This window comes from Desmodus rotundus, chromosome 6 (assembly GCF_022682495.2).
Source record: "Desmodus rotundus isolate HL8 chromosome 6, HLdesRot8A.1, whole genome shotgun sequence".
Classification (NCBI taxonomy): domain Eukaryota; kingdom Metazoa; phylum Chordata; class Mammalia; order Chiroptera; family Phyllostomidae; genus Desmodus; species Desmodus rotundus.
Window position 1 is genome coordinate 110,592,961 of NC_071392.1, and position 126,370 is coordinate 110,719,330.

The following is a 126,370-nucleotide window of genomic DNA, read 5'->3' on the forward strand; positions in this document are numbered from 1 at the left end:
GACAGGGAGAGGAGAGGGGGACCATGGGGCCAGGCCACACGGCCCCTCCCAACAAGCCCCTCTCCCTCAGTGCCTAGAGGGAGGTGCCATCCTGGGTGCAGGTGATCCTGGAGCAGGGACCAGGTTTAACAGGTGAAGGGGGCTGAGGCCTGGAGGTAGCGGGGACCGGGGGTGTGACTACAGCAGGTAGGACAGATGTGGTCAGACGTGTGTTTGGAGAGGATGATCTGGGCAGAAGCAGGAATGGCCAGCCAGCCATTCAAGGGACAGCAGGAGGGAGGCTGGCAAAGGGGAAATGGGCAGTGAGGTTAAAGAGGTGGCCTTAGAAGGCGGCTCAGGAGGGAGGAAGAAAGACACAGCTGGTGCAGGGTGGCCCAACCGTCCCAGGGACAGGAGGCCCAGCAGAGGGAAAGTCCAGCCTTCCCAAGATGCAGGGAACCCTTTGAGACTCAAAAGGGAGCAGCGTGGACAAAGAGTAGTCTATCCGTGCAATGGAATATTATTCAGCCAGGAAAAAGGATGGGGTCCAGACATGTGCTCCAACGTGAATGAACCTCAGAAACTGTATGCTAAGTGAAAGTCAGACTCAAAAGGTCACATAACCTATGACACCATTGATATGAAATATCCAGAACAGACAAATCCACAGAGACAGGAAGCAGATTGGTAGTTGCTGGGGACAGAAAGGGGGCAGGGGAAACAGGGACTAACTACTCAGTAAGTAGGGGGTTTTTATTTTGGGGCGATAAAAAAGTTTTGGAACTAGATAAAGGCTGCATAACATTGTGAACGTACTAAATGCCACCCAATCGTTTACTTTAAAATAGCTAATTTTATGTTATATGAATTTCATCTCAATAAAAAAAAATTTTATTAAGAAAAAGTGGGAGTTCACCAAGCAGGCAAGTGAGGAAAGGGATTTCCAAATGCAGGGACCAGCACATGCGAAGGTGCAGCGGTTTGAAGGCAGGTGGTGAGGGAGGGGAGTGTGGCTGAGCGGGGAGGGCCTGGGAAGCAAGAGGAAAGGAGGCCAGAGGAGGGCTTGAACCCTTGGGGGAGGTAGAGCCTGGGGAGCCACAAGGTGGGAGAGTGCGTGGCCGGTGCAGAGTGGTCACTGGCGCTGTGTGGGGAATGGGTCCATAGGGTAAGACCAGAGACAGGGGGACTGGAAGGAGGCAAGTACCTGAGCCATTCAGGTGGGGTCTGGTGAGGTGGAGGGAAACAGTTAGCTGGGGGGAGGGGGGAAGATGGGGAAGGGCAGGGTGAAATCAGGCGACCAGGTGGGCAAGAAGAGGCACCCCCTGCATCCCGGCCAGGCGGGGCTTAGAAAAGAGCTTGATCACTCCATCAGCGGACAGGTACCAGGTGCCCCCTACTTGCCGGGCGCTGTTCTGGGAGCCGCAGACACAACGCTGAGCAGGAAGACTCTCCTTGTCCTCCTGGGGCTGACAGCACAGTGGCAGAGAGGGTGGCGTGAGAGACCAAAAATAAACCAATAAATCCATGTATGTGGTGATGGCCGAGAGCGACAGGTGCTCTGCAGACAAATACAGCAGGGTAGGTGGTAGGAGAGTGACAGAGGATGCTGTTTTAGAGTGAGCGGTCGGAAGGCCTCTCTGAAGAGGAGACTTTGCAGCAGAGGCCTGAAGGGGCTGAGCAAGCACACAGATCTCTGGGAAGAGCACCTGGGGGAGCAGAGGGGACAGCAAGTGCAAAGGCCTGGAGGGGAGAGCAGCATGTCCCATTTAAGGAGAGGCTGAGGGCAGGGTGGCTGGGGTAGAGGGAGTGGCAGGAGGGGGCTGGAGGTGAGGGCTTTCTCTGTTCTCCATTGGGTGCCCCTGGAGGGAGATGGACCCCAGTGGGGACAGGGTGGTGGAAGGAAAAGACAATGCCTGTCAAGCCCCCAGCCATGCCCTGCCCCGCTTCGGGGTTTGTTGATTAAAGACTGAGTGAACCCCGAAAGTTTCTCCAGCACACTCACTCGGCAGCAGAAAGGCCACAGGAGGGGCCGGAGTGAGGAGCTGACAGGCGCACACAGACGCAGGCCTGACGCAGGAAGGAAAGAGAAGAAAGCTCAAGAAGGGCTCAGAGAGAGAGAGGGAGGGGGCCAGGGAGAGCGGGAGCTGCAAGGCAAGACCCCCACACTGCTGGATGACGCACTCACCCACGCAGGGAGAGGGGTCCCGGTCAGGGCACTGCGCAAGCATGTGACGTGTGACACACACCACCTGATGGCAGGGTTGTGAGGCCGCCAGGCACAAGCAGGATGCAAGGCCCCAACAAAGCCCACAGGAAAGGGTACGCCGAGAGTGGGGGGGTGGGTAGAGGAGAGACTTGAGCTGGATGGCAAGGGGGCAGGTGATGTGCAGCCAGAGAGACAGACAGGGAGCCCGTGACACCTCCAGAGCCCCCAGAGAGAGAAGGACACTGGGACAAAATCACCCAAACAGACCCCTACACTCAGGGAGACACAGCCAGACATTGCAACCTTTACAACACATGGAGAGCCAGCCAGGAGGCCCCCCGAAAAGCACAGACATCCCCGCAGACACTCATCGCTGCACAGACAGACAGATGGCTGCCACACATGCAGACACCAGCAGATGTTCCCATTCACACGGACAGAAGCAGAAACCCAGGTGAGGACATGCAGACCGACAGGTACGCACGCACACACACAGTGGACGAAGAGAAACAGACACACACGACACATACCAGCATGGACACATCCACAGACACACACAGAGACAAGAGGACCAGGGGCTCACACACAGTGGAGCACAGGGACAGAAGGACGAACCTCAAACCAGCTGACAGGGACAGACACACGCAGACCCTCCCTCTGGACAGATGGAAACACACACCCTGCCTGTGGAGAGCCGAGAGGTGGACCTGGGGGTCGGCAGAAGGGAGAGTATGAAGATGAGGGAAAGTACAGGAGGCCACGGGCCCATGCCCAGCCCACCAGGCTCGGCGTCTCCCCTCCGTGCCAGGGCGCCAGGCCACAGAAACGTTTGTGTCCCTAAGGCCTGCCCCACAGGGGGTGCGTGGTCACTGTGTACTGACTGAATGTACAACCGAGTGTGCCTGATGTAGGAGGGTCCCCCAGGAAGGTCAAGGGCAGGCCGGCACACTGGAATAGGCGACAAGTGACAGGAAGCCAGTGGGGGGACTGGAGCATGGGCCAGGAGGGATGGCAAGGCCCAAACCAAGGCAAGGTGCCAGGGTGAGCAGGATGTGGGCAAGGAGGCGCAGGGGAAGCGGCCTGAGCCTGGGATCTGTCCTGGTGCCGAGCGGAGCGGGCCGTGGAGCGAGGTCCAGGAGGAGCTCTGCAGACCAGGGTGGTCCACACAGAGGGCCAGGTGAGGCCCAGAGCGGGTGAGGGCTCTGGGCTCTGTGGGAAGAGGGGGTTTTAGATGTAAAGACAGCCCTGGGATGGGGAGGGGAGGGGACAAGTGGGAGCTGGAGTGGGGGGCGGTCCTACAGGAAGAGAGATGGACCTTGGTGGGTAGATGGGGGTCTGGGACTCAGCTCCAAGATCTCAGCCAGAGACCCCCATGGCAGCTGGTTGTCTGGGGAGCAGAGGGCAGGAGGAGGGGGCCAGGCCAGAGCTGCAGCTGAGGAGGACCGAGAGCTGGCTCTCAGCACCTCTCAGGGAAAGCGAAGGAAGGAAGGAGGAGGAGAGAGAGAGGGAGAAATAGAGCCAGGCTCACCTGGAAAAATCTACATGGAGTCCCCAGGAGTGGGAGAGAGAGGGACGGAGGCAGAGGTGGGGGAAGCAGGGAGCGAGGGGGAGGCGGTAGGTGCTCGGGGCACACACACACACACACACACACTCACTCACTCCTGCAGTGCCGCACAGAATAGAGGCAGAATTCAATAATGACTTAGAGACAGAGCAGAGGGAGAGGGAGAGAAGCGGCCAGGGAGGGAGGGAGGGGAGGTACTCAATAACTGTTGCCTGGACAAGGGGACAAAGACAAGCAACTCCCAGAAGGGGCGCGGCAGCTGAGAAAGTTCCAGGACAGACACAGTCACGCGTACACACAGTGGAAATAAAAACCATGTCGACATTTGGAGTTGAAACACTGAAAGCAAACGGTTGATTCCCTTGGGGGTTGATGGTGTGTGTCTAGCTCGGGGAGGCGGACCCACAGGTGTAGAGTGGTACCTTCTACGGTATGTAAGTTACACCTCAATTTTTCTTTAAATGAGAGGAAGAGGGTAAGAGAGGAAAGAAAGACGGATGTGACAGGCAGGGAGACAGGAAGGGACAGATACACACACACTCTATGCCCAGGTAAGAACAAACCCTAACAGTCTGACCAGAAAGGAAATACAAAGGTAATGAGACTGAAAAGGTAATAAAAACGAAAACGAGAGACCCCAGGGGAGACCTGAATTGGGGAGGGGCACCCACAGGGCAAGAAGGAAATCTCCAGCCCTGGCCCTTGATCTGAGGGTAGGGACTGGTGGGGGCTTCTGGGGCAGGTGACTTGGCCAGGGTAACCTGTTGGAGGTGGGAGTAAAGCAGGCACATGGCGGGGAGAAGGGGCAGGGAAGGTGCTGAGTCTGGGGTGGGCCTAGAGGGGTGCAGGGGGGAGGTGGAGGCTGGGCATGGCTGCCAAGGGGACCCCCACCGTGCAGTAGTGTGTGGTTGGGGGAAGGGGAGGGGCAACAGAGGACCCAGGTAGGGGCAGGTAGAAAAGGGCCCAGAAATAACTCTCGGACAGACAGATACGTGGATGGATGGATGGATGGGTGGATGGACAGGCAGACGGACAGATTGCCACGTGCTTAGCCACAGAGTGGAGGCAAGCACTGGATGTGGAAGGAGACAAGGAGAGACTGGGAGAAGTGGGGAGAGAGACAGGTACCAGGGAGTCTGGAAAAATCAAGATGGAGCTGGAGAGGAGGCAGCAGGGGCTCACTGTGAGAGGCTTGTCTCGCACCCACTCACGAGGTGTTCCACGTGTGTTGACTGAAGCTGCCCCCAGCGTGGGAGCAGAGGACCAGCTAAGGGGGCAGCGATGACACGCTGACGGCTCACCACACAGAGTCACACGAGTACAGGCCGCCTCTCCCCATGAGCACCACACGCAGAGCCACGGCAGGTTGCAGAGACACAGGGGCGCTGACTGAATGGAGGGGCAAGTGCAGGTGTCTCCGAATGAATGTGAGGCCTCGAACCCCGCAGAGCAGGGGGCTGGGCAGGGGCCTACTCTGTCCCTGTCTGCCTCTGCATGTGTGTGTGTGTGTGTGTGTGTCTCTCTCTCTCTCTCTCTCACACACACACACACACACACACACACACGCACCCCGCGGCCAGCAGGAGCAGCTGCTGCTGGGACGACTTTTCGTGAAAGGAAACAAAACCCCCAGCCCATGGCGGTGACCCCTGGAGTGGAGCTGGGGGGTGGCAGCTGCCCACCCTGGAGACCCACAAGCCAGCCGAGAGCAGGAGGCCCACGGCCCAGGGACAATCAGGAGCCGGACCCCGGCTCGGCCGCACAGACACACGCACATGCTTGACAGGCTCTGTACACATGTTGGCAGGAGGGGCAGACATGCACACACACAAGCACACCTATGATGTCACACCTTGATGGGGAAAAAATACTAATTGATGCCAGGTAACGTTAAGCTAACACTTAGAGGCAGAGAGAGACAAGAAAGGATGAAACAAAACGAGGAAGACAGAAGGAAACAGAGACAAAGGAAGTCAGCACAGAGAGAGAGAGAGAGAGAGAGAGAGGGACAATGGGGCCGCTGGAGAGGGGACGGACACAAGTGCGCGAGGCTCACAGAAGTCTGAACGGGAGTGAGCCCGAGAGAGGGGTTCGGAAAGAGAAAACCGGGCAGGGGCCCAACGGGGCGGTGGGAGGGACCCTCTGCTCAGCCCCGCTGCATTCAGGCCACAGGGTGGGAGCCAGCAAGGGCCCACTCGCCACACACACCACACACACCACGCACACCCCCCCACACACAGGCCACACCCACACCATACTGGTACTGCACTCGCGCACACACACACACACACACAGAAACAAATTCATCCAGGCCCGAGAACGCGGATCAGCCCCGAGAGAAGGGGAAGGCGAGTCGGGAGGTAAACAGGAAGGGCAGGAGCCTTCCGTGTGCCTCTCTCGCCCTCTCCCGGTGTCCGTCTGTATGTTTGTCTGTCTCTCTGGCTCCCTCACACACACAATCACAAGCCCCAGAAAAGGGGAGGAGGAGGAGGCAGAGAAAGAGGGGATGCAGCTACTCAATGGCAGCCGACCCTGGCCCTACCCAGCTCCCCCCTCCAGGCCCTGCACGGCTGTTCTGCTGCCAGGGGCGCCCTCTTTCCGCTCCTGTGACTCCTACTCACCCTCAGACCTCCCTCAGCTCCTCATTAGGGGAGCTTCCCTGACCCTCTGTCCAAGGTTGGGGCCCCGTCCGTACACCCCTGGGACCGTGGGCCTTCCTGTATCTGTTCTGCTCATCTGTCCTTCTAGACAGTGAGTGCATGTCCAGGGCTGCTCCCCAGCAGACTTCCTCAGCCCCTACCCAGGGTCGGACACATGGGGGTACTGAATGGAAACCTGCTAAAGGACGCCAGGAGTGAGCCAGTGAGTGGCAGCATGCTCACACAGGGACCCACAGCAAAGGTGGAGAGCGTCACAGAACAGAAAAGCAGAAAGTAAAAGAGGGGGCAGAGAGGGGAGGGGAGAGACCCGAGGGGGATGTGAAGACAGGGACAGGCACATCTGGAATAATTGAGACGAAGGCCTGGGGGGTGGGGGAGCATACAGACACACACGGGCGGACAGGAACAGCTGCTCCATAACGAGTGCTTTAAGAAGAGTCTGAAGACCTGGGGGACCGAAGGAAACGCCGACCCATCCCCAGCCATGGCGGGGGGCGGGGGCTGCAGGGAGCATGGCCCACACTGGATATTCAACAAGCCCACAGATTCAAGAGCACAGAAGGCCTGGGGGACAGACAGGAGCCAAGATTCCTGTTCCCTGGCAGACACACAGACCCCAGGTGTTTGTCAGGGGACAGGAATGAATGAATGAATGAATGCATGAACGAGGGACCCCGGAGAAAGAGACAAACCTGCTAGGGTGAGAGGGATGGACAGAGACAGAGGTGGGCAGGGCGGGGCCTGGCACATACATCATCTGGCTTTGATGCACCAGAACAGAAGTCAAGGGCAAACCACCGCAGGGGGCAGGATGGAGCAATAGAAAAATGCAGAGAGGTGGAAGGCACAAAGGACACTCAGCCTTGCATGGAACAGCATTGGCCCAGGCCTGGCACAGAAGAGCAGCTCAGTAAATCGACAGCCCACAATACATTTAGGGGGCCACAAACATGTTTTAATACACAGGTGGCAAACACAAGGCCTGGGAATCTGGCCCTCCACCTTGCTTTACCTGGCCTGGCACCTTGTTTCTATCTGGTGGCAGCGCCGAGCTCCTCGCCCCAGTTAAGGAGCAGTTACATTTCTACAGTCCTAAAATGACATTTGGCCCTTTGAAGGCAACTGCGAGGCTGATGTGGCCACTGGTGAAAATGAGTTTGACACCCCAGTTTTAACAGATAATATTAAATATACCGATATTGTCATGAAATAGAATTTTTAATATTGTTTATGGAGGAAGGGGCTCATGAAGGCAAAGCTAACCAGGGCCCACAAAAATCACAACTGGGTCCTGGTTGGGTGTCCAGCGTGGGGCTGGGCAACTCAAGGCTAAGTTTAGGATGGACCCTAATGCAGGGGGTGCCAGAGCCAAGGAAACCCAGGGAAGGGGCAATCAGGAAGCCTTCTCGGAAGAGGTGAGATTCCCAGGCTGAAGGCTGAAGAAGAAATGCAGGCAAGGCCTGCATCAGGGAATCAGGGTGCCATGGGTAGCTGGGTCCAGACCGGAAAGGCCTGGAACAGCAGGTGAGGGAGAGGGGGCTTCCTCCACCAGAGACAGAGGATGTGAGCAGGGCCAGGGCTGGGGGTGAGGAAATGAAAGGCCACAGGACGGTGAGGGTGAGTGACGGCTGAGCCTCCCAAGACAGGCGGCCCAGTGCTGGAGGCCGGATGGTGGGTGGGAATGACAGAAGATGAGTTGAGTTTGCGGGGCTGAGGGTAAGGTGTCCAGGGAACGGTCACCAGGGAAACCACCCAGGAGGGAGGCCTTGAGGCCAAGGCTGGAGGGAGCGAGAGGGGCCAGGATGAGGAGTGAGCAGAAAGACACCCCAGAGGCCAAGTTCCAGGAGCCCTGGGGAAGGGAAAAGGGGATGGGTGAGAAGTTCGTGGGCAGACTGAGTGTTGCTCACCAATGCACGCGCACCACGAGGGCAGCAGGAAAGGCCAGAAGGAAAAGGAGGAGGATATTGAACCAAGCCGCAGGGAAGTGGGCACGGGAGGGGGAAAATGACCCGCTGGCACTGAGACGCAGCCACAGACACACAGTCTCCCCTGGGGACGGGCAATCAAAGAAAGAGATGGACATTTAATGAGGCCACAGCAAAGGGGGAACAGCAAGGGGGCCAGACACGGATGAAAGCACAGGCAGAGCCTGGCAGGGGACACAGACCCAGTGTCCCCTGGGTCACAGTCTGAGGGAAGCACAGCTCTGGGCACTGGGTGGGAAGACCGCAGGAGGGCGGGGGAGGCTGGGGAGAGCAAGAGCAGGAAGGAGGACAGACACCCCTTCCCCACCCCCAAACGCCCATCCATGCCCCCTCCCCTGGCTGTTCCACCTCTATCTCTGTTTGTGTGTTCCTGTTTTTCTCCATGCAAACCGAAGCTCTTTTGGAGCCCCCAAGAGAAAAATGGGAAAGAAGACAGAGATGAAAGAAAATGCGGACGACGAATCGTGTGTGTGACTGTGTGTGTGCACACACGCGTGTGCTTGAATGCGCCTCCAGCACAAGGTCTGGGGCAGAATTTTATGAGAAAGAGCAGGAGGGGATGAAAGGAGCAGAGGACGAAGGGAGAGACGGACGGCAGCAGGGAGGGTGCAGCCTGGAAGGCGGGGGAGTGGTGGGGACGTGCACATGGTGGACACATGGCCCACGGCACACAGGGCACATGCCACACACTTCACAAACACATAACACGTGCTGCACACACCACGTGCACCGGAAGTGCAACAGTGGGAGGGAGCTCAATGAGTCAAGAGAGAAAGGGAGGTAGGGAAGGGGCCGAGAACGACGACAGACACACATCCGTAGGGACCCACGGCAGCACTGACTGGGCCCCGGGGCACTCTCCAACAAGAGGGTTACACATGAACGTATGAGAGAGTGAACAGGCCCGCCATGAACATATGAGAGTGACTGGTGTGGCTCCATTGGTTGGGCACTGTTTCACAAAGCAAAGGGTAGCTCGTTCGATTCCCAGTCAGGGCACATGCCTGGGTTGCGGGTTTGGTCATCGGTCGAAGTGTGCACGAGAGGCAACCGATCCACGTCTCTCCCACGAGTCGATGTTTCTCTCCCTCTCTTGCTCCCTCACTCCCCCTCTCCCTAAAAATAAATACATAGATAAGTAAATAAATAAAATCAAGGAAGGAAAGAAGGAGCCAGCAGCCTAGAGTGAGAGGCAATACATGTGGACCAGAGGTGGGAGAGACAGACATATTCGGAGACAGGCAAGGAGGCAGAAGCGGACGCGCAGAGAACAAGGGACAGGCCAGGTGGGCGCACACCCAGAAACACGCCCCAGGTTCCTGGATGAGAGGGGTGGGGCAGGGAGGGCAAAGTATGGTCTCTTTTTGTGCTTTTCTGTATCTTTCCTACTCTGCTGCAAGGAATATTTCCCCCCCTTGGGGTAAACATCTTATTTTCCCAAAAAGAAAAAAACTGCATGCAGAGTAAGAGAAAACCACTAAAATCAGGAAGCGAGGAGGAGGGGACGTGGGGTCCCAGGTCTTCAATCCTCTGACATAGGCTGGAAACCGGGCAGAGCTGCGTGAGGAGGAGCAGGCAGGGGTGCAGCGAAACGGTGCTCCCAGCACAGTAGGAGTCTTATCTCTCTCGTGAAGAGTCGAGCAAAAGCAAATTGAACAGAGGCCCAGAGTGAGGGAATCAAAACCAGAGGAACCGGAGACAAGAGGTGGGCAAGACGAAGGGAGCTTTCCTGCCTCCCCTCCCCTGTAGGCCAGACATGGGCGCATCAGCGAAAATTGCCCTGTCCCTTGAGGTTCTCATTCTAGATGGCGAAGTGCATGAACCACCGTGGCAACCCGACAAGTTCCAGCAGGTCAGGGAGAGCTCCCAGAGGCAGTTGTGGCCGCTGAGATGGGTTTTGAAGGATGAATAGGAGTTTGCCAGGTCACAGAGAGGACGGGAGCATTCCCAGTAGTGGAAACAGCTTGTGCACAGCTTGTGCGAAGGTATGGAGGTGTAAGTGCCTGGGGGAGAGTCAGAGGCATCAAGATACTGATAAGGAAGAAAATCTGAAAGAGAGGGAGAGAGAGAGAATAGAGGAGATGGCAGCGAGGCACAGAGAAAAAGAAACGAACAGTGAGAAACAGAGAGACGTATAGAAACAAAGACAGCAAACAGAAGCACACAGAGACACACAGAGGAAGACCAAGAAGTTGGGGGAAAGGGAGGTTAAGACAGGCAATAGAAAGAAACACAAACAATTGTCAAGACAGAGCTCTTGGGCCACACAGATGAAAAGAGCGAGAGAGAGCTGGAGAGGATAGAGACAAAGACAGGGGCGGAGAAAGGCACACAGAGAGCCACAGAGAAACGTGGAGCCAGCAGAGAAAAGGGGGGTGTGGGGCCTTTCCCCAGGGGTGCCTCCAGCACACAGGCCTACCGGGGACACCAATGCTGCACAGGCGCATTCTGACCACCACGGAGGCGCTGCTGAGTACTTCACCCCTGCCAGGGCCAGGGTGCATCACCGGCCTGCTCGCAAGGGGCCTCCTTCCCAGGGGTGCCTCTGGAACACGGGCCTGCCAGGAGCCTCCTGCTTGCCGTGTGCACTCCAAACCCATGTGGGTCCACAAGGACACACGCTGCCCCACGCTCGTCCACAGAACCAGTCGCACACATTGGAGCCCACAGCCCAGGATCCCACAGGGTCAGGCTGGATGGATCTGGGTTTGTGTCCACACAACACACAAATTCATGCACACTCACTTTTTACCCCATTAATACCCAGGTACACACACACCCCAGAAGCCCACAGGCTGGCACAGTATCTGGACAGGTGTGTGTGGAGACACACAGAGCCGGGGGCAAACAGGCCCCACGCTACACCCATGTGAACACAAAGACACACACACCCTAGGCCATACCACCCCCACCAAGAACAAACAGAAGACCCCGCCACGAACTCCCACGCTTGCTCCTTGGAAGCTCCTGTTCGAGCTCCCAAGTCATGAGCGCACCCACGGGGTCTCAGGCTTGTGAGGACGATGCTGAACAGAGTAATATCCCGATTTTGAAATTTGTTTTTGATTAAAGTGTTATTACGGCCAGAGGTAACTCACAGGTAGGTGTGTGATCTGATGTAAAATAAACATCTTCGTAGAGACTGTTGCAAACAACCTTCCCAGGTTGTGTCCATTGGGGGTGGGAGAGAAGGGAGGAGAGGAAGGAAGAGTCCTGGGTTTCTCTCCGGAGCGCCCAGGACTTTGGTTGGTCCCGCCTCACCTCCCACCCAGCCCAGCGCTCCTGAGAAGCACACAGACGGCAAGCACACAGCCTCCTCTCCCAGATGACCCCACCCCTCCCCCAGACTGTCAAATGCCACCATCCAGCCAGAGCAGGAGCTCTGAACTGCTTACGCTTGCAGAGTCCTGGGTTCCACCTGGTGCATCTCAGACACACAAGCAAGGCTTCTGCCAAACGCAGGTCCAGGTGTGCACACAAGGGCACATTCCGAAGGAGCTGTCTCCACTCCGATCGCGTCACGCCCAGGCCTGAAGCCTGCCAGGCCCCCACGCTGCCTGCACGAAGGCCCCTCTGACAGCAACCTGCCCTTACCTCCCACCCCTCCCTCTCCAGCACACAGCAGTGGCCCAATAAACCGCTGGCTGAACTCTGAGGTCTGTGTGTGTTTAATCAGACAATATGCAAAGTATTTACAACCAATTCTGGCTTTCCCCCCACCCCCCCAAGCCTGGGCCATGGAATGTGGGACCCCCAGGCCCTGCCCAGAGCTGGGGCCCCCCAGCCTCTGCATAGTCATCTGAAATCTACAAAACACTATTTGTTTGTTTGTTTGTTTTTAAAAAAGGACAGTATCAGGACACCTTCTACAAAGGGCCTTGGGCAGTTGGAAGGGGATATGGGAGCTCGCCATTGCCGATGAGCCCGGACGTCACTGGGACAGACAGGAGAGGATCGCGGGGACAGACGTGTATGAAAGGAAAGTTGAAATTCCACAGGCAGGCACCGCTTGGCCTCCTTCCCTGCGGGCAAGGCCCAGCCGGCTCAAGAATCCCTGGCAGTGGGAATGTTATTGCTGTGAGGGGGGCTGCGGGTGAAGGGTTCAATGTGGGGGGGGGGTCGGAGTAAGGGGCATTTTTACATGTTAAATATGGACACACACGGGGGATACACACGTGCACACACACACACACAGGCCCTTGGCAAGCTGCCCACCAACTGTCGGCCACCACCTTCAAGGGGAGCACACTGAGGCCCAGGGAAAAGCCACCACACACCCTGAATGGCAGAGCTAGGGCCAAAACACGGTCTCCTGCACCCTGGGCTCAGGGTCTGGACAGGAGTGGAGCAAGTACAGAGGCCACGGCCACCTGTGGAGGCAGACACTGCAGCCAGGAGAAGCAGCGAAGTCCACCCAGGGCCGCACAGCCAGTCCTGGTGTGTGGTGAGGGACACTGTCATCTTCGCTCACCCCAGCCTATACACTCCTTTCCCTGCTCATGGGTGAAGGGGTGACACTTGGGGAGGAGAGCAGGGGCCAGGCATTGAAATGACACAGGACAAACTGGGCAGATGACCTGGGGTTCCCTCCTATGGCCAGGGCCAGAGCTTCCCAACCACTTAGATCTTCTATTTCTGCTTGATTGCCTCCAGAGCCTGGGGGCTCACTCCCTTTCATGGCTGGCTAGACCTGAAGGTCAAAATCCACCCACATTCTGATTGAAGTCTGCCTCTCTATACCTGTAGCTTCAGCCCTCATTCCTAGCTCAGCCCCACCTCTACCTCCACTCTCTCCCCCCAAAACAGCCCCACTGCACAGGAAGTGGCAGCAGGACTCTCTGCTGTCTCTAACCTACCCTCTGGCCCCTTGTCCCTTGGGCAGCCACAGTCTGTCCACGATGCTGCTGAAGACAGTTTTGTTGGTTCCTGAGGAAGACAGAGGGAGCACCGGGTTCTGATCCCATCTCAACCCTGAACTGCTCTGTGGCGTTGGAAAAGTCACAACCTTTCTTCAGACTCAGTTTCCCCATGAGAAATAGGGGACATGGAATTGATCATTCCCAAGGGTCCCCTGGATCTAAGAAGGGCAGGGTTTGAGGGGGTGCCCAGCCCACCCACCATCGCAGCAGTCTAGGCCTCGCTCGGCCTGCCCTGCCTGGGAGCCACGGCAGAGGGGTCTGGACTTAGTGGCCTCAGCCACCAGGTGATTCAGAAATGGACAGCAAGGGGCAGGGTATTGGGCAGGCTGGCGGCCAAGGGCCTATCACTTTTCTTTGGAAAGGCTCTTCAGCCAGCTCTGGAGACAGACCAGGGTGGCACGGAAGTGGGAAGGAGCCAATGCGTAGAGTAGGCGGAGGCTGGGAAAAGGGAGCCCTCAGTCCCAGCCCTTCTTCCCGGGTCCTTCTGCGGCGACGCGCAGAGCTCCGGGAGGGGTCCAAGGAGGAGGCATGTGGCTGGAGCAGGAGCCAGGACACGGTACCTGTGCCAGGCTTGGTCTCCGCCCTCAGGGCTGCCCCAGGCCCCAAGCCCTTCCATGTCACAAAAGAGGGAGAGGCCTCACCACTGGCGACTCAGCCCCATGGAGAGGATCAACAGCAGACAGGCAGAGGGAAGCAGCGCCCCATACCGGGGGCCAGCCAGCCCCAGATCCAAGCCAAGAAGCCAGTCTAGCCCTGTAGCCTGCTCCCTATAGGTTCTCTCCAGGCTGGTACTGGGGCTCCGTGGATGTGAAATAGTCCTCCAGGAAGGCCTGCAGGTATTCGAAGGTGGGTCGCTCCTCCGGCTCCTTCCGCCAGCACTGGCACATGAGGTCGTGCAGGGACTCGGGACACTCCGGGGGGCAGGGCATCCGGTAGCCCCGCTCCACCTGGTCCAGCACCTCACGGTTTACCATCCCTGTGGGCAGAGGGAGGAGTGAGCCGGCTGGCTCTTGGGGCGAAAGCAGGCAAGGGGAAGTTGATGGGGACAACAGAGAGGGCTTCCTGCCAGGACAGGGTGGGGTAATGGTGGGTACGCCCCTTCCCAAGGCTGGAAACCCTGACCAGAGAGAGCCTAGGATCAGATGTTCAACTTCTTTGTTATTCAGATGGGGAAACTGAGGCCTGGGAGGGGGCCTGGCTTGTCTAAGGTCACCAGAGCGGAGGGGTTCGGGGACCAAAGATGGGCTGTGACAAAGCCGCTTACCAGGGTAGGGCACCCGTCCCTTTGTCGTGAGCTCCGTCAGCAGGATCCCAAAGGACCACACGTCTGACTTGATGGTGAACCGGCCGTACAGGGCAGCTTCTGGAGCTGTCCACTTAATGGGGAATTTGGCACCTGCAGAAGCAAGAAAGGTTAGTAGGTGCCTGACAGATAAGCACCATTCCCATCCCCACTTGACAGATAAGGAAACTGAGGCTCAGAGAAGGGGCAGGACTTCCCCAGGCAGACGGTGCCCGCCCAGAGACTGCCCACCTTGCCGGGCTGTGTACTCGTTGTCCTCGATGAGCCGAGCCAGGCCGAAGTCAGCCACTTTGCACACGAGGTTCTCTCCCACCAGGATGTTGGCAGCACGCAGGTCCCGGTGGACGTAGTTCATGCGCTCCACGTATGCCATGCCTGAAGCGATCTGCGGGCAAAACCCAGGAGCCTGCCTCAGGGCCACCCCACACCCTTCCCAAGTCCCAGGGCACGTGCCCAGGGCTCGAGTCATCCCCACGACAGAGAGCCAACCAAACACCCTGCCCTTCCCAGTTCTTCAGGCAATGAAGTCAGGTTACAATCAATGGAATTGGCACAAAAAGGAAGGATCAGTGCTCAGCAGGAGGGAACACAGGACAAAGGGCAAAGGGAAAAGAAGGGGTACAAGACGAGATGCAGTCAGAGAAGTGGAGTGACGAGGAAAAGGGGCCCCAGATGCCCCAGAGACATAGATGTGTGCCAAGTCATGCCTGCCATCCCAGGTGCCCATTCTGAGCCTCTATTTTATCATCTGTCAAATGGAATAATAGCCATCCCTACCTCCCCTGATTGTGATAAGAATTAAGTGAAAAAAAGGGTTGTTGGGCAAAAACATACTAATACATGTTTGTTGAGTGAATAAATGACCTTCACAGAGGAGAAAACTGAGGACTGAAGTCTCATAGTAAGTCCGCAAATCCTGCCACCCAGGTAAGGGCTCTTTCCTCCACCCAGAACCACTGCGTGTAGCACTATAAGTGGTCCCAGTGATACATGAGGCAAGATCAGTGAGCGTGAAGGCACCTAAGCAAGCTTCCAGGAGGGGGCACTCAAGAGGCCAGAGCTGGCTGAGCCATGTGGGTCTCAGTGCTCGAAGCCAAGGGTATAAGAGGGGCTGACTCACCTGAGCAGCCATGTCCACCAGTTGAGGCAGCCTCAGGTACTTGCCCGTCTCCCCCTTGAGAAAGTCCAGCAAACTCCCTGGGCAGAGAGAAGGCAGCTCTAGTACCTGCCCTGTCTCCCTGAGCCAGGAAGCAGCGATTCCCAGGTCCCGTCCAACTGGGCGGGCTGGCCTCACTTTAACCGGCACTGCAGTTTATGCGAACCCATCTCCGAAAAAAGTCTCACTCGACATTCGTCACTCAAAGGCAGGCAGAATGAGAAACCATGGAATGTCCACCTCCCGGGGAACAGAAACTATGGTCCCTCCATCAGTGGAATACTACTCAGCAATGAAAAAGGAACAAACTACTGATCACATACAACAGGGAAGAGCCTTGGATGTAAAAGTTTGTATAAATGAAGTTCTGGAATAAAGAAATCTAGGGTGACCGAAAGCATGTCAGTGTTGCCTAGATTTGGAGATGGAAGGTACCACCTGCAAAGGGGAGCAGGGACCTGTCCGGAGCAAGGGAGACCTTCTATGCCCCGATGGTGGTAAGGAACACAGAGAGTCCACCTGTTCAAATGCATTGCACTGGACACTTAAAATGCATGTGTTTCATAATATATAAATTATGCCTCCAAAAAGTAGAATCTTAAAAGATAATTCATTAACTTTAAAATTAAGTCAAGGTCGAGCCAGAGACTTGATGTGGCGCGGCTCAGATGATCAGAGGGAGTTCTCTTTCTGCCCCAAAATGGCAAATGGCTTTAGGAAAACAGCAAACTAGGGGAGACAAGATGCACTGTAGAAAATCGTTAAAAATAAAACGAGAAAGACAACCTTTGTTTTAACTTTCCATCAACATGAGAAGTTGGCTCTAGTCCATTCCACCTTTAAAGAGGCTCACTCTAGGTCTGGGGGGTGGCAGGAAAGCACTCCCCCCACCCTCGCTCTGTGGTGAGCACCCTGATTCAGAGGCAGCCCAGCCAGGGGCGGCCCGCATCCCGGTGCCGGTGACCAGGCCTCACCCACCCTTGCTCATGTACTCCGTGACGATGTAGATGGGCTCCTCAGACACCACCGCGTACAGCTGCACCAGCTTCTCATGCCTCAGTTTCTTCATGACCTGGGCCTCCTGCAGGAAGGCCTCTGGAGACATCGTGCCTGGCTTCAGGGTTTTGATGGCCACTCTGGTGGTGCCATTCCAGGTCCCTGTGGGGGGAGGGGTGCAGGCTGCCTCAGTGGAGGCCCCCCATTCCCATCCCACAGGGACCCAGGATCTGCCCGGGGACCGATTTCAGCTCTGGCCCCCCGGCCATTCTGAGCCTCAGAGTTCCCACCTGTAAAATGGGCACAAGGACAGGACGCTGCTCCCGGAACTACCACGAGGATTAAAGGAGCCTCTGGCACGTGCTCAGGAGGGAGTAGCTGCTGTCGGGGCTACAACTATTAGGAATGTTTCAAAAAGCAGCATATTCCCTGGGGTGGGAGAGCAAGGTGCCAACTCAACTGCTCTTTCCTGCGTGATCCCGTTCCTTCCCAGCAGCCCAAAGAGGGTGCCTCAGGTGCTAGCAAATGAATGGACCGGGGCTGAGGTGTCTCTGGTGAGTGGCCTGGCGCCCATTCCTCCCAGGCTCTGGGCCTCCATCTGAGGGTTGGAGCTCAAGCCCTCCGAGCACAGCCCAGCTGGGGATATGTACCTGGCACTTCCCAAGGCTACCTGGAGCAGCAGGGAAGAAGAAGAACCTCCCCCACCGATGAGCGCACACCCAAGCTGCGTGTGAGTCTCGCAGCCACAGAACAGCTGGTGCGTGGACTTCTGCAGGGCGTGCTCACGTCCTCTCTTTGCCTGTGTGCCTAGGGCTGGCTTCTCATCCCTCTCCCCTCTCCCCAGCTCAGAGCCAACACGCCTCTTTTCCCCATGTGGCCTGAACTCCAGCCTTCAGGCCTTCGTCCCTGCAGTGCCTTCCACCCAGAACCCTCCCTGCTCTCCTCCATCGCCTCTTCCTCTGAAGGGAGAAAAGCGGAGACAGCAGTGCCAAGGGACTACCACAGCTCAGATGAACACCTCAAAGACAGGACACTGTGATCCCTCTCCTGGAGCCACAAGCTTACCACTGACACGCCTGCCTCACCCCACCCCCCACAATTCCTGTGTCAGCAGAGACCAGCGGACGGGGGCCTGAGTTTTGTCAGGGCGGCACGGTGTTTGTTTTTAAGAAGGGTCCTGCAGTTTCTCCAGGGTTACACAGGACTTGTTAAGAGGCCCAGAACATGCCAGGCCTGCCCTTGCCAGGACTCCCTCCACGGAATGAGGCTTCTCTCCCCAGGGCCACGAGCTAACGTGCGGGTGCACGCTGGGCCAGTGTTCTCACACAGACCCACGGTGGGTCCTATTACCCCTGGCCCCACTTTACAGTTGGGAAGACCAAGGCTCAGAGTGAGCTGGGCCAGACCACCAGGCAGGTCACTGGAGAGATGCGATGCCCAGCTCCTCCGCCGAGGCATGGGGGGTTACACCCCATCTGTGCCAGCCACCACTGGGGGAGCTCCATATTTAAAAGAGGGCCCACTGTTTAACAGAGGTACAGTAGGCTCTGGGAGGAAAAGGGGAGGAGGGTGGAGGGGGCCTGGAGCTGCCAGATGGGATGAACACCTGCCTGGTTCTGCTCTGAGGGGTAGGAGCAGGGACTTACCCATCCACACCTCTCCAAAGCAGCCCTGGCCCAGCTTGACCTCCAGCCGCAGTGACTCCCGGGGGATCTCCCAGGCGTCCTTGGCCAGGCCCTGAGTCTGTGGCTTGGATGTGGGGCACACAGTGGTGAGTCGGTGGCACAGGCCATCAGCATGTTCTGAAGATGGAGACAAGGAAGTGGGGTTCGGGCCTGGCATCCGCCCTGGGGCCCCCTGTCCCACGGAGTGCATGCACAGACCTACACGTTGCATGCACACAGGCTTTGGGGACACACAGGATGCCTTTGAGGCCAAGCACCCACACCTGTGTGTGTGCCCCTCACCTCGCACAGGTTCATGCTGCCTCGTGCACCTGCTCACCAACTCATTCACCCGTTCATTCGTCAGACTTTAAGAGGTGGCCAGCTAGGTGGGTGCCAGGGACCCAGTGGGGGACAAGTCCAGTGGAACCTTGGCTTCTGGGAGCTCATGGTCCAGGGGGAGCCCAGCTTCCTGTAATCAACTCCCAAAACCACATGTGTGCCAGAGGAGGGCTGGGTATGCAACAGCGGGTGGGGCTGGATGGAGTCCTGGAAGCCTTCCCAGAGGAAGTGGTACTTGGGCTTGAATCTGCAGGAGGGTGAGTGGTGAACAAGGGAGCAGCACTCCAACTATAAGACACAGGGCCTCGTGCCTGTGTAAAGGCCCTTAGGGAGGAACAGCTGCTGGGTGGGAGGAGCTGGAAGGAGGCTGGGGGGCTACAGGGAAGTGAATGGGGGAAGAGCGGCCTCTGGTTTAGACTACCCAAGGCCTCAGAGACCACACGGGGGTTCTTATCCTGAGATTCCAAGATAGCCCCCGGAGGGTTTTGATCTGGGGAAACAGGGTTCAGAATGAATGGTAGTGGTGGCCGAGGGGACAGAGAAGTGGCAGATCCCAGAGGGAGTTGGGAGGCGCGGTTGACAGAGGAGGATGTGTGGGGTGGGAAGCAGCACACTCAGAATAGGCCACATCTGCACACAGAGGCCAGAGCCACACACCACAACCACACAGACACCCACAGAGACCCGCCACAAGGGTTCACACAGGCCCGAGACGACTCAGTCTGCCTGGGCAGTCCTCAGCACGCAGACGAACAGCCACACAGTAGCACAGGGGCTGCACGGGTGAGCACACCAGCCCTCGCTCCCTCTGCTTCTCATGCTCTCCCTCTCCCTCTCTCTCTTTCTCTCCCTCTCTCTCTCTCTCTCTCTCTCTCTCTCTCTCTCTCTCTCTCTCTCTCTCTCTGCGGCAATCTGGCCGCCCCCTCCTCCACTCCCAGTAACCAGTTCAGACCAGAACTAGGACTACAGAGACAAATGACACCAGCCTGTGCCCCTCCCTTCTCTGCTCACTCCTCCCCGCAGCCCCCTCCTCACCAGACAGCTGCAGAGGAGGAGAAAAAGGAAGAGGGGGAGTGGAGGGAGAGGGTTGAGGGGAAACAAGGCAGAGAGCGCAGGGAGGAAAGAAGGAAAAGATGGGGGAGGGGGGAGGAAAGAGGAATGGGCGAAGAAGGGGAAAGGAAGAAGGGGCAGGGAATAGAAGGCGGGGGAGGGCAGAAGCCACACAGCCTCGGCATAACTGAAGCCCCTGCCCTTTTCGGCCCCAAAGCCCCCTCCTCAGGGTGTGCAGCCAAGGCTGAGATACCCCCGGCCAGTGCCCTCAGAGGGCCTAGCCCCGGGCCAGGCGGCCAGCGCTCCCCAGGCCCAGCTGCCTGCCCGGCCCCGGAGGCCGGGTCGGAGGGGCGCTCACTGGAGTAGTAGGCTACGAGCTGCTGCAGACTGTTGAACTGCGTGCGAGAGGTGATGTAGAAGCCGCCGCTGTCCAGCTTGCGGATCTTGTAGTGCTTCACATTGAGGCCCTTGGCGTTGTCGAAGTCGGACACTGAGAGGCAGTAGGCACCTGCAGGGAAGGGCCAGAGAGGAGCCGTGAGCACCCTGCCAGTCGCCCCCACAGGCCACAGCACTAAGCGCAGTTCTGTCAGACACAGGAAGGGGGAGGGAAGCCAGGTCCACAGCCCCTGGCCCAGGGCAGTGCCAGGTGTGGTCCAACCTATCTCTGAGCACCCGGCTCTGGGGCAGCCACTGAGACAGGGCCCAGTCAGCAAAGGGGCGCCTGGCTGGAAAGCTTCGCCATGCATCCTTGGCCCTGGGAAGACTTAGGAAGCCTAAGTGAGCGTCCCTACTGTGTGACCTGAACAAGTCACTTGCCCTCTCTGGGCTTCAGTTTTCTCCTTTGCACAATGGGGCTACTCCCAGGGCTGCTGGGAAGATTCAATAATACTATACTTAAGAGGGCCTAGCACACAGTAGGTGTTCAATGAATGTTTGCTGGAAATGTAGAAATGGCCCCAAGTGACTGTGTGTTTCTGGACTAACTGCTTCCCCTCTCTGGGTCTGCTCTCGGGAGCACTGTCTGTGCCTCGCCTCTTCCTGAAGGCTCCCGGCCCAGGCAGGAGTGGGGGGCGGGGGTTGGCTGAGACTGGGCCAGACATGGGTAGGAGCCCAGGTGCTGGGTGTGACCTGTAGGCACTAATGCTCAGCTGGGCCAGCCATAATGGCCACTTCCCTGCTTTCCTTGAGCCTGGAAAAGTTTGGGGCTAGAAAAGCTCCCTCCTGCCCAGAAGGCCTGGCTAGGAGCCTCTGTTAACCCGAGTCCTAGAGACGGCTGCGCCAGGGAACAACACTGAGCCCCAGAGGCAGGGCAGTGGGGGCAGAAGCTCCAGGGGACAGAGAAAGCCCTTCTTGGGAGGCAGCGTACAGGTGGCATGCCAGAAGCCCCATCCCCGTGGCCCAGAGACCCTCTGGACAGTCCTCAGGTAGGGGTTAAAAACCTGTGCAAAGAAGGGAAAAAGAGGCCCAGAGAGGGAAAGCAGCTAGGCATCAGGTCACCCGGCAGTCAGGCACGGAGCTGGGACTGGAACCAGCACCCAGGCCCCTAAAGCTGCCAGGAGAAACCATGACTTGCTGCAGGCCCTGCGCACATAGCAGCCACAGGCCTGAGCCTGAAGCCAACCCCTGACTGTTCGTGCACGCATGCAGGCATGCCTGTGCCCGGTGGTTGCACTGAACGTGCCACACTGAAGGTACATACTTCCCAGGCCCCCAGGCATGAGGACACACCCACAATTCACTCCCACGCAGCAACACACAGGCAGGTCCACCCCCACATGTGCACACAGGCCCGGACCCACACATGGCGTGCACAACCACATGGCCGCTCATAAATGCACATGCGTGACATGCATGATCTGCTTTCCCATCTCCCGCTGAGCCCCAGGCCCACAGGAAGTGGCCCAGCTTCGTTGCCATGGTGATGGGGCGCCTGCAACCCACTTGCAGAGGGGCTGGAGCGAAAGCAGTGGTACGGGTGATACATACACATTCTCTTGCCGGGGGAAGGGACAAAGAACAGGGGCTAGGGCTGTTGGAGAAAGGCCAAAGCCAAGTCTCAGGACCCAGTCCAGCCCCAGAGGCCCCTGAAGAAGGGGGAGAAGAGAGGCCCATTGGATCAGCACCCACCCTGGGAACAAGCCTTTTGCTGTGTGGCCCTCAGTCCTCCTGACAACCTGTGCCCACCCCTCATCTGAGCAAAGTGAGGCCAGAGAGGCTAAATGTCCTCTTTTACTGCACCTCTGGCCACTCAAGATAACTCAGTGTTCCTCAGATGCACCTCTCTGCCCTTGACCCCGCCGTTTTCTCTGCCTGGAGGGTTCTTACCACCTCACTCCATACACCGAACTCCTATTCATTCTGCCGCACCCAGCTCAAACAACCCACAGAAAGATGGTCCCGTTGACCTGCGGGAGTGCTCGTACCTTTCGTGGTCTCACTTTCTCGCACCAGGAAGGTCCCCCTCGGGTTCTCTGCATTGAGCAGTAATCGTTCTGACTCCCGTCTCGTGATTTTGCCAAAGTACCACCTGGGGCGGGAGGGAGGAGGCTGGTATTGGTGGCCCAGGTTCCTGCCCACACACAGTGCCTCTGCCTGGGATGCTGCCGAGGGCCTAGGCAGCCACCTCCCACCCCAGCCCCGGAGACAAGCTCTGAACTGGCAGCGACAGCGAGCAAGCAGGAAGCCAGAATCCATACTCACTCCTCAGCCTGGATGGAGTCGGAGGGTGCCACGTAGTTGCTGGGGATGTAGCCCGTCTGTCCCGTGCTGAGCGAGTGGGCCAGCCACCAGTCTCCCTCTCTGAGTGGGGGAGGAGGGAACAAAGGAGAAGGGGGTCATCAGCGGTGGGCCCCGGTGCCCGCAATCCTCAGGGGTGCTGTGCTGGGAGCCCTGGAGGCCAAGTGGAGCACAGGGAGCCGTGGGATGGGGCCACTGACAGCCTACCAGGCCACGCCAGCCTGGAACTCTTCCTCTCCCTGGCCCAGATGCCTGCAGGCCAAAGCTGACTCAGACGGCCTTTGTCCAGGACTGTGGCAGGACTGACATGGGTGGGCCCGAGGCCTGAATTCACAGGGACAGAGTCCTGGGACGGGAAGTCATCTTGCTTCCCTTCAGAGCGACCAAGCCCTCTGAAGACGCCAAGAGCTGCCGTGGGAGTGAGGTAGGGGGCTCCTTGCCTCTGAGCAGCAAGCAAGTTTCAACAGGAGAGAAGGTTCCTGCCTGAGATAGATGTCAAATCAGACTTTCGAACTTCCCCAAGCCCTGAGATTCGGAAGCCCGATCCTCGGAGCTGGTGAGACCTGGGTGGAGGCAGGGGTAGCCCTTTTGGGGCTTGGTGACACTCTACGTGCCAACCCTGCAAACTAGAGCAGTGCTTGCCTCTGTCACAAATCACAGGCCACACCTAAACGGCTCCTTGGCTGAACACTACAGGCCTCCACTTGCAGCTTGCCCATCTACAGGGGAAACTGAGGCCAGAGGGGGTTGGGACTTGCCCAAAATCACACAGCGTGTCATGTGGGAGGGTGGCTAAGGTGGCAGAGCCCCAATGCCCAGGGTGCTTTTACACTAATTGCCCCACCAGGCAGAAGAGGAGATGAGGGGGCAGGGCAGGAGGTGCTCCCCATGCCATCGGGTTCCCCGGGCCTGGGTGGGAGCGGGGAGGGGGTGAAGTACCTTTGCAGCCATCTGAATGTGAACCAGGTCTGGCTGGAGCGGGGGTCCAGAGACACAGAGGAGAGAGGAGAAAGCGAGAGCCCAACAGGAAAGAAGAGGCAGAGATGGGGGTGGTGAGCGGGAGAGGCAGAAAGAGCAAGGGGCAGAGCAGGGCAGCCAGCCAGGCGGTGCTGGGGACAGGGGACAAGGGGGCAGCCACAGAGGCTTCACAACCAAAGCAACCAAAGGGAATAGGGGGAGGGTCCATGAGGAACGTGGGGGCCATGGGAAGGGCTGCCTGGGAAATGGTGTCCAGCTCCACCCATTCCTCCGGTGTAGATGGGAAAACTGAGGCCAGAGAAGCTAAGGCATCTCTGCTCAAGGTCACACAGCCAGGCCCAGGCTCCTGGCTGCCAGATAAGAAGGGCTGAGAGCTTGCTGAGCTTCCCAATCCAAGGATGCCTTTGGACCTCACCACGACCCTGAGGAGACACACGGCAAGCAAGATGTGCTCCCCTCCCCATCGCCGGGCCCAGAGAGGGAAAGGCACTTGCCAACAGCCACACAGCCTGGACTTGAACCTATAACCCTGGCTCCTGGCTCTTCTGAGTTTCCCCTGACCCACACCCTTCAGCCCATTTTGAAGATGAAGTTGAAACCAGGAGAATATGGGGCTAGTGGAGCTCTCCAAGGGCCTGGGAGAGTATAGGGGAGCACCCAGACTGGGGCATAGCTGTGGAGGTGGGGTAGGGGAGCGAGGCTGAGCCAGAGGGGTTAAGGTCCTTCTGGATGGACTGAGGCGAAGGCAGTGTGATGGGGGCTGGGTGGCTGAGTCTGCTGTGCCGTCGCTGACGCACCTTTGGGCAGGGACACAGTTCATGCAGCAGTTTCTGCAAGAGAGAGTGAGGGGGCAGGGCCCACCTCAAGGAATAGAGCCCTCACTTGTTCAGGACCTCCACCCACCTCCTGTTGTACATCCACCCAGGGGTGTCCCCACTCGTCTGTCCCATTTGACTCTCAAGGCCACCCTGAGAAGGAAGAAAGCAGGCTTCAGCCTCCCGATTAGAAAACCGTGGCTCAGAGATGTTGAGGGACCAGCCCAAGGACACACAGCACCCAGGCTGGAGTAACTCAGCACTTTCTTAGTAGAGCTGGGGCAACTAAGGCATGAGAGGGGCTGAGACTTGCCCAAAGCTACAAAGCAAGGGAACAACTGAGATCTTCCAGTCTAAAGCCTTCATTTCACCAATGGGAGGAATAAGGCACAGAAGGGACAGTGATTTTCCCACAGCCGTACAGCAAATCGATGGCACAGCAAGAGTGAGAACCAGGGCCCCTGAGTGGCCGCTGCCAGATGCAGCAGGCCTCCAGGACCCCCGCAACCTCCCCAGGCCCTCAGGGGCAGACGGAGGCGGAGGCAGCGGGGCTGGGGGCAGCGGTCTGGGCTGAGAGCTGGGTCAGAGGCTACAAAAGGAGGCAGCTTGACCAAGCCAGAGTCTGCAAGCTGACCAGCCGCTAGGGAGTCCCCGGCCACCAGCTCAGGGTGGAAAACCTGCAGAGCCTGCACCCAGAGGCCAGCCAAGCAGGGCCCCCAGAAGCCATGGGGGTTCAGTTCCACAGACATTACCCAGAGTTGGGCCAGCAGAGCCGCTAGCTCCCCAATGTCAGCCATATGTGAGTGTGGGCTCCCAGCCCAGTCTGGGAGTTTCAGTTCACAAGGGCGGGGAGGGTGGAGCACTGCAGTCTCACTAAAGGACTCCACGTCAAGCTTCGGCCTGGCGCAGCCTGAGAGGTGTCTGAGAGCTTGAGAGCCCGAGTCAGCCACCCCAGCACCCTGCCAGCTCACCAAGTGCAGGCTGTGTGACCTTGGCCCTGTCTCGGTTTCCTCATCTGTAGGATGGGGATACCCATGCCTCCCTCCGAGGATGTAAAATACCAACACAAAGCCCGGCACACAAAAGGTGCTCAATGTCTATGAACCTAGCACACAGTAGGAACTCAATGTGTAATATCTTGATTTGGCTAAAAAAGAAAAACAATCGAATCTGTTTCTCAATGGTGCCCCTCTCCTCACTCTCCAAAAAAAAATTTTTTTTTTAAACCAAAGCAGCTCAGTCCATCTCCAATAAGGATCTGCTGTGTGATCTTGGGCAAGTACCCTACCCTCTCTGTGTCTCAGTTTCCTCATCTATAAAAAGGAAATTATACTTTTTATTTCCTTTTTCACAGAATCTCCCTCGCAGCAATGTGAATCAGTCAGTATCAAGCCAGCTTTAGCTTTGAGTCCGCTAATTATTACGATTATCATCTGAGCCTCAGTTTACCCACCTGTGAGATGGAGCTATCAAGCACCATCTTTCCAAAACTATATGGTCTGGGAGACTCAAACCTGTCACAGCTGGCAGCCAAGGGACACCAACCCAAGTCAGCCTTGGAAGTGACAGCAGGTTAATCTAGGCACCTGCCCTGGGCCTCGTCCTCACCAGATGGGGAAGGAAAAGGGTGAAGGAAAAGAGCAAGACATTCCCTGCCTGACCCCTCACCTTCCCACCTGTGGCCCGAGGAGAAAGCCCTGGACCAGATGTCCCTGAGCTATGACGTTACATTCCAACTGCTATTCCCAAGCTGTGTGACCTCCAGCTACTGACCTGCCTGTCTGAGCTTCAGGACCCCCTTTTTGGACCCTAACCTTAGAACCGACCAGGCAGTATGCGGATCAGGGTTGTAGCAGCTTTGGAACCTGGGAAGTTACACCTGTTTGGGTGCTTATATACCGGTCCAAGAAGCACGTTGGGGGTGGCAGGCAGGCTTGGGCAGCTCAGCACGGCCCACGCGGGCAGGTTTCCGAGCCCTGAGGCCTGGGTGCGTGGCCTGTGGCCAATGGGAGAGGGCAGGGTGAAGCCAGGGCAGGTCGAGTAAGGAAGGCAGGAAGGTATCCCTTGCCCCATGGTGGGGAGCACCCAGGGCAAGGTGGCAGAGGTTAATGCCTGCTGGAGAGCTCCTGCAAAGAAGCTGCTAGAATCTGGGTGGGAGGAAGGGGCAGTTCAGGGAACAACCCGGAGTCAGACCCAGAAGGCCCCTGGAGACTCAGACACCAGGGCCCAGGCTTGAGACAGTCAGACCTTGGGCCCAGAGGGCTTTCTCAGGCCCCGGGCAGCAGACCCCCAGCATGCCAGGACTCAGTGAAGCAGGAAGATCCGGGGCGGGGCTCCTGGCCTGCTGGGAAGACCCCGACCTGGCCAGACCCCAGCAGCAAACAGGCTCATCCCTCAGCTCTCCAGTGCCCCAAACATCCCAGCCACCCACAGGTTGGACTCAGGCAGTCCCTCCCTCACCGGGGTGGTGCAGGGTTAGGGCAGGGGGCTCAGGGGTTACACAATAATGAGCTCAAAGCAATACCGATGGAAGGGCATGTGGGTGGGGTATGAGACCTGAACACCTCCCATTCGGGTGGCCCAACTTCCAATTGGCACCCCGTCCCTTTGTCTCTCCTCTTCCTCTAAGGCCGACCCCGCACTCTGCCACCACCTGACTCTCAGGCAAAGGGGCCTCTAAGCACTGCAGTGTGAGGAGGGGCTCTCAATTCACCCCTGCCCTCCAGTCAGGGTGCCTCACTGCCACCCAAGGCTGCCCATGGATGGGACTCCATCCCTGCCGGCCCTCCTGGCAGCCCCAGGGCTGGCCAAACACCCCCCAGGACAGAGGAAGTGAAGGGGCAGACAAGAGGAGTGAGGGCAGCTCTCGGTCTCTGGGCGAAAGAGGAAGAATTGGTTTCCAGAGCCTTCCCTGAAGCCGCCCCTGTGCTCAACGTGTGACCCAGCCTGAGATGCCCATGGCTGCTGGCTGAGACTCCTCCCAGTACTTCTGAGCCTGCGACCTGAGGCACCCTCTCCTGCAGGGGCCTTTCCTCCTCCCGGCTACTCTGCACCTCTGCTGAGCCCACCCCCACTCGGGCCGTGGGTCATGCCTAACCCTCCCAGCTCTGCCACCAATAACTGTGGGACCTCGAGCAAGCCATTTCACCTCTCTGGGCCTCAGTTTCCTCATTTGCAAAATGGAGCAAATACGAGTTTCCACTTCCCAGGACTGCGGTGAAGTATAAATAAAACAACGCAACGCAAAGTGCTGAGCACAAAACCTGGCTCGCACACAAAGCACAGTAAACGGTGGTATTTCGTTACTGTCCCTCATCCTGTTCATCTGTGCACCAGCGGGGCACCCCCGCGTGCTGAGCAACAGGTGACGGGGACCCAGATTGTGGCAGGCCTGACAGCAGCCCTCAAGGTGCTCCCATCCCGGGGTGAGGGAGGCAGGCGCGGACAGCCGAGACCACGCAAGAAGTGGACTGACACCAGGCCTCGGACACGCCAGGGGGCAGGACTTTGGGAAAACCCCTCCCCCAGGAGAGCAGCTCAAGTCAGGGAGAGAGCTGCTGCCCGAGTTCCAGCCCTGGCTTTGCTGTTTGGTAGCTGTGTGACCTTGGGCAAGGGCCTTCACATCTCAGAGCCTCAGTTTCCTCATCTGTAAAATGGAGAAATCCCCTCCCCGCACCACTACAGCCCTGGCAGGATTGCCGCTGAGTAGATTTGAGGGCAGAGGTTACAGATGCCTGGCACGGCACCTGGCACCTCTCTTCCCTTTGGCCTCCCAGAGAAGGCAGTCCCCAGCTGGATCTGGAGGGATGAACAGGAATGTGCCAGGCAGAGATGGGACAAAGGGCACTTCAGGCAGAGGGAACCGCATGCACAAGGGCAGGGAGGCGCGAACAAGCGAGATACACTCAAAGAGGTTGGAGATGTCTGGCCTCCTTAGCCAGGCCTTCAAGGACACTCACAGATCCATTCTACTCTATCCTCTAGGACCTTCTTGCCCTTACATAGCCCCAAAGGCACCCAGCCCCCTCTAGCACGGCACCCTCTGGGAGGGATAGCCTTCCACCGCCTCCACGTGCCATGTGACTTCACTGTTCTTCCAAGGCCTGCTTGAACCTCCCAGTCCCTGTGGTCACCACCAGAGGGGGCACACAGCAGAGGCTCAAATGCCTGGGCTGACCCTGGCCCCTTCTCTGCCTGCCACTTGGCCTGGGCTGGGCCTGGCTCCTGGCCGCACTCTGGCTCCAGAAAGGCATGGACCAGGCCTTCTCCACCCAGACCCACCAGGCCCAGCACTGGGCCGTGCATGCAGCTGGCACTCAACGTGGGCTGACGGGTCAGAATGAAGGGCAGGTGAGTTAGAAGGGTGACCAGGAGAAGGGGTGATGGGGAAGCGACAGGAGTGATGGGAGGACCTTCCCCATTCTCAGCCTGGGGGTAATAAGGTCAGGACCCAGTTAAACTGGCTGGGTTGGGGGGGTGAGGACATAAGCTGGAGAGCTGGAAGCGGGCAGCCAAGGGAGCCAGAGACCACAGGCAGGGACACGGCCACATGCATAGCAGCCCCACCCCCACCAGCGAAGTGCCCCACCCAGCCCTCCCATAAAGTATGTACACACCTGACATCCACCTTCCTCCTAAGGGCCAGCGAGAGAGAAGCAGAGAGAGGGAGATGCTGAGAGAGGGCTGGAGGAAGCAAGCGCGGGCAGGAATGGGGGGAGGGATCCCCAGGCTGCAGGGGTTGGGGGAAGGGGGACAGCAAGCGCTGCCAAAGGCAGCAATGCAGCAGGTGCAGGCTCCGCCCCGCCCTGTCAGCATTCCTGTGTGAGCAAACCCCACCCCAGCCCACCCTGACACCCTCCACCTGCCCCCATCCCTGGGCATATGAGCCAAAGACTACACAGCACCCCCATGACAGGTGCTGCACCTTGCTCCCACTGAGCTCTAGGCAAGGAAAGAAGAGGGGGCCACAGGAGGAGAAGGACTCACACCCCATGTCTGGAGTCTCACCCACCCCTCCCCCATCCGCAGAGGCCCCAGAATCTGGCACTGGTTCCCATAGGCCAGCATGGCTCTAGGGTGCCCCAGGATGGAGTCCCTGGAGGTGACCCAGACGTCCACTAGGGAGTCCTGCCCTCCACACCCGGTCCTGCCATCTCACCCACATGCCCAATCCTGACACTCTCCCACTGGGGGCCCAACACAGGCTCCCCAGCCCTCCCAGTGTGGGCTCCTCTCCCCACAGCTGGACTCTCTGGCTCACTCGGCTGCTCCAGGCTCTCCAGACCCAGGTCACTAACAAGGGCACCTCTGTGGGCATCGCCTCCAGTTTCAGGCCCTGCTTTTTGTAGTCCTGGATCCGGGCCCAGTTCTGCCCTGACCACATGCCCCTCTGCAGCCTGGGGCCTGGGCTGCTGTGCCCTGTTGACCAGTTACTGAGCCCAGGTCCCTGTCCCAGAGGCCCTCCCGGAGCACCATGTACCACACTTGCCTCATCATCTCTCCCACAGGCCCCAGGGCAGCCCCCTGGCCCTCAGCCAGCCTGGGTGCTTGGCCATGTCTGCTGCCCCTTATGCTTCTCCTGGGCCCCGGATGCTCAGAAGCCACTCTGGCCCAAGACCAGGCCAAAGGGATGGAGTTTCCAGGGACGAGAGGGAAGGGGGCACTCACGTGTTGTTGACAATCTGCAGCCGCTCCCCTTTCTTGAAGGACAGGTCGGTCTCTGTCCGTGACTCATAGTCATAGAGGGCCACAAAGGTGGTCACTCCAGCTGCAGAGAGGGAGGGGGCATATCAGGATGGCAGAGGCCACAGCTGGGGAGAGGGGGGCACAAAAGAATCCTGTGCCCTGGGGGACTGGGGTTGGTCTCCCACAGGCTGTCAGAGCCCAGCCCAGAGGCACAGCCACAGTCAGAGGGGGCGGCCTCTGCTCGTGTCCGCCTGCGCCCATGTGCCTGAGCAGCCCAGTGAGGACTGCAGGAGGCACGTGCAGCTGTTCATGTCTGACTGTCCCCTGGGCTCTGGGTGTGGCTTGTCGGTTTCGCATCTGTCTTCCCACACAACCGGACACCCACACCAGCAGGCATCTCTGTGCGTCCCCAGGGCCTGACACACGGACGGCACTCCAGAATGAACCCGTGAGTGACGGAAGCCGCCCCAGAGGAGGCAGCTCTACTCTCTCTGGGAGCTTCCATGTGTCTGGGGAGAGCCTAGCAGCAGGCAACTGTCCCCTCAAAGCGGCCCTCTCTGTCCCCCATTTTAATTACAACCTCCACCTCCCCATCTGCCCAAACTCCCTCCCTGCCACTCTGTTTCCACCTTCTAACACCCCACTCAGTTCACACACCTTGCTTGGTTTCTCTCCCCCGCAGGGGTTTGTCTGCTCTATGCACCCCTGTGTCCTCGGACCAGAAGAGCCCTGGAGCACGGCAGAGGCGCCACAAATATCTCCTGGACAAACAAATGGGTGTGTTTGTGGGTCTGTTGTCTCCCTTGGGGATGTGTCTCTGTCTGAGGGGCCCATAGGCATCATCCATGTGTCCGTTTTTGTGTTCTCACTGTGCGCGTGGGTCGTGCCCATGAGTCTGTGGGTGTCCGGGAGTGCATTTCCTACGTACATGTCTGCGTCCTGTGTCTTTGAAGGGCTTTGGACCATACGTGTGTCTTCATCCAGGATCACAAGCCTGCATGTGCAAACGTGCTTATATTTGCGTGCGTCTGCACTGGGCGTGTGTCTGTGCCCAGGAGTGCACGCCCATGTGCCCCTGAGCGCGTCTCTGTGTGAGAGGTCTGTGTGTGTCTACGACAGAGTCTCCAGCTAAGCACATGTACATGTCTTGCACGGGTGTCTTTGAATGAGCTGCTGACTGTGTGTGTAGCCATGAGTGCGTGGCTCCGTGTGAGTGTGTTGGGTGAGGGCACAAGTGTTTGTGTGAGGGTCATGTGTCTGTGTGTCTCCAGGAACACATCTGCCTCTTTCTAAGCATCCCTTGCCTGGGCTGCTATACCTGCAAAGTGCCAGCAGAGGGCGCAGGGATGCACCTCAGCCACTGGAGGGCCTCTGCAGAGGAGTTTTAGTTCTTCCTCCCAACACCCCCATACACCATCTCCCCCAGAACACCCCTGCCCTTCCGGGCCCCTTTTGCCACACACCAGCCACCTGTCCTGACCCACCTCTGGACTGACCAGAGCAAACAGCAAGCCTCCAACCTGGTCCCTGTGCTGCCCTGAGCAGCCCCCAGGCCCTCTGGGCCTCAGTTTCCCCTATAGTCCTCTATCTTAGACCCGTTTAAACTCTGCATCTGCAGGATTGTCCACCACACTTTCCAGTTCATAAAGCCCTTCCCACCCACGGCCTCCAGGAAACTCCCAAGAGTCCCCAAAGCCAAGTATCCCATAGACTCTTCCCCTTTAGTGAGCAAAAGAAACAGCAGCCTCAAAAGGGGGTGTCGCTGCCCCAGGACACACAGCCCTCCCAGCAGAGCAGCCTGGGCCTGGCCAGAAAGGACAAAGCCGTCCCAGAACATTCTCTCCCAGGCCCACTGACCGGCCAGGGGCCCCGCCCTCTGCGGGGAGGTGACTGTGTCTAAGGTGTTGAAGCCTCCAAACAGCTTGGGCTCTGCGGCCTCAGGGGACAAGGCCATGCTGGGGCCTCGGTGGCCATCAGCGGAGGCCGGCTTGCTGGGGGTCTGGAAGGTGGGGAAGGCGCCCCCGCTGCCGCCACCATGGGTGTTCTCAGCAGGCTCCAGGCTTCGGCGGCGTTGGCTGGCATCCTTGGGCTTGCTCTTGTTGCTGCCCATGGTCCTGGCTGGAAAAGAGAGAGGATCTTGGGGTGAAGGAGGGACTCTGGGAGCAGGCAGGGCTGCCTGGGCCCCTTAGACAGGCTTCACCCAACCCATACTACAGACAGGGAAATCTGAGGCCCAAAGATGGGTACTAGCCTCTTTGGGTAAGTTAGCCTTTCAGAGCCTCGGTTTCTTCATTTGTAAAATGGGAATAATCATGTCACCCATAAAGCGCTTCCTTGGTACAGGACCACGGGCAAAAGAAACCTCATAATCAGAAGCTCTAGTCTCTCCCACATCCCTCTGAGTCACTGTTTCTGTCTCTTATGGGCAGGGACAGTATCTGAGTCATGTCTATATCCCAGGCACTTAGCACATAGGAGAGGGCTCACTGAGGGTTTGTTGAGTGAATACATGACCAACCGAAATTGTCTAATACCAAGGGAAGGGTATTAAAAGTTGCAACCAAGTCAGGATACAGCAGGCAGCTGAAGAGATGGATGGGAGCTCACCCCAGCCCCAGGGCCTTTGCACATGCTGTTCCTGCTGCCTGCATGCTCCTCTGTGACCAGTTCACCAGGGTAAGTCATGCCTCCCTCAGTTTTAAGTTCATAAGTCACCTCCTTGGGAAGTGTTCCCCAAATCCTTTCACTGGTTTAAGTCCCTGTGACTTTTGTGCCTCTCCTTGGTAGCACATGACCCAGTTTTCATTTAATTTGTATTTGTGCAATTATATGATTATTGTCATGGGCTTTTCGTCTCTAGTACCTAGCACAGAGTGTGGCACAGAGTAGGTGCTCAATAAACAGCTGAATGAAGAGATTTCTGAGCCAGAAATCTGGCAGGTCCAGAGATCAGGAAGCACAGAACACCAGGCTGCAAACTCCCCAGTGATGTCCACTGCCCTGCTGCACCCTTTCACCACCGCCCCTCCCCTCTCCCTCATCTTGGCAGCCTTGATGGGTCATCACCTCACCTGGTGGAAGGCAGGGGCTGTCCCAGAAGGACCTGGGAGGCAGCCTGGGGTCTCAGCAAACACCAGGTGAAGAGTCAGGGGTCGTGGGCTAGAGGCCCTGCTCCACCTCTTCCCACTGTGTGCCGCTAGGCAAGTCACTTGCCCCCTCTGGGCCTCAGCGTCCTCATCTGCAAAGCAGGGACAAAGCACACTCTCAGGGCTGTGGTGAGGGTGTGATTAGAAAGAGAAATCACTGTGACTGTGACTCGTGGGTCATGATTTATCAGGCTCTGACTCTGGCAGGCCCGATGACAAGAGCTTCCAGACCTGAAATCTCCTTCCACCCCCCAAAGCAGGTTATGAGCTCAAGCAAGGCTGGACAGGGCCCAGGCTGTTTAGGGGGGGCTCTGAGGCCAGACTCCCCAGCTCAGATCCTGGCTCTGCCCCCATCAGTTGTGTGACCTCAGGCAAGCAACCTAACTTCTCTCTGCCCCCCATTTCTTCCTCTGAAAACAGTGGGGTCATTGTGATAACTGAATGGGGCAAAGCAGAGTCCTGGGAACACAGCAGGTCACCCTGCCAAGTCAGCTTTCATTGATCTTGTGGGACTCTGGACACATGGCTGGGTGGGCTCCAGCTGTTCTCCGGGGTGCTGCAGACCCTGGAGTTTGTCCCGAATTTCCCCTGGGAATCCCTGGATGGGGAAAAGCCCCCTTGACTGGTCGGGGCCTCGGGCAGGACTGGTAGCCTAGCTCTGTGACCCCACTCCCTGTATAAACCTCAGCCAGTCCCTACACCCTCTGGGCCTCTGCGTACTGGGCTACACAATGGGGGTGTGGCCTGATGCTCCCTGGGGTCCAGCCAGCTCAGAGAATGTAGGGCTGGGGAGGCCCTGGGGAGACCTACTCAATAGCCCAAAGGATCACCAGGGCCTCCCGAGGGACCAATGGGCCTGGGGACAGGGATGGCCGATTTCTATGGCAAGCCAATCCACTGAGGTCATGGTGCCCATCAGCACTCATATGGTTGTGCTGTGGGACTTACGATCCAGTTCCCTGCATTCCCAGGCTTGATGGAGGCTGAGTCCCAAGCACCCTACCCCCAGCCCACCTGCTCCCTGGTACTGCATTCACAGTGCCCACTGTGTGGCTGGCCTCTGTCAGTCACTGCGGCGGACACAGAGAACTGGCCAGGCCCTGCCTCAGAGGGCTCATGCACTAACAGGGGACTTGTTTGTGGGACTTTGAGAGAAAATAAAAATTGCAAAAATGTATTAATTTTTTTTAATGAAGAACCTTTTAAGAGCCCAGATTTTCTTTACAATGAACTGAATTATGAAGATTGAGCCCCCTGTCACTGGAGGTAACCAAGAACAGAAGCTATGGTACTTGGCTAATGTGCTGTGGAGTGAGAGGGAGAGTCAGTGCTGGACCTTGGAGGCTCTTCCAGTACCAAGACAATGTATGTTCCCTCTTGGAAGGGGGTGAAGGGAAAAGACAGCTCCTGGCCCTTAACCAAGAAGACCACTCACCACGGGAGCATCAGAAAAAGCATAACAGGCCTTTCAAAGCCAGGTGAGGGGGCCCAGGGCCCCTCATTGCCACGTTGGCTGGTTTGTGGGGTTTGGTTTCTTGCGGGGGCGGGGGCGTTGGTCCTTGTGGTTGATTCTAATTACACGAGCAACACATGTCTGTGGAGAGGCAGGCAGGTGGAAGTTAAGAGCCGGCGCCCTGGAGCAAACTACCTGTGTTCGAATCCCTGTCCTACCACCATGGCGTGGGACCCTGAGCCTCAGGCTGCTTCTCTGTCGCTGGAGGTCACAACAGCGCCATGCCATAGGGCTGCGGGAGAGTCAGTGAGGCAAGTGCACAGATTCTCCCTGGGATCACATGAAGGTGGGACTGCAAACTGGGGTCCGTGTACTGCCCTGGGCTGTAAGCACCCTGCAGGCAGGGCCACAGCAGATCCATCTCCATATACCCGGTGACCAGCACAGGCCCCGACAAGGTGCCCTGCAAATGTCTGCAGAATGGATAAAAGACAGAAGAGTGAAGACACCTGATTTGCATCCTGCTTTGCTCCTGCAACTTCACCTTGTAGAGAACAAGTATCACTTCTGCAAGTATCATATTCAAACGCTCCCAGAGCCTGGACTTTGTGCCGGGCCCTGCTGCAAGCACCTGGCAAATATTGACTCATCACATCCCCATGATAATGTAGGAGGCAGACACCAATTGTGTCCCTTTTTTTACTGATAAGGAAATTGAGGCACAGAGAGGTTGAGGAACTTGCCTGAGATCACACAGCGAGGGTACGAATGAACAGAAGAGGGAGCAGGAAAACACAATGGCCAGCAATAATCGGGGGTTGCTGGTGGGGTCCAGTGGAGGAACTCACCAGCGCCACCCGCTGCCCTCGGGACCCCGCTCTCATGGAACAGCCAGGCAACCTTGGCAGGCGGCACCAAGAGTGAGCAGGGCAGTCAGCCCCACTCCTGAAGAAAGCTGGACGTTTCGGGCTTCTGACAAAGCAGAGAGCGGTTGAGGAAGGACAGACACATTCAGGGCGGGGTCTAGTCCCTGTGGGCCACTACCATGCTGTGGGACCTTGGGAGAGGCTGTCCTCCTGGGCCTCCGTCTCCCTTCTCAGGGGAGGACTCCGTCTCAGGGCCCAAATGCCCAGTCACCATGAGTTGCTCATTTGAGAATGGCCAACCCCGCATCTCTCCCACCACTTGCACACCCCAAGGCAGAAATAGATCCTGGGGGCCCCAGGGGAAGTGGTAGAGGCTCCATACTGGGATGCCTGAGGTTCCAAGAGGAAGGTGGCCCCTTTCCTCTGGGGAGCTGCTTCCAACCACAAGCTCCAGACAGAGGGCCCGAGCTATCGCTACCCAGGAGAGGTGCGAGGATGGAGCCCTACAGCATGGCCCTCTCCGTGTCCCTAGCGCTTTATGCTCAGCGGGTCCCAACCTGACCTGGTATCTCTCCCTAAGGCTACCCGCACCCCCCACCAATGTCACTGTCAGGGCCCATTTCCCATCCTCCCCCCATCTTTGTCAAATGCATCCTCTCCTACCCTATCTCCATTCCTGCAGGCCAGGCCCCCCTCATCCTGGCCTGCGTGCAGCAGGGGCGGGCTCTCCAGGGCACCCTCCTCCCAGCAGGGACATCTCAGCAAACCACACAGACAATTCCACAGAGTTGGAGCTGCTGTCACCCTTGCCCACAGCCCCTGCAGACGGCGCCACGCTGGCTCTCACCTCCTGGCCTCTGCACAGGCTGTCCTCCTCTCCCGCCCACACTGCTCCAGGCATACACATGCTCACAGCATCCAGAAGAGTCCAGAAAAGACTGCTGTTCAGTCATGCCATACCCACTCCCTCCTTCCCGACTCTGAAGAACATCACTTCCACCTCTTCTAAGGGTGGAAGGGAGGCCAGGAGCTTCGGAGTTAAGAATAAGGACTCCAGTCAGGCCTGGGTTCCAGTTCTGGCTCTACTACTTACTAGCTAAATCTTCTTAGACAAATCACTTCACCTCTCAGTTTCCTTATCTTTAAGATGGGGATACTAAGAAACCTGACATCCAAGAATTAAGTGACAGAGTCCGTGTGCAGAGGGCACAGAATAAGTGCTCGATAAACAAGGCACAGTGTTGTTTTTATCATTATAGGCAATAAGAGCAGCAATGCAAGAGGAAGCAGAAGTTGGGTAACAGGGCCTTGAATGCTGAGCATAGAGCTGAGAACTTGACAAGCAGTCAATACTCAACTTCCCTGACAGCACAGTGAAGTGGGAACTAGAACTGCACCCCCTTTACAGATGGGACTAAGGTTCAGAGAAGCCAGAACTTTGCCTGAAGCCACACAGCAAGTGAGTGCCCCAGAAACAGGATGCTCAAGGTTCAGGAGATGGTGTCAGAACGCACCTCTGGTGGCCCACTCAGTGTGCTGATAGACCCCAGTGCACCAGGCGCCTCCCCCACCCCACCACTATCACTGCCCATGCTGCTGGACCCTCCAGGGAAGAAGAAGCATCATGAAGGAGTCAAAAAGACAGGCCTGTAGCCAGAATGCCAGATTCAGAGGCCAGCTTGCCACTTCCTAGCTGTGCAGCCTGCAGACGGCTTCAGTGTACCCCTTATCAAAGAATCAGCATAACCGTTCCTTGGTGGCTGGCCTTGTGAGAGAAACATGAGCTATAAAGTGCCTGGTACATAGGAATTGCTCAATGACTATTAGCCATTACCATCATTATGTTGGAGTTTTTTTCAGACCCCGCTCTCTTTTCTCATCACTCTTACAATTAGGCAAAGACTTCCAAAATTCCTACTATGTGCCAAGCCTTGTGCATGGCCCTGGAGGGATGGTCTGGAGGAGTTGCTGGGAGCCCAGGCCTACAAAAGCCATCTGACAGGGGAAGAGTCCAGAAAAGACAAGCATGTCCACCAACTCACCTTACTCTAAGATACTTGCCAATGCAATGGGCTAAGAAAAAGAAATGGAAGAAATAAAATGGAATTAGAAAAGAAAGGTGAGTATTATCATTTGTAGGTGTTATCAGTGCAGACCTGGGAAATCCAAGAGAATCTGCTGTAAAACTATTCAAGAAAAAGCTAATTAAGTAAAGTGGTAGGAAAGTAAAAGGCAATATCCAAAAATCAACAATGTACTTATATACCAACAGCAATCAGAAAATAAAATGAAAGAAAGCCTAGCACTATATAAATATCAATTCTTCCTAAATCAATCTAAAAATTGATATCAATAAAACCCCTATAGGATTTTTTTAAACCAGGAAAGTCAATTTTAAAGTTTATAACTAAATGTATATGAGCAGCCATGAAAATCCTAGAAAGAAGAATAATGAGAGGGAAATAGCCCAACAGATAGTAAAAATGACTGTAAAATCACAGTACTTAAAACTGTGCGATAGCCGCACAAAAACAGACAAATCAATGGAACAGTAGAGAGGGCCCAAAAAATTGGCCCAAAGACATAGGAATTTAACTTATAATAAAAGCAGCATTTCATACCATACCAGGGAGAGAAAGACAGGCTATTTTCAAAGTAGAGTTGGGACCCATGATCTGCCATCAGGAAACAAATAAAGTTGGATCTCAGTCTCACTCCTTATGCCTATAAATTCCAGATCAATCCATTTGGAATCCCACAAAAACAAAGCCATAAAGCTCTAAAAAGGGGAGAGAAGAACAAATTTTCTAACCTCAGACTAGGAAAAGCATTTCCAAACATGGTACAAAACATGAGAATCATTCTTAAAGTGATAAATCAATCTACATAAAAATCTAAAATGTCTGCATGGCTCAATGAACATCATAAATTCAAAAGAGGAACAACAAACTAGGACAAATATTTGTAACTCATATGACAGACAAGAAGTTTTTTCCCTTAATACATATTGAGCTCCTACAAAATAAGAAAAATAACCACAGATAGCAAAAACCAAATGACTCTTAAACATATGGCAAGATGCTCAACCGTACTTATAAGGTTAATGCACATTAAAACTACACAAGCTCCCCAACCACATCAGACTACACATTCTTTCAAGTGCAAATGGTCCAGGATAGACCCTACGCTAAGTCATAAAACAAGCCTCAGTAAATGCTGGAGTGAAATCAGACACAGTATATTAATGACCACAAAGGAATGAATTAAGAAATTAAGAACAAAGAAATTTGGGAAATTATAAATAGGTGAAAATTAGTACATTCCTCAAAAACCAATGAATCTAAGGAGAAATCACCAAAAAAAGTAGAAAATACTTTGAGATGAACGAAAATGAAGAGACAACATATCAAAATATATGGGATGCAATACAGGAAAACTTAAGGGAAATTTATAGTTGTAAATGCCTATATTGGAAAAAGGAGAAAGTCTCAAATCAGTAATATATCCTTCCACCTTAAGGCAACAGCAAAAGAATTAGAGTGTCGTTCCAACAAGCCAAGGTTGTGGGTTCAATCTCTGGTCAGGGCACATACAAGAATCAGCCAAAGAGAATCTCCACCCTGGAACCATGGCCCAATTTGTCCGTCACCTTGCCCTGAAGGCCCCCTCACTGGTAAACACGGCTGGACTTACTCAAACCCTCAAATGGCCACGTTTTGGCCCTATGACAAGGTTGAGCTGATTCCTCCAGCCCCTGCTGAGATCCCTACAGCTATTTGGAGCTTGTGAAAGACAGTCCACGGTGCTCAAACTGGTAGCTTCAAACAGCTCACACTTGAGGAAGCTCTGCTGAATGGTTTGGTGGCCACTGAGTGCAGATGTGGTTTTACGTCGGCGAGATCACAGGCAAGTGGGGCATCACTGGCTGTAATGGGTGAAGACCAGTCATTAACATCTGTTTCATTTTGGTTTATTATTTGAATGTTCTTGGACCATGAGTGATCAGAATAGTATTTGAATTTAAAAAAAGATAGGTAAAAAAAAAAAAAAAGAATTAACTGAAGAATGTATAAAAAGTGGAACAACAAATCAATGTTTCTCTCTCTCTCTCTCTCTCTCTCTCTCTCTCTCTCTCTCTCTCCCTAAAATCTAGCAATCAACCAATAAAAGACACTGGCAAAAGAAGAGCAAACAAATCCTAAAGCAGGATTTCTGGCCAAATGGAGGTGTAGGTAGATATACTTTGTATCTCCACACAACCAAAAGAAGGACAACAACAAATTTAAAACCATAAAACAACCAGAACTGCCAGAAAATCGAACTGTATAGAAGTCTAAAAACTAAGGAGTTAAAGAAGAAACATTCATCCAGACTGATGTGCTGAGACAAAGAAATATGGCCCAAATGAAAGAACAGATCAAAACTCCAGAAAAAGAACTAAGTGATGAGGAGATGAACTCTGCATCTGAACTCTATCAGATGCAGAGTTCAAAACACTGGTAATCAGGATGCTCACAACAATGACCAAGCATGGTCACAAAATAGAAGCAGTGAAGACTATGCAAAGTGAAATAAAGAAAAATATACAGGGAACCAACAGTGACAGGAAGGAAACTAGGACTCAAATCAATGGCCTGGAACAGAAGAGAGAAATAGACATTCAACCAGAACAGAATGAAGAAACAATAATTCAAAAAAATGAGGAGGCTGTAGGAAACTCTGGGACAACTTTAAATGTTCCAATATCTGAATCATAGGGGTGCCAGAAGAGCAAGAAATTGAAAACTTATTTGAAAATATAATGAAGGAAAACTTCCCCAATCTGGCAAAGGAAATAGACTTCCAGGAAGTCCAAGAAGTGCCGAGAGTCCCAAAGAAATTGGACCCAAGGAAGCACACACCAAGGCATATCATAATCACATTATCCAAGATTAAAAAGAAGGAGAGAATCTTAGAAGCAGCCAGAGAAAAGGACACAGTTACCTACTAAGGAGTTCCCATAGACTTATTAGCTGATTTCTCAAAAGAAACCTTACAGGCAAGAAGGGGCTGGAAAGAAGTATTCCAAGTCATGAAAGGCAAGGACCTACATCCAAGATTGCTCTACCCAGCAAAGCTTTCATTTAGAATGGAAGGGAAGATAAAGTGCTTCCCAGATAAGGTCAAGTTAAAGGAGTTCATCATCACCAAGCCCTTATTATATGAAATGTTAAAGGGACTTATCTAAGAAAAAGAAGATCATCAAAAATATGACAACAACCTCACAACTATCAACAACCGAATCTAAAAAACAAAAACAAACTAAGCAAACAACTAAAATAGGAACAGAATCACAGAAATAGAGATCCTTTCTGGAAGTTTATCAGCGGGAAGGGGGAGGGGGAGAATGGGGGAAAAGGTACAGGGAATAAGGAGAATAGTTGGTGGGTACAAAATAGACAGGGGGAGGTTAAGAAAAGTATGGGAAATGGAGAAGCCAAAGAACTTATACGTACAACCCACGGACATGAGCTAAGGGGGTCGAGAATGCTGGTGGGAGGGGCAGTGCAGGGTGGAGTGGGATAAAGGGGAGAAAAAAAATGTAATAACATAATCAATAAAATATACTTTTAAAAAATCCTAAAGCAACTAAAAATTAAAGTAGAAATTAATGAAATATAGAAAATAAAAAATAATAGAGAAAATCAACAAAACCAAAAAGGTTGTTCTTTGAAAAGATCAACAAAATGGACAGACCTTTATCTAGAACAACCAACAGAAAAGGAGAAAAGACTCAAATTACCAAAATTAGGAATGAAAGAGAGGATAATATTACCAACCTTACAGAAGAAAAGGCTGGAAGAGAGTGCCATGAACTCTCTATGCCCACAAACTAGATAACTTGGATGAAATGGACGAATTCCTACAAAAACACACACTACACCAAAACTAAGATGAAATAGAAAATCTGAGTTAAAAGTTAAAACAAGAGAGTGGATTAGTAGTTTTTAAACTTCTCACAAAGAGAAATCCAGGCGCAGATGGCTTCACTGGTGAATTCTCCCAAACATTTAAAGGAGAAATAATACCACTTCTTCACTCGGGAACACTTCCCACTGGTTCTATGAGGCCAGTATTACACTAATGCCCACACCAGACAAAGACAGCAGGAGGAAACTACAGGCCGCTCTCTCTCAGGAATATAAGATGTAAATATCTTCAACAAAATACTAGTGAACTGGATCCCGTAATATACAAAAAGAATTATACATAGAATCAAATGAAATTGACCCCAAGAATATAGGGTTGGTTTAACTTCTGAAAAGCAATTAATGTAACATACCATACCAATAAAATAAAGAACAAAAAGCACATAATCTCGAGAGATGCAGAAAAAAGTATTTGACAAAATCCAACATCCTTTCATGACAAAAACACTCAACAAACTAGAAATAGAAGGGATTTCCTCAACCTAATTATGGGCATCTATGAACGACCCATACCTAACATCAAACTTAATGGTGAAGGAGTGAATGCTTTCCCCCAAGGTCAGGAACAAGACAAGGATGTCCGCTCTCACCACATCTATTCAGCACTGTAGTGGAGGTTCCAGCCAGAGCAATAAGGAAAGAATATGAAATAAGAGGCATACAGATTAGAAAGAAGTAAAACTATCTCTATTTGCAGATGACATGATCTTCTATAGAAATTTCGAAGGGTTCCACTAAAAAAATTATTAGAACTAATAAACAAGTTTAGCAAGTTACAAGATCAATATATAAAACAAATTGTTTTTCTATATACCAGCAATGAAAAATCCAAAAATAAAATCAAGAAAATCATTTACAATATCAAAAGAATACTTAGGAATAAGGTTAACAAAAAAAAGTACAAAACTTAAACTCTGAATACTACAAAAATTGTTAAACGAAAGTAAAGATCTAAATAAATGGAAAGACATCCCATGTTCATGCATTGGAAGATTAAACATTACTAAGATGGCAAGAGTCCCCAAACCGATTCACAGGTTCAGCACAATCCCTATCAAAATCCCAGCTAGGTACTCTGCACAAATTGAAAAACTGATCCGAAAATTCATATAGAAAGTTAAGGAACTCGGAATAGCCAAACTATCTTGAATAAGAAAAACAACATTTCTCAATTTTAAAACTTGCGATGCCCTGGCCAGTGTGTCTCAGTTGGTTGGAACATTGTCCTGTAGACCGAAAGGCCACAGGTTCAATTCCTGGTCAGGGCATATACCCAGGTTGAGGGTTGGATCCCCTGTAGGGGCACATCCAAGAAGGCAATCAATCGATGTTTCTCTGTTTCTCTGTCTCTCTCTCTCTCCCCTTCCCTCTCTCTAAAAGCAATTTTTTTTAAAAAGTCCTCAGGTAAGAATTATTAAGAAAAAAAAAAAGATTATGTAGAGAAAAAATCTTCCAGTAATCAAGACTACGTGGCCCTGACTGGTGTGGCTCAGTGGACTGAGTGCCGGCCTACGAACCACAAGGTCACTGGTTCGATTCCCGGTCAGGGCACATACCTGGGTTGCAGGCCAGGTTCCCAGCTGGAAGGTGTGCAAGAGGCAACCTATCGATGTTTCTCTCACACATCAATGTTTCTCTTTCTCCCTCCCTTCCCCTCTTTCTAAAAATAAATAAATAAATAAAATCTCTAAAAGGTACTCAAAAGCACCCCTATGTTCATTGCAGTGTTATTTACAGTCACCAAGATACAGAAGCAGCCCGAGTGTTCATCAGTAGATAAGTGGATAAAACAACTATGGAACATTTATACAATGGAATTCTACTCAGCTGTAAAAAAGAAAACTTTACCCTTTGTGACAGTATGGATGGACCTGGAGAACATTACGCTGAGTGAAATAAGCCAGTGAGAGAAAGACAAATACCATATGATTTCACTCATATGTGGAATCTAATGGACACACTGAACTAACAGGCGAAACAGAGACAGACTCATAGATGGAGGGCAGATGACAGCTAGTGGAGGAGGGGAGGGAAAGGGGTGGAGGGATTGCAAAGGGACAAAGGACTCGGACAGGATGACAGTGTGGTGCCTGCTGGGGGGCGGGGGTATAAGGGGACTAAACTGGAATGGAAAAAATACAATTAAAAAAGCCCATGTGGCACTGGTATGAGGACAGACATACATCAACGGACAGAATTTAGAGGTAAGAAATAAACCTCCACAATTACAGTGATTTTTGACAAGGGCCCCTGTATGACTCTATTGGGAAAGAACAGTCTTTTTAACGGATGGTGCAGGAACAACTGGCCATCCACACGCAAAACAAGGCAGCTGGACTCCTTCCTCAAACCCTACACAACGATTAATGCAAAATTCATCACAACCCTAAACATACAAGGTAAAACTTCTAAACTTCCTCTAAGAACACGCAGGCACCCATTTCACATCCTGGGAACACAGTGGTTTCTCAGAGCGCAAGCAACAAAAGAAAAGATAAACTGGACTTCATCAGCATTAAAAACTTCTGTGTTCCAAAGGACACCAGCAAGAAAGTAAAAAGAATCCACAGAGTCCTGACCAGTGTGGCCCAGCTGGTTGGGTGTTGTCCTGCAAACCAAAAGGTAGGGGTTCGATTCCTCGTCAGGGCACATACCTGGGTTGTGGGTTTGGTCCCTAGACAGGACATGCAGGAAAGGCAACTGATTGACATGTTTCTCACATTGATGTTTCTCTCTGCCTCTCTCTCCCTCCTTCCCCTCTCTCTAATAAATAAGTAAATAAATAAAACCTTTAAAAATAAAAAAGAATCCACAGAATGGGAGAAAATATTTGTAAACCATATATCTGATATATGAAACTTATATGCAGAATATATAAAGAACCCTTAGAACTCAAAAACAAAAAGACAAATGACCCAATTAAAAAATGAGCAAAGGATATGAAAAGACATTTATCCAGAGAAGACATACCAATGGCTAGTGGCTGCATGAAAAGATGCTCAGTGTCACCCATCATTAGGGAAATGCCAATCAAAACCGCCATGAGACACCCCTGCCCACCCACCAGGCTGGCCACAATGAAGACAGACAACGACTTGCAGGCAAGGATGCTGAGAAGTCAGAAACGTCACACGTTGCTGATGGGAATGTAAAGTGCTGTAGCTGTTTTGGAAAACAATCTGGCGCTTCCTCAGAAGATTAAACACAGAGTTACCACATGAGCCGGAAGTTAGGCTTCTAAGTCTATACCCAAGAGGAACAAAAAAAAGATAACCATATAAAAACTTGTACACAAACGCTCATAGCAGCACTATTCATAACAACCGAAGAATGGAAATATCCCACATGCCCATCAATTGATGAATGGATAGATAAAATGTGGTCTACCCATGTAGCAGAATACTATTTGGCAAGAAAAAGGAGCGAAGCACTGATGTAGGCCACACCGTGAATTGACCTTGAAGACATTATGCTAAGTGGAAGAAGCCAGACACCAAAGCCCACGTCAGAAACACCCTGGGCAGTGAGGGCAAGATGCAGTGTGCATAGGATGGGCTACAAATCTGTACACTTGAAATCCGTATGATTTTATTAACCGTCACCCCAATAAATTCAATTTTAAAAAATTTAATTAATAAAAATATAAAGTTCATGAAAAAAAACTACACTAGAGGCCACGGTTCATCTATTAGATTGGCAAAGATCCCAAAATTCTATGGCAACCTGTGTTGGGAGAGTGCGGTGAACCAGACGGCGTGGTGTGAGGGTCCAGCAGCACAGCCTCCCTGAAGGATAACTTGGCAAAATATACATCAAAATTACAACTGCACACACCCCAAGACCTGCAACTTGGGCTTAATCCAAAGGGTACTCTCACCCATGAACACTAAGCATGTGACTGGGGTTATTCATCGCAGAACTGTCTACAACAAGCAAAGACTGGAAACAACCAAAGTATTCCTCGCTAATTAAATGAAGCATGTTCTCCATCCACACAACGAATACTATACAGCCATGAAGAAGAAAGAAGCAGCACAAAACAGTCTCTGAGGCACACTGTCAAGGGGACACGGGTCTAGAACGGGGTCTACCACAGGCTACCATTTTTTAATTTTTTTCTGACATAGGGGCTTCTATATGCCTGGATCTCCCTCAGAGAGTACAGCAGGAACGCCTCTCGGTGGATGCCTCTAGCAAGGAGACCTGGGTGCAAGACAGACTGACTCTCCCCTGTCTTCTTTTGTCCTGTTTGAATTATTTTTTTTACTGTGTATGTATTAATGGATTTTCTTTCCTTTTTAAGAAAAAATACAGGCTTACCTGGTTTCAAATCCTGGCTTTCTCTCTCATGGCGGGGCAGTTACTTCCCTTCTCTGAGCCTGAGTTCTGCAAAGGGAGGGGTAATAACCAAGTCAATCTTGCAAGGTTGTTGTGGAGTCAATAAGACACCACAGGCACAGAGCTCCCCACCATAAGTGGCTCCTGGTAAGAGCACGGTCCTAGTTGGTTATTCATAAATGTATTACATACACCAAGGGGGACTGTGACAGGTGCCACCAGACAGTCTCAGACCAAGTGTTCAGAGCACCAACAATTCCCTCCAACTGGGAGAAACTGGGAAGGCTTCCTGGAAGAGGCAGTCTCAAGGACAAGGAGTTCCACAAGTACAGATGATGACTGGGTATGGTGCTCTGGGCAAATGGCCTGGAAGTAGGAAAGCCCTGGGTATTTACTCAATCATTGTGCATTGATTGGCTCCTTCAACAAAGGTTAGCTGAGCACCTACTATGTGCCAGGTATTATAGTGGGAAAAACCAACAAAAGACGGAATGGCTGGGTCAGCCAAGGGAGGAACTACAAGGAGTGCGGTGATGGGGACAATGAGAGCAGGGTCTAGGGCCTCCGCCAGGTCCAAGTGCTCACAGAGGAGACGAGGAAAAGGAGGCTCAGAGAGGGAGAGGTGAAGTCTGAGGTCACAGAGCAGGTCTCCAAGCCTCTCTCAGCTCTGCCCTCTCCTAGTCCCAAAGGCCAGAGAAGAGAAAGCCCGCAGGGGTCCTCCTGATGTGCACCCAGCAGAAGGGAGGTATAGACGCCGTCTAAACTGGGGGCCCACGGAGAGGAAAGACAACTGGTCCTCAGATGATAACAACATCTAACTGATGAGCAGAGAGACTCACGTGTACCAGGTGCCACACTAAGACGTGCATACCATGCACAAGCCCAGGTGACCCCACTGCAGGCCTCCATGGATGGACAGCCCCATTTTGCACATGAGAAAAGTGAGGCACACAGAGATCGAGCTGCTTGCCTAAGGTCACCCAGTTCACAAGAGACAACATCACCAGGCAGGCGCAGATTGTCTGGGCCTCAAAGCCTCCTGCCCCAGGGCCCATCCCCCAAAGGAGCCACCAGCAAGGCCTGTGTCAGTGATCACACCCCTCTCAGAAGGGCCCACGGTGCAAGGTGTTCTCCCCAGGTCCAGGAATGTCTCCTGATAACAACAGCCCAACAGGGGTGGGAAGAGTGGGTGGTGGAGGTTGTGGCAGGAATGTGTGGGGGTGGAGAAGGGAGGAGGTGGTGGGAATGGACACGGTCCACTGGCAGCCATTGTTCTGCCTCTGCAGAGGGGAGCAGGATGGCCCCATCGGGCACCTGCCTGAGCCAGGTGGGGAATGGCCTTGCCAGGTGGGGTATAGCATCGTGGTTGGGGGGCCCCTGCTGTGACCCATGGGAGGAGTCTGGGAAAGTCAACCAAAACCTCCTTCAGTACCGTGGAGTTGCCCACAGACATACCGGGGCAGTTGCGAAGGCCAACAAGCTCACCCATGCAAAGCCCTGGGCACCCAGGCCATGCTTGATAAATGGGCCCTTACTATTACTGGTAACATCACTATTTCCATTGTCACTGTTCAGCTCTCCAGTTCCCGCTGGGACCCTGCTACACAGGGATAAACAGCCCCATCTTTCAGAGGATGGGACAGAAAGAGGCTCGGGAAAATCAAGTCAGGTGCCCAGGCCACCATCCAAGACAGCACAGAGCCAGCTGGGAATCCCGGCCCTGCTGGCCCCAGGTCACTGTCAGCCCCTCTCCCCAAGGCCACTGGTCCCAGCAGGCTCTCGCTGGGTGTCTTTATACCAGGGACTACACAGGGCCCCTTGGCCAGTGCCTTTTCCATATGGGGAAATGGAGGCCAGGGCAGGGAGAGTGGCTGTCCCAAGGCCACTGAGCCCAAGAAGGACTACTTATGGAGTGAACACAGGACCCCTCTAAACCTCCAAGGCTGAGTCCCCCACTGATGCCCCACCTTTCCTCACCACAGCTCTGTGGGGCAGGTACCGCCAGCACTGGCCCCGCCCACAGAGGAGCAAGCTGGGGCCAAGGCCAAACAGGAGAGGGCACTGCCCCATGAGCCCATTTCACAGATGGGGGCTATGTCCCTTTCTTGCCTGCCCTGTGACCTCCCATACTAGAAGGGATGCTCCCCAGGGGCAAGGATCTTCATCTGATTCCCTTTTCCTTCCTTCAGACTCAAAAGAATTACTTCCTCAGCTGGGGTGTTTTTTTTCTACAGGTGACTTTTTTTTTTTGACAGGGATTTTATTGACAGGTCAGAGGAAGAGCCAGAGGTAAGGGTCCCTCCCTCCCAGGTGCCCACTCAGGAGCATCCATCCCTCCGCAGGAAGCAGGAAGCCCAGGAGGCTGCTGGACTTCGGCAGTCTTGGAGGCGGCGGGCATCCTGGCCCGTAAGCAGGCTGCGGTAGGGGGCAACCTCCTGCTCCAGCTGCGTGTTGATGTCCAGGAGCTGCTGGTGGTCCAGGTTCTGCCGCACAGTGCCGGCGCGAACATCACTCAGCTGGGTTTCAGGGCTGCTGATCAGCGTGTGGACCCGGGCCAGCTGGGCTCCAAAGCGAGCCTCCGTTTCCGCCGGCGTGCCCTCTGGGGCGGCTTTCATGCTGAGCAGGGGCGGCAGCTCGACCTCCAGCTCCAGCAGGCTGTGGTGCAGGTCAGTGACCTCCATCCTGCTGATCTGCAGTTGCTCCGTGTGGCCAGCGACCTCCCAGTTTAGCGCCTCAGTCTGGCTGGTGAACCAGCCTTCGGCGTCCTTCTGGTTCTTCTCAGCCATGACCTCATATTGGCTTCTCTGGTCACTCAGGACCTTGGCTAGGTCAATGCCAGGAGCAGAATCTACCTCCACACTGACCTGGCCACCCACCTGGCCTTTCAGGGCACTGATTTCCTCCTTGTGGTTCTTCTTCAGGTAGGCCACGTCCTCCTTCAGGCCAGGGGTGTCCAACCCTCGGCCTGTGGACCGAGGATTGCGGCCCAGGATACAGCCCAACACAAAATTGTAAATTTACTTAAAGCATTACTTAGTTTTATTACTAAGTTTTATACTAAGTTTTATTACTTAGATATGTACATTTTTCTATATTAGTGATCACAAACTTGGGACCTGCTCGACGACTTTAAAAGATTATCGAAAGGGCCACTGCATAATTAGGGTTACAATGTAAGGACCTTTTTGCTTGTCCGTGGTGGCAGATATCATGAAAATTATGCACGGACCTTTTTTCTTTTGCTCATCAGTTTCCGTTGGTGTTTGCACATTTAACATGTGATCCAAGACAGTTCTGCTTCTTCCAGCGCGGCCCTGGGATGCCAAAAGGTTGGACACCCTGCTTCAGGCCTTCTACCTGCATCTCCAGAGCGGCTCTGGCCAGGGTCTTGATGTCAGCCTCCACACTCACGCACAGGGCCTGATGCGTCTTGAACTTGGTTCGGAAGTCATCTGCAGCCAGACGGGCATTGTCGATCTGCAGGACAATCTTGGCATTCTCAGTGGTGACAAAAATCTTGTCCCGCAGCTCCTTGATGGTCTGGCAGGAGTGGCCGTAGTCGCAGCTGGTCTGAGCCTCTGCTTCTAGTACCAGTCATAGACCTTCACCTCCAGGTAGGTCCCCAGTGGCCGCCACCAGGGCACGAACCTTCTCCAGGTAGGAGGCCAGGTGGTCACTGAGGTTCTACATGGTCACCTTCTCGTTGCCCTGCAGAAGCCTGTCAGACCCAGCCAGGGCATCCACATAACTGCCACTGTAGACCCCAGAGGAGGACGAAGCAGGTGGAGGACACCAACACACCACAGCCACCCAAGCCCTGATGGATGCGGGGCTCGCAGTAGGTGCCTCCTGCTCCAAAACCCACGGTGCTGCCACCCAGGCCCTGTAGGAGGAGGAGGCTGATGACTGGTGATAGCTGTAGGAAGTCACAGCAAAAGAGGACACAACAACACTAGTTGGAGGAGCTGTGGCCGGCAGGAGGGGCCTACAGGTGGCTTTTAATATAGAAAGGACTCCTGCCTCAGAGTGGGGGTGTGTGAATAATGACAGTAGTAATAGCTAATATTTATTTAGTGCCTACATTTTACAGATGGGGAAAACTGAAGCACTGGCAGGTTAGATGATGTGATAAAAGTCCCACCTCTTAACATATGAGTGACAAGTCCTCTCACTCTGAGCGTCTCCCTAAAGAGCAGCTGCTACCCAGGGCCCCTGGAAAGGGCCCCAGGAAGGAGCCTGAGCCTGGGCTTTTCTTGGTAGGGTCCAGGGCCAACTTCGCCCCTTCCCCAGATTCAGTGCTGTCCGCTGCTCCGGTGCAGGCTGGAGGGTGGAATGGGGCAGGCTCTGAGGGTGTTGAGACTTACACTTTCCCCATCCCGTCCTCCCATGTGGGGTTTATGCCACCCCTTCAGTGCTCCCAACAACCCTGGAGCAAGCCATGGCCACACAAGTTTTACACTGAGGACAAGGGGGCTCCAGGGACTGCCACAGTCAGGCAGCAGAGGGCTAGGTTGCCAACCCACATCCCAGTGATGCCAAAGCCCAATCTCTCTCCAGTGCACCTGCAAGGAGGCATGGGAAGGGCAGGCCAGGAGGTGGGCACAGCACATGCAAAGGCCCTGAGGTGGGAAAGTCAGGTGTGCGGGGAGTTAGTAAGTGAGAAATCTGGACTAAGTGGGTCCCAGCCTTACCAGGTCACTGCTGGCCTTTGGAACAGGCATGAGGAGATCTGAGAGGGGTGTGCCCAGCCCCAGGCCACACAGCAAGGCAAAGGCGGGCCCTCCAGTGAGGGTGTGGGTGCTGGGACTACAGATAAGATCTTGGAGCACCAGGCTCAAGAGTGCTGGGCTGAGATGGAGCTGGAAGAGGAGGTGCTGGCCCCAAACACACAGGCCAGGCAGGCAGGTCTCAGGGACCCAGCTAGGTACTGCCTGGTCTGGCCTGGCCTGGCCTGGCCTGACGAGGGTAGCCCACCACAGGGCTGGGTGGCAGGCCTCCACCAGGAGCACTATGCGACCTTGGGCAACTCCTGCCTCCTCTCGGGCCTCAGCAGCTGCACCTGGACAGAGGTCCTGGCGTGCCAAGGACTCCTTAGCAGACCCCCAGTATCAGAGGGGTGACCACAGGGAACAACAAGGTAACTAGTTTTGTTCTCTCCCAGCCTCCCCAAGGTCATCTCTCCCAGGTCCTCCCAGCTGCTGCAGCCCCACTAGCTGATGCCTGATGGGCCTTGGGGGGGACAGTCACCAACTGGCCCCTGCCCACGGTGCCCACTATTTCCTGCCAGCAGCTCTGGCTGTGTCTCTACTCTGAGAACACACAGTGCCCCCTCCTCCTCACCCACACGCATACAGTAACTCCCTTCAGGGACACTGGTAGGCAGGGGCACCTGGGGGCCAGGCCCCTCCGCACAATCAGCCTGAGCTTGACCTCCCCTCCCCCACACTCAAAGCCCACAGGTGGCCTGGATGTGTGACCTTGGGAAGATCCAGCTTTCCCTTTATTCATCCATGTAAGGGGGTCTCTGGCAGATCTATGAGGAAGAGAGCATCTGAGCCTGAGGTTGGGGACAGTGGTCAGCAAGATGGCCAAAACCATTAAAGCTCCTGCCTGCTGCTCACAAGGTCAAGGCCAAGGATGAAGGGGGAGTGCTGCGTACTCTCTCCTCCCTACCCTTGACCCTCTCTTCAACTCATAATCACCCCCCCAGCCTCCAGATCTTGGCACATGCTAATCCCGCCCCCACCCCGGTGTCCCCACCACCCGTGAACTCCAGTGCACCTGTTGTCTGACCACAGGCACTGCCTGACCTTGCCTGCCCACCAACTGAGAAAAGCACCCCTTTTTTTCTGGGCTCACATAGCCCCTACCAACTGAGGATTAAGAGCAGAACTGCCTAGGTTCAAAACCCAGCTCTGGCCCTTTCTAGCCATGTGACCTTGCGGAAGTTATTTCACTCTCTGTGCCTCCATTTCATAAAAATAATAACCTACCTCCAAGGACTGTGATGAAGTTTAAATGAATTCATATTCATGAAACACTTATAACAGAGCCCAGATCCTAGCAAATGTTTCATACGTGTTGGCCGTCAATCCATAATAGTAGCGGCTGTTATTTGTTGAGTGCCTACTGTATGCACGCCAGGCCCTGTGCTCAGCATCTTACCTGGACCCTCGGAGGAGCCTGGGAGGAGGGGTCTTTGCCAACCTCACTTTAATGGTAAAGAGAGGGACACACCTCAAAGTATCTGGGGGGGGGGGTGCTGACATTAAGGAAGCATTGCTCATTTCTTTTAGATGGATTACGGTTTGGGGGCTACTTTCTTAACACGAGCCCTTATCTTTCAGACTGACACGCAGGATTTGCTTTAAAAGGACATAGGATAGCGGGGTGGGACAGAACCGGTGTGAACGCAGGCCACGGGTTGGTGGTGTTTGGGGCTCAGTGATGGGTTTGTGGGGGGTCATCACACTAATATGCCTCCACAATAAAGAGTTTTAAAAAAGATTATTAAATGAAATAACGCAAAAACAATGTTTGGTCCCCTTCCCCTCCCCACCAACTGCCCCAGCCTGGGCAAATCAGTGTGGCCCCCTCCCCTCGCTGGACTAATGCAGCAAATCCACCTGCCTCCGCCCTCACCCCGTCCCCCAGTCTGTTCTCCACACGGCAACCAGATGCATGCTCGGAGCCCTCCCACGGCCCCTTCTCACTCAGAATTAAAAGCCAACATCAGAATGTTCCAGAGGCCCTCCCTAATTGGCCCCTCAATCTTTCTGCCTTTTTCTCCCTCCATTCTGTTCCTCACTCATTCTGTTCCCCTGGCCTCCTGGCTGTTCCTCCTAGATTCCTACACTCCAACCTCCCCCCCCCCCCTTAGGGCCTTGGAACTGGCTGTTCCCTCTCCCTGCATTCCCTTCCCGCAGGGAGCAACAACAGTCTGCCTCCCACCCTTGGATGGGAGCTTCTGGGATGCGTCTTTCTTCTCAGCCCACCCTAATTACGATCCATCCTCCGTGCCCCAGCCAGCATTCCAACCTCTTCCCCGCTTCACATTTCATCCGTGGCACTTGTCACCCTCTTACAGGCCGGGTGCGCAGTTTCATTACTTTGTGTGTTTCTGTCTCCCCACCTAGAATGTCAGCTTTGCAAGAGCAGGGGCTTTTGTCTGGCTGGTTCTTTGCTGTACCTTCAGCCTCTAGAACTGGGGTGTCCAACCCACGGCCCACGGGCCACATGCGGCCCAGGATGGCTATGAATGCGGCCCAATACCAAATCGTAAATTTCCTTAAAACCTTATGAGATTTTTGTGTGATTCAACGTCACGATGTATTTAATGTGTGGCCCAAGACAACTGTTCTTCTTCCAGTGTGGTCCAGAGACGACAAAAGGTGGGACGCCCTGCTCTAGGACGTTGTCTGGCACACAGCAGTGGTCAGTAAACATTTGTGGAAAGGAGGGAGGGAGGAGTGGGCGGAGGGAAGGATAGAGGGATGGAGGGATGGATGAATGGGTCCCACCTGCCCGCAGAATGAAGAGGTCCAGGCCTCAGACCTGGGTCTGTCCAGCCCCACCACAGCCTATGCCCTGACCCCTGTGCTCACCTGCCACTGCCTGGCATGTCCAGTGGCAGAGCCCCTGACCACCCTCACATACACAGAGCGGTGTGCCCATCTGTGACGACTGCAGGCCCCAAGCCCCGCCCAGCAGGAGCTGGGACACAGACCAGGGACCAGGGGATGTTTGCTGAATGAGCGAGGATGAGTGATGAGCGAGCCGGGCCGTCTGTGGGCCAGGGCAGCCAAACGTGTCTGGTCCCGTGTTCACGCTGCACGCACGCTAGGGGCTGGCAGGCCTCAAACCGGCTCTGCCAGTGTGGCTGCGGCGGGGCAGGACGCTGCAGGCTCCAGCTGGCACTGGCAGAGAGATGGGGGGGATGTGCCAGGGACCAGACCCACAGCCTCTGGGGAGGGCAAAAGCTAAGCAAGTAGACCGTGGAGCTCCCACCAATTCCAGCCCCTGAAAGCTCTCTGGTGTCTTTCAGGGCAGGAAGGGGACCCCCTTCCAGCCCTCAAGTCCTGGCCTGCACGGTAGAGGGCAGGATCCCTTCCCACCAGGACCCAGCCACAGTCTGGAAGCCTAAGAAGGCAGGGCAGGACCAGCGCTGGAGCGGCACAAAGCAGCGGGAGGCCTAACCTTAACCCTGCTCTGTCCCGAGTGCTGTGTAGCCTTGAGCCAATCCTATGCCCTTTTGGACTCAGTTTCCCCATGTGGAAAGTGGTGTTGGGATTTGGTTCCAGGGACCTTCAATCCCAAGGTGCTAAGTTATCTACAAGAAGCCACTCAGCCTCTCCAGCCCTGCCCCAGAGCCCAGCTCCAGTGGTGGGCGGGGCCAGAGCCCAGACTCGCAGGCGGGTCCTCACTTCCCACAGAGACAACTATAGTACCTGTTGTAAGCCTAGCATCAGGCTCGGCGCTTTGCATGCACTGTTTCATCTGGTCTTCCCTGCAGCACTGCAAGGTAGGGACCGTTACTCAGTTTTCTCATCTGTGAAATGGGAAGGATCCTGCCACTTTCATCCCAGGTGCACCATTGTTCAAAGCCATGGGAACTAGAGGACTCAGTCGAGCCCTCAGGATAAAGTGGAGAAGCTGCAGGGCCTGTGTGCCTCTGGATGGACTAGGGGCGCGGGGAGAAAACATGAGCCTGAAGCCCACAGTGGTCTGTGGCAGGGCCTCCACCCCTCACTACCAACAGCCTGAGTTAGGATGATCCTCTCATCTCCCACGGAACCCAGTCCCAAGCCCTGTCAGTCCCATCTCCAAACATATCCTGAATCCCCTTCCTTCTCTCCCACCATAGCCACCCTCTTGTCTAGGCCCATCCTCTTCCTCCAGGCTGGCCAACTGGGTCAGAGAGCCTTTCTGAAATGTCAGTGTGAACCAGGCACCGCTGCTTAGTTTGCCTCACCGCCCTGACACTCCAGCCAAGGACAAAGTCCTCTCGGGGCCTCCAAGGCCATACAGTGAACCCTACCAGCCCCACCCCCTTCACTCATTCCACTTCCACACCGGCCACTTCCCCTTTGCCCGAGGGTCCAGTACACCCTGCCTCAGGGCCTTTGTACTTGCTGTTTCCTCCACCCAGGACACACTTCCTCTGGATATCTATACACCTAATCCCTCACACCCACTCAGAGAGGCTTTCCCTGACCACCTGTTTAAATGGCAACACACCCAGACCGCTCTGCTCTAAGAGTCTCCCTTTAAAAGCTACCTCCTCACAGAAGGCCTTTCTGACCTCCCCCAGCCCAAGTGAGAACCTTCCACTTCTCCTTCCTGGCACGAACACAGCTCTGACACATAACTCACTGTATGAGTTCATGTCTGATGAGGACAGGGGCCACGTCTGTCGTGCTCACAGATGAATACTTTGTAGAGGGCGTAATATTCAACATCGTTAACAGCTGGGACGCTTGGGCACCATCTGGTCAGGATGGACACCAGCCAAGAGCACAGGGCCTAGCATGGAGTGAGTACTTGGTAATTAATGAGTAAATGAACAAAATGAACAAGTGGATGGATGGACGAATGGATGGGTGGGTGAGTGGGTGGGTAGATGGGTAGATGGATGGACAGACGGGTGGATGGTGGATGAATGGATGGGTGGATGTATGTATGGGTGGGTGGATGGATGGGCAGATGGGCACACAATGGCCTGAGACTTGCCAGAGATGCCCGTGGCCCTGAGAAGGTGACCCAGAGAAGGGAATGGCCTTCCCAAGTTCACCAGCCAGGCTCTGGCCTGAGCAGCTGCAGCCAGCCTGGCCATACCTCCTGCACAGCCCAACTTTCATTTCCCATCCTCTCATTCTGAGGAAGCTCCTTTCCCTGGGGAGAACTGGGTGAGGAGGAGGGGCAGGCAGCCCTCTAGTCCCGAAGCAGGGGAGAGGGGGGACTTCCAGGCTCCATCTGTCCCACCACAAAGGGGCTTTGTCCTCTGTGCTGAGAGCCTGGGGCAGAGAGGAAGCCGCCCTCAGCTGCCCAGCAAGTCCCAGAACCCCCAATAAGCTGGACTGATAGTTTCAAAGCCCAATCATGGGAGCTGGCATGGTACTGGGCACAGCCCTCAAAAATCTCAATAATCCTCCCTGGGAGCCCTAGGAGCAAGGCTCTGGGGTGACCCCCCACTTCTGCAGATGGGGAAACTGAGGCCCAGAAGGGCAAAGTTCCTTGGCCAAGATCTCCCAACCAGCAAAGAACAAACCTGGGATTCAAATCCAGGCCTACCTGGCACCAGAGTCTTCAACTACAGCTTTCAACTCACCTTGTCTGGAGTACAAACCCTGCGGGTTCGAGAGGGTAGAGGGGCCTTTCTGGAGGCACGAGTGGGCAACCATGCCTAGCCCTTCACCCTAACAGGGAGACCCTTGCCCTGGTAAGGTTACCTAACAAGGGAAGGAGGCTGAGCCCAAACCCAGCGCCCCTGTCCCACGCCCAGCCCACATCCCAGGCACTTTTGGAATCCGCCAGCCAAGCCCCAACAAGTCCCCAGCACTTCCTGCCAGGCCAGGAATCTGTGGGGAAAAAATATACCGGCAGACACACCAGCAGGGAGAGGCAGCCCACCCTCACCCCACTGTTCCCCCTGCAATCCCAGACCTGCCATGTGCCTGGCTGGCTGGCACCCACCTTCTTTCTAGGCCCATCTGTCAGCTCTCCGCACAGCCACCACAGCCACCTCACCAAAGCCATACTGCCAGTGGGGCGGCTACCTGACCCACCGTGCCAGATAAATCAGTCCTACCCAGGAGTCTCTCCTCGCTGCCCCCGGAGAGCATGCAGACGCCCCGCAGGCCCCACAGGCCCTCAAGGCCCTCCACTGATGGCACTGGTCACCACTCAGGTCAAATCCCTACCACTCCTCCAAGCTCCAACCACAGGAGCTGCTCCTGCCGTGCCATCAGGCCCTTGCTCAAGCTCCACCTCCCCTCAGAGAATCATCCCATCCTTCCAGGTAGGTCACAGGTACTACTTCCTCCAGGAAGTCTTCCCTGACCCACTCCCTCCAAAGCCCCAGACCAGCCCCTACCTTCTGCCCCAAGTGGGGGTTCTTTTTTTTTTAATCCTATTCTTTTATTTAAAGATTTTATTTATTTATTTATTTATTTATTTATTTATTTATTTATTTATTTTTAGAGGGAAGGGAAGGAGAAAGAGAGGGAGAGAAACATCAGTGTGTGGTTGCCTCTCACTCCCCATGGGGGACCTGGCCCATAACCCAGGCATGCACCCCGACCAGGAATCGCACCAGCCACCCTCCAGTTTGCAGCCAGCACTCAATCCACTGAACCACAGCAGCCAGGGCCCAAGTGGGGGTTCTTGATCCCTCTGTGGGCTGCCTTCACTTGGCAACAGTAACTGAGCATCTGAGCCCAGTCTGATCCTCCTCTTTGTCCTCTCTTCACACCTGCAGCAGGGGGCCTCAGCAGGAGGCCTGGCCTGCTCCCAGCAGCCCTGGCAAGGGCTTCAGGCCTCGCCTGATCAACCTAGTCATCTTCTAACTGCACCCCACTCCCCAGGCTGTGCCTGCACATTCCAGACTTGTTCCTGCTCCAGATCTTGGCCCCTGCTGCCCGGCCTCCCTAGCAAGCCCTCACTCTTCCTTTCACCTCCTGAGCTCCAGCTCACCTTTTAAATCTCAGGCCAGATATCACCTCTTTTGGGAAGCCCTTCTGGCATTGTAATGGACTGCCACTGTTCATTCGGCACCTACCCATGGCAGGGCAATGATCAGCATCTGTGCCAGGCTCCCCACAGGGCAGGCTACTCCCAGAGTGCACCTCTGGGATCCCCAGTACCCAGCAGAAGGACCAGAGGTCACCAGCAGGTAATCTTGAGTCCAGCTGCCAACTCCCTGCCCTGAGAACCCAGGGGCAGAGGCCAGGATCAACTGCCCGTGGCAGTGCTGAGTCCTGTTTCGCCCACAGACCTAAGGTATGGGCAGAGTGGGGGGGCCTCTGCAAATGGCCAACTGGTAACCAAACCCACGTCGTTTCTAAAACTAGGGCACAGGAAAGAAATGGGAACAGCAGAATTGTCCCCAAATAGAACTGTGGCTCATCTGGTTCCAGGGCCTTCGGGAACACCTGGCAGGGATGGGGGTGGGGACGGCAGGTGGCCACTCACAAGGATAGAAAGGAAATCTACAGTTTGGAGGGCAGGGAGGTCAACCTCACTGCCACAGGCACTGATACCCTGACCACTTCCCTCAGGGTCAGGCCAAATGCCAGAAGGTGGAGGGTCCTCTCCCACTCACCTCCACCTAACTACAGGGCGCTCCCTAAACTGTCCCACCTCCAGGCCTTCGCTCACGTGGGTCCTCTGCCTGGACTGCTAGTCCCCTTCTTCTCATCAGAACCCTGCCAACCTCGAACCCTGACCACTGCCTGGCATCGGCAGGCATTTGAGCAGAATGAGCTTATCAAGCCTTCTCAACCTCCCCCCGAGGGAAAGATTGCTGCACCCATCTCATAGATGAGGAAACTGAGGCTCAAAAAGACAGGCCATTTGCCCAAGGTACACAGCAGAGGAGGCAGGTGGACCAGGTGACACGGTAGGCCACCTACCTGGGTGCCAGCAGCCACAGGGCACCCAGAGGCCCAGTGGGGCCTAGTTCAGCCTCCTAACCAGGCCCAGCCTCAGGGACTTGGGGACAAAGTACACAGGGCACGGTCCCATCCACCCAGGTACAACAAGAGCCACTAAGTCCCCCAACCCCCACCCTAGGGTGCTACTGAGTGAGGAGCCACTGGTACAACGTGATGAAACCGTCTCCTTGACAAAATGCACAGATGATGAGAAAACTAAGTCCTGGAAGGGGATAGTCTCCCCATCTGGAGAGTGGGGTGTGCCCCAGGAACCTCTGGCTGTGATACCTCCTGTGGCCTGTGGCCTCTCTTCCCTTTTTCTGAATCTCAGTTTTCCTAGCTGGAGAACGGGGTTGCCATTCCATTCCTCTTTGGGTTGATACAAATTTTAATAAAATAACAACTAACATGTAGGAGCGCTTACTACACGTTGGTATTGCTGAGAGGGTCTTGCACAATACCTCACTTGATTCCCAGAACAAGCGCATGGTGTGGAGACTGCCAGGAAGCCCATTTTTCAGATGGGGAGACTGAGGCACAGCACGGTGAACTGACTGACTAAGCCTCACAGCTAGTGGATGGCGGCAGCTGGAGGCAGAGGAGAAGACCCTGGGGTTAGGAGCCGGGTGGCTTACCGGAAGTCTCCTGGCCTTCGCACTACCCCGAGAGAAATGCCAAGAGGGGCTGGAAGCCTGGCTGGGGGTCAGGCTGGAGGCACAGAAGGACTCAGCCTGGAGGAGGTGGGGCAGGCCTGCAGTGCTAGGGAGGCTCTGGGTCCAAATCCATGCACTGGGTGACCTTGGGCAGGCCTCTTTGCTTCCTGAGCCTCAGTTTCCCCTTTGGTGACTTGGAGCTGGCATGCTGCCTCGTGAGGAGGCTGTGCTGTGAGGGTCGGCCCCAGGCGTTCAATGACTAGTGAAAGCACCCAGGGCTGTTCCTTGGAGGGGTGGGGGACGGGGGGGTGGGGGAGGGAGGTAGCATCTGATTCTGCACTGGGAGCAGTGTGGTTGTGGGCACAGCCTGCCTCTTGAATGCCTACAAGGAACCCTCCCAGCTCTACCAGGCTTCCAGGCTACGTGACCTCAGGCAAGTCGGTTCACCTCTCTGAACCTCCAGACCCTCCTTTTGACAACAGTTTGAGGCTTCCTGAGACTGAGAGAGGGGTTCCTGCCTGGGGAGGCTGGGGCTCACGGGGTGGGAGCAGAAGGTTTGGTTCCATCTGTCCCAGCACAGAGGACACCTGGCAGGACCCTGACTTGGGGCCTTGGTTTCCTCACCTGCCAGGTGAAGGTTGTTATGACGGTTCTATCTCCCTCTCAGCCCTGCTTGCGGATACTCAGAGGTGACTGGAAAATGCTTTTTAAACTCTAAAGCAAGGCACCCTTCAGAGTGAGGATTATCGCTGCACTCCCGCAGAAGCCAAGGAACCCTATGGCTTGCCATCTCACACACACAGCGTGTCAGAGCCATGAGGGAGGGCAGAGAAGGGGCAATGCAGGGGCAGAGGAGGGAAGTGCGGACCCAGGTCGGGGCAGAGTGTGGTCAGTAATTGCTGGAGGCAGAGGCAGCTGAGCCACTAGCAGGGCACTGAGAGGAAAGGCACACAGGCTGTGGGACCCCAGAGGCAAAGGCCTGGAGGCTAGACCTCTCAGGACAAGCAGGAAGACAGCCAGAGGTCCAGAAAGGCTAAAGGGTCAAGGTCACGTGCGGGAAAGGGAAATGTGGAAGATGTTGGGGGGAGGGCACAGGGCAGAGCTCTGGCCCAGACCAGCAGCACCTCTAGGAGCCCTAACTATGGAGCCTGGGCCCATCCTGATCTGTCTCAGGGCCTCAGCCTCCTCCCAGGCCAAGAGAGCAAAGATGCAAAGTACCCAGTACTCAATCAGTGGCCCCTTGGGAGAGATGGGCACATTCAGTGCGGGGAGGGGGAGGAGTATTGAATGCTACAGACGCAGGCACTGGGAGGCCTTGAAAAGTCACAGGTGGGTAAGGGCTGAGGCGGGAGCTGGGCTCAGAGAGGCTGGATGGAGCTGGTGGCTTCCAACAGATCCAGCCACTGAACTTGTCTGTTTCTAGTTAACCTTCCCTCTGCCCCGCCCCCTAGGACAAGCCCCCATGGACAGAGGTATCCAGGCTCAGTCCTTGGGATCTACTGGCCTGCAGAGGCCAAGCATTTCCACCTTGTCAGGAGGTCACCTTCATAATCACAAGCACTCAGAAACACTAAGCACTTACTGTGCACAGGCCCTGCACCAGAGCAGACACAAGCTAGCTCATCTGACTGTCTCACCGCCTGGCAAAGCTGGTGCTGGTACTGTCACCCCCACTTCACAAATGGGGAGACTAAGGCTCAAAGCAATCACTCCCCCATAATCAGACACAGCAAATAAGTGGCAGAACCAGGATCTGAACCTGGATCCAACCAGCTCCAAAGGCCTTGCTAGTTCCAAACTCCCTTTATGCCACGACCACTCACTGAGCACCCTGATATGCCAATCCTGAGATGGGAGGGCTCCCTGAAGATCAGAGTACTCCATATCCAGTGGGGATCCACCAGCCAGAGCTGGAAGCCCCAAGAGTCAGGATACCTGCTCCTAGCAACACACCCACCCTCACCTGGGGAAACATTTCAGCCAAGCTGGTACATGCTCAGTGGGAATCTGGTGTCACAAACCACCAAGAAGCTAGAAGTCTGGGCTCACACTGCACCGTGCTGGGTGACCAGAGCCCCAGCCCTTGGCCTCTCTGAGCCTGTTTCCTCCTCTATGTAACAGGAACAAAAGTTCTGCCCACCCCATGGGACAGAATGGGTTACCTTGCTATGACCAGGCTGGGGGAGCACAACATGAAGACACTGACATCAAACAGTAAAAGTCAAGGCCACGGACTCACACAAAACAGTGCAGGAGAAGATAATCAGCCCTGAACGTGGAAGCTGAGCTGCCCGACACCACCCGACCCCAACTTCCATCCCCCAGCCCTGGGAGCTTGAGGGTTCAAAGAACCCATTACCCGGTTTCTCAACAGCCCCAGAGTGGGCATCAAAGAAGAGGACTCGGCCGGGCCTACCCCTGGAGAAGGCCGCTGCTAGGGTCCCCAGCACAGAGCCTCAGTGAGGGCAGGGGCCTCAGCACCGTACAGATGAGGACCAGATGAGGACCAGAGCGGGAAGGGACTTGGCCGAGATCATCCAGTTCTCCTTCCCTCTGGCTTCTCATTTTATTCTGGAATTTCTCTGGGTGTTTCCAGGGGGAGGGTAGGAGCTGGGGCCCAGGCTGGAGGAAATGGAGGCTCTAGCTTCCAGTGCTAGGATCCTCCCCAGTCCCTGACCCCTTGACTCCGCCCCTCCCTGGCTGTACTGTGGGCAGGTGCAGGCTGGCTGGGTGGGGAGAGCCCAGGATCAAAAGGCAAGGGACGTGCATTTTCTCCCAGCTTTGAAAATGTGTCCTGGGTCTTTCTGGCCTCATTTCCCCCATGTGAAGAGAAGGTCAGAATAAATCAGGAATAACAAATTTATGGCACACACAGGATGCTCTCTAATCCTCTGCCCAAGGCAGACATTACTAATCCATCACAGCACTCCGTCCTGTGAAGCCAAGGCTGGACCTCAGAATGTTTCTCAACATTGCAATCTGGGTCTAGAGAATTTGAGCCCCAGGCTATCCCAATACTGGATATGTGAGCCCCCATGAGGGAGGAGAAGGGAGAAAAAATACTTAACATTTCCTGAGTATCCAGTAGAATCAAGCTGCGTTAGCTGATTTAATCTTCAAAGGGAGAGGTGCAAAGGCTGAGGTTCAGCCAGGCTATGTAATTTGCCTGAGGGCGTTCAGCTGGAACAGGGTCTTGAACACAGGGCAGGTATCTACCGGACCACCCTCCCCCAGAACAGGGATGCAGAGCCAGCCACCGGCCACTAAGGAACAGTCTCACTCCATTCTCCCCTTGTTCCCACTAGGTGCAAACCTTACGCCCATTACACAGGTTCCAAACTGACTCACAGGAAGGGGGTGTCAGCTGCCAGAGGAAGAAGGACCAGAGTGTGTGTCTGGTTCTTCCCCACCCCTGTGTACCAAGTTAATGCACCAAGTGCTTTGTCTCAGTCCTCCTGGGGCATCGTGGGAGCCATGACTCATATTATCCCACTTCAGAGATGAGGGAACTGAGGTGCCCCAGAGGAAGTGCCTCCCTCTGGGGCTCAAGTGGAAACCAGAACAGTATACCATGGAGATAAGGGGGTGGGGAACATGGGAGGGAAGTAGAGGGCTATGGGAACCCACAGGGAGATAGAGGTGTGGGGGACCACACGACAGGGGCAGGAAATGAGGCTCTAGTCAAACGACCCAAAGCAGGGGGCTGGAGGCGCTCTGATGTGGTTCCAAGGCCTACAGGGACATGCAAGGCTCCTGGAGGCTCCTGGAAGCTCCCAGGTCTGGACTAGGAGTCCAGGGCCCTACAGCCTAGGTTTAGCCCTGTCACTGGGCAATTGGGAGACACCAGTCAAGTGGCTTCTCCTCTCTGGGTCCATTTACATCTGGAAAATGGACCAACTTCAACTAAGGCAGGCTTTCAGGAAGCTGGGAAGAGCTAGACCCACCTCCCCAGCACAGTCTCCTCACACAGAGAGGGCAGGGCAAAAATAAAGTCACCCAGTACACACTTGGCCTTGGCTGCCCACATCCTCCCCTGGGCCAGTGCTACCCAGACCAGCACCCTCAAACTGTCAGAGAGCCCACTCAGAGCCTTTACCACACGGCTGGCCAGGCGAGACGAGACCCATGGGGACAGCACCTGCCCCCAGTCCCATCTGCTGAGTGCCTACTGGTGCCAGGCACTGGGCATGCAGCCCTCCATCAGCCCTCACGTGATGCGGAGACATTCATTGTCCCCATTTTCAAGACAAGGAAACTATGTCTCAGACAGATATGATGAAGGACCCAAAGACTCACAGCAAGTGAAGACGGTCAGAACTTGAACGCTGACCTGTCTGACTCCTGAGCCCTTCCCATACCTTCGGTCTCTGCGGACCCCCTCCCTGCCCCCCTCCTCACTCCCAGCTTCCAGCCACCCTGCATGGCACCTCCCCAAGCCCTGGCTCTCACCCTCTTCTGCTTTCCTGCTAGTGAACTCCTACTCCACTTTCAAAGCCCAGCCTCCAATGCCTCCTCCTCCTCTTGACACCTGATCTAGGCCCCCACAGAATACTTGGAGTCCAGCCCACAGATCTAGTTCTACCAGATTCCTCGGCCAGCTCTGTACCCCTGGCCTCCAGCACGGAGCTGTTCATACAGGGGTCACCAATAAGCCCCCTGTGTGAAGTGAAGGCCACAGTCCTCCTCACGGCCCACCCAGCCCCACATGTTACAGCCCTGCCAACACCCCTCATTTCACCTCTCACCCAAGCCCCCTAACTCTGTCCTCCAGACTCACAGGCTTTCCCATTATTGCTCCTCAACAGCACATACTCCTCAACCTCACGGCCTTTGCACATGCAGCTCCCATTGGCCGGCAGCCCTTTCCCTAGCTCCATGCCTGGCCAACTCCTCCGCTTCCTTCAAGATTCCACCTATCCCACACCTCCTTCTCTGAGCCCTTATCTCATCTGTGATTATATACCCATTTATTTGGCAACTTGTTTGCTATTTGGCTCACCCTCTAGACCCAAATTTCTGGGAAGCCAGGGATCTGTTCACAATTCCCCAGCAAGGACTCACCCAGGCCAACAATGCCAGGGGCTCCGGGAAGTGTCTCAGCAGAAGGGAAGAAAGAGCACCCTGTCCCCTTCTCTGTTCTGCGAACAGCTGCTCCCCTCAGCGCCACCTCCTGGAAGCCTCCTGATGCCTCCTGACAGCTCCCACTGCTCACCCCATCACTACACTGCTCAGGCTGAGTGAAAAGTTCCTAGTACAGCCCTGGCTGGCGTGGCTCAGTGGACTGGGTGCTGGCCTATGAACCAAAGGGTCGCTGGTTCAATTCCCAGTCAGGGCACATGCCTGGATTGCAGGCCAGGTCCCCAGTAGGGGGCATGGGACAGGCAACCACACACTGATGTTTCTCTCCTCTCTTTCTCCTTTCCCTTCTCTCTAGAAATAAATAAATAAAATATTTTTCAAAAATAAGTTCCTAGCGCTCAAAGGTCATGCATGGATGCTTGTATCTAGGCAGGTTTGGGAACACAGGGTCAAGTGAGGACCAGGGAGATTGGGGAGGGGGGTTTCTGTTAGCAGGTCGCTAAACTATCATCTCCTCCCTGGCTCCCGGTGCACAATCAGGGAAGAAGCAAAGGCAGTAACTGACTGAGTTAAGGAGAATTCGTGCTCCAGGAAGAGGCTAGGGTAGAGGGGGAGAAAGCTGGGGGTGGGGGTGGGGGTAGGGGCGTGGAGGAGGGCCTTCCTGGGAGAGGTGGGCCTTAAGCCAAGCCTTAAAGAGCAAGATCAGATAAGCAGCTCATAGAGAGGGCACCCCTGGCAGGGACCTTCAGGAGCAAAGTCCCAAGGCCCACTCAGGAGGACCTGGGCAGACGGGCGGGCGGGCAGGCAGGCAGGCAAGCAGCTGCGAGAGGTGACACACTATAAATCACTTCCCTGGATGGAAAGACCACATCACCGAGGCACACCACACCACCACATCACCAAAACGGCCTCGTGGCTCCCGTGCAATCACTCATCAGTATAGTCTTTTCCAACCATGTGCTGGGCCCCATACTGGGAAAACCCTGCCCCCCAACACTGGAGGGGTGCAAGGGCAGCCGGACTAGAGTCTCTGAGGTCTAGGTTCTAGTTCCAGCTTCAAACTGTATGGCCTTAGTCAAGTCACTTCCCCTCCCTGCACCTCCGCTTCTCCATCAGCAAAATAAGGATAAACAAGAGTCTGAGGGTGCCTGAGATGCACAGGAAATGTAAGCACCTGTCATTCTCATTGGTGCATTTTAAAACTGCGGCCAGAGTCTGGAGTAGCAAGTTGCCAAAGGTCACATGGCTGCTGGGTGGCAGGGCTATGCTGGAGCCATTTCTTTCTGAAGGAGTTCCAAGGTGGCTTTTCCAGCGCCAATGCATCTTCTTCTGGAGATGAGCCCCACCAGGGCCAGCAACCTCACCGCCCACCCAGTGTAGGCAATTCATCCAGGGAAGCGCTCACTGATTAGGCACCTACTACATGCGAAGCCCCTACATGCAGAAATACATACATTCTTTCCCTGAGGATTCCCACTCCACATATGGGGTCTCAGAGGACAGTCCCTTGGCCCACGTCACCCAGTGAGTTGAGAAGCCTAGGTGTCTTGTCTCCCCAGCCAGGAGGCTGAGAAAACGGTCAGCAACAGGACCAGACCGGCTCACTGCTGAAACCAAGTCTGATCCCCACTCACTGTGGCTGGGCCTAGACTCACTCCAGGTCACCCGGGGACCACTGCTCCAATTGTACAGTCCCTGAAGCTCAGAAAGCCTCACCCAAGGCTACACAAGCTCTGCCCACACTCACGTTGGCATGAAGGCCCCAGAGGCTGAAATGATGATACCCCACGGGTGAGCTCCTTTTGTTCACCCCCACCCTTCCACCAGCCCCCAAGCCCCAGCCAGGCCCACCTGCCACTGACGAAGTCCCCCAGCTCCCAGCTCAGAGAGGGCAGGCAGTTGTCGGACACACAGCAGGGACACTTGCCCCCAACCCCAGTCCAGGCAGGGAGGTGGACCCAGCCTGGTGGTGAAAACCCAAAACTTTTGCCAACTTTCGAGCAGGTAGGTAGCTGGGCCTACCCAGGGGTGAGCCTGGGGGTTGTGGGCAGGAGGGACCAAGCACAGTGTGGGCCAGCCCCTTCCAGGCCAGTGGCACCAGGCCCTACCCAAAGCCCCACGAGGACAGAGGTTCTGGTGCCCTGCCGTGCGTCCTCACACCAGTTCCCTCAGGCCTGGGTCCTGCGGGACCCCTCTCCACCTCCCCTCCCAGGCTGGGGGCACCAGGCCGGGCTTCCACGGCCAGAGGTGGCGCCGACTGGATCAGATTTCAGATTTGGCCTAGACCCGGCCTGAGGGTTTGGGCTGGGCTGGCTACTCTCAGGGGGATCGGAGGGGATGGGAGAGCCGGAGGGGGGTCCCCGCGCGGAAAGGACCCCCTACCCCCACGCCCCCATGCCCAGCCCCCCCCCCCCCCCCCCCCCCCCCGCAGCATCACAACAAAAGGCCGCGCTGGGCAAAACCCCGTGCGCCCGCCCAGCGCTCCGGGATCAAGGCTCGGCCCGGGGGAGCTGGGGGTTGGAGAGGTGGACAGGAGCCCCTGCGGCCCAGCGATCTGACGCCAGGGTGGTCCCCTGGCTGGAGCTCCCCAACGCCGCCCGGGACAGGGGGCCCGCGAAGGGACAGGGGGCGCTCACCTGGGCGGGCGAGCAGGCGGGCGCACCAACAGCCAGGCGCACAGGAGGGCGGACCGCGGGATGGCCAGGGGGTAGAGGAGACAGCGGCCAGGCCGCTCCGGCTCCCAGGCCGGAATGGATTCCGGGCGGGGAAAGACAGATCGAGAGAGAAAGGGAGGAGGAGGAGGAGGAGGAGGAGGTAGTGGCAGAGGAGGAGGAGGAGGAGGAGGCGGTGGCCCGGGGAGGGAGGGAACAGGAGGGAGGGAGAGCCCGAGCAGGAAGGAGGGGCCCCGGCAGGCCTCCGGGAGGAGGAGGAAGGAGGAAGAGCGAGGGGACAGATTCCCTGCCGGTGACTCGGAAGAGACCCGCGCGCGGCCCCCAACACACAATTCCGAGGTCCTGGCGTGGCCGGGGATTGGGGGAAAGAGGCACCGGGTGCAGGAGCCCCGCCCTCCACCTAGCTGGGTTAGAGAGCCCCACCTGGGGGACCCCTATCAGTCCTCAAGCCAAAATGCCCTAACTCCCCAACCCGCCCACCCTATTTACTCCAAATCCACCTCTCCTGCAATTATTAGTAATAGTAATAATAACATCAGCACTAATGGAGCACTCACTCCTTTCCAGGCGCAGTATGAACTGGCTCTGGTAGACTTTAGGATCTAACAGTCAGCTGGGCTAGGGAGTAATTACCTCCATTATTCAGACAAGAAAACTGAGGCATGGGAAAGGGGGTCACCTACGAGGACCTTGGGTTGGACCCTAGCCTGGACGTTAGTTTCCCAAAGTGGGGACTGGAGCCTGAGGGACAGTGTGGGGAAGAGAAACATTTATTTTAATAGATACGTGTTCATTTTAATGTGTTTTTTCAAAGTAACTAAGGCAGCCCATCAAAGTCATCGAGATCTGGATATTATTGCTGAGGAGGGGCTGAAATGGGCATTTAGAGACAGTTGTCCTTTTAAGTGAATAAAGAGGCAAAGAACATCGGGATGCGGGGCCCAGAGTAGCTCCAAGGAGTGGGCATTGAGGAAAGGCTGCTTCAGCCACAGGCCTCCCACCACCACTCTCTGACCCCACCTTGGGAGAGGAGTGGGGTGGGGGTTCCCCCTCACTCAGGTCTCCCAGGTAACGCCACCACCTCCTGCCCCAGGCTGCCCCACTGGGAGTAAGCACCCCACCACCCTCGGTTCGTCCCCTGTCCTCCTGGAATCATGGCGCCACGGAAGGATGGCCTGAATCCAGCTTTAAATGCCACACCTGCCTCCGCTTTCCTTCTCTGAAAGTTCTCCCATTTCACCCACGGGAAACTAAGGCCCAGCAGGGCAAAGGGCACCAGGCCTGGACGCTGCCTGAGAGGAGCTAGGACGAGAACCCTAGCACATGGGAGGTATAAAATAGCATCCAGGAGACCCAGGAGGAGCGATGCCTTGGGCCAGTCTTCTCTGGGTTCACATGTGGGCTGCTTGCCTGCCGCTGCACCTTGTACAAGTCACAGGAGTGAACATGGTCACAGAGGGTTCCCGGGGAGATTAAAACCAAAGGTATGAGGGCGTTCGAGGTTGTGCTCAGTGAACGATGCTCGGTAAACCAAGGGTGGGGGGAGGGGCTGCTGGAAGTCCCAAAGCCAGTCGGCAGCAAAGCAGGCCATCCTCACCCGGTGAAATGGCTGACGGGCTTGCAAGGCTGGCTTAAAGATTAACCTCAGCTTCCCAGGATTCTGGGCAGGCCCCTGGCTGGAGAAGCAGGTTTCTCAACCCTTATTCACTCTACAGACATGTCAGAAGGTCTTAACAGGCCGCACTGCGCTAGGTAGGAGATACTCACCCAGCGGTGTGCTGGAGCTGGCTCCTACCACTTAAAGGAGCAGACTGTGTTCACCTTTTCCCGGCTTGAGCTTCCATGATCCGTAGCTGGATATCAGCTTCTGTGGGAGTATTTACACCTTGGAAATTGGCAAACACTGCAGATCAAGGTTTTTTTCCTTCCAGCGAGCTGGTTGTTACATATTTGCCAGCACATCACTAGATCTATGCCCAGGAGTTCAACCGAAAGTCCCAGGCTCCTAGAGCAGGGATGACAGAGGGCTTAAAAGCAGAGACATTGGGCCCACATACCTGAGTTCAAGTCCCAACTCCACCACTTCTTGAATATGTGACCTTGAGCCTGCCATTTCTCTGAGCCTCGGTATGCCAGCCTGCAAAATGGGCTATACACGGTGCTTCCCTCAGAAGACTCACATAGGATGAAATGAGGTGCTATGAGCTCAGTGTGTGTGCGCCCTCGTTATCATTCATCCCCCTGGCACTGTCCGGGAGCAGCGGGGGCCAAGTCTCTGCACAAGTCTCGGCTCTGCAAGCACAGATGCAGCCTTCTATCTGGAGCCACGGCTGGCCCCACGGGCTTATCTCAGCTGCCGAGGCTCTCAGGAGGCGCTCCAGGAGGATGTGGCCAGCACAATGGTTTTATTATTGAACCTTGGAAATACTCATTATTTTCAACCATCCCTCTAGGCCTTTGCCCTGCCAGGAATGCTCACCCCCTATCTCTAGCTTCCCAACCCTCCCCTGTCCATCAAGGTCCTGAGTAAATGCCGCGTCCTCCAGGACATGCTTCCTGCAAAACCCCTGATGGAGGCGCACCCCATCCATTCAAGGGGCCCCTGTCCATTCAGGGTGTGCCTGTCCTCACCCTGAATGCAGGGCCTATGGCCTGGCCCATGCCCAACACAGAGCAGATGCTGCCCAGCCAGCCGGGGAAAACACACTGACTAGGGATCCACATACAAGAGTTCAAGTTCCAACTCTTTCATTCATTGATTGTGTTACCCTGCCCTCTCTGAGCCTCAGTTTACTCATCAATAAAGTGGGGCACCAACCCCACTAACTCCCAGGATGACGCAGATGCAAGAGTTGGTGGTCTGGCCTGATAAATAAGTGACTCTTTCTGCATATTTTGCTTAAAACATTGTTAGTAAAATAGCAACTCATTGCTTAGTACCTGCGAATCACTCATCGTCATTAACAGATAGCGAACACTTGTGGACCGCCAATGGGGTACACAGCCCCGTGCCAGCCTGGAACACCAGGAAGGACAATTGCCCAACCCAGAGCACCCAGGAGGTGACAGGTATTAATGTCAACATTGTTGGGATGGTGAACACCTGTTGTACACGGTCATCTGTCTCTAGAAGCCTCTTCCCTCCTTCCCCCCACCTGGGTCAAAGCCATGCCTGAGGGCAGAACGGAGAGGGGGCAGTGAGGCCTGACCCCACACCTGGCAGCAGACCCTTTGGCAAGCATGTTCCCATGACATCGAACCAGGGGCGCTGCCTGCCCCTCGCCCAGTGCCCTGGGGGCTCTGGTCTGGCGGTGGTCTGTTTGCTGTGGTCACCCCCAAGCCCTCAGAACGGTGACCAAAGGCTGGACCCATCACAGGCACTCAGCGGCAAATTCCAGACCAGCCCTGCCATTCTGCAGATGGCAGATGATTCGCTGTGAGTTGTGTGTTCACAGCCACCTGGCTCAGGGCTGTAGGCCAGACTGGAAGAATGTGCAGGCTCTAGCTTGGGGCTATGGAGTGGGCTTGCCACCTCCAAGGCATTGCACTTGTGGCTGACAGAGAGAGGTCTGGCTCGTGAGTGCATCACTGACCTGGCCCCTCCCAGCCTCTCAGGCCTCCCTTGCAGCCCTATCACCTTCCCCGCTCAGTCAGGCCAGCCTCTGTGCTGTCACTCAGCCAGAGCAGCGCCTATCCTGAGGCCTCTGCACTGGCTGGTCCCTCTGCCTGGAACTCTCCCCGCCCCCAAGCCTCGGACTAAGCCTTACTCTTTCTTCTTCTGGTCAGTCAGCACCCACTGAGCATCTCCTGTGTGCCAGGGCCTGTGCTAGGGATACAGCAGCAGTAAACAAACCGGACATGGTCTCTGCCTGCAGTTGCTCACAGCCCGGAGGAGCCGGGAAGCGTGACCAGCGTCCTAGGCAGTGATGTGGCAAGCACAGGGGGCCGGAGAGATCCAGAGGAGGGGCCCTAACCAAGCGCGTGTGTTGGAGTAGGGGGGCTGGTGAAGAAAGGAGGCTGTCTGTGGAGAGAAGAGAAGCCTGAAGAGGTGGTTTCAGATGACAATGGGCAGAGAAGTTATTCCAGGCAGAGGGAACAGCATGAGCAAAGGCACAGAGGCCAAAAACACTGCCATCTTCAGAGCTACAGCCAGAGCAGCGCTAAAGGGGCACAACCCATTGGGTGACCAGAGTGGGGGGGTGCGTGGGAAGTGTGGCAGGGGTGAGCCCCGAAGGTCCTCAAAAGCCAGGCCTGGCTTCTGTGCTGGAGGCAGGGGGGAGCTGTGGAGGGTTGCGAGCAGAGAAGGGCCTGGGGATATGTGTTATCGCTGAGTGAGAAGCAGATGCCGGGACAAGGGCAGGCCGTCTGCAGGCCTCTTCACTGATGGCAGCCACAGCTGGGGACCAGCTGAGGCAGAGTCCCAGCTTACATCAGTGTGTGAGTATGTGACCACATACCTAGGTTCCAGGAAACAAGGACAAATTTGCTCACAGGCCTGAAACGCAGGACGCCAGAGAAGCCTCCATCCCTCGCCCTGTGAGAGTCAGACAGGGCCAAGAGCAGCAGGTAAGCAGGTTCTCCCTCAGAGGTCTGCCGCCAGAAGGGGCAGCCAGCTGCCAGCAGGCTTCTCCAGCGTCGGCCCACTCGCCAGGGAAGGGAGGGAGACAGCGGGCACCTGAGAAAGTGAAGCCCAAATGATCACATACAGATGCTAGCATTAACCACTGAGCACGGCACAGCCGAGCAAGATCGAAGAAATCTCACAGCCTCACCTGGGGCTGTGGGGCCAATTCACAGATGGGAAGCCCAAACATTTTTCTACCCACCCCCAGATTCTGGAGACAAAACAGGGGGTGTCATATGCAGAAAAGACCTGCCTAGCCCTGACCAGTGTGGCTGTGTTGGTTGGGTTCTGTCCTGCAAAAGCAGAAGGTCGTCGGTCAGCTTCCTGGTCAAGACACATGCCTGGGTTCCCAGTTCAGTCCGCAGTCGGAGGGCTGACGAGAGGCAACCGATTGATGTTTCTCTCTCACATCAATGTTTCTCTCCTTCTCCTTCTCCTTCCCTCCCCACCTCTCTAAAAGTAAATAAATAAAATCTTTACTTTTTTTAAAAAAAGAACTGCCTATGGGAAAATAGGTGTGACACTCTCCCAACGTCACAAGAGTCACTGGCTGGCAGAGCCAGGCCCCCTCCAGCCCAGGCCTCCTTCCGCCAGATCTCAGAGTGTCTGTGAAGAGAGATAAAAGGAGCCCGTGCCCTTGATCTGCCTGGCCTGGCCCAAGGGCAGAGGACAGGGCGGAAATCTGCAGTAGGGGTGGTGACCCCGCAGATCAGAGAGGGTTAGAAACCTGCTGAGCAGAGAGGAGGCTGCCTACCACGGGAGAGCTTCAAAGAATAATTGTAAAAATAGCCATCATAGCAACAGCTCCCAGCCACTACGTGCAGTTTCCTGGGCACTGCCCTGCTCCGGGGCTCTGTGTGTGGCATCTCAATCGTTCTCCCCAGCACGACACATCAGAGCTATGGTTTTCCCTGTTGTACAGGTGAGGGAGCTGAAGTGAGGCAAGGTGACAAGCCACAGGGAGGGCAGGCGGGACCTCGGATTCAAACCCAGGCAGAATTCAAGCCCTCCTGAGTCTGAAACTCGGGCTCTCTGGTGCTGTCCTGCCCAAAATTTCCATGAGCCTCGATCCGCACATATCTCACGTCCAGGAGAGAGAGGTGGGACCCACAGAGGCCCGCCTAATTCTCGATCCCCCCAACCCAAGCCTTCTCCTCCACCTCATGGGCTGTGTCCATCTCCCACGTTTCCCAGGCCTGTTGGGAAGACAGAATGAGGCAATGTTTTGTGGGAGTACTTCAAAAAATAGATGTTAAAGAAGAAAAAATGCTCATTGTATACTCTGCCCTCAAGAAGGGGAGCTGAACTCCCCACTAGTCAGGTATGGACTGCTCGTGATGACTTCCTTCCTGCCAAAGAGGACAGCATGGGGGCGGGGGTACCTGTACAGAGTGGAGAAACCTGACAAACACCGCCTCAGCAGGTGACCAAGGTCAAGGGGCACTACCGGAGACAGTGTGTCCCCGTGATATGCTGCGATGAGAATAGCACTCGCCTCCGTGTCGCCCTCCCCAGAACGCGTCAGCCCAGTGTAATCAAGAGAAAAAAACCAAGCAATTCCAATAGAGAAACATTCTGCAAAATAGCCGACAGTTCTCAGAATGGTCAAGGTCATCAAAAGCAAGGCAAGCCTGAGAAATTGTCACAGCCAAGAGGAGACTAAGGAGACGTGATGATTAAATGCAATGTGGCTTCCTGGATGGGATCCTGGGACAGAAAACGGACATTAGGGGAAAACAAAGAAACTCTGAATAAAATATGGACTTTAGTTAATTACAATATTGATATTGGTTCATTAGTTGTCATGTAAGAGGCTAATAGTAAGGGAAACTGGTTGTGGGGTATATGCCATTTTTGTTCTAAAGCAAAAGAGAATTTGAGGACAAGCAGGAAGCCAAGAGAGCCATCCCTAAACATTTCCTTCTAAAGGTGGGGAAACTGAGGACTAGAGGAATGGAAGTGACTTGCCCAAAGTCACACTGCAAATGTGTGGCAGCCTGGACTAGGATCAAGGTTCCTCAATGTCACAGGGATTTGTTAAACGCCTGCTGTATACAAGGCACCAGGCTGGGTCACCGTTATGGTGAAGGCAGATGGAAAGGTTCAAAGATTTGTCCATAGATCCGTACTGCCTCTGGGCCAGTTGTCCTGGGATGCAGACCCTGCCCACTGGGGGCTTTCGAACCAGAAGAGGAAGCAGGTGCTGAAGAACCCTGAGTCGGAGGGACAGAGAGCCACGAGCTTCCATATCCAGAAGATATAGCCCCACCAGCTGCACCCGTGGGAACTTGCTCAGCTTCACTATGCTGCTGGTGCTACTGGGTGCAGTGGACTGTAGGTGACACCGAGAGGGTCCAGGAAGGTGTCAAGGCTGCGAGGCATCCAGCACAGCACCTGGCTCACTGCAAAAGCTTGATAAACAGTATTCTTTTTATTTGTCTGTAAGTGCAGTCTACATGCTGGGGGAGCTCCGAGAGGGAGCGATGGGTAAGTTTGTTCTGGAAGGGGTTTCTTTGGGAGCTTCCCCGCAGAGGGACATTTAGATTGGGCCATGGCTGGGAACCAGTTTGCCAGGCAGGAAGGATGTGGAAGCTGCAGCCACCAGCCTCCAGAGTTCACAGTCTGGTCTGTCAGAGAAGGAGATATATTGGGCCACTCTCCCTGGGCTTTTCCACTCGATGGGACTTGCCCACTTTCTGGCCTCACTGCTTCCTTCCTGGCTGCCCCGGTCTTCGGGGTTCACCACCCCCTGAGCCAAGGGCCAAGGCAGCAGGGGATGGGCCAGGGTGGGGGCGGGTGGCAGAACCCAACAACTCCAGGACTCTTCTGGAAATGAAACCAAGCCCCACCGCCCACTCACTGGCTGGCTGAGTGTCACTTAAACGACTTCCTCCTTCTGTTCCTGTTCAGGAATTACCCAGGCAGGGCTCTGGGTGGCTGGGGCACTGCCCCAAAGGCTGGGGGGGGAGCCTCCATGGGTCTACTCTGGCCACTCAAAGACTCCCAGACCCTTTGTCTGCTCAGTCCCTTCATAGTCCTCTTTCTCACCTCCAACACCCCCTCTCTCCTGCCTGCTGCCCCACATCTACGCACGCAGTATGGCCCGCTGGCTCCTCTCTCTGCTGTTCCTTCCTCAGCGCACCTGGGCCCCATTTAGAAGTCTTCCCTCCCAGTCTGGGCTTCTTTATCCTCTTTATCCATTCATGCCTCCTGCGTGGCAGGCCCTGTGCCAGGGTTGGAGACAGATGCAGCAGCAGCCAACACTGGCACGGCCCCTGTCCTTTGGAGCTGAGCCTCTAACCCCCATGCTCTGTGCATCCCGTGTGCTTTGGGTGGGGAATAGGAAGCCAGGATTCCAGTCAGGTGCGGCCTCTGTGCAGGGGCATCTTGGGCAAGTCGCTTCCCCTCTCCACCCATCGTTGTCTCCATAGCTGCTAAGGGAAGCGGTTCAATGACCTTCCAGGGAAGGGGCAGAAGGGGTGGTGTGGACGCCCTGACCCTGTCTTGCCAACCCGAACAGAAAGTTTTCCTCTGAAAGGAACTGGTAAAATGCATCCATAGGTCTCCAATCAGCAGAATTTCTGGGTGGAAACAAATAGAGAGGCCCAGGAAGGGCCCCCACCCGGTGGCCCAACATCAAGGTTAAGAGCAGCTCCGGAGACCTGGCTTTGAGTCCTGCCTCCATAGCTCTGTGGCCTCGGGCAAGTCACCTGCCCCCTCTTACCCTGGCTCTTCTGGGCTGGAAACCGGAGATAATGAGACAGACCGCTTACGGGTGTTGGGTGATTAGCACAACACGCACATGCTAGGTGTTCAGTAAACTGTCCATCACTTCTGGTGTAGCCGACCTGAGGCTCCGTTAACAACGTGGACAACTACGGCCTTAAAGTGAACGGTGTGGATCTACTCATCTTGCCATGAAAAGAATTCAGGTTATGTCAGGCACTTAAAATGTGATAGTATTACCAAAACAACCCCATTTCTGTTTCTTTTTTTAAATGTGAGCATAGGAAAAATAAAAAGGATAAAGACTTCCATGTTTCTAGCAGTTGTCCCAGGGACTGAGGGATCACACATGACCTTTGTCATCTTTTCCTTTGTGCTCGTCTGTATTTGTTAAGTCGTCTACAGTGAGCTCATGTTTCTGGGGCAATAGGGAGCAATATAGATTATTTGTGACTCTGGATCACAGTGGGTCTTTGGTCCCCAGCGGTTCTGGACGCCCAGTACAAGGCCCAGTCACAGAGCACCCAGGGCTCCTGGGGGCCAAAGTCCTCCAGGATGAGCTGGTCATGCCCTTGACCTCTCCCCACCCACTCTGCGCTGGCCTTTGAGGTGCATCTGCCTGGGATCTTATTGTTCATTTTGCTTCTGGCTCCACCAGATGAGAAAGAGCGAGACTCCCAGGGAAAGTGCCCAGTTCTCTCCCCTGTGTCCCGGGACCCTGCTCTTCCCCTTCCCCTTCCCCTTGGCTCCCCCAGTGTATGTCCGCAAACCCTCCCCAGGGTGGGCAGAGGCAGGTAATGGGGGGGGGGGGCGCTCCTCGGCCCTGGGCAGGGCTTTGGGGCCAAGCACCCAGCCAGCGCTCGCCCAGGAGAGCCCCCCAGTCTCACAGCTTCAACAAGACTTCAGGTCGGCTCTCCTGAGGCAGAGCCTGAGACAAGTCCTCCTCTGGGGCGCAATCCCATACCCCAGTGACGGAACAGGAGGGGACAGGGCAGGAGGGAGGCTAACCAAAGGAGGGTCATCCGGGTCACTGCTGTAGACAACCTGAGCTCCATTCCTCTGAGACCTCAAATAAGTCTTAGCGTGCCTCCCAGAAACGTCCCTCCTGAGGGGCAGGCTGGAGCCTCTTTCCCCCACTTCTGTCCTTCTTGGGCTTCAGGATGCCCCCAGGGCTGTTCACTACCCAACCCCCCCCCCCCCCTGCCCTGTCCTTCTAACCAAGCCTATTCCCTAGCTTCTGAACGCCAGGGGGGAAAGGCCTGAGAAGGGACCACCCACCCAGCTTCACTGACACCCCCAGCCCTGGCCTCTCTCAGCTCTGGACCCATCTGTCCCTCATCCTCCAGACCTTTCCCTAGGATAGTCCCCCAACCCCCACCCTGCTACCCAGGATATTCTGCTTATCCTAAGCAGAACCCAACCTCTGTCCCTTGAAACTGACCCCCCTCCTAGGTCCCCAGCTTAGAAAGAGCTGCTCCATTCTCTCGTTCACTTTAGCCAGAAAGTGGGCATTCCCAGCCTCCCCCCACCCCCACACCCAGGACAAATTTCCTCTACCAACCCAGCCACTCCTTCCCGTTGTCTCCTCCCCACACGCAGGTGGGGCCTGGCTCATCTAGACACCATTCAGGCCTCCTCATGAGCGCCTGGCCTCTGGTTTTCAGTCCCTGATTCAGCCCATAACAGCCCTTGTGTTCTTCTTTCCAAAACACATCTGGTCCTTCCGTGGCTCCCCTGTGGCCTCAGGCCAAAGCCCATGTTTGGGAGGCCACAAAGGGCTCTGCCAGCCTCTCCAGTCGCATCTGCATCTTCCCCTGGAGCTGGGCTGCTGCTCACTTCCCACCTGAGCTACAGTCTCACCACCAGGCCTTTGCTCCTACTTTTCCTCCATTGGGGTTGTCCCTCTCCCTTCCTCTCCTCCCCAGTTAATCCTGCTCATTCTTTGGTCCCTCCCCTATCCCTCCAGCCTGGGTCGAAGCTTCATGGACACCATCCACACTTCTCAGAAAGAATGCTCATTGTAACCCACCCACTCCTGCCACTAGCCAAGAGCTCCAGCAGGTAGAGTCTGGGCCTGGGTCATTCTTGGGCCCCAGCACTGCCAGGCCAGGGCTTGGCACTTAACAGGCCCCATGCTTGTTGGGACAGGAGTCTCAGGCCTGGATTCCCCAGGCTCTTTGCAATGCCAAGCCTCTCCCAGCCCTGCCTGAGGCGAGCACAGGAGCTCAAGCTTCGAGACCAGGAACTGAGCCAGACGCCCCGCCCAGGTCACGCCCTGAGTCTGGCCTCACCTTCTCCACAAACTGCTGCCAGCTCTGGGAGGCCCTCAGCAGGGTGGGGATCCCCAGTGGAGCCGGAAGGAGCCCAGCCTCCATGCTGGCCCAGGCCTCACAGCCCCCTGGGGCCACAGGCCCTGGCTGAGACGTCTCCGATCCAGATGATTGGATCTGGGGAAGGCCCAGAGCTGGCCGGAAAGCACCTCCCCACAACTTGAATTTGAACCAGGGTTCTTGCCGCTCGTGATCTGTGCTTGACTTCCCACCACAGCTACCTCCCAATAATTAAATATATTTAATCATCCAATTGTTAAATCCCCAATCAGGGGAGCCTTGAACTGGCTCCCCTGCAGCCTTCTCATACTTGGAGACGCCAGCATCTGTGTTTCCAGGGCCTTGGGACAGGGCTATTTGACTCAATTCAACTCGGCAAACGGGCCAATACCTGCAGATCACTATCTGTGTCAACAAGAAGAAACATGCCCAAGAAGTATACAGCAGGAGAAGGGCCAGTCTGGGCAGCCTCCCCTCCCCGCGGCTCCTTGGGCCAGGGCAAGGAGGAGTCATCCCTCACCGGCCAGATCCCTCCACCTGCCAGGCACTGCAAACTCAAGGCCCAGAAAGGGTGAGAGACTTCCCCGAGGTGCAGAGCCAAGGTCTGGAGGCCTGGCTGAGGCCCAGGGAGCTGATGAAACATTTACTCTCCAGTGTGCACCCCCGGGTAATAAAATATGCCCAGCTCCCACCTTGGGGGAAGTCACAGGCTGGAGCGAGAGGGGCTTGATAAAGCAGGGGACAAAGCTGTTGATGCAGAAATGCAGACTGTGTGTGCTACATGCTAAGACGCGAGTGAGTGGGGGACAGGATCGAGGGGGGAGCACCAAGGACAGGTGGTCCGGGAGGGCTTCTCAGAGGAGATGATTTATAGCTGAAGTTTGAAGGATGAAAGTGTAGCTGTAGGAAGATGTGGGGGGAAGAGCGTTCAGGAAAAGGCCCTGGGGCGAGACCTGGCTCGCACAGGTCTGGGTGGCGCGCTGGGTGCAAGGAGAGCGGTGGGAGACGAGGCTAGATCCCACAAGAGGGTCTGGAGCCTCCTGGGCAGCAGTGAGGGACGTGATCTTTACTTAAGTGCGCTGAGAAGTTTCTGTGGATGGTGAGCAAGGATGGGTGACGTGATCCTTCGTATGGTTTGGAAAGATCCCGCTGGCAGCTGAAAGGAGGAGGATTAAGGGGGCAGGTGGAGGCAGGCAGGCCAGCAAGGAGGCCGGGAAGTCCTCCAGGTGGAAGTGGCTCAGCCCCGGCCAGGGAGGTGGTGAGGAGTGCATGATTCAAATGCCTTTAGAGGAAGCACCCACAGTCCTCGCTTGGATCGGGAGTGTGGGTGTACAGAGAGGTGGAATCAAGATTGATTCCCAGGCTTTCGGTTTGAGTGGATGGAGTTGTCATTTACTGAGACAGGGAAGCCTGGTAGGAGCCTGCTGTGGGGGGAAAAAGTCAAGAGTTCAGTTTTGGCCAATTTATGTTGGAGAAACCTATTACGTATCCATGGAGATGTTGAAAACACTGGCAATACTCAGCCAACACTTACTTATTGAACACGCTCTGCATCAGGCCCTAAGTGCCTGATGTATACTAACTCATGTTCTGATGAAGGGATTGCCTTCATCAATCCCTTGGAAAAGGAACGATTATGCCCATTCCACTGATGAGGAAACTGAGGCTCACAGTAGGATATTGTGTACAGGATGAGAAGAAAGCTGCATAGAGCCCCAAGGAGCCTTCGCATCGAAAAGGCTACAGGAAGAGGCCTCCAAAGGGGTTCTGAGCTTCCTGGGAGGGGTTCTCCTCGGTCAGCCTCATGTTGCCAGGAGGCCACAGGAGAGAAGACAGGGATGACCAAGTGTCCAGGGGATTGAGCCACAGAGCAGCAGCTATAGCTGACCCCAGGCGGTGTGGTTGCAGGGGCTTGGGGGTGGATCACAGGAGGTCCCAGAGGGAATGGGAGAAGAGGAGGTGGAGAGAGCAAGGGGGGCTCGCATTTTCCAGGAGCTAAGCCTGGCTGCTAAGGGCAGGGAGAGGCAGGGGCAGCTACAGGAGCTGAGACACTGCCCTACCCTCCTGGTGTGAGGGACTCCAGTGGTTTGCCAGAGAGATGGATACTTCAGAATAGTAACTTCCTTTTAGATATTGTCCAGCCAGCAGGTGCCTAAGCCCTTTGTTAGCACTGAGAGCTCCCCATCGCCTGCAATTCTCCAGTGGACTGAGGACAGGGCACGGGGTCAGGGGAGGGGAGGGTAACTCACTGTCACCTCTCTCAGCTCCAACTGGGACTTGCCCAGAGCTGAGAGGGCTGCGGGGCACCCTGATACTCCCTGAGGATGGTGGACCTGTTGTAGATGAGGAAGGCCAAGGCCGCAAATGTTGGAACAAGGGGAGTCTCTCCTGGCCCCTGGACCAAACACCCTCTGAGCTCAAAAAATAACATCAACTCCTTTCCTACCTCAGAAGTGCAGGGTGGGGATACCATGGCCATCATCTGAGTCAGCCATCCCCCACAGGTATATGCTGGGCCCAGAGTGGAGAAACGAGCTGCCCAAGGTCTAATTCCATTTGCTCATCCCCTCCTTTAATCAGTGCCATGGGTTGCTAAGCCTCTGGCGGTGTCACCTCCTCCAGGAAGCCTTCCCTGACTCTTCTCCAGGCTGGGTAAGGGCCCTCCCTGAAGTCCCAATGCTCCTCAGGCATAATATCACCAGGCTTGCCAGTCTCCTATTGTCTGTGCATCAACTTGGCCCCACAGATTCAAGGAAGGGGCCACATCTCATCCACCTCGGTGTCCCCAGCACCCAGCTCAGGGTCTGGACAGAGTGGGGACTTGGGTGTGTTTGCTGAACCAACCTCAACTGAACTGAACCGCCAGGGGCCTCGAGAAGGGCCACAGGCTTGATGCTTCTCTGGCTTGGGAGGCAAAGCCGCACATTCCAGACCTGGTGTTTCTACCAGACAGCCGTGCAGACGCACAGGGCCCCTAACTGATTGAGGACCATCAGGGATATCATTTTTCCTGCTCTCATTTTCCAGAGGAGGAAGCGGAGGCCTAGAGCAATGAAGGCACAACCCAGGGGCCCACGGTCAGTGGGGATGAATTGCACTCATGTGACCTTGACCCTGCCCCACGACTCCCCTTCCATGAATGCTAAAGCCTAGGTTTCCTCATCTGCAAAACCAGGTTGGACCCAGCAGTCTCAGAAAGGTCAGCCAGGGTCCCTTTCCGTGAACTCAAAGGCCCCAGGCCACCCGGTGGGAGGAGAGGTCCCTCAAGAGGCTGTTTATCAACTTGTCCCCCACCCCCACCATGAGCTCTTGGAGCAAAATATTCCCAGAAGCAGGGTGATTCATTCACAGCACCATTTGCCAGTTCCAGAGAAAAGGCAGACCATGGAATACATTCTGCGACTTTTAAAGGGAAGACAAAGAAATTTCAAGATGAAGTTTCCCTGTAGTGGACAGAGGCTCAGGGAGCTGGGACATTCGTATTTTTTTTTCCAGAGGGCCAAGCTTTTGAGGGAGGAAAAGATCACGGCTTGAGCCAGATTCGCCCAAAACCCAAGGTGATACCCCCTAAGAACCCCAAAGACAGCAGTGCTTTTTAAACAACGTGATAGGCTGAACCTGCCAGCCACTGTTACCATTGTCGACTGACTGGATGTGGGTTAAAACCAAACGCGATTGGCTGACTTTGTTTTTGATGCTCATTCTTGTCAGGACTCCAGCTGTAAATGGAAGGACAAGAACCTCATGCTTGCTCCTCTTCGATTAAGCAGAGGGAAGCTTGCTGAATGTTGGAGGGTTTGGACATCTTGCTACCCAAGAAGGCATGGGGAGAGGTTAGCAGGTGAGTCTGGCGGGGTCCTGCGGTAGCATGGTTTAATCACAGGCAGGGTGAGTGGTGAACTTCCATGGTTCACAGAAAACCAACCTGGAATGGCCCTAGCATTACAAAGATAGCTGGAGGGCCCGGTCTCTCATTTTGAAGTCATAGGATATCTATGCCCCGAGTTTGGTCTCCTGTAACGTGAATGCTGTAGTCACCTCTTTAAAAATTGTACTTTTAGCTCCCAGTGCCCCACTGGGCAGAAGTAGGAGTGAGCTTGACCTCTTTTCCCAAGTGAGAATGTGTGATATAATAAGAAAGCTCAAGAGATCTGGGTTCTAGTTTGATGCTGATTCCAAAAAGCTAAGTGGCACTGAGCATGTCTCCAGCCCTCTCTGGGACTCAGTTTCCTCACCTGTAAAATCATAGGGAAGAGACTGTTGAGGAATAAGGGGTGCTTGAGACATGGGCTTTGGAGTCATACCTGCCTGGGTTCTAATCTCATTTTTCTAGCTGTGTGTCCTGAGGCAAGTTGATTAACTTTTCTGAGTTTCTCATCTCTAAAGCAGTGACCATAACATCTACCTCATGGTAGATTTGCTGACAAGTTAAATGACATAATGTGTACAAAGCACATAGCTTAGTACCTAGCCCACAGAAATATCTTTTGTTAAGGTGTAACTTACACACAATGAAATGCTCACATCTTAAACATTCAATTTTGATGGCTATATATCAAGATACAGAACGTGACAATTACCCCAGCAAGTTTTCTCAGGCCCCTGCCTAGTCAATCCTCCCAGGAACAACCCCTGATCTGATTTCTATCACCCCAGATTAGTTTTGTCTATTTTAGAATTCCCTGTGAATAGAACTAGACGGTATGCCTTGTGTTTGTGTTTGTGGGTATGTGTGGCTTCTTCATCTTCACAATAATAGTTCTGAGATTGGTTTCATGTCATTGGGTGTATAAGTAGATCATTGCTCTACAGCGTGTGGTATTTCACTGTGTGAACACACAGTGTATCCATTCCCTTGATCAGCATCTGCGCTGTTTCCAGTGCTTGCCTATTAGGGCCAGAGCTGTGATGAACATTCTCGCTAGAATTTGGTACCAGGCTTCCATGGATAGTATTTTCGTTTTGCTTGGATCAACACCTCAGAGCAGAATGCTGGACCATAGGGTAGATGAATGTTGAACTTTGTAAAGAAAGTCCCAAATGTCTTCTAAAGTGGTTGTGGCATTTTACACCTCCACCAGCAATCTTCGGGACTTTCAGTCACCCCATACACCCCCCAACAGTTGCTGTGGTCTGTCTTTTCGATTTTCGTCATTCTGGAATCACACTGTAGTTTTCATTCACATTTCCCTGATGACTAATGAACTCCTTTCACGAGTTTATTTGGAATTTTTTTTTTAAAGTTAGTTCCTCTCCCCTTTGCTGCCATGTAACTTTCAGCCTCCATGATTCGAAGGACTATTGAATAAACGAGGAAGGAAAAACTGAGGGCAAAGTCTCCTAGAAATCTAAAGAGCTCTCCAACTGCAAAAGCAAGCATGAGCTCAGCCTTGGAACCCTTCCCTTAACTTTGCTTTCCCAGGACTGGGGGGCTAAGGACGTGCTCCTCTTCCGAGGCAGCCAGGATCATGGCTGACTGGCTCAGAATGTTTTAGTGATAATAACTTTGTCCCAGATTGAGCACTTGCTGTCGTTGTTACCATTTACAAACCACCTACTATGCCCTAGGCGCCAGACACACACACAGCATACCTTATTTTTACAATAGAGCTGTGAGTTTGATGTATGATCTCCATTTCGTAGGCTCTGAACATCACAGGTGTGAATCCCTTTGCCTAACCCCACACAGCCCCTCCCCCATGGAATCCAGATTCAAAATGTGACTGGCTGGCTCCAAAATCTCATTCACCAAGCTGCCTTCAAAACACACACACTAGGATATTATTCAACCATAAAAAGGAATGAAGTGCTGATATGAGCCAGCCTACAACATGGATGAACCTCAAAAACATCCCGTTAAGTGAAAGAAGCCACACATAAAATGTCACATATTGCGATTCCATCTATTCAGAATACCCGGAATGGGTAAATCGACCCTATAGACAGATAGCAGATTGGTGATTGCCAGGGGCTCAGCGGGGAGGGGAATGGGAAGAAACTGCTTGGTGGGGTTTTGGGGGAGATGACAAAATTAATTTGGAACTAGATGGGGTGGCAGTTACATAACATTGCGAATGTACTAAATGCCACTAAACCATCTACGTGCAAAGAGTTCATTTTATTCGCCTCAATAAGATTTTTTTAAAACTCTACCCTAGAGTCTCTTCCTCATTAAAGAGCATAATTTTACCATTAGTGATTTAGTCCTTTGGGTAGTGATGCCTCCAGAAGCCAAGCCCCAATCTTTTCCCTGGCAGAGAGCCCTCCTGGGGAATCCCCTGAGGGCCGAAAGGGAGGAAACAGCAGGGTGACTCAGAGAGCGGGCCCTGGCGTCAGGCTGCCTGAGTTCAATTCCAAGTACCTCCACATCCTCATTGTAGAATGGCAATGATAACGTTACCAGCCTCACGGGGTGCTGTGAGGAGAGAATCGCGCGTGTAAAGTACCTGGGCACGCACGGCGCTTATGCCCTAAGCTGCCTTGTCAGGACGGGGCAGGCCACCTTCCCCTAATGTCATCCATGCTACAAATATTTATCGAGCACCTACTATGTGCCAGGCACTCTTCTAGGCCTTGGGGATTCGCCTATAAGCAAGAACTATAAAATTCCTTTCTTCTTAGAGCTCAATGTTCCAATTGAGGTGTAAGACAACAAACAAAGTAAATAAAATGCGTAGTATATTAGGTGATGGTATATGCGCAGAAGAAAAAATAAGTAAGGGATGGGGGTAGGAGGGTTGGGGGTAAAGTTACAATTTTAAGTTGGGTATGAGAAGGCTTCCCTGGATAATGATCCGAGGGAAGTGAGGCATGTACCTTACTTTTGCTATTGCTGCTGTAACAAAAGAACACAAATGTAATGGTTTACAGTTCTTGAGGTCGGGGGTCCCAAATGGGTCGCGCTGGGCTAAAACCAAGGCGTCGGCAGAGCTGTGTTCCTTCTGGGGGCTCTAGGGAAGATCCATCCCTTGTCTTCTCCAGCTTCCGGAAGCTGCCCACATTCCTTGGCTCATGGCCCTGCCTACTCCGACTTATGCTCCCATCATCCCATCTCCTTCTCTTTGACTTTCCTGCCTCTCTCTTTTCTTTATAAGGAGGCTTTGATTTTATATGGCTCATCTGAATAATCCAGACTAATCTCCTCATCTCAAAATCCTTTTTTTTTTTCCTTCTAAAAGAGAAAGAGAGAAACATCGATGCATGAGAGATACATCCACCAACTGCATCTCACAAGCCCCCAGTCAGGGACCTGGCCTGCAACCCAGGCATGTGCCCTGACTGGGAATTGAACCAGCAAGCTTTTGGTTCAAAGGCCAACACTCAATCCACTGAGCCACACCAGCCAGGGCTCAGGACCCTTTACTCACACCAGCAAAGTCCTTTTTGCCATGTAAGGTGACAGTCACCAGTCCTGAAGATTAGGATGTGGACATCTTTGGGGGGCCATTACTCTACCACTGGAGGCATAGTATTAGAGAAAGTGGGAACAGCAAGTTCAAAGGCCCTACAGCCGCAGGTGCCTGGCATGTTTGAGGAGGACGGTGGCCAGTGAGGATGCAGTGGAGGGGGAAACGGAGGAGGAGTGGTCTCTCACAAAGTCAGAAAGGTAAAGGAGGCGGAGTAGCTCTTGCAGGCCCTGAGGGGTTCCGGTGAGGACTTTGGCCTTTACCTGTGTGAGATGGGAGCAGGGGAGAGATGTGATCTTACAGGTTTTGACAGGATCCCTCTGGCTGCTGTCGAGGACAGTCCATGAGGAGGCAGCTGCAATATCTGGGCGAGATGATGGTGGCTGGACCTTGGTAGCCGAGGGAAGTGGTGACACAGGTCTCATTCTGGACTTTGAAGGTCAAGTCACAGAACCACACAGGGTCACAAGTGGAGCATCACAGAAAGAAGAGAGTCAAGGAAGGTTCCAAAGTTTTTGGCCTGAGCAACTGGAAGAATGAAGATGTGTTTTAGGATGCGGAAGACCACCAAAAGATCAGACCTGGGATGGCCGGGGAGAGATCAGGGATTTGCTTTGAGATGCGTGTTGAGTATCCAAATGGAGGTATAAGTACGAAGTCCGACGCGCGAGTCTGGAGTTTAGGAGAGGGATCTGGAGGGATCTGTTTGGGAGACATCTGCATAAAGCCATGAGCCTGGATGAGATCTTCAAGAGAGTGGGTGCAGAGGTAAGACCGAGGACTGAAACCTGGGCCCTTCAGATACGGAGAGCTCAGTGATGTTGGAGGAAAACCAGGGGCAGGTGGGGCCCTAGAAGTCAAGAGAGACAAATGTGAAAACTTTGTCCACAGCAGGTATGGACGGAGCGGGGTGTGGCACAGAGGATGACCACTCATGCTTTCCTCGGCCCGTTCTCTGGCAGCAGTCTCCACGGGAGACCATTGAAGGGGGTCGGACCTACAAAGGTGGGAGACCTTGCCAGGCCCACTGTAGCCACGCAGGGACCCTCGAAGCACCACGCCTATTGACGCTCACTGAGTGTTTGCTACGTACCAAGGAAAGGGCCGTGGACTTGGGTCCAAGTCCGAGTTCCGGCACTCTCAAGTCGTCAGAATTTCAGTCTCCCCTCTCTGAAGTGGAGATGACACACACTCACCCCTTAGCGCATCCTCATCAGCCATGACATTTGGGAAAGTGTTTGGTAAACCAGCTGGGCCAATCAGAGTTACTTTAGGTCATGGCTTTTCCTTGGCAGCTGACTCAGGGCCTGTGGCTGGACCTGTGTGACCCAGGCCATGCCACTTGAGGCCTTCGCCTCGGTTTTTCTCAAGCCACTCTGAGGATAAGCGGCTTCTCCCTCAGGCAACAGGAACTGGGGAGTGAGTGGGGCCCATCCCAGTGGAAACTCTAACACACGCGTGGGCATTCACCAGGGTTTCCAGTGACTATGGGCCTCACAAGCAGTTGGCTGGACCCTCCCTGAAGAGCTGTCCCAGAACAGCTGCAGCTCTGACCAGAGCCACCCCCACTCTGGCCACCCTCACCGCAATGTCCCACTTCTCTGGGTGTGAGCCCTTCCTTCACCCCCAGAGCAGGGACCAGGCTCCCCCTTTCCCTCAGCAGCACACAACACAAAGGAGGTTCAGCATGCAAGGCAGTTTATTGACATTTACTTCCCCCAAAACGTTTCCACCCTGGTTAGGGGATGAAAGACTTGGGGCAGGGGGAGGGGATGAGAGACGTGGGTTATTGTAGGGGTGGAAGCCATGCTATGGTAGGTTGAAAAAAAAAAAGCCCCCCATTTCAGAGGCACAGAAAGTTGGGCCCAAGAAACACACACTCATTCAACTAAGTCCCTTCCGTTGCTGGAGAAGCAGGTATCGCCCTGGCCTGGGTCTTCTGCTGGCTCTCACGCCGGGCACCTTTGAGACCTGGCCGTTGCACTAGTGGCCGCGGCATCCTGACCTGAACAGAACAGGTGAGGCCCGGCTCCATCTGCACAGGTGGAGGAGACAAAGGTGACTGATTAGCGGGACATCGCGGTGCACACACACTGGGACAGGGCGGTGCTCGTCGGCACGAGACTAGGGCTCCACAGCGCAGTGTGAATCCACGAGGTGGCTGACTAAAGGCTGGACTCCAGATGAAGTGAGACAACATGGCTCTGTAATCGACCCGACTTCTGAACAAACAAGTTCAGAATGGTCTCTGCTCACAGAGTGTTTCGGTCCCCTTGGCTCTAAACCGTCAAGGAAGCAGAATGAAGAGGAAGTGGTGGCCTGTCCGGCTGGGACCTGGGACTGTCAGGATCACCCAGATCTCTGAGCCCGGGATGGAGCAAGGAAACAGGATGCTGAGTCCCAGGAGGGCCACCCCCAAGGCCCTCGCCCCTCCTGCCAGGCTCCACAGGCCTCGTCTTCTAACGCTTCTTCTTGGTCTCCTTCTTGGGCCTCTTGTTCGAGGAAGGAGCAGCAGCCTTGGGCTTCCTCGTCACCTCCCCACCTCTGGGCTCCGCGGGTTCTGCCTCCTGTGTGGTGATAAAACAGAGTCCTGCTTAGACGGGTCACGCCTGATACCAGCAAAATGAGATCGTGTTTGAAGGGACTTTGCAAACGAAAGCATGCCATAGAAACATAAGGGACAGAAGCCATTGTGGCTGGGACCCAGCATGGACATGTATGCAGAATAGCCACTGGGAGCAGGACAGTTCTGGGTGGAGACAGGGGAGGAGGCCCCAAGGGGAAGATATAGCCTTTGGAGTCTCACAGGTGAAATCTAAGCTCCTCCACATTCCAGCCAAGTGACCTTGTGGGGAATTCGCTTCCCCTTTCTGTGTCTTGGTTTACCCACCGGGGAAATGGAAATAGTGATGCACGCCTTGGAGGGCCACTGTGAGGAGGCAAAAATGCATGAAAAGCACCCAGTACATGTAGCTGCACCCAGTGGCTGGCTGGTCACCCTGGGCAGGGCCTGGGCAGAATTTGGGTGAGGAGCCAGCCATGGGGCAGCCCCACTGAAGCTTGCTCCCCTTCTGGCCCTGCTGTTCTCTTCTCCCCATTCACCCCACAGAGTGCCAGGGCCACAGGGGTGGACACCACCAGCCGGCAGATAGACGGCCAGCCACTGAACTGCTCTGTGGGGCCTGGCAGAGGTGCCCCGTGGGGGAGGGGCAGAGGGCAGCCTGGGGACAGAACCCCAGCCTCTCCCGAGGCCTGGAGGAGCTCCGGTTTTTATCTGTCATGTACACTGTGATTTCTTCCCTCTAAGATTTGGCTTAAGCCAAGGTTCTGTGGCTTAAAGAAAGTTCAAAACTGCAGCTCCAACTCTGGCCTTCATTGCACTGCTATAAAAAGTGGGCGCCAGGGAAGGAAGGACTTGGCCTGCTCCAGCCACTCAGGCTCACGTCAGAAGAATCGGGACAGGGCTCAGGCCTGTCGAGTGTCCCCTCCCCCAGGTGATAAATCGCAGCACCAGAGCCGGGCAAGGTGTGAGCAGGGCGCATCCCGCTCAGGCACTGGCCGAAGCTCCCAGGCCTCATCCGGCCCACAGGCGGGCTTCACTTGGCCTACAGAGTTTAAGAATTCAGGCCAACTGGGAGATCTCTCATTCAATCTGGATTCATGGCTTTCTTGAAAACTTTAAACATCTGGTGACACTAGCCCCAAATCCCCTCCTGAAAGACATGGGCTGGGGCAGCAGCTGCCTCCTTATTCAAGGGCCCACGGCCCCCCAAGGTCCTGTGCAAAGAAAATGTTTCTCGGTGCCTGTGTTATTTTATCAAATAATGGGAAAACAAAGAGAAGACTAAGAATATGAGGAGGGAACACACTTTTTCTGGAAGGGAAAAATATTTTCCCTGTTTAATTGGCCAACTCCTGGCTTCCAGCTTGCTTTAAGCTCTATCCTTCCCAGCTCATCCATCAGCCCCTGGCCTGAGCCTCCATCCTACAGAAGAGGCAGGGCCTCGGCTGAAGGCTGGTCCAGAGGTCTGTCAGCTCCCTCTTATCGGCCAGCCCTAGCCGGCGTAATCTTCTCTCCTCCCTGCCAGCTGAGACAGCACATGCAAAGGCCCAGCCCCGGGCCCCGGTACCCCCGAGTGATCTTCCCAAAATAATGACGAGGCTGGTCTCTCCTCCGGCCAAATCTCTGGTGGCAGCTCTAGACTCCCCCAGCCTGTACCTCCGCACTGACACTGTTTATGTAATTTGGCAAAGAAAGAAAAATTAGAAAAGCAAACAAACAAAACCAAACCTCAAAAAGCCAGCGTGTCAAGTGTGCAGGCTGCAGGGCCCAGAGCTCAGCAGGAAGGCAGCTGTTTGAGGCAGACCCGCAGGGGACAATGCCTTTAAGACCTCAGGCCGTCCCCAGTGCAGCACCTATCAGTCCCCCGACACCAGCGGGTCCCTGAGGGCCAGGGGCACACAGACCTCCGGTCCAGGCCTGCCAGGACCCCCAGGGGGAGCCCCACTCTGAGCTCTTCCGGTTTTGGCGGGGCCCAGTTCGGAACCCACCTTGCTCCTTACACCCCCTCTCAGGTGCCTCGTCCTTCCTGGCACCTCCCAGACCTCTCCCCTCACCCAGGTGCCTATCAGATGACTGAGCCTGGAGTCCCCCAGGCACCTCCAGCTCAGCTGTCCCAGGCCAGGCATAGCCCTTCTCCAGCAAGCCAGGCCTCCTCCCCTCCTGTGGGCAGAGTGACCAGAGTCCCGGTGGGCCCACCCTCTCCCTCCACCCCACCGTCCAGTCACCAAGTCCTACTGATGTGACCTCCTCCACTACCTCTTGCCTCAGTCCCTATTTTTAGCATCAGAGTGCCTACTTCAGCTCCCCCTCTGCTAACCAAACTCCCTGCTCTCTAAGCCTTTCCTTGTGTACCTGCCAAAGGCATTTTTCTCAAGCGCAGATGCCCCCATCGTACGCCTTCCAGGGGCTTCCCATCAGCCTCAGGGCCCGCACCTGGGAGGGCATCTAAGGAGGCCACCTCTCCTGCCTCGTCTGTGCTCTTCTCCACCCCCCACACTGGCTCAGGCCCCACGGCTCCCACTGGTCACCCCTTCTTTCCTTGGCCTCCCAATAAAGCCCTCCCCGTGGCTTGACCCAGCCCAAGAACACGACCCTACTCACCATCTACCCTTCCTTCTCTGCTCCTCTACTTGTAGCCAAGTGCACCCCCCCTCCGCCCCTACCCCTCATGCCCCCAGGAACCTTATGATGCCACTATTATTTTATTACCGTTACATGTTCTCACGTTGGTCTCCCCTACTAGCCTGTGAGCTCCTTGGGACAGCCTCAGTTGTTGCTGGATGAATGGATGAAAGAACGAAATGAAAGAAAAGAAAGAACAAGCAAGATCTCCCATAACCACGGGAACTTCACACTTGTTTATCATTGTGAAAATATAACTTAAGACTGGCCTCACTTTTTCCAGGGGCACAGGGGACGCAAGCAGATTTTAAACCAAATATACGCACCCTGAAGTACATACACCTAGACACAGCAACCCGTAGTAACAACAGCGGCCACAGCCGCGACACTGCTCATACTATGTACACAATGCCTGGCCCTGTGTTCCGTGGTCTGCTCATTCCAGCCTCATGAAGTGCCCTAATGAGCCCGGTTTTATACATGAAAGAACAGACACTCAGGTCATATGACTTGGCTACGGTTTCAGATGGTAAGCAGCACAGCCAGGATTTGAACCTCAGCTCTTAATGGTTATATACAGTACAGCCTCTCCCAGGTTGCAAGGGACCCTGGGGTCATGGAGATGGAGATAGTGCGTCAACTGTGAAATCTACTTGCACTCCGTGTAGTAGCCCCTGGAACCACAGGTGGCCACGGAATGACAAGGACAGCTTCTTCTAGACTCTGTCAGAGGGTCCTTCAGAACCCCCCTGAGTGGGACTCAAGTCCCTCCGGGAGTCAGGAGAGCGGGTCAGTGCTCCTTGAGTCGTGCTTTAACTTTCACAGACGAACGCGGTTCTCTGTGGGAGCGTGTACACACCATGGTCACCGAGTCATCCGAACGTGTCATGTGTCTCTGCACCCCGACCTCCTCCTCCCTTCACCACCTCAGCTTTTGGCATCGTCACCCACTCAGTTACCCCAGCTAGAAAGCTCCGGGTCCCTTCCGAGTTCTCACCATTCCCTCGTGCCCCACATCCAACCTGTGCCAGGTCTTGGCCACTCCCCTTTCCAGCGGGCTCTGAATTCCACCCAGCCCCTCTGGTCACACAGTGCTTTGCAGGACCAGACCGAATGGTCTCCAGCCTGCCTCTCTTCGCATCAGCCGCCCACAGGCTTTCCTCAGCACCTGCCACGTTGCTTTTAGAATCCCAAACTGTTGTTTCAGGAGATACCGTCTGTTTTCTGCTTTGAAAGTGTCTCTGGTAGAAGTGTCCCTCTCAGTATACGACAAATTCCAAGAGCCTCAGTGTGGCCTCCAGGGCCATTGCACTCCAGTCCGACCCATCTCAGGGCAGGACCCCTTGTGCAGCCGACTCTGTCACTCCGGGCTACTGGTCGAGCCAGAAGCTCCCAGGTACTCTGTTCCCTTTCATGCTCCGCACAGGTACTTGGCATTCATCACCCACCCGTCTATGCCCAGGTAGGCAGGTTCCTTGCCGGGCGCCATGGGGCAGTGAAGGAGAGAATGCGTACTCAGTGATGGGCACCATGTGTGAGCTTTGCTAACATCAGCTCAGTGGGCCTCCCACCACCAGCACCAGCAGCCTTTTTACAGGTGAGGGAACTGAGGCTCACCGACACTCAGTGACTGGCCCAGTGGGGCACAGCTGCCCTCCCCAAGCCTACCCTAGAGCAGCTGTTATGCACATGCCTCAGCCGCTGGGGTCCCCGCCACACAGAGCTGGAGCTCCAAACTCTTGGCTGGCGAGAATGACTCTGAGCGAATGGCTGACTTTTAATTTCTCTTCAATTGCACGTTGCTGGTACAAGCCAGGCAGAGGGCAGACTCCAAAAACTACAGTCCCCTCCCACCTTTATATCTGGGGTCACCTCTCCTCCTCTGAAGCCAGTCTCATGTTTCCTCGACAACAACACTGTCGGGAGTAAAAGAAAACCTCTCTTGCCGGGAGGTCCCCGGGTCTGCAGAGACGGCCCCGGCGGACACAGCCTCATCAATAATGAAGCAGCTCCACAACAGCTTTCGAGGCCAGAAAATTGCTGCTATTCATCAGATTCAAAAAATTAAATCTGTGCCACGATGCACTGAATCCCCTCCAGCGGGGAAAGCACAGAGAAGTTTATGCTTTCCACGACACAGGTCAGCGTGGATTTGCCCCCATAAATCAGGACATGTCATCCTCACAGGCAGAAACCACGCTTTCCCTGAAATGGTCCAGGGACAGAAAACCACTGTGCTCGGCCCAGGGAGCCCCCTATGCCCCTTATCTCACTTGGTCCTCAGGAACTCTGGGGGCCGGGCATGACACAGGCTGAGGGAGCTGAGGGTGGGCCAGCACCCAGGCCAGGTGGGGCTAGTGCTAAAGCTCCTGTGCCCTGCTGTGCACGCTTGCACGGGGCCCTGGCGGGGTGGGGGCTGAGAAGGCCCTGCAGAGATGGAACTAGCGCTGGTCTTGAGAGGAGAACAGGGCCAGCTAAAACAGGGGACAGGGGAAGCTGTCCACGTGGGCTCAGCAAGGTGAACAGATATAGTGTCCAGGATGTGCTCAGCGGGCGAGGCCTGTGATTAGTGAGAGCAGCCTTGGGAGCTCATGCCACACACAATTCAGCATCACACAGGCCCTTCCCACCAGCTGGTCTGTGGCTCCCTGTGTATCTAACTGTCTGTCTCTCCTACGAGCCGGTACACATCTTGAGACCATGTTTACACCTTCACCCTGCCCACCGCACAGCAATCTCTCAGAGACAGCTCATTAAGTAAAAATATCCCTGCCACCCAATTCAACTGCAAACCCCTTCCAAGCTTAAAAATAATACAGGGCAGAACTGCACGGTTGGTTCTGCGAGCCTGTCTCCTGCGGTGTGGAGAATGGGTATAAACTTGCCCCGGTTAATTATTTACTAGGGCAGCCTTCACTGGCAATCAGGAGCCTAGTTTAAAATCGAGAGCCTCGCCCTGGCTGGTGTGGCTCAGTGGATTGAGTGCTGGCCTAGGAACCAAAGGGCTGCCGGTTGCATTCCCAGTCAGGGCATATGCCTGGGTTGCAGGCCAGGTCCCTTCCCCTCTCTCTGAATGAGTAAATAAAATCGTGGCTCTGGGAGGGCTCTCAGTCACTGTGGGCACAGGAGTGGCCAGTTGAAGGTGGCCTGGCAGAAATGGCACACACTGCCCCTCCCGACCTGTTGGCCAAGGGCCAGGGTGCAAGCATGTGAAGCAGAGGCCTGCCGTGAGTTTGATAAATTCCCAGCTCTAAGAGCCAGTGCAGTTTCATTCTGAGGAAACGTAGGAAGGCATCAGTGCAGTCAGCATTTAAACTGCAAGGAGAGTTCATGATTAACTGCCAGGTGAACTATTACAAGCTGCTGTATGAGTCGCTGAACTAAGTCAACACCCACGTGCTCAGGGTTGAGTGGATCAACACTGTATAGAAACTGGTCCAAAGGAGGCCCTGACCAGCATGGCTCAGTTGGTTGGGTGTTGTCTTGCAAAGCAAAAGGTCAAGATCACCAATTTGATTCCTGGTCAGGGTGCTGGTTCGATCCTGGTTGGGGTATCCTGGTTGGGGCATGTACAAGAGGCAGCCGATGGGTGATTCTCTCTAGCATCCATCACTCTCTTTCTCCCTCCCTTCCCCTCTCTCTAAAAATAAATACATAAAATCTTTTTTAAAAAAAGAAAGAAAGAACAAGGCTTGGAAGTCAGCTCAGGCAGGCTTTTGAGAAGGGAGGGAAGAAGGGCTCCCTACCTTTACTGCCTTATCACCCACTCCTGGAACTGGGCTCCTGCCTCATCAAACTGTGGCACTCCACTTTGAGAAAGGCTAGAGACCATCTTCCCAGAATATGTGCCTGAACATGAAAAATCACATTTCTGTACACGATTTCAGGGAGCTCACAGACTGCTCAAGCCTACCTAGGGAGCCCTAGGGACTCTGGACTCCCTTTTAAGGACTGGGAAGCACAGCAGCCTGAACACAGCATCGCCGTCAAACGGAGCAGCTGCTCCTCAATCACTCGATTGTTCTCTTTCCCCGTCTCTGTGGGGCCTGGGTTTCCCCTGTGCTCTCCTTGAACCACTGGGTGGTTTTCAGGGAGACCACAGTCTCCTGGTTCTCTGCCCAGTGTCCTAAGCGAGAGAGAGGAATGGAGACCCCAGCCTTGTCTGCACAGCACCCCTGCTCCTTTGAGAACTGACCTTCCCCTCTACCCCAGAGGTCACACCAGTGGACCCTCTCCTCCCCCGACACCGGCCATCGCTGTCCCAAGCTGGGTCAGCTAGAGTTCCTTCCCTGGGGATTCCGAAACTGAGACCAAGCACAAAGACAGCCTCCGGATGCTGCAGCTGAAGGATGTCGCCTCTGGGAGCTGTTCGCGGCCATGTTTCTTAACCACAGAGCCAGCGCACAGAGGAAGCTGGGCCCAGGAAAGAGAAGTGAAAGGCAGGAGACAGGCAGAGAGGAGAGGCAGAGGGGATGCAGGTGGTGAGTGACGGCATCCTGGGCTCCTGCCCCTTCCAGAGGTCCCGCTGCATCCCTGCCTGGGCACAGCACCCCCATCTTTTCAGGGCATCTGCACTGCACAAAAGCTTCTTCCAATAGTTCAAGCAATGCCTTAAGTTCAGGCCTCTCCTAAATTTTGATTTCTCTTGAAAAGCTCAGCAATTCATTCTCAGGGTTTCAAGAAATAATGCTATGTTGGTAAAATAATTCCCAGGCATCTACTCCCAACTTCTCACGGCTCTCCCCCTTCACCGCTTGGATGTCTTGCTGTTATTTCACACTTAACACACAGGGGACTGAACACCTCCTGTCCTCCAGAAACTGGTTCGAGCTTCAGGAAGTGGTCTCCAGACTGGCCCCGTGTCTGCATACGAACCGCCTGGGTGCTGTAAGAAGACACTGCTCCAAGCTTCGGAGAACCACTGAGCCAGAATCTCGGTGCGAGTGGCCCGGGCTCCAACAAATGTTGGGTTTGCTCGGTCTTGGTTCAATGAGTTGTCACTGAGAAAAGGAAAGTCCTTGATCGGCTTAGGGTCCCAGGGACTTTGGTGTTGATTTTACCCGTTGGTTCTTGCTCCTACTGAGAAAAGGAAGGGGGTGGGGTGGGAAGCACTTGTATGTATTCCTTTTTTCTTCCCTGATTACCCCCAAAAGAGCTTTCAAATAATCTCCTCAGTATTGAAGCACTGAAGTCATAAACTATTTGCAAAAAAATCAGCTTACTGGGACAACAGGAAAGACATTCTTTTGCTTTTCAAAGGCTTTCCCATCATCTGGAGCCAAAAATATTATCTTCTGACCCAAAAAGCCACTAATAAACCTTGTTTCTTTCTATAGGCCAAGCAAGAAGGATGGTTTTGCCCTAAGCAACAAGGCAAAAAGAACAAGATTGTTCTCTGGGTCAGCCCATCCCCTCTTCTGCCCTCTCCCACCTCAGGCCACCCTCCATGTCCAGGTGCCCCCCACCCCCGCCCTTGGGCTGCCTGGAGTCCCACACACTGTGCCATTCCCGCAGCCTCCCTTCCTTCCGAGGAGCTGCCTAGCCCCAAGTTAAAAGCCCCATCTTTCCCCCTCCCCATCCAGATCCCAAATCCCCGCTAGCTGCACGGCACAGCCTGTGAGCACAGTCTCAGCACTCAGCCTCTCTTTGTAACTGTCTACACACAGAACAGTTTCCTCTCCATTGCTTTAGAAGTGCAAGCAGCGAGAGAAGGCTGCATTAAGGGGCACACGGAGGAGAGCTGGCAGCTGAACCCCTGCACAACTGGGGGCCATTTGCTGGTGTGAGGCACCAAGAAAAAGGCAAATGAATGGTACTGTATTTTTGCTACTGGTCCACTGAAAAACTAAAGAAAAAGTTAAAACAGTAAGCTTCAGTCATTAAGACAATTCGCTTGTGTGAGTCTTGCTCCCCTAAACTGCAAAATAAATTAAAATGAAAGCTTACGTACTATATTTATATTTTAAAAGATGAGGCTGTTGTCCCAAATGAACCTCTAACGGGCAGAGGAGGTGGGGAGAGGGGAATGGGGGCACACTGTGGACCCTTTGTCAACTTCCTGCCTCAAAAGACCGCAACCCCCTGCGCCACTAAAAACCTCCGCGGTCCCTAAAGGGCCTCCCCCCAACCTTCTGAAAGTTTGCTGAGGTGACGCGGGCCCCTGGTGCCCGCCTAGAAGGGTTAAGACACAGTAAGAGGTGAGCGGCAGCTCTCCAAAAGGCCACACACCTCTGACTCGGACATCTCTGCCTATGAAACAGGAACAGTCATCACCTCGCTCCCTCGGGACTCTTAGCAGGCTTCATCAGTGGCCAATGACAATAACAAATGTTTGTTATTTATAAAGCCCAATAGCATGCCGTGTCTGAGGACAGAGCCCAGAGCACAGGGATGACGTGTTTAGAATGTGATACAAGTGTGGGTGGAAAAAGTCCAATCACGACCTCCTTCTCAAAACACCAGAATACGAAATAGAGACAGACGGCCAACCCAGAGGCCACAAGTCTGCCCCGTGCTCACCAAGGTTTGCCCCGCCCTCGGTGGCTGCCCCTCCCTGCCTGTTCCCTTAGCGCAGGAGCTCCTTGAAGATGGACTAGACCCTCTTCTCCTCTCGCTCCACACTCGCTCCTCAGTTACACCTCATCAACTCCCAAATGCTGCTCAACACTCAGCCCAGGTGCTTTGTCTGATACAGACCAGCCCATCTCAAAGGCACCTGTTTAACACTGAACTCAGCACACTCCTTCCCCAGGTTCCCCACTGCACCAAGTAAATCCCCATCATCCTCCCAGCCACACCAGCAGGATCTCTCAGACACAGTCACTTCCGAGACACGTGGATCTCCAGAACACACTGTCTATTGTTAAGTGAAAAGAATGCTGTGAAACTGTGTTTACTAGTGTGCTATATACTGTGTGTATCAAAGGGGGAATATACATATCACACGCATAAGTGTTTGCGAATGTTTTCAAAATGAAACGAAGGAAAAAATCAAAATAATAAAAATGGTACCCTGTGGTGGGAGGAAGGGGAAAGGGTGGAGGATTCTGAGATTAGAGGAAACTTCTGTGACTGTGTCTTGTTATACAGTTTTGACTTTGGAAAATGTTGTATATAAGTATTTATGTAACTTTTAACTAAAGAAAAACCATCCCTAAAAGTTAGAAACAAATGAAAGCAAATTAACCGAACTGTGGGTCACAGCAGGAGCACACCTGGGTGAGGGAAAGAATTGCTAAACACACTATTTGTGGGCCAAAACAAAGAACCACAAAGACATCTTAAACTTCATTCTGAGTCTTATGTTAATTGTGAAAAACAATGTAGTTATTTTATTTCAAAATTAGTTTTAGAGAGAGAGGAAAGGGGAAAAGAGAGAAACACACACACACACAGACCTGTTCCATTTACTTAGGCACTTATTGGTTGACTCTTCTGCCCTGATCTGGAATCGAACTTGCAACTTTGGTGTAGCGGGACGACACTAACTGAGCTGTCCGGCCAGGGCATGATATAGTTATTTTAAAGTATAACAAGTACATTGCAGGTGTGCAGAATAGAGTTAACATTAAAGAAAACTGCTATCCTTAGAAAAGCCAGCTCGTAAGCTTGGCCCTTGGCTGGCATCTGGGAAACGGAGTTTTGGGTGGCTCCCACCATTCCCAGAATGGGTAAGAGTGGCTCACTGTGTCTAAACTGTTTGTGCCAACCATAAGGTTTATGCTGAACACCTGCTCTCCTTCTGGAAGTCTGGAATCTTGGTCTGTGCTAGGCAGAGGGTGCTTATGTGACCTGCCCCCAGTAAACACCCCGGTAAGAGCCTCTAGAGGCCTTCCCTGGGAGACAGCATTTCACACGACTCAGCAGAGCACTCGCTGAGACCATTTGAGCTTAAAAAAACACTAAGATCATTTAAAACATATCAAATATATAAACATATATTCCAAATATATGAAAACCAAAGCTTCACTGGTTAAATTGGAGGCTGCTAGAGCCCAAACTCACTACTCTGAAAATTAATGAATAAAGACAAAGAACCAAGCATTAGTCCTGCCTTTTAGTATGAACAGCATTTCAGAGCAACCGCACAGCCAGTGAGGAAAAGGCCTTCTTCGCTGAAGAAGTCCAGCTAAGACAAGGAGGGAAAAGAAGGGATCTAAGCAATGGTCATCAGTGGGTGCCAAACCATTTAGGGGGTGCTGATGGGCACTTTCTGACAGAGGGACCGGCTACCTGAAGCCACTGATCAGCCTCTCAATGTGTAACAACCAGACTCCACCTGCCTGTGGATGGCACACGACAGGAAGTACACAGCACCAGCTGTGAGGTGTTCTCACCAAACAACCTGGTCTGAACTGAATCAAGCCTCCATATCAAATTTCCCATTGACAGGAGATACGGGGAACAGAGAAACACGGCCAATGACACCACGGAGACGCAATGAGCCAAATCCCGGACGTGGATTCCACAGGTGACCACGACCCGCCTTCACCAACAATCAGTGTCCGGAGACAAGTGAGGGCGGTGGTGGTGGAAGGAGGGTGTACAGTGTAGCAAAAGAATCAAAAACAACGAAAAAGCCATCTGAGCATTTCTTACATTTCATTAAGTCATTTTCTTACTTAAAACCCTCTGGGCCCTGCCGACTCATTTACCTGCACCTCTCATTGCGTCCCCTCTGTGCTGCGGACACAGTCGCCTTCACTCAGGTCCTTGAACTGGCCAGCTCCTTTATTCCTCAGGTACTTGCACGTAAGTGCCCCTCCCCCTGGGGGAGGGGAGGTAGTCCAGCCCGAGTCCTCCCCCTTGTCATACACCCTCCAGTCCTTCCCAGGAAACGTGTATTTGTTTCACACGTGCCCCACCCCCAAAGACCAGAAGCTCCTGGAGGGCAGACGCCGCCTCTTTCAGCACAGTGTGACCCGTACAGGCACTGAGTAAAACTGCGGAACACATGTGTGAACAAAGAAAGTGTGAATCACATGGCTCAAGGCTACCAGGCAGGGATCTGGAGACACAATGTATCAATAAAGCCCAGCACCCAGCCTGAGGAGCTGAGGCTCACAGAGAAGGACTCACCGCCTCGTGGGACTTGGGAACCGGGATGAGGATGGCCAGCACACAGATGAGCTGGAAGATGGCCCCCAGGAAGAGTCCGTACCGTAACAGGTTCTCCAGGAAAGTGGGCTCCGGCACCTCGGGAGGTGAGAAGTCCAGGTCGGAGGCCATGGCCTCAGCCGCTGGCTGCCTGAGGTCTCCTCTGGCTCACCACACTCCAGGGCCAACGTCTAAAGGCAAAGGGAAAGCGTCATGTTTCCACAGCTGAGTCTGCGATGGTCCCACTGCATGAACCCACACAGACATACAAGAACACATAATGCAACCGGGGGGAAACCGTAGCAATTCTTGAATCTAAGTGGAGGATGTATGGATAGTCATTGAACCGCTCTCAGTTTTTTGGTCTGTTTGAAAATGTTCCCATTATAAAGTTAGGGAAAGTAAGTAGGTAAATGCAAACATTTCAGCAGAAGTCTCAAATCAACATACGCTTACCGCAGGCCGGCTATGTTTCAGGTTTTGCTTATGTGTTCATTTATTCATCCAGTCGTTCATTCAACAAGTACTGAACACCAAGCACTGAGGAGTGAGCAGAACAGACATACCCCTGTCCTCCTGGCGCCCACATCTCAGGGCAGAGGCAGACAAAGAACACGTCCAGATGTGAAATGCCAGCTAGTTAAAACTGTTTTGAAACAATGTAAGGACATCATTTTACTTTGTCCAGGGTGACAGGAGGTGCTCTGTGAAGGAGACAGGAATGAGGTGGCAGAGAAATGAAGTCTGAGAGTGAGCCACTGAGCACCTCAGGGAACACATCCCAGGCAGAGAAAGAGCAAGCGTAGAGCCCTGGGGCAGGGTATGAGTCCAAAGTGGCCAGAGAGGGGCTCCGGAGAGAGACAGGAAAGAGGTATGGTCAGAGAGGAGTGGGGGCTGACCTTGCAGGACCCTCATCCTCTCGATTTGATCGAGTATCATGTAAAGCCGCAGCAGGGTTTTCAGCAGAGAAGTGACTAATGAAGGGAGGAGGGGCACAGAGCGGACACAGAGAATGGTGCCAGGCTACTGCCAGTAACCAATTAAGAGATGCGGGGGACATGGACGACGGGGCAGTGATGGAAGGTCTGGCACTGGCCCCCCACTCCCAATACCCCAGTCGAGCTGCAAGAACTGCCTGTAATTCTCCGAGAGCCCTGGGCTCTTCCACGATCCTGGACCGCTACCCAGGCTGCATACTCTGCCAGGAATGCCCTTCCCCACTTCTACTGCTTGGTGAAGCCCCGGCTCTGCCGCCAAGGCTGAGTTCAACTGCTACTTCCCAGCATGTCTTTCTCATCACCCCCACCCCCGGTACGACTGAACTGCTCCCCCTCTACCAGAGCACCCACGAGGGGCTTCCTTCTGCCCACCTCTATGAAAAAGGGGCAAAAGTACTTTGAAAGCAGACCCACCCAACTCGAAACCCTCTGTGTTTTCGGAGATCTGTGCCACAGTGCAATTTTCTGCTGCACGTGAGCAGTCTAATGCAGGGGCCGGGAGTCCCATGTGGCTATTGAGAGTTGAAATACAGCTAGTGCAAGGGAAGAATGGCTGTTAAGCTAAACACACACTCAATTTAGTAGATAGGACGAATGTAAGAATGTAAAATAGCTCTCTAATAATGTCCTATATTGATTATATGTTGAATTGATATATTGGGTTAATTACATTATTAATTTCACTTGATCTTAAACAGGAGCCAGGGCTTGAAAAAAAAGAACAAAGTTGGAGGATTCACTTCCTGATTTCAAAACTCATTACAAAGCTACAATAATCAAAATGGTGTGGTACTGGTATAAGGCTCTAGGACAATGGAATAGAATAGAGAGCCCACAAACAAATCCTCCCAGGTGAGGTGGGGGACAAAAAAAATAAAACCCAGAATTTATTTATTAAAAAATTCTGTATTTATTCTTACAAGCTTAAATTGCAGTCACCTCCAAAATACTCTTCATTTGATGCAATGCACCTATCAAGACATTTTTTCCACTGTTCAAAACAGTTTCTGAACTCATCAATTTTGATGCCTTTTGGTACTTCAGCCTTTTTTGTTTTGCCATTTCCACATCGGCAAAATGTTTCCCTTTGAGGACATTTTTCATTGGAGGAAACACAAAAAAGTCACGTGGGGTGAGATCAGGTGAATAGGGAGGGTGGGGCAGGGCGTCATGCTGTTTGGGTTAGAAACCGCTGAACGCTCAGCTCGGTGTGGACGGGTGCGCTCATAAATCACCCATCACAAAATGGGCAAACACACTGTAAGAGTCTTCAAGAAAAATTCACTGAAGGTGGACACAGCCTCTCACAACAATGCCAGCTGGTACACTGCTCCAGATGGGTTTCTAGAACACTCACCTAGTGGGGGAAGCCTGTATTACAAGAGGCCCACCCTCCAGAATATAATTCCAGTTTTGGGGGGGGTCTCCTCTTGTATGTAGCCAATCCATTTCTGAACAAGGGTTACAAGACCATTCAGTGGGAAAGAACAGCCTTTTCAGCAAATAGTGCTGGGAAAACTGGATATCCACATGCAAAAGAGTGAAGCTGGACGCCACCTTACACCAGGCCCAAAAATTAACTCGAAATGGGTCAAAGATCTAACCTTAAGAGCTAAAATTATAAAACTTACGGAAGAAAACATGGGGGAAACGCTTTGTGACATTGGATTTGGCAATGATTTCTTGGATGTGACAGCACAAGCACAGGCAACAAAAGAAAAAATAAAGTGGACTTTCATAAGAATTAAAAACTTTTGGGTTTTTAAAACCCAATGTGGTATATACACACAAGGGAAATGTGGTATATACACACAAGGGAATATTATTCAGGTGTTAAAAGGAACAAAATTCTGATACATGGACGAACCCGGAAAACATGATGCTAAATGAAGTAAGTCACACACAAAAGAATGTTGTGTCATTCCACTTACATACGGTGCCTAGAGCAGGCAAACTCAAGAGAGACGGAAACTAAACTTCAAGTCACCGAGGGCAAAAGAGGGAAGTGGGGGGGTCATTGCTCAGTGGATAGTTTCAGTTTGGCATGACGGAAAGTTCTGGAAATAGATGGTGGTGATGGCTATACAACGTTCTGAATACCACTGAATTGTACACTTAAAAATAGTTAAAATGTTAAATTTTATGTTACATGTATCTTACCACAATAAAAAGTAACTTTATCTGTTTCTTTTTACTTTTTAAATGTGGCTACTAGAAAATTTAAAATTACACCCGTAGCCTGGCTAGAGATGGTCCCAAGACCTTCCATGCTGGCTCCGCAGCTTCGTTGCTGGGCAACATTTTTCCAACATTTAGGAGGAGTGACTAAAGGATGACAAAAGTGACCTTCTCACTAAACACACTGGGACGTAAGCAAATGTATATTGTCTCTTTCTCAACTCGGTCACTTACGAAGGTCCTGTGCCTGGGCCAACAAGGTGGCCGCCTTTTCCAACCACTTGTCTTCTTCAGAACAGGCTTCGAAGCCTGAGCCCCACCCCCCCTTTTTTTCTCAACATGCTCAGAGCTGGCAGATCTTCCTCCTAGGAAGGATTTGACTTCTTGGAAAGAGCCCAGCGTCATCGGGATCCAAGTGTGGTGAATCAGGTGGGGCCGCGAGCTCAGGAATACCATTTTTGGTCAAATACAAGGTATGACGCTAAGACGCCAGGCGGATTTTTGGGGGTGGCTCATAAACTGGCCCTGAAGTGAATTCCAAGGCAGCTGTGAGAAAAGCCTCGCTGGAGGAACACGCACAGGGCCCTGCATCCTATGCCACGTGAACAACAAGGTGGGAGAGAGATCCCTCATTTCTTCAGTGGCGCCTCACAAATACACATTTTAAAAAGTGCCCTCAGCAGCTCTCTCTCCCTCTCCACCACACCCGTGCCTCCCCCACCCCTCCCCCCAGGCGCACCGTCCTTGCCTCACTCCCGCTCCTAAAACTCCGAGGGCCCTTCTTGCCTGAGCCCACTTCTTCCACGGCTCACTTCCACCACCTCTGTGACTTTCTAAATAAACTTCTGGGGGAAAATAGGTCTTCAGTCCCAAGTTTTACGCTTAAGGCTGCAACACGCCTACTTGACTTATCTATAGTTAGATTTATTACAGTTACTAACAAATTGTTATGAATATTTGTGGTATGATAAAAACATGGGGCCAGGAATCAGAAATCGCCCGGGCACAAACCCCGACTCCATCAGCAATCAGCTGCTCTTTGAGCCCATCTCCTGACCCCCTGGAGGCTGGATGTTCTCAGGAACCAAACAACAATAGTATCCTTTCAAAGCTATAAGCATTTAGGCTTTTTTTTTTTTCTATAATGGCAATTAGGCAATGCATAACAAGGGCCATAAAAGTGATTATATCCTCTGACTGAATAACTCACTTCCTAGAATTTACAGTAAGGAAACAATTCAAAAGAAGGAAAAGGCCTCAGGTATAAAAAGGTTCACAGCAGTATTGCTCTTAACACTGAAACACAGGCAGCAACTGAAGTGTCTGCCAATAAACACCCCGCTACCCTGATTCCCGCACACCACGGCACCCCCCTAACCCCCCGCCCCCGGCATGGACACCAGAAGTCTCAGGTCAGGGGAAAGTCTCTGCAAAATAACGCCCACTGAACAAAGAAAATGGTGACATAAACACTGCGGCTGCAAGATGTGTAAACTGTGATTTCTTTGGCTAAAGATCAAAAGAGGCCACAGGAAAATGGAAATAGTTGCTGTTGAAGTGAAGGGGTCGTAAGTTTTCACTTGTGGAATAGTACTGAAACAATGACTACAATTTAAAAGAAAAATCCACATCCTATGTTCTCCCTTCACAAGGCTGGATGGGGCTTAGTGAAGTGCTGTCCAGCAGAACTTCCTGCAAAGATGGAATGATCTAGCGTTGTGCTCTCTAGCATGGTGGCCACTGGCAACATGTGGCTTCGGGCATGGAAATTTGGCCGCTGAGAGACTGAATTTTATTTAACTTTAATTAATCTAAAGATCAATCGTCACATGTGGCCAGTGCAAGTGTAACGGAAGGGTGGTTGTAACAAAAGCTCAGGGACTCACAAAACACACCGCACACATCGTGTGTGCAGCAGAACTCCCGTCTACTTCCTCTGCGCCCCTGTACTTTACGTCCCAGGCTGCCTGCCCGCCCGCCAGGATTCCTGGGTTCTCCTTTCTGGACCACAGAAGTCACAAGAGTCCTACTCATCCTTAAGCTCTCAACTAGAAGGCATTACCCTCAGGCTCTCCTGCAACAGGCTTTGCTCACCACCACCACCCCTCCCCAGCTGCCATCGTCCCAGCAGCAGCAGGGAACAAACCTTTTGCCAGAAGCGCACACACACCGTCTCACTCCCTGCACAACCGCTCTGGGAGGCAGGTGTCACCAATGAGGATGAGGAAACCGGGGCTTAGAGAGGTTACATGGCCAGCCAGGGATTGCTTGCCTGAGCGGTGGCCAAGTCAGGAGGCAAACTGGCTGGCTTCTCCAGACCCTGCTGAGCTCTTACCCACTAGGTCCAAAGTTTTCAAACTGCAGGCTGTGGCCCATTAGTGCACCATGGAAACCATTTCCAAAGCTGTAATCAGCACTTTTTAACCTTATTAGTCAGCACTTCAAATGAATGACAATAGAAAATATCACCTTAGAAAGGGTGGGTACCAAATCCTGAAGCTTTTTTCAGTCATATCCATCTACCTCCAAGTATGGATGTGCTGGGTCCAAATTCAAAGTGTATTTCTTATGGTTTGAGAAATACTACACTGAGTCTAATGTTTTTCACTTGGTCTGCTGTAAGCTCCTGGACAACGGAGACCCTGGGACCAACTTGAGTTTATTCCAAGGCCTGACTCAAACACTTATAAGTGATGAACCCTAAGCCTGGTTTTCACCTTTAAAGCAAGAGCATCTGCCCCAACAACCGCCTCATGTAACAACGAGGAGGAGCTGAGAGGCACGGGGCTTGCTTAGGCTTTCCCAGTGAGTCAGGGCGGAGCTGAATGCCTGGCAGTGTCTCTAGCCCTGTGGTGCTCACACTTGCTTAAGGGCAAAGGGGAAATTGCACACCCCCACCAGAATTTAATAAAAAGTACATACCCATTTATTACCAAACACGGCAAATAATTTCATAAGGTTACCAGACCCCTTGAGGTTCATCCCTGAAAGTCACACACTAGGGTCAGAGGCATCATTCATTGGACAAATATCTATTGAATACGTACTGTGTGCCAGCCATTATTCTAGTTCCTACCACGGAGTTTTCCTCCCAGTAGTGGCACTCACACACACACACAAATAATGTAATGTCAGGGGTGAGCACCACAAGGAAACATAAACAGGGGGGAAAGACATGCTATTTTATATGGGTGGCCAGGGAAGGGACCCTCGGAGGCAACGTCTCAGTAGAAGCCAGAGAAAGCAAAGGAAAGAGTCATTAAAGTATTTGTTAGGGTACCCAGGATGAAGGAACAGCGGGGCTAAGGTCCTGAGGCAGGAATGAACTTTGTGACCAAGAACCGTAGAGTAAGCGAACTGTGCAGGGTCCATAAGCCATTACAAGGACTTTGGCTCTTCCTCTGAGTAAAAGCATAGCCACGGAAAGGTTCTTAGCAATGATGATGATGATGATGATGATGATGATGATGATGATGATGACGATGACGACGATGGTGGTGGTGGTGGCCTGGTCTGACTCATCTTAAAATGGTCCCTCTGGCTTTCCCAGGCAGCGGCCAAAGAGGGCGGAGGGGCAGGTCCTGGTACTCAGGGGCCGAGGCCATCTCCTGCCAGCCTTTGTGGACAAGCAGGTACTGCTGGGCCGGAAGGTGCGGTTGTGCACTGTGAAGGCATCAACATTTCTGGCAATTTCTATAGAAACAAGTTGCAGTACCTGGCCTTCCTCCACAAGCGGATGAACATCAAGCTATCCCACAGCCCTTACCACTTCCGACCACATCTTTTGGCAGACCACGCAAAGTATGCCAACCCTCAGGACCAAGCGAGGCCAGGCCACCTTGGACCTCCGCAAGGTGTTTGATGGGATCCCGCGACACGCAAAAGCAAATGGCGGTTCCCAGAGCCCTCAAGGTTGTGCATCTGAAGCCTACACAGAAGTCTACCTCCCAAGGGCAGCCTGGCTCAGGAGGTTGACCAGCAAGTCACAGCCACACTGGAGGACAAGAGGAAGGAGAAGGCCAAGATCCATTACCGGAAGAAAAAGCAGCTCGGGGAGCTACAGAAACAGACCGAAAAGAATGTGGAAAAGCAAAGTGACAGATACACAGAGGTCCTCAAGACTCGTGGACTCCTAGTCTGAGCCTGATAAAACTGTTAATTCCTTTAAAAAAAAAGAAAAGAAAAAAGAAAGAAAAAAATGGTCCCTCTGGCTGTGTGCTGAGAATAGACAGGAGGGGACGGGGAGACCAGTAAGCAGGTTACTGTAGTAGTCAAACGGTCACACGTACCAGGGAGGCCGCAGTGGAGGTGCTAAATGCTCAGCTTATAGATATGTTTTGAAAAGAGAGCCAACGGGACTGCTGAGAAGTTATAAATGGTCCCTGAAGGTGAAAACATTTTGTATGACACTGTAACGGTGAATACAGGACATTAAGCATTTGTCAAAACCCATAGAACTGTACCGCACAAAGAATAAACTTTAATGAGTACAAATATATTTTTTTAAGATTTATTTATTTTCAGAGGGAGGGAAAGAGGAAGAAAGAGAGGGAGAGAAACATTATCAGTTGCGTCTTGCATGTCCCCAGCTGGGGACCTGGCCCGCAACCCAGGCATGTGCCCTGACTGGGAATCAAACCTGTGACCTTTTGGTTCACAGACCGGCGCTCAGTCCACTGAGCCACACCAGCCAGTGGTGAGTGCAAGTATTTTTTAAAAATCATTTAGGAAGTCAGGGTATCTCAGGATGGAATGCAGAATGTGACATTCTGAATCTAAATGTATTAGACAACTTCACTGAAGAATCAGGGAGAATCAGGTATTGACCTCCCTAACTTCGGAAATGAGTAGAGTCTGTAAGACTACAGGTGAAAGGAACTATACACGTGCACTGTACTGTAGCTGATTAAGTTATTCCCACAGGCGATACAGGGTTACAATTCTGAAGCCACCATATGTGTACACTGAAATTGAACAATGAAGTACATGAATGAGAGATGGTGAAAGCTAGGTTTGTCACAGTCGGAGTGGGAGGTTACAGAGAAGCCACAGGAGGCTGGAATGCCCCAGACGGGATGGATAAGAGTTGCAGACATCAGTATGAACTAACTCCTGTTTAGCCTAATATAGATACAGGTGGCTACATAAAGAGATATTTAGATATGTATGTATATACAGGTTAGATACACACATGTATCTCTTATTCTGTCCGCTTAGATGGACTGGAAGCATGAGCTTCCCAGTGGCAATGAGAACACTTAGCACCCAGATTTTGGTGTCTACTACCATTCTCCAGTAAAAGGAACCAGGAATCCTTGGAGGAATGATTAACTCGAGGACTGAGACAGAAATATACAAGATAAGCCCGGAGCACAAAGTAAAAAAGAAAGAACAAAACACTAATTGGGGTATGTCAAAGGACATCGGAGGCAACTGAAAGGGAGTAACGATAGAAAAACGTGACAGGTGAGTGATCCAGATTAACATCAGCACTGACAACTTGTATTTGGTAGTAAGTGCTCTTGATGGGATGGGATGGGATGGGATGGGATGGGATGGGATGGGATGGGATGGGATGTGATGGGAAGGGAACTGCCCTTTACTCCAGTGGTCCTCCTCCCCATTGCCAGTAACTCCTAACTCCAATCTAATTGTAAGAAAAACACCAGATAAATCCCCATTGGGGCTCATTTTATACTCTCTGACTCATAATAATGGAAACTGTCAAGCTCATCTAAAACAAGTAGTTTGAGAAACTATCATAGCCAAGAGGAGCCTAGTAGGACATGACCACTAAATGTAATGTGGCGTCCTGGATGGGACCCTGGAACAGAAAAAGGGCACTGGGGGGAAACTGAGCAAATCTGAATAAAGCGTAGACTTTAGTTAACGATAACTTACCAATATTGGTTTGTTAATTGTGAAAAATGTACTATACTAATGTAAGATGTTAATAACAAGGGAAATTGGGTGTGGGGCATATGGGAACTCACTGTAGTATCTTTGCAATAATTATCTAAGTCTAAAATTGTTCTAAAACCATTTTATTGAAAAAGTCAACATTGCAAAATAAACAACCCCTGAGACATTTAGAGCTCTCCAGACTTAGCCAATAGAAATAAAATGTTCTCTAAGACAGAAAAACCAAGATTCCAAGTGTACTGGTAGGGGACTCTTGGCTTCTAATGGATTTTGAAATTCTGCTCTGAAAATTCAACTGAAATAGACTGGGGATAGAAAATCAGCGTCGTGAATTAGTCACTGTGTTATAGCAATGCATACCCAGACCCATCCATCCCGCTACAGCAAATTCCCAAGAACTGCTCCAAGGTGGGTTAAAGTTTGGCCCTATGGAAAGCTAAGCCATCTCCCAGAGCAGAGTCAGAACCGGCAGCCAGTGGGCTGAAACTGGTGTGCAGATGTCCTGCAAAATGTGATAAATCCGAATTTCTTATCAGTACTTAAAAAGTGTTGAGTTTCACATATTCATTTTCCACTTGTTTTGAAAAGGCTTCACCCAGCAAACACGCACGGGCACCCTTACCAACTGCTTTGCATTCACCATCTCATTTATTCCCCAGGTCAAGCCTACGTGTCCGTTGCAGGGGAGGAAATTGAGAACCAGAGAGGAAACCAGAGATCGCCCCCGGTTACAGAGCACTACGGGGCACACTCAGGCCTCGAACCCCGGAGACCTGGCTCCTAATGCTCCACTCAGCGGAGGAAAGGCCGGGTCCAGGCCATAAAGAGCGCTGGGTTCTGCCCAGGCTCTGAACTAAAGCGCTGGACGGCACCAGGCCAGGCCTTCTGCCTCCCAGGGACCCAAATTCCCGTCTGCAAGTAACTTCCTAACAAGCCCGTGGGAATTTATTCTGGCCCTGCGCAGAGACGCCCAGGCAAACGGAACAGAGCCGCCTGGGCCAGCAAGGCCGCTGCTCCCCATCTCGTTCCCACCGCCTCGGCGACTCCGCCCCGCCCCGAAACCCCGGCCCGGCCGCCGGCACCGTAGCACTCACCGCCCGCGCTGCCGCGCGCCGCTCCCCCGGAAGTGGTTCGCCGGGACCACGGATCCCGGAAGTGACGCGCCTGAGCAACCAGCGGGTTCGGCTCCGCCCGCGTTGCTAAGGTTTGTGGTTTGCTGGACTTTTGTCCTTGCTTCGTTGGTTTCAGCCAGAGGGAGAGGCCTGGGAAAGCAAGATAGAGACCTCCTGGCTTCTCCAAATCTATCACTCAGCCCATTTCAGCAAACGTTTTTTAGGGGCTTATAGAAGAAGCCTAAATTCTGTGCCAGGCCCTAAGCTAGGAGCCTACAATGCAGAAGGGAGTGGAGCACATTCTTATAATTCCAACAGCACCAAATTATTAGAGTCCGTTGAAAACAGTCACCAAGCACCTACTCTATGCCTTGTGCTGGTTACTGGGGCTACAGCGCTGAACAAACGTGCAGTCTGCTCTCGCGGAGCTGGCATTCTGGTGGAGGGAGATAGACAAAAATAATTAAATGAACATGTAATCATATGATGTGATGAGTATTTGAAAGGCAAAGAATGGGATTCCATGACTGAGTATGGGTAGGCAAGTAGAGGGAAAGGAGATCTAGTTTAGAGTGTGGTAACCAGCCTCCACCGTGGACCCGCATGATTGATGACTCCTGGCATCCACGCCCTTGTGGAGTCCCCTCCCACACTGAGTAGGACAGGCCAGTAGAATCAACAGGATACTATGGAAATCATGGAGCATGAGTTCCAACATTAAGACATAAAAGACATGGCTCTACCTCTTTGCTCCCTCTTGATCACTCACGGGGAATCATGTTGTGAGGACAATTAAGAAACCCTATGGAGAGGCTCCCAAGGGTAATAAGTAAAGCCTCCTGCAAACAACCAACTCCAACTTGCCAGCCATGTGTGTGTGCCACCTTGGGAGTGGATCCTCCAGCCCCAGTCAAGCCTCTAGACAACCGCATAAATATATATCGCAGCCCCTGGCCAAAACCATAAATGTAATCTCATGAGAGACCTTGAGTCAGAAACACTCAGCAAAGTCATTTTTTAATTCCTGACCCACAGAAATTGTGAAATAATAAATGCTACTATTTTAAGCTCCTAAACTTCCGAGTAATTTGCTGTGCAGTATAGATAACTAACAAATACAAGATCAAGAAGGAGGGTTGGATGCTGGAGATTCAAAAAAGAATATGACTTACTCTTACCCTCAAAGAGCTCACTCTCTCTTGGAGGATACAGACATAAATAATTATAATTCAGTCAACATCCATTAATCCCATACTATTTGAGGTGGTATGGAGGATCCAAGATGTACTATTCATTCTTTCATTCAATAAATATTTATGGAGTTTCTACTCTGATCATGTGCTATGGAACTAAGAAGACAATGATGAGTAGATGGGTCCCTACCTTCACTGTGCTTACAGACTAGGGGTTAATGACTGACAACTCCATTAATCAATCACACAGAGAAATATGTACTAATGCACCATGAGATGTTTTGGGAAGAAGAAGAGGAAACTATGAGCATAAATAACATGGGAGATACAATCAAGAGAGGGTGATCAGGGAAAGCCTCTTTGTGGGGGTAACATTTACTCTATGAAATGAAGAATGGGTAGGAATTTGCCAGGCAAAGAGAAGGAAGAGCATGATGGGAGGTGGAAAAGCTTGGAGCATAAGAAGTAGGGAGAAGCTGAGGCCTGAAAGGTACAGATATTTAGGACAAGACTTGGTACTTGCCCCGAAGGGACTCACTGTGAGCTGTGGATGAGAAGGATCATAGGAGACAGAGGTGTTTTATGCATTGAATTGTGCCCCCAAAAAAGGAGAAGTTGGAGTGGCACCCCACTCCTGCAGAATGTGATCATATAGAAATAAGGTCTCTACAGAGGCAATCAAGTTAAAATGAGGTCATTGAGGTGGGCCTTAATCCAATTCGATTGGTGGCCTTCGAATTTTGATCACACATGCACACCTAGAGAATGCCATAGGAAGAGGAAGACAGAGATCAGGGTGATGCTTCTAAAAACCAAAGAATGCCAACTATTGCCAGCAAACCACCACAGCCTAGAGGAAAGCCGTGGAACACATTCTTCCTCGCAGCCCTCAGCAGGTGCTGACAGACAAGTTCATTTCAGACTCCTGGCCTCCAGAACTGTGAGAGAATACCTGTTGCGTAAGCTACCTACTTTGTGTTAAGGCAGCCCCAGCAAACCAATACAGATGTGCAGGTGCTTTGAAAACTGTTAGTCTGTATCCAAATGTAAAAGGTCCTCAGTGTGGCTGCTGCAGGCACAGCTACTTTCCCATTCTCCGAAAGCTTCTGAAGGGTTCCAGCTGAGTCTTGCTCATCTCTGTGCCCTGCATGGCTCCATCAGCCCCGCAGCACAATGGAGAGCTCTGTGGCATGCTTGTTCCTAAGCATAATATCTACACGAGGCACACTGCTTGCACGTGAAAGAGAAAAAGTTGAAAAAGGCATGGTCTCTGCTCTGAAAAAAATTCTAAAGTAGATTAGCATGTGATGGGGTGCACCAGTTTGTAATTATTAATTATAACTGCCACTTACTGAACATATACTAGGTGCCAAGCACTTTACACGTGTTAATAGTTTCCCCCCAGCCATCCTATGTGGTAGGTGTTATTATTCCCATTTACAGGTGAAGAAACCTAGGGCTGGTGAAGGTAAGCAACTTCCCCAAAGCTTCACAGAGACTGTGTGTGTAACCACTGCACTATCCAGCCAACCTTTGCAAGCCAGATGAGCACTCCAGGCATGATGCTCTAAGAAGAGGGAAAGATCAGCAAGGACTGAGCTATCTGGGAAGACTTCATGAGGGAGGTGGCTGGATGTAGTTTCCAGGTGATGGGTTGGATTTGGATATGGAAAAGGAAAGTAGAGTAGAAAGATTTGTTTTTCCACCTCTGAGCCTTTTGCCTTTGTCAGTCTCTTTGCCCAGAATGCTCTTCTTTCCTGGATCTTCACCGGAAAGGCTGTTTTCATCTCTCAGGACTCAGCCCAAACTCCACCTCTTCGGAAAGGGCTTCCCTGATCACCCTTTCTGGCTGATTGTTATTTCTAAAGATGGCTCCATTCCACACACTCTTCCACCCCGTGCCCGCTTTGACCAATAGCATTCCATGGAAGAGACACTGTGTCACCTCCACACATGGCAGCTAACTGGCCTGGAAGTCAGCCACCTTGTAAGAAGTGTGACTGGCCTGAGATCACGGAGCTGTGAGAAACGCGAGCCACATGACCCAGGAGTGAAAAAGACATCTTGGACAGGTGGGGAGATGCACAGATGTGTGATAAAGACAATATACTGTTAAGTGTAGAATCTGGGGGGTAGGTATAGTGTTTGCTGTAAAAGGCTATTGACGTTTTTTGGTATATTTGATATTTTTCACTACAAAATTTGGGACAAACCATACACCATCTTGAAAGTGGATTCTCTAGCCCCAGGCACCTCAGCTAACACCACATGGAGCAGAGATGAACCACCCAACCCAGCCTTTCCCAAATCCCCAACCCACAAAATCACAAGCTAAATACAAGTGTTGTGAGCCACTAAGTTTTGGGGTACAGGTTACAGAAACTCTCTAAGAAGACTTCCCTTACTTTCTTTCGCAGCTCCCTGCCCATTTCTTTTATAGCATTACCACACCTATAATCATCTTTTTTGCTTACTTATTATCAATCTTTCCCCCAGTAGAATGTAATCTCCATTTTCTTTGTTGGCTCCTGTCTCCTAGCACCTAGCACAATAGGTAAAATGACTGGCACCAGGAGGCAGAGCCCTTTTTGAGGAGTAACAGAAGAGAAAGAACTTCATAGAGTGGGGGGAAAGCTGGTATTTGTCACTTGGGCTGCCCAACATCGGAGCCCCTGTTGGTAGGAGTCCCAAGAAGCAGGAAGAGACATCTCCCTCACCCACTATAGCAGGTAGATGGGGAGACACACCCTCTCCTCATCCCTGCTAGAGTGAGGGTGCTAGACCTAACCAGAAGCCCCCATTCCAGACTCTGAATCTGAAGGCAGAATTGCCAGCTACAAGGGTGAGCCGAGTCCGGGCCCTTGTTCAGAGCAGGTGGTTCTTGGGGCAGGACCTTGGCCACATCTCGCTTTGGGTGGTTCCACCAATTCCTCCTCTGCCATAGGTTCAGCACCAGTGTGAAACCAAGAATGCTGGATTGAGACAAGGGTCGCTTTCCTCCAGGCGACAGCGACAGTTTCTATCTCCTGGAGACAGTGGGACCCCAACAGCAGTAGAGACTCATTGTATCCCAGCCTTTTTCTCTGGGCCTCCGGGAGCCTAAGAGCAGGTAAACAACTTGGACTGTTCAAGGCCTGCTCTTCTCCTGCTCTCTGCACGGTGTGGACTCGGGGCTGGAGCGCGCTCTCGGGTCTATAAACACGCAGCGCGCACTCTGCTACAAAGGAGGAACGATTCACCTTTCAACGCTGGGCTCATTAGAAAGGGCATCAGACAGAATTTATCCGAAAAGAGATTACATGTCAGTACCTCAGAGGGTCTGCCTTTCCCAGGAAAATCCAAACGCCCTAACTTGTCCTTGAGACCCCAAATCTCCTAGAGTTCTGAAACCTGAACAGCTTCATTCAGTAGACATTCAGTGAATGCCGACTGTATGTCAGGTAAACACTGGGGACAAGACCTTGGACTCCGGTGGGAGAGACACATAGAAACAAACTAAAACAATTGGGTTCTAAGTAGTGTGTGCAGAGTGACATAAGAACCCAGGAAAAGCATCAGATTCAGCCTTTGGTAATCATGGAAGGCTTTCCAGAGTCAGTGACCTTCAGTCTCCAGGAGGAGATTACAGCAGAAGCAGAGGCCCAGGACAGGGCTCACACTTTCAGCTCCCCTGGAGGAGAAAGTCAGAACATTATCTCTCTGAAATGCTTCAGTCATGGAAATAGCACAAACTTTATACGCATCCAGCATCTGGATGCTATTAATTACCTCCATATTTATCAAGTGCTCCATTAAACTTGACTCTAACCAACAAGCAGTTGTCTCCCTGGGTTAAATCCACGCTAAATATTCAATTAAGCACAGCACAAGCAGAATTATATTTGGCAGAGATTAGTTCACTTGTCCTGTGAAAGCACTTTTCCAGCTGAATAATAATGGTGCCTTTTAATTGGGTGGTATTTCCTCTTGAGGGAGTTTACGCAGGACCATTTCCCTGGAGGGAGACAGAAGCTGGGTGTCGTCATCTCCATTCTGCAGTTGGATGAACTCAGTAAAGAGATCTGGCCCTAGCCACACACGCTGGAATCTAACTCCTGCTTCAGGACTCAGCTCAAATGACCTTCTCTTTAAAGATTTTTCAATCCCCCCATCTGAATTTCCTGGCAGGACATGGCAGTGAAAGAGCGGAGAGAAATGGCTGAGTCCTCTCTGTGTTCGGGGCCCTGTGACGGGTACCTGACCTGCATCTCTCACTCGATTCTCCCAGCAACCCTGAGGGAGTGTTTCCATTTCACAGCTAAGGAAACTGAGGCACAGAGGAGTTGAGTGGAGGGCCTTGGATTACACAACTAAAAAGCGTTAGAGTCAGGATTCAAACCCAGGCCTCCAGGCCTATTGTCTTAACCGCACACAATTCTGGCCCATTCATTCAACCAACACGTATTTATTGAGCACCTACTATATATTCGGTACTTGCTAGGAATGTAGTACTTGCTAAGGATGCAGTAGTGAGGCAAACATGGCCACTGCCCTAACAAAGATTATCGTCTAGCAGGGAAGACAGATTTAAAATATCTCCACAAACAATTATTTAACTACACATCAGGCAATGTTGGCAGAATTTGACTGAACTAAATAAGAGAGTAACAGGGCAAGAAATGAAACCAGGTCTCTAAATGGTCCTTTCTTTTCTATAATTCAGAGGCCAGTCAACTCTTTCTCTTTTTTAGATTTCGTAGCTAAGCAATGTCTAGGCATTTGCCAACACTGCTTTGGGAATTGCCACATATCACTGCCCCCTCTGAATCACAGCTTCCCCAACTGTAAAATGGGAATGGAAATAGAAAAAGACTGTAAGCAACACAAATGTCCATCAGCAGGAACTGCTTAAATAAATAATGACAAATCCACACCATGGAATGTGCAGCTATGAAAAAGCACGAGGCAACTCCTAACGCTGGAGAAGTGTTACTAAGACACATTGAGGGAAAGAGCAAGGTGCAGAGCGTTGGGTGTGGAATGCTGCCAATCATGTCAATAAAAAAGGAGAAAGGAGATAAAGGAGCACGCTCGCGCAGGCACGGGCTATCTCAGCAAAGATGACCAAGAGACAGGTCCCCCCAGAGAGGACCTGAACACTGAGGGTCATAGGGAGACTCACTCTTAATGTGTGCCATTTTGTAGCTTTTGAATTTTGTACCCTGTGCATGTACCTTCTTGAAAGATAGGCCAATCGATTCATGAAAATTTTAATACAACATTTGCTGAGGATAAAAATGCAAACAGACCTGCTCACATCCACCCACCTCATGGTGTTATTGTTAGTTTCGAAGGAGAGGTCAGATTTGGCAGCCCTGGGGAAATCTGAAACAATTAGAACACAGGATGCTCCTAATGAGACAAATGGAGGCATGAGGGCCAGAGAAGAAAAGAGGAAAAAGGAGGAGGACAAGGGAAGAGAGACAAAGAGGCCAGGCATAGGCAGAATGATGGACAGAGAAAACCCACAATTTCTTTAGCGCCTTGGAGACCCCAAGGCAGTTGTGCTACCTGCTTCTTTCTAGCCAGCTGCCAGGTTGCCATGGTAATGCAATTGCCTGTGATAAGCTTATTTATGATCCTGAGAACATTAAAAAAAAAAAAAAAAAAACCACCAGCAAGCAGCAATGAGCAGAGAAGGTGCCAGTGAGCATGAGAGGAGGCCTCAGGGTGACCATCCTGGAGCTTGAGGTACCCCCTTGAAAACCGGTGGGGTCAGCCTAGAGCAGAGGGTTGCAAACCTGAGCATGTTTCCCATCACCTGGAGGGCTGGTTAACACACAGACGGCTGTGCCCATCTCCAGAGATTCTGACTCAGAAGGTCTGGGGCGGGCATTTCTTAAAGGTTCCCAGAGGTTGTGGATACTGCATTTTGGGGAATGCATTTGGAGAAACACCATTGTAAATGACTTCTAAAGTCCTCTCCAAATCTGGGTTCTGTGAGCTGTGGGCTTCAGCTTCCACTTGCCCCGAGCGCATCCATCCCTCCATCAGCTTCTCTGTTAACTGAGCAACTGCAATGTCCTGACAGAGGGCCCAAGGTGAGTTGTGAGGTAGCCCAAGGCACCTGGTGGGCCAGGGGCTTACAGAGCAGTTTCTGTGGCAAAGGCCCACGCCTCATAGAAGCAATTACATGGGAAGATTGGCCAACATGCTAGCTGTGTCTGCCAGAACTCTCTTGTGGGGCCAATTAACTGGGTGTGATGACCAACAGGTGCCACTGGGCCAGAAAAAGGCAGCTGACAGTCAAGACTGGCAGAGCTGGCTGGAAAGGATTTGAAAACAACAGAAGCCAAATCTTCAGGCACTATAATTTACCGCAGTGGGATCCTGAGTCCCCACGGAAACGGAGACAGGCAGACACTACGGAACACCCAACCCCACCCCACACGCACCCTGCACCCTGAGTGAGAAAGCTCGGAGCGGGGGTAGAATGCAACAGTAACGACAAGGCCCTCCAAAGTCAGGAGTTCCTGTACACTCAGCAAGTATCGTAGAGCGCCAACTACATGCCAGGCACCGCGCCAGGCGACGCACGCATGGGGCGGTGAGCGAGAGGGGCCCCTGCCCTCACCGAGCCGGCGTTTAAGTAAAAGGGGACAGATATTACTCAAAGAATCATACAATTTAATTATGCCGTGGTTATGTAAGCAAATGATCTTGTTCTTAGGAAATAACGCTTATGTATTTAGGGGTAAAGGGGCAAGATGTCTGCAACTTATTCTCAAGTAGTTCAGACAAATAACAATCCTATATAACGCATTGTATTATCTTACCTATATGTGCGTGCTTATATAACCTATATTATATATACACCTATATAGAGAGAGAGACTGTGACAAAATGTTAACAATTGTTGAATCTGGGCGAAGAGTATGTGGGAGTTCTTTGTATCATTCTTGCGACTTTTCTGAAAGCTTAATTTTTTTTCGAAATTACAAATTAAAAAAGAATCACATAAAAACATGAAAAACTATGCCAGTGAGGAGTGTTATTTTTAAAAATGTGTAATGGTATAAGGACCCAAAAATGGAATGGTATGGCTTAAATAGGGAGGCCAAGGAGGGCTTCCTGGAGGTGGCAGGTTTGAGCTAAGGTCTGAGCAGAAGTTGACCAGGAAAAGAGAGTTGCCTTGCAGGCAGAGGACACAGCTCCAGAAAAAGCTCTGTTATGGGAACCGGAAAAAAGAAATCAGGGCAGCCGGAACTGAGAGCCATCACATCCTCTCTTTCCCGGCCTGACGGTGAGGAGCTGGGTCAGGGACAGTGTTTGTGGGAAGGGCTGCTCTTCTGCCCCTGGATGGGGTATGTTTTATTTCTTCCCTACCCTTTCTGGTCACGTGCTTGTGTGTCTTCTTCTGCCTCCCCTCCAACCCTAGTGCTCAAGATTCTACACGAATGCAGTTCCCTGGGCCGAGGCCCAGCATCCCAGCAACATATGGCAACGTGATCTGACAGCTCCTCACAGCCCCTCCCATTAGCTCCATTTCAGCCCCAAATCCCTGGTAGCCATCCATCCTCCAACCCCTTTACCTGCCATTAACACTCACACGCACAAACACACACGCTGGGCTGTCACGTAAACTTTCTACAGTTCGCTTCCTGGGCCTCAGGCCACAGGCTCCATCTGTGGACGGCTCTGTACATTTTCCATCTGCTGTCCATCCACCGCTGGGTTCCTGCGAGCTCACACGCAGCTGCCTTTGGATTTCCTCTGGGGCTTCAGCCAAGTGCCACCCCAGGTGATTCTGAAGCACAAACCTGCATAATAGACGCGGGGCATCTCCATGGCATCCTTCATCTCGGTTATCCGAGCATCCTGCAGACATGGGGCAACATCAAACCAAATCCTGGTAACACTGTTGCACCTCCAGAGGATGAGCACGCTTTCATTACGCATTCATTGAAGCAGAGAATTCAGAACGTAAAGGGAAATTTGAGATCTTGTGGTCTACACATCTTCGTGCTGCAGATCAGCTCAGAGAGGTGAAATAACTTGTCCAAGGCCACAGAACAAGATCACAGAGGAATGGCACCTAGGAACCAGGTTTCCTGATGCTCAGTGGAAAGGCAGGATCCAGTTACTACACCAGTTAATAATCAACACACAGGACCCCCAGGAACCTGCCATTCCAAACAGCAGTCACCCACAGTCCTCGCCTGTGAAGTAGGCAGTCTGGGAAGCCCGGGTGGGAGACGCGCCCCGTGAATCTGTTTTGTTGCATTTAGCAGCTACTCACTGTGTTATTTTTACCCCTTTGGTTTCCGTTTAGACCTGGTTCCCATTTCACAGTTATGACTAAAGGCTCTTGGATGAGGAAAAGGGAAGTCGGGAAGAAGATTCTTTTCTTTTCGTACTCTGTCAACCTTTTCAGACTTTTTTTTTTTCTTCTTCTTTATAACATTTCCTTCCCTGGGCCCTGACAAGCTTTTCAAAGCTCCTGCATTTACAATCCTCTGCTCGCCTTCACTGTAATTATCTGGGGAAAATTTGAATTCCTTATCATGGCCTTGTGACAATAGCAGCTCAAGATAAGTGACCGGGCTTCCATTCCGAGGTCTTGTCAGATTGCCCTCAATAGGTTGACTGAATAGGAATGATTGTTAGATTTTTTTTAAAAACTGTGATAATGATATTGTGACTATGTTAAAGAAAGAGCCATATCTTTTTGAGATACATACTGAAATGTTTATGGATGAAATGATACAGAGTCTGGGATTTGCTTCAAATTATTCTAGTGGGGAGAAGTAAAGAAAAATATGCTTCCTTAACACACGTTCTCCGCTGCCTTTCTCTTCCAAGTTCTTTTTGCTGCATCTCTCCCAGCTCCACCTCCCCATTCCAACCTAGGAAGTGTGTTGATTTCATATCTGGGGATGGGATTTGCCTCCTAGAGTCTCAGCAGAAACAAGAGTATGGGGGCTGGAGCCAAAGGGGCTTGCGTTCAAAATTCTGGCTCCACTCGGGTAAGCGCAGTGACTGAGAAGAAATCATTTGCGCGTCTTAGCCCTGGTTGTCCCATCTGCAGAGTGGAGACAGGAAATGGACAACAAACAGCCCGCTTTCCAGTTTGTTCTTCTTGCCCACTTTTCTTTCTCATTCTGCCTCCACCTGCTCTGAATATGTGCACACTCTCCAAGGTCCCACCCATGCCCCTTTGCTGTTCAAAAGCTCCTCCCACAGCTTCAATGACCTCCTCTGGGCCTTGGCTCAGCCTGGATCCAACTGTTTGTTACTCACCTCCTGCTGGAGGTCCCACCAGCCCTAAAACCCACCACATGTAAATGAGAACTCATTGTTCCTCTTCCCAACCTGTCCCCCACCAAAGTATCTGGTCCCTCCTAAGGCCCCCATCTGGAAACATCAGCTTGGTGTCAACATCTCCCTCTCCTCCACTGCCCTCATCCCATCTACCCCAGGTCCATGGCCCCATCTTCCAGAGCCCTCTCAAATCCACCCTCAGGTGCTCCTGCTCCTTCCCTGGCTGACCGTGGCTCAGGCCCTCAGGCCCACAGCCTGGACAGCCGTAGAAGCTTTGTAACAGGCCACTCCACTTTCCACTGCCCTCTCCAGGCTGCTGACAAAACTCTGCTTCCAGAGCTGCCACTCTGGGTTTGAAAGCCTCCTATGGGCTCTCTCCACTGAGAAGAGAAAGACCCAAATTCCTTAGCACAGCATTTGGCACCCTGCACAGCTTGGCCTTCATGAATTGTTCCAGAATCATCTTCTACATTTCCTGCCAATGAAGCCCCAGGCCTGGGTTTCTCAGGCTGTGGTCTCTCACCTGCATCAGGATCACCTGGGGTCTGGGTTAAAAATGCAGAACCCTGGTCTACATGAAACTAAAAATTTTTTGTACAATGGGGGAAACCATCAACAAAATGAAAAGAAACCAACTGAATGGGAAAAGATAATTGCCAAAGATACATTTCCTAAGGGGTTAATATCCAAAATTTATAAAGAACATACAACTCAACACCAACAAAACAAAAAATTCACTTAAAAAATGGGCAGAGGACCTAAGTAGACACTTATTCAAAGATATACAGGTGGCCAATAGACATATGAAAAGATGCTCAATGTTACTAACCATCAGAAGAATGCAAATTAAAACCACGGTGAGCCCTTGCTCAATGGATTGAGTCCCGGCCTGCGACCCAAAGGGTCACCGGTTTGATTCCTGGCCAGGGCACATGTCCGGATTAGGGGCCAGGTCCCTGGTTGGGGGCGTGTGAGAGTAAACCAATTGATGTTTCTCTCCCTCATCCATGTTTCTCTCCCTCTCTTTCTCCCTCCCTTCCTCTGTCTCTGAAAGTAAATAAATAAAATCTTTTAAAAAACCCACAATGGGATATCACCTCACACCTGTCGGAATAACTATTATCAATAAATCAACAAACAAGTGCCGGTGAGGATGTAGAGAAAAGGGAACTCTCGTGTACTGTTGGTGGGAATGCAGACTGGTGCAACCACTGTGGAAAACAGTGTGTTCTCAAAAAATTAAAAATAGAACTGTCTATGACCCAATGATTCCACTCCTGTGTATATATTCAAAGAAAACCAAAACACTAATTTAAAAAGATAAATGCACCCCTATGTTCATTGCAGCATCATTTACAATAGCCCAGATATGGAAGCAACCCAAGTGCCCACCAGTTGATGAGGGGATAAAAAAGCTGTGGGGTATATCTATATACAGTGGAATACAGCCATAAAAAAGAATGAAATCTTACCATTTGCAACAACATGGATGGACCTAGAGGGTATTATGCTCAGTGACATAAGTCAGACAGAGAAAGGAAAATAGCCTATGATTTCACTTATACTTGGAGTCTTAAGAACAAAATAAACAAACAAAACATTAACAGACTCATAGATGCAGAGAACAAACTGATGGTTGCCCGAAGGGAAGAAGGTTGGGGAGATGGGTGATAAAGGTGAAGGGATGAAGAAATACAAACTGGTAGTCACAAAATCGTTACAGGGATGTAAAGTTCAGCATAGAGAACCCAGTCAATAATATTTTAATAACTATGTACAGTGCCAGGCGAGCACTGGACTTATACCAAGGGGATCGCTGTGTGAATTATATCATTGTCTAACCACTATGCTGTACACCTAAAACTAATACAAAATAATACTGAAAGACAAATGTGATTGAACAATAAAAATTTAAAAAATTGCTAAATTGAATTTTTAAAATGCAGAACCCTGGGCCCTACTGCGGACAACTGAATCTGGGAGTCTAGGGCCATGCGCACGAAGGCCTGAGACCCTCGGTGTGGCCACACCAAACACGTTGCCATGCACTGATTCGGCCCCCGGACCTCTGCCGAGGCCGTGCTAATGTTTCCCCCTTCTTTAAGGCGCAGCTTAAACGTCATCTCCTCTGCAAAGCCTTGCCTGCTCCCTGGCAGAACGAATTCCAGCCCACTCTGCTCCTACAGCACCTGGCGCACGCCTCTGTGGTAGATCGCGCGTATCACACCGCGTGTGATGATGTTTGCCTGCATGCCTTCCCAGCTGGAGTGGCAGCTCCACCAAAGCAAGTCCGCAGACAGCCCGGAGTCCCCAGCACAGTGAATGGCACACAGCAGGCGCTCAGTAAATACCAACTAATTTGAATCATATCTTACCACCTCTTGGCTCCTGGAAACTAAACATAATGCTCAGCACCTGACGGGTGTCATTACGTTATCTGACAGATGAATTATCAAAGGATGGATGAAAGTGTGAATGAACGATAAAATGCAAATAAATTAATGATGAAATTTCATCATTGACCAGTGTTTCATCATTGCTTAATGTTGTGCATGCCTGAGACTATCTCTAACCTGAAGGACGTGTGAATTGGGTCAGAGGTGAGCCTGGGACCATGGGTTCCAGATTCACTGGTGAAATCACCAAAGTTCGATGGTAATTAGCAATGGCACTATTGCCACGATGAGTGCATGTGAAAAGCACAGTGCCACCTTGCAACACAGTTTCTCTGTCATCAGCCAAGGGAACTCCTTCCTCACTTATTACACGTAACACTTCACCTTGCAGGGCCCACAGAGACCCTACTGACAGTGGTCAAAGGGAAATCTGATACCCGTTGTGAGGAGCTGGCAGAAATCAGCTTTGGACTCTGAGGCTGGGGCAGGAGTAACACTGTTCCAGGGTGGTGGGGCTTGTGCAGAGGCAGACAAGTGCCCCTTCTACCCCAGCTTCCCCGTTTACTGTCTGCATGAGATTGAACAAGTTACCCAGTGTCTCTGACACTCAGCTTCTCTCCCCATGCGATCACTTTGTGCTCCTCACCTTCACAGTGACTGACCGAGATCACATATGTTATGTGACTAGCACACAGTCATCAGCCAGAACTCTTACGCTCTACTGCTCTACAGCTAGAATCCTGTAAGCCACTGGGTGGGGTGGCCTGGGGCCGGCCCGGGAGCTGGAGTGACAGGAGTTAGGCAGGAAATCAGGTCTCAGCCATGGATTAGGGATGGATTCTTGGGTTTAGAGGAGACTTCCTGCTCCCGGGTGGGACTGGGACTGAGCCGTGGGAGCTGATCTTCATTCTGCTCTGTGGTCTAGGTGTTCCAGGACCAAATGATGCAGGGTGGCGGGCAGCCAGGAGGATGTGGCTGGACGGGAGCCTCAGCCCTGGAGGGAAACCCCAGGGCCTCTGCTTCCAGTTTGGAGTGAGGGCTCTTTGGCCCTGACTCCGGAGCCCACATTTGCTGCCTCCATGGGTAACGGAACAGCTTTAGCTGCACTGTAGCTGCAGAGGGGAAGTGAAGCCATAACCTGGCCCTTGACACTGGGCTCCCGTTTCAGATAGGAAACTGGAAACTGGACTCCCGGGCAGCCCTTGGGTTTTTCCTGTAAGACGTTCAACTAATGAGCACTTCCCCTCCCTGTGCCTGCAGGTCCTGTTGTCACTCAATCCTCTAACTCAGAGTCCAAGTGGGAAGCGCCTCCCAACAGGTACCCCCTCCTCACCAGGCCATGTTCCTGCCTGATGCGCCAGGCTGGAGGGAGGCTTCATTCACTGAGTTTCTCCTGCGGATCCTGGGGCAGAGGCTGAGCTCAGGGATCACACAGCCTCTCCTAACTGGAAGCACAGCTGAGGACCCAGGGCAGGAACTGGGCAGAGGAAGATGAGGGCCCTGGCTGGCAGAGGAGGGGGTGGCCTGATAGATGTAACGGACCTGGACCTCTCGGTGCTCCCCAGGGTTTCACAGTGAACAAAGCAGTAGAGAAGCCTGACACCGCCAATGCCTGGGGAACAGCGACATCTTCCGGCTGCCTGCCGCCACAGCCCTCCTCCCTGGTCAGAGAACCACGGCTTTAGAGCCCGTCTTAGATGCCCGATGCCTTTATAACAGCGATATTCAACCTCATTTTATCTCACAGCACACATAAACTAATTGCCAAAATTCTGCAACACACCAAAAAATATTATATTTTTTGCCAATCTGACTAAAAAATAGTTATAATTTTGATTCATTCACACCAGATGGCTGTGGTTGCGCTGGCTATTGTAATTTTTTTTTTAATTTGACAATCTAAGGGAAAAGAGGTCAATGCCCCTGACTCCATAGTCAGGCATTGCATGTTTTAAAAATTCTTGGGGCACACAGTTTGAAAATCGCTGCTTTAGAAGCCTGGAACAAAGAGGGTTTGGCCTCTGATTCCCTCGGTCTGGGGTTGGAGCCCCGGAGTCTGCAATTCTAACAAACTACATCTCAATAAAGCGGGGGGGAAGGAAGGTGTAGAGGGCTCAGAGATAAATCAGATCTGGTCTCAGATACCCCCAGGTCTCAGGAAAGTGGACACCTTTCTACCTGTAAAATCAGCCAATCACAGGTAAGGCCAGGCGGCAGAAGCAGGTGCAGGGATGCTTCTTGGAGAGGTGGGATCCAAGAGGATCTTCACCAGAGAGAGGTTGCGCGAAGGATTGGCTGGGGACAGGCTTTCTGTGCCGGCTGCCCTGCACCTGCACCGCGTCTCCCAGCCCAGGAGGACAGCCCGGTTAACACTGACAATGACTGACTCTGTGTAGCCCCAAAGACGCCAAGCAAGGTGCCTATTCAAAACGTGGGACCAACATTTCCAATCCCCCCAGAGCCACTTAATTGATCGGCTAAGTCTTGTACAATCAACTTCACCTCTTAAAAAGAGCTCTTCTTATGACCTTCCCCAATCACTTTTCCAGAAAGAAACGAACTTCTGAATCACCATCCAATCACAGATCCTTGTGTTTGGGTAGGATGTGATGTAGGAGAAAGGAGCCCATTGGCCCCGTTTTACAGAAGAAGAAACTGAGTCTCAGGCAAGTCAAATAATTTTGCCTGAGGCCACCCAGTCAGGCCAACCACTCGGACCCTGGTCCCTCCCTCTACATAGCACTCATGAGTGCCCCTGTGACTACCACTGCTGCGGACTCCATAAAAACAGGCCTGGAAGGCGGGGGGCAAGGGAATCTGGGGGCCTGGGGTCCAGGCCTCCCCTTCCCTGCACAGTGGCCTCGGGCTGGGAAAGCTGACATTCTCCAGTGAGGGTGATGAAAGCAGCTTTTACAAAGCAGGGTCTGAGGCCCTCAGACAGGCCCCCTTTGTCAACTTCCTCTGCCCACCCCCCACCCCCATGCCCACTGCCTTTAGCATCATTCTCTTTCAATGGCTGGCTCTGACGGACTGGAAATTTGCAACACAAATGCTCAGCTTGTCTCTCTCCATGGAGCCCCGCTGCCCTAGCCCTTTTTGGTGCCTTTTAAAGCCTGCCTTTCTCTGGGTTCTTTTTTTCCACCGCTCCAGCCCCTGGCCCCTAGATGCAGGCAGGATCGCTAATTAACGCTGGGTTGGAGAACCAAGATGGCGGCGTAGGTAGACACACTGCGCCTCCTCGCGCAACCAGAACTGACAGAGAATCGAACAGCAAGGGGGACCAACACCAAGAAAATAGAAAATAACCATTCATCCAGACTGGTAGGAGGGGCGGAGACGGGCACCGGGGTGGAGAGGACTCGAGTGGCTGTGGCGGGACTGAGACTGGCGGAGTGTGGGACAAATGGCGCAGGCAGTCCGAGCACTAGCAGACCCTGCGGCCCCACATCTGCGCAGATAAACCGAGAGGGCCGGACTCAGAGTGGTGGAGAACGGGGCAGGCAGAGCAGCGGGTAGCACCCCGCAGCACCAAATTTGCCCACAGATAAACCTGACGAACGGCGGGGAGCAGACCGCATAATCCAGGGCTCCAGCTCCAGGAAATAAAGCCTCAAACCTCTGATTGAAAGCGACCCTGGGGGTTGGGGCGGCAGCAGGAGAGACTCCCAGCCTCACAGAAAAGGTTGTTGGAGAGACCCACAGGGGCCTAGAGTGTGCACAGGCCCACTTACTCGGGAACCAGCACCAGAGTGGCCCAGTTTGATTGTGGGTAGCGGAGTGAAGGATTGAAATCCGGAGGAGAGTGAGGCGGGCGCCATTGCTCCCACTCGGCCCCTCCCCCTCGTACAGCGCCACAGCTCAACAACCAGCGTTACCCCGCCCCGGTGAACACCTAAGGCTCCGCCCCTTAAAGTAACAGACGCGCCAAGACAAAAAAAAAAAAAAATGGCCCAAATGACAGAACACTTCAAAGCTCCAGAAAAAATACAACTAAGCGAGGAAGAGATAGCCAACCTATCGGATGCACAGTTCAAAGCACT

General features: G+C 53.0%; 2 protein-coding genes and 3 pseudogenes across 7 annotated transcripts; 2 read left to right on the top strand and 3 right to left on the bottom strand.

Annotated features, from left to right (window-relative positions):
* Positions 1-12,044: 12,044 nt before the first annotated feature.
* On the bottom strand, positions 12,045-69,007 carry SRC (SRC proto-oncogene, non-receptor tyrosine kinase). 4 transcript variants are annotated; one of them, XM_045194631.3, is made up of 15 exons: positions 68,922-69,007; positions 68,632-68,731; positions 45,793-45,858; positions 33,110-33,276; positions 31,896-32,156; positions 30,021-30,120; positions 22,525-22,623; positions 22,248-22,351; positions 20,183-20,332; positions 18,415-18,570; positions 16,751-16,930; positions 15,737-15,813; positions 14,848-15,001; positions 14,578-14,709; positions 12,045-14,289 (listed from the first exon to the last, which is right to left on the bottom strand). In XM_045194631.3, the coding sequence occupies exons 5-15, from the start codon at positions 32,146-32,148 to the stop codon at positions 14,081-14,083; spliced, it is 1,614 nt and encodes a 537-aa protein (XP_045050566.1). In that variant the 5' UTR covers positions 32,149-32,156; positions 33,110-33,276; positions 45,793-45,858; positions 68,632-68,731; positions 68,922-69,007; the 3' UTR covers positions 12,045-14,080. The 4 variants fall into 4 exon arrangements, with proteins under 4 accessions (XP_045050566.1, XP_045050567.1, XP_024415257.1 ...); XM_045194632.3 differs by lacking the exon at positions 45,793-45,858; XM_024559489.4 differs by lacking the exons at positions 68,632-68,731; positions 68,922-69,007 and adding an exon at positions 66,829-67,023.
* LOC112303921 (ATP synthase subunit g, mitochondrial pseudogene) lies at positions 38,921-39,474 on the top strand (annotated as a pseudogene).
* LOC112303731 (keratin, type I cytoskeletal 19-like) lies at positions 48,129-77,589 on the bottom strand (annotated as a pseudogene).
* A 9,042-nt stretch (positions 77,590-86,631) lies between these two features.
* On the bottom strand, positions 86,632-109,470 carry MANBAL (mannosidase beta like). Of its 3 annotated transcripts, none has more exons than XM_053927149.1 (3): positions 109,424-109,470; positions 99,214-99,422; positions 86,632-87,517 (listed from the first exon to the last, which is right to left on the bottom strand). In XM_053927149.1, the coding sequence occupies exons 2-3, from the start codon at positions 99,361-99,363 to the stop codon at positions 87,410-87,412; spliced, it is 258 nt and encodes an 85-aa protein (XP_053783124.1). In that variant the 5' UTR covers positions 99,364-99,422; positions 109,424-109,470; the 3' UTR covers positions 86,632-87,409. The 3 variants fall into 3 exon arrangements, with proteins under 3 accessions (XP_053783124.1, XP_053783126.1, XP_024415212.1); XM_053927151.1 differs by lacking the exon at positions 109,424-109,470 and adding an exon at positions 109,362-109,380; XM_024559444.3 differs by lacking the exon at positions 109,424-109,470 and adding an exon at positions 104,554-104,691.
* On the top strand, positions 105,944-106,552 carry LOC112303730 (large ribosomal subunit protein uL13 pseudogene; annotated as a pseudogene).
* Positions 109,471-126,370: the final 16,900 nt, after the last annotated feature.

Excerpts from the sequence above, each read along its gene's own strand:
- MANBAL (XM_053927149.1), bottom strand. The coding sequence starts at position 99,363 with ATGGCCTCCGACCTGGACTTCTCACCTCCCGAGGTGCCGGAGCCCACT. Across the intron at positions 87,518-99,213 it reads TTCCCAAGTCCCACGAGGCG|GAGGCAGAACCCGCGGAGCC; the intron begins GTGAGTCCTTCT and ends ATCACCACACAG.
- SRC (XM_045194632.3), bottom strand. The coding sequence starts at position 32,148 with ATGGGCAGCAACAAGAGCAAGCCCAAGGATGCCAGCCAACGCCGCCGA. Across the intron at positions 30,121-31,895 it reads GAGGGCGGGGCCCCTGGCCG|CTGGAGTGACCACCTTTGTG; the intron begins GTCAGTGGGCCT and ends CCCTCTCTGCAG. Across the intron at positions 18,571-20,182 it reads GCTCGTAGCCTACTACTCCA|AACATGCTGATGGCCTGTGC; the intron begins GTGAGCGCCCCT and ends CTCCATCTTCAG.